This window comes from Lathyrus oleraceus, chromosome 4 (genome assembly GCF_024323335.1).
Source record: "Lathyrus oleraceus cultivar Zhongwan6 chromosome 4, CAAS_Psat_ZW6_1.0, whole genome shotgun sequence".
Taxonomy (NCBI): domain Eukaryota; kingdom Viridiplantae; phylum Streptophyta; class Magnoliopsida; order Fabales; family Fabaceae; genus Lathyrus; species Lathyrus oleraceus.
In genome coordinates, this window is record NC_066582.1 from 156,251,632 (window position 1) to 156,395,810 (window position 144,179).

At 38.1% G+C, this 144,179-nt stretch overlaps 3 protein-coding genes across 3 annotated transcripts in view; 1 reads left to right on the forward strand and 2 right to left on the reverse strand.

Moving 5' to 3' along the window:
• The first annotated feature begins 47,180 nt into the window (after nucleotides 1–47,180).
• LOC127136488 (uncharacterized) lies at nucleotides 47,181–104,067 on the forward strand. The gene is made up of 3 exons (XM_051063037.1): nucleotides 47,181–47,642; nucleotides 50,020–51,185; nucleotides 103,928–104,067. Exons 2-3 carry the CDS (start codon nucleotides 50,066–50,068, stop codon nucleotides 104,065–104,067), a joined length of 1,260 nt encoding a protein of 419 aa, XP_050918994.1. The 5' UTR covers nucleotides 47,181–47,642; nucleotides 50,020–50,065.
• A 37,261-nt stretch (nucleotides 104,068–141,328) lies between these two features.
• Nucleotides 141,329–142,186, reverse strand: LOC127136489 (uncharacterized). The gene has a single exon (XM_051063038.1). The coding sequence runs from the start codon at nucleotides 142,184–142,186 to the stop codon at nucleotides 141,329–141,331; it is 858 nt and encodes a 285-aa protein (XP_050918995.1).
• A 1,931-nt stretch (nucleotides 142,187–144,117) lies between these two features.
• LOC127136490 (uncharacterized) overlaps nucleotides 144,118–144,179 on the reverse strand; it is a 1,080-nt gene continuing 1,018 nt past the window's right edge. Inside the window, exon 2 of the mRNA XM_051063039.1 lies at nucleotides 144,118–144,179. This exon is cut by the window's right edge and continues 400 nt beyond it. Within this exon, the coding sequence (XP_050918996.1) occupies nucleotides 144,118–144,179 (62 nt within the window).

The following is a 144,179-nucleotide window of genomic DNA, read 5'->3' on the forward strand; positions in this document are numbered from 1 at the left end:
AATAAATTTCAAGAAAAATCATGTCTAAATAGAACACATCAAATGATCAGCACACCAAAAATCATGGCATTTGGACAAGTATAAGCATGTCAATTAAAATCATCAAGTCATGGGAAGCATAAACAAGCTCAAAGGAAGCACAAAATGATACATCAACTTAAGGCAATCCTAAAACAGAAATGACATAAGATAAATGACTCAAACCAAAGCCAAGATAAACTTAGATGTGTCTAGAATCAATGTACAAAATTTCAAGCTCATATGATAAGGCATAAGAATTTCACAAATCATGAAAGTTCAACACTCAACAAAAGTCCAATCATGACCAACCAGAAAATGAAATCTCAAACAAATTGGAAATGAATCCAAAAAATCTACAAAAAATCATGATTTTTCCTAACATCCAGAAGTAACATCATACAAAAATTCAGGTCATTTGCCATTTATTTGGAAAGGTAAATAAAATCAGCAAATTGGACAAGAAATGGTGTGACACATATTGTCACACCTCCATTAATCACATCATATCTCAACATCCAGAAATGAAAAAATAGCAAACCATATACCAAAATGACCAGGAATGAGTCTAGTTTATGCATGTAAATTTTCAACTTCATTGGATCAAGCATCATGATTTCATAAAAGAAATGGCAAGCAATGTGCAAGAAATGACATACATGAACAAACCCTAGGCTAAAAACAATTTCAACCGTGCACAAATCTTGGAAAAATATCCATAAAAAAGTACACACTACAAGGAACATTGCACAAAAAATCTCATGTGAATTGGACAATTATTTTAGGAGTTATGATTTTTTGAATGGAAAGAAAAAATTAAAAATCATGAATGAAGGCATATGAACATGTAAGGCATACAAGAGAAAATATACAAGGCAATTGGATTTTTGATGGAGCGGGTGTCGCGGCCTGAAAAATACAGTATGCGAAAAAAAACAACTGGCGAGAAAGAAATGACAGAAGAGTCGCCACCGTGCGTTATTTATCCCAAAGGAGGGAAAGGAAACGCTCGAAGTAAACCTGGAGAAAGGAAAGGAAAAGACAAGGTCTCGCAACCAAATCTTGGGTTCGGGAGTCGATTATGCGAAGGGAAGGTATTAGCACCCCTACGCATCCGTAGTACTCTACGGGATCCACTCTTGTTGTTCTTGTCTAAAGGGTGTGTGTTTATCTAATGTACTATTTACTAAAAGGGTCAAGAGAAAAATGACTCGCACAGATATCGCATCCATTGCATACGTATCTCATCTGAATATGAGAATCAGAGTCGTCGTAGCTCGGCTACCTATGGTTTAAAAAGGAGTGTGCTCGCTAAGACATCGCATCTTATGCCTACGTATCTCATCGCATCTGGTGAACTGAGCCATGACTGATAACTTCTGGGCACCCAATCTTTGACCAAAACACTTCAAAAGGACCCCTAGGTCATGTGAACATGTTGGACCAACCCTAGGGCCTTGCCTCAAAGGAAAATGCACTGACTTGCTTGATTGACTGATCTCCTGACCAGTTTGACCTAATTCTTCTGAATGGCTTGCACTTGGGCAAAAGGGACAATGCAATGTTATGCAGTGAACTATGTTAATGTTATGACCTAATATGAGAATGTATGTACAAAGGGTAGGTGCAAATTTGAGGTGCTACAGCGGGGAAGCGAACCGCGTGGGAATTTGAATTGAGGCGCCATGTGAAACGCAACGTTTCATTTAAATGAAACGCGAGCCAATCAGGAAACGACATTTGGCCCAATACATGAACGAGAAACAGAAAAACACATACAGGCAAGGCTTAGAAGGATCAAACATGACTGGAAATCAAAAACCCTAGTTGTTCATCACACATTCATCATGTTCATCATCATCAAGATCCAATGTGCACAGAAATTTACAAAACATATATCATTGAACTCGTCATTCAACACACATCACATATCCAGCATCAATTTGACCTAAATCTAACCATATCAAACGGATCGAGCAAAAACAAGTTTCACTCATCAGAATTCAAATCAACATAACTCTCTCAAAACTCAATGAAAATCCACGATCTAAAGTTCAGAATGATCAGTAATGAGAGATCTACAAGATGCACATAATTATTCCAAGAATTAGAGCATTCGAATTCTTACCTCAATGATGATGCAGAGCTGGAATCGTGTGAATCTGGCCCTGAGGAGCTGAAACAGATGCTCTATAGTGCTGAGGAAGATGAATGAATGATGGACAATAGCTCAACAATGCTTAATCTCGACGGAATCTTCAACTGCCATGAAAGTGCATGAACTTCAACAGCTGCGATTCTTCAAGAATTCTTCACAATCTTGCTTCAATAATCTTCAATTATGCCTGTAGAAGATGAATAAACCAAGAACAAAGCAAAAGCCACCAAGAAAATTGATGAAAAAGTTGAGAGAATTTGAGATGAAAATTTTTAGATCTGAGTTTGTGAAGTTGTTGTTATGAAATTCTGTTAGGATTATCATTATATACCCTCTGTTAATCAAGCCCTTAATCATCATTAGCCAAACGCAAGATGGATTAGTGAAATGAGCATGTTTATGCAAAAATGGCAAAAGAAACCTCATGCACACATGGCCAATGGAACAGTGCGAAATTCACTTGGAGCAAGCTTAAAAACCTGTTTTAATGCAAATGAGATTGATTGGAATTGAATAAAATGCATAATCTTCAAATTCACCTTTTCCCTCCAAAATTCAAATTAATTCAAGTAAAAAATGCAATATTTTTATGATGAGAATTTGTGAAATATGATGCATGATTATGATAGTAGGGATCTAGAGTGAAATGCTCCAAAAAGAACCACTTGAATTGGCCTTTTAGTTCAAAAGTTATGCTAGCTTGAAGTCCAAAAATCCTTGCCAATGATTTGATCATACCTTGCCAACCACAAATGAGAAATGGATGTTCTTGAACTTTTTGGAAAGGTGAGAGCAAGATCTTCAACTTTCATGTTGGACAAAATTTGATTTGAAGCTTGCTTGATGATGTAAAGTTGAGGAGAAGACCTTTCCATTTTTGGCAGTTTGAAATTACAGGTCACTTACTATTTTTGGAAACTTTCCATCTGACCTCAAATTCTTCAAGGTTGATGTCTGACATGTTAAATGAGGCTTGTATGGACATGAATGAGGTCTCTCTAACCATCTCCCACCTTCAAATCCATGATTGAATGCACAGTTGACTTGTGTTGACTTTTCTAGGGTTTCAGTTGACCTAGCTGTGATCAGATGAAATCCAAGCCTCTACCACTTGAGATCTTGATCCAAAATGATACCATGGTTCATATGAACTCTTGTGAATTATCATGGTGCCCAAATTCTTCAGAATGGCCACCATCTATAGCTCAATGCCTGCCTTTGACTGGTTTGACCTAATGTTGCTTCATCTGCAAGTAACAAGGTTAGATGACAATATTTTTGTACTTTTGGTTAGTAAACAAATGAAAAGCAATGATATACAAATACAAGACATGCTTGGTGATCAAGAATCACACTCAAAAGATGACCCACCCATAGGGAAGGAGGCAAAGTGCACAATGATCCTTGAGGCAATGATATGATATGATATGATGCCATGAGGGATCTTAGGGACAAAACTGGGGTCTTACATAAACCATAATCTCCCGAAATGGATTATTGATATTAATGATGACTTGAGCCATCCCGTGACCTTTGTGTGGTGTGACTTGCTTGATCCTTGAGTGTGTTTGTTGCATCCATGCATCCATGAATTCATCCACATTCATGTCATTGACAATAAGATTTTACAAGGAACTTAAAAGGTCTACTTGCAAATTTTCAAACATGGATAAGAAAACAAGGAATATGAAGAAGTACAGTTTCAGACAACCAGACTTGAAAGATTTAAGGCGTCTGACATCTTATGCATTAGAGCCCTTGAGTTCAAAGCTCGCCATGGGAAGCTTCTAACTATTCTCTCTACTAAGGTGGATAAGGGTCTGATGAGTGTGTTGGTGCAGTTTTATGATCCTCTGTATCGGTGCTTCACTTTTCCGGATTTCCAGCTTTTGCCTACACTTGAGGAGTATGCTTATCATGTGGGTATACCTATTCTTGACCGATTTCCGTTCAGTGGTTTGGAGAAGATTCCGTCTTCTCAAGAGATTGCTGACATGCTTCATGTGGAGGTATCCGACATTGTTGCCAATATGACTACCAAGGGTGGAATTCAAGGTCTCCCGTCTGATTTTCTGATTGCCAAAGCTACCGTGTTTGGGAAGGCCATGAGTAAGGAAGCTTTTGAAGCCATATTTGTACTCCTCATCTATGGGCTAGTGTTATTTCCCAACATCGACAACTTCGTGGATGTGAACGCTATTAGGATTTTCTCTTCTCTTAATCTCGTTCCAACTCTGTTGGGTGACACTTATTTCTCTTTGCATATGAGGAATGCAAAGGGTGGTGGTTCCATTGTATGATGTCTGCCTCTGTTGTACAAGTGGTTTATTTCGCACTTGCCTCAGACGCTTGCCTTCAAGGAGAACAATGGATGTCTACGGTGGTCCCCGAGACTTATGTCTCTCACTAATGATGATATCTTTTAGTATAATCGTGTTTATGATGTCGTTAAGATTATTGTTTCTTGTGGTGAGTTCTCCAATGTACCTCTTCTTGGTACATGTGGTGGAATTAACTACAACCCTACTTTGGCTCGTCGTCAGCTTGGGTTCCCCTTAAAGAATAAACCTAACAACATTTCTTTGGAAGGCTTATTTTTTCAAGAGGTTAAAGATCCCTAAAACCTGAAGGATAGGATGGTCCGCGCCTGGCGCAGGGTTCATAATAAAGGGAGGAATGAGCTTGGTCCGAAGAATTGTGTTGCTTTGGAACCTTACACCTCTTGGGTAAGGAAGAGAGCCCTCGAGTACCGCATGCCGTATGAGTATCCGAGACCTACCCCTATGGTTATGGATAGGCCTTCAACCCTCCCTAATCAAGGAGTGGAGGAGTTGAGAGACGAAAACTGTTCGCATGCTTGGGTTCGTGAGCATGAGGAGCTTCTTCAGCAGCTCAAGGATAAGGATTCAATGATCGAGTTTCTAGAGCATCAGGTTATTTATGAGCCCGATGATGTGGTTACTTCTCTCCTACCTCACTCATCTAGGTTTTGGAAGAAGAGATATGATCAACTCGCCAAGGAGAAGGCCGACATGGTAGCAGCTTACGAGAGAGAGGTGAAGAGGCTTCGTGCGACGTATCTTCCGATCTCGAAGGCTTTAGACGACTGCTTCTAGGGCTCCATAGGATGTTTATTCTCCTTTTCTCTTGTATTGTATTTGGTTATCGAGACTGTACTACTTCTTTGGTGTAAAAAGTTTCCAAATATTATATTGCTATGAATATTCCACATATGTCTTTAAAAAGTTCAATATTTTCAAAAATTTGCAAATAGATACTTATAAAGTTCCTCTGATAAAAAAACAAATCATATGCACGAGCATTGAATTCAAATTATTGATTGCTTGTTTGTGTGCTAATTCCAAAGGAAATGAGCATCTTGAGTCATCTCTATATGACTCCAAGAAAAGGAACTCCAAGGGTTATCTTTCCCCTCTTATCTTAGTATGCTTTAGGACTAACCCTTATTTCCTCTCCCCATTCTAACCAAGCCAAAAATCATTTTCAAAACTTTGACTTTATTTCAAATTAGAAACCTGGGCCTTAGGCCTTAGGTTTTGGTTCCGAGCCCTTGATATAGTGGTCTAACTCTTTGCTCTTCATTTATTTTGAAGACAAGCTGACGCATCCGTACCGCACTCGCGCAAACGTCAAAGCAATGGCCGAACAACTAGAGAACGAGAACAGAGAGCTCAAAGAAGAAGTCAGTCGGTTATCTGCTTTAGTGGAGTCTCTGCTCCAAGCTCAGAAGCAAGTTGTAAATGTGCAAGCGTCAGCATCCAGTCAAGCGCCTAAGGCGGCTCCTACCTCTATACCAGCCCGTGTTATGGGATCAGTTAACATCATGCCTTCCGGTTACCCTTAGGGGATGCACCATAATTTCATGCCTGAAGGACATCATTCGTAAGTGCCAGTTTAGCCGACATCTAGCCCGGTCCCTATGGTGCCACCCCCGGTGGTTAATTCTGTTCCTACTCCAGCTCCCATTCCTCAAGTCCTTGTTTACGAGACTATCTACCATTCCGAAGCCTTTGAGAACCCGGATGTGTATGACAGGTTAGATGAGATGAAATACCAGTTCTCTGATTTGAGGAAGGAAATAAAGGCCCTTCAAGGGAAAGACTTGTTTGGAAAGAGCGCCTTTGAGCTCTGTTTGGTCCCAAATGTAAAGATTCCAGTGAAATTCAAGGTCCCAGACTTTGAAAAATACAAAGGGAATAGTTGTCCGCTCAGCCATCTGGTCATGTATGCTAGAAAAATGTTTATGCATACCGACAATGATCAACTGCTCATCCATTATTTTCAAGACAGCCTATCTGGCGCTGCCTTGAAATGGTATATGGGTCTTGACTGTCGCTCTGTACGCACTTTCAACGACCTCGGTGAGGCCTTCGTAAAACAGTACAAATATAACGTGGACATGGCTCCAGACAGAGAAGAGCTGAGGGCAATGTCCCAAAAATACAAGGAAACCTTCAAGGAGTACGCCTAGAGGTGGAGCGAGTTGGCAGCTCAGATAGTGCCACCATTGGAGGAGAAGGAGATGACAAAGATCTTTTTGAAGACTTTGAGCTCTTTCTATTATGAGCGCATGATTGCTAGTGCCCCCTCGGACTTTACCGAAATGGTAAATATGGGGATGAGGCTAGAAGAGGGAGTCCGTGAAGGACGTCTGTCCCGTGATGACAATGCGGAAAAGAAGTATGGAGGATTTGCCAGGAAGAAGGAAGGGGAGACTCATGTTATTTCTTCCCATAATAAAAGAAGACCCTCTGTGAGGAGGAAAGAAGTCCGACCGGTCGTCAACTAACACCAGGTGGCTCATATAGCACCTGCTTTCAGAGAAGCTCAATAACCACAACAACAATCTCGACAACAACAACAGGCTTACCAGTCTCGCAATAATAACAACAACAGCACCAACAATTATGAGAGGAAGAGGGTGACTTTTGACCCAATTCCTATGACATATGCTGAATTGTATCCTTCCTTGATTGATAGGAAGTTGATAACTCCACGTGATCCTCCTGCTGTGCCAGCCAATCCCCAATGGTGGTACAAGCCTGAACTTCATTGTGTGTATCATTCTGGTGCGCCCGGACATGATGTGGAGAATTGCTTTCCGTTGAAGACCAAGGTGCAAGACCTTGTGAGGAGTGGGATACTATTCTTTGAGGATGTAGGCCTAAAATGTTTAGAAGAACCCATTGCCCGAGCATGGGAAGGCAGCTGTCAACATGGTTCAGGGTTTCCCTGGCAAGTATAAAGTCCTTTATGTGAATGACATAAGGCAGTCCCGGGTAGAGATGCATAAGTTGTTATGTGAGCATAGTCACTATGAGCGTGATCATGATAGGTGCCACGTGTGCACTGTTAATGAAAGAGGATGCCGCAAAGTAAGGAGGGACATCCAAGAGATGCTAGACCAAGGGATGATTGAGATACTTCAAAATCGTAATGAGGATGAAGTCGATGTTATTACTCCTGTGTTCAATATTCCTGATCCTATCGTTATTAAGTATGATGGCAGCAAAAAGAAGGTGGTGCCAACTCTTGTGATTAAGCCAGCGGGCCCTGTCCCGTATGTGTCAGACAAAGCGGTTCTGTACCGTTACAATGCTGTTATGCTGGAAGATGGGAACGAGGTGTTGTTTCCCTCAACCTCTGTTATAAGCATTTCCGATGTTAGTGGAGTGACCCGTAGTGGTCGTGTTTTCTCGGCTCAGCCGAAATCCCATGAAAACATCGTGAAGAGAGATGTTGTTAGTCCTGCTGGTCCCGTATGGACTTCTCTTTCAAATCATTCTATTCCTGCTGTGAAGGGTGTTGACCCTATTGTTGCCAAAGCTGATAAAGCTCCTATCCTAGTTGGCCAGTCTGGCATTTTGAGAGAGGATGGTGATGAGATGATGAGGCTCATCAAGAGGAGCGAGTACAACATTGTGGAGCAATTGCTTCAAACTCCATCAAAGATATCTGTTCTATCTTTGTTGATGAATTCAGATCCATACCGCGAAGCGTTGCAAAGGGTGTTGGACGTGGCATATGTGGATCACAATGTCACAATTGAACAGTTTGATAGCATTGTTGCAAATATAACTGTCTGCAACAACTTGAGCTTCTGCGATGATGATCTTCCCGAAGAGGGAAAAGACCACAATTTGGCCTTACATATCTTTATGAACTAGAAAGATGATGCCTTGTCCAATGTGTTGGTGGACACAGGGTCATCACTTAATGTATTGCCAAAGTCCACTCTTGCCAAACTTTCATATCAGGGGCCTCCCATGAGGCAGAGTGGAGTGGTACTAAAAGCTTTTGATGGATCGCGCAAGACCATGATCGGTGAATTAGACCTTCCGATCAAGATTGGACCTAGTGATTTCCAGATCACTTTCCAAGTTATGGACATACATCTGTCATACAGTTGTTTACTTGGTAGACCATAGATTCACGAGGCAGGTGCCGTGACATCCACCCTGCACCAAAAGTTGATGTTCGTCAAGAACAAGAAGTTGGTGGTGATAGGGGGAGACAAGGCTCTCTTGGTCATCCATTTATCTTCCTTTTCCTACATTGATGCTGAGGATGAGGTTAGAACTCCATTCCAAGCCTTATCTACTACTTAGCCTTCTAGGAAAAGACTTTCTTCATTTGTCTCCTACAATGACGCGAAGTTGGCCATCGAGCATGGTGCAACTAATGGTTTGGGGAAAATGATAAAGATGGAAGATAATAAATCCCGTGCTGGTATAGGGTATTCTTCTGGTGTTTCTAATGATCTTGGGCTGTTTCAGAGTGGAGGTTTCATCCACACCATTCAAGATTAAGAAGCTGCTGCTATCATTGAAGAAGATTAAGAGGAAGACCTCGGCAACTATGTCATACCTGGCGGAATCTGCAATAATTGGATCGCTGTTGATGTTCCAAAAATTATCCATAAGTCAACGTAATACGTTCATTCTTGTTTAAAAAACCTTCTCCCATGCCAAAAGGAGAAGTGAAGACATTGTTGGCATAATTGATTAATACAATGATATTCATTCAATAATCGCATGTTAAATGTTTGTTTTCCAAATTATTTTTCATTTTTGCTTTTTGCATGAAATTGGTGATCACCATCAAACCCTAAAAAAGAGAATAAAATCAATCTTTTCATCTGCATAACGATTTTCCTTGTTTGAATTCTGAAATCTCTTTTATACTGAAAATCATTATGCAGGTTAATCAAACCCATTGAACATAATCATCCAACACCATCTCCCAACTTTGAGTTCCCTGTATTTGAGGCGGAAGAAAATGATGTTGAAGAGATTCCTGATGAGATTACCCGTCTGCTTGAGTACGAGGAGAAGATCATTCAGCCACATCTTGAGAATCTGGAAAAGTCAACTTGGGGTCTGAAGACTGCATTCGTGAAGTAAAGATTGGGGCACTCCTTGAAGAGTTTGTTAGAAGGGGTTGATTGAGTTGTTACGAGAATATGTCGACGTCTTTGCCTGGTCGTATGAAGACATACCTGGTCTAGATACTAATATCGTGCAACATTTCTTGCCGTTGAAGCCTGAGTGTGTGCCTGTGAAGCAGAAGCTCAGAAGAACTCATCCTGATATGGCAGTAAAGATTAAAGAAGAAGCTCAGAAGCAAATTGATGCGGGGTTTCTGGTGACTTCTACATATCCTCAAAGGGTGGCCAATATTGTGCCTGTACCTAAGAAAGATGGAAAAGTCCAAATGTGCATGGATTACCGTGATTTAAATAAAGCTAGTCCAAAAGATGATTTTCCTCTACCACACATTGATATGTTGGTAGACAATATGGCTAAATTCAATGTCTTTTCATTTATGGACGGATTTTCCGGTTACAATCAGATTAAAATGGGACTTGATGATATGGAGAAGACAACATTCATCACACCTTGGGGAACATTTTGTTATCGAGTGATGCCCTTCAGTTTGAAGAACGCCGGAGCCACGTATCAACGTGATATGACTACCTTATTTCATGACATGATGCACAAGGAGATCGAGGTGTATGTCGATGATATGATTGCAAAGTCGAAAACGGAAGTTGAACATGTAGAACACTTATTGAAGCTTTTCCAGCGTTTGAGGAAGTACAAACTCCGCTTGAATCCGAACAAGTGTACATTTGGAGTCCGTTCAGGAAAGTTATTGAGCTTTATTATCAGCGAGAGAGGTATTGAAGTTGATCCTGCCAAGGTCAAAGCAATACAAGAGATGCCTGCGCCCAAAACTGAGAAGCAAGTCCGAGGTTTTTTTGGCCACTTGAATTACATTTCAAGATTTATATCCCACATGATTGCCACATGTGCGCCTATATTCAAGCTCCTCCGGAAAGATCAGCGTCATGATTGGACTGAGGATTGCCAAAAGGCCTTTGACAGTATCAAAGAGTATTTGTCCAAGCCTCCGATTCTGTCTCCACCTATTAAAGGGAGACCGTTGATTATGTACTTGATTGTGCTTGATGATTCCATGGGTTGTGTCCTTGGCCAGCAAGATGAATCAGGGAAAGAAAGAATATGCAATATACTACTTGAGTAAGAAGTTCACCGACTATGAGTCTCGGTACTCAATGCTTGAGAAGACATGTTGTGCTTTGGCTTGGGCTGCTAAGCGTTTACGCCAGTATATGTTGAATCATACAACTTGGTTGATATCCAAAATAGATCTGATCAAGTATATGTTTGAGAAGCCTGCTTTAACTGGGAGAATTACCCGTTGGCAGATGTTGTTGTCTAACTGAGTATGATATTGAGTATCGAGCTCAAAAAGCAATTAAAGGTAGTATCTTGGCTGACCATTTGGTGCATCAACCAATTGAAGATTATCAGTCTATGCAATACGACCTCCCTGATGAAGAGATTCTATATTTGAAAATGAAAGATTGTTATGAACCATTGCTTGAGGAAGGGCCAGAGCCTGGTTCCCGATGGGGCATGGTGTTCGATGGCGCTGTCAATCAGTATGGAAATGGTATTGGGGCAGTGATTATTACTTCTCAAGGCACACATTTTCCTTTTACATCAAGGATAAATTTCAAATGCACGAATAATATGGCGGAATATGAGGCTTGTATTTTGGGTTTGGAAGAATGTATTGATCTTAGGATCAAACATCTTGATGTTTATGGCGATTCAACCCTTGTTGTTAATCAGATTAAGGGTGAATTGGAGACGAATCAGCCTGGCCTCATCCCATATAGAGATTATGCGAGGAGGATTTCAACTTTCTTTACTAAAGTTGACTTCCATCATATTCCTCGAGATGAGAATCGGATGGCGGATGCTCTCGCTATGCTTGCTTCAATGATTGCTGTCAATTATTGGAATGAAGTCCCAAATATTACCGTGATGCGCTTAGATAGACCAGCTCATGTGTTTGCAGTTGAGGAAGTGAAAGATGATAAGCCCTGGTATTATGATATCAAGTGCTTTCTCTAAAGTCATACTTACCCGCCTGGGGCATCTGTTAAAGATAAGAAAACTTTGAGGAGATTATCTGGCAGTTTCTACCTTAATGGTGATGTGATTTACAAGAGGAATTTTGATATGATTCTGCTCAGATGCGTGGATAGACACGAAGTGGACCTGTTGATGACTGAAGTCCATGAGGGTTCATTTGGTACTCATTCCAATGGACATGCCATGGCGAAGAAGATGTTGAGAGCAGGCTACTATTGGATGACAATGGAGTCTGACTGCTGCAAGTTTGTGAAGAAATGCCACAAGTGTCAGATTTATGCGGATAAGATTCATATTCCCCTGACACTTCTGAATGTTATTTCCTCACCATGGCCTTTCTCCATGTGGGGAATTGACATGATCGGCATGGTTGAGCCTAAGGCGTCGAACGGTCACCATTTTATTCTCGTAGCCATTGATTACTTCACCAAGTGGGTTGAAGCAGCATCATATGCAAATGTGACCAGGCAGGTGGTTGTGAGGTTTATCAAGAACCAACTCATATACCGATATGGTGTGCTAGACAAGATCATTACTGATAATGGATCTAACTTGAACAATAAGATGATGAAAGAGTTGTGTAACGAGTTCAAGATTACACATCATAATTCTTCTCCCTATAGACCCAAGATGAATGGGGCTGTTGAAGCTGTTAACAAAAACATCAAGAAAATTATTCAGAAGATGGTTGTCACGTACAAAGATTGGCATAAGATGTTGCCATTTGCTTTGCATGGCTATCGTACGTCCGTCAGTAATTCAACACGGGAAACCCCTTTCTCTCTTGTATATGGCATGGAGGCCGTGCTCCCAGTAGAGGTCGAGATCCCGTCAATGAGAGTCTTGATGGGAGCCAAGTCGACTGAGGCTGAATGGATTCAGAGTCGTTATGACCAACTGAATTTGATTGAAGAGAAGAGATTAACTACCATGTGCCATGGTAAGTTATATCAACAAAGGATGAAGAAAGCCTTTGATAAGAAGGTCAAGCCTCGCGTGTTCCGAGAAGGTGACCTCGTACTCAAGAAAGTCTTGTCTTTCATGCCCGATTCCAGGGGCAAGTGGACTCCAAACTGTGAAGGTCCATACGTTGTTAAGAGAGCCTTTTCAGGCGGTGCTTTGTTGCTCACAACTATGGATGGGGAGGATTTCACTCGTCCTGTGAATTCAGATGCAGTCAAGAAATACTTCGCCTTAAAATAAAAACAGAATAACTTGCTAAGTTGAAAACCCGAAAGGGCGGCTTAGGAAAAAATGAGTGTCTCAGTGGATTGAAAACCCGAAAGGGCGATCCAGGAAAAAGTTAGAGACATGAAAAAAAAAATGAATTTGTATCCTGCTAGATTGAGTACCTCACCCTGGGGCAATCTAGGAAAAAATTAGGGATTTGGCAAGTAACTGCATCCTGACAAGACTTTGTTCTACAACTGTCATCTGTCATAGATTCTCGCTCAGTCATCATCAACTGAAGTTTCAAATACAGTGGATTCAAAGTTGGTGGAGAAACGGTCATTATGTTCAATGTAGCCCTTTTTCCATGAATATCACCAATTTCAAATTTGTAAAGATCCATGGAGTCTCGCCATTTGCGGACTACCATTCTCTTAGATAAATTTGAGCCTTTATCCAATTCTTTGCACTCTTATTTGTTTCTGTTTAACAAACGTTTGCATGTTTTAATTGGTGAATATCATTGTTTTAAACAAATAAAGTTTTCATGGATAAACTGTTTTAAACAAAGTGAACATTCACAATGACTGAAAGGATAAATGGAATGTCTTCAGTGCTTTCCCAAGGATAGTATGATCACCAAAGGGTAAGACATTTGTTCGTACTCTGGCATTTTTGCTCCTTATGTCCTCTTCATTAGCTTCCAAGTTGTCTCCCCAGCGAGCGTAGAAAGAGTAGTACATCATCAGCTTCCCAGAAAGTCGGGTATGAGAAGTTCTCCTTGATGGTAGTAGATTAATCGGTCTTATGGATTACTTTCCCCTAGAAGAATTTTTGGATGTTCATCCAATGCATTCCCGGGTAGTTTGTTTGTGTATACATACTTGTTTCTCCATACTTGTTTCTCCCGCGGAGTTTTAGCAATCCATGATTGGTATATGGTTGATTTGTGAATGATCCCTTATTTTCCAAGGTCTTAGCCTTGATCTTTTAGAGATGTGTATCCCTCTATATCAGGCACTGGCATTTGTGTTTTATCATTTGTATGGTTGTCATACCTTGTATGGATTGACCTAAAATCCCTTATAGATTGATAAAATTTGATATGCTTTAAGTTGAGAATATTCCTTATCTCATTATCCTGACTATCTACTCACAAGGAAGGTTATATTTCCCCAGCATGAGTAAGAATCCCCAATGGGTTAAGCATGTGATAATTGTTTCCTCAGTAGGAAGTTGCCTAGTGCAGTTGATGAAGGGCTTATTTCCCATTTCATTTGTCTTGAAAAGAGGTATCCCTGGCATGTCGCTCGTTGATGAAGGATTCATTACCAATTTCTCCAGCAAGGGTAGTTTCCTCAAGAGCATTTACAGCTTGTCCCCGGTAGGGTTGCCAGATCAGAGTTTGATGTGTGTATCTCCTCCGAGTCTGAAGATTTCTTCTAGCGTTGAGAGATGGCGGTGAAGATGTTTATTTCCTTCCCCAGTGGAGAAAAATGCTATTATTCCCTTTTGCAGAGTTTCCTCTCCGGTAGATAGAATGGAAGTGTTTTGATTGATGTACATCTGATTGGTGGTTGTTCCCCATAGAGTTTTACATAATTCCTTGATAAGTTTCCCCAGTAGAGCTTCTTCTCTGGCGGATCTTATTGTTATGTAACCACCTGTCCCCGAGAGAGTTATTGGAAATTCCCCGGCAAACTTTCTGCATCTTCCTTATGTCAGGATTGTTTGCTCCTAGAAGACTTCTCCCATGCAGAGTGTTATCTCCTGCAGTTGGAAGTTTTGAATTTGCTTATCCCCAACTATGGTTAAAGTCTTCCCTTTTTTACTTTCATTCCAGAGGTAATCCCCATCAGAGTTGAGTTCTCTGTTTGGTTATTTTCTTTCGCTGCTCCTGAATACATCTTCTTTGTATCCTCAGCAAGTGTAGCTTTTAGATGGGGTTTGATATCCCCGATGATTTATTTTCATCCTTCTCGGGTTATTCCCAAGTTGAGTTCTCTAGTATGCTTCGCCCTTCTTGTCGAGACGTTGTCCGAGTGTTTGCCCGTGATTCTTGGACTTGTTTGTGTTAGATATGTCTGTTTGTCAGCATTAATCATGCTCAAATCATGCATATACATGCATAATCATAGCCTTCAGATATTCATGATGCACTCTTTGCCATATATCTTTGTTTGTTATCTCCTGCTATTGGTGAAATGTTATTCCCCAAGCAGATGTTTGTGTCTGATCTCTCCACATAGAGTCAGCCCCACAGGCAGAAAGTGTCTATTTTTCCTTCTTTCATCCCCACTGAGTTATCTCCTCATGGATGATTACTATTTCAGTTTCCTCCCCAGTTGTGTATCGGGGTGGAATTACTCCCCTGAGTTATATACTCATCGGGTTGAGTCTTGTTTGATTGTGTCTTTCTAGTTTGTTCCTAGATTGATTCCTTTCTTGTTATCCCCTGCAGTTCCCTGTGGATCAGTTGCTCAATTGCTCAGTAACCAGTAATCGTTCATCCTTTCCCCAACGGATCTTGTAGCCTTATACCCAGTAACCAGTAGTTGTAAGTCCTATTTCTGTGGTTTTCTACCCAGTAACCGGTAGATGTAATCCCCTCTTTGTTGGTTATCTTTACCCAGTATTCGGTATTGATATTCCTTCGTTTTTGAAGTATACCACCTAGTAACCGATGGTATATGTCTTGGATAATTGCTTTTGCCAGGCAATTTATCCCTAGCGAGTCACCTTTCATTAACCCTCGTTTAGTGATGATTGTTTCTCCTTCTGATTGGTCATTATTTTATACCCAGTAACCGGTATCCCGATGTCCTTTCTTTTTGGTCGATTTAGCCTTTATTAACCCAGTAACCGGTTGCGGATAATCTTTCATGCGAGTATGTTATCTACATTCTTACCCATATAACGGTAGTAAATAATATATCTCATGCGCTCTTCAGTCGAAGTCTTTATCTTCCCCAGTCGAGTAAGATTCATATTTCCTTGTGAAATCAAATGTTCATCCTGTAAGTCGAGTTTGCTTTTTCAGCCCTCCTTTCGGATGATGAGTATCTTGGATATGTTCCCAATTCACGCCTGTTTGGTCATCTATTATATACCCAGTAACCGGTATCACTGGTGTTCCTTCCTTCGGCTCCCTATTATGACTTTTTGTCCCCTGTGGAGTCAGATTTTCCTGAGTTGAGATGTGCTTTTGGGTCCTCCTCAAATGTTTCGGATGATTGATATCTTTCACCCTTATACCGGACTTAGATATTCTTTCTCCCTGAGCGTGTTGTTCTCTCACCCAGTAATTGGTGTTTTGATAACATGTCTCCCTTTGAGTTTATTACCCAGTAACCGGTAATATCTCGTTGTTTCTTTCTCAACTGAGTCCTTTGTGGACATCCCCGTCTGAATCCGGATTTTTTATCTGATGTATCCTTTGTGGATAGTTTTGCTGTATTGGCATATTCCCCAATATATGCATCTTTACGTCAGCTCGAGTCTTTCCATCGATTTATTTTCGTGGAATCCCTTCGTATCTCCCAACAAGTTTTCAAGTCATGACCTGCTCATGCATTTTTACCTTATTTCTCCCAGAGTCTTTGTCTCCCTAGTGAGTATGTTACTCCTGTGGATTTTCGGTTTCTCCCGATTTCTTTTCCTTTGTGGAAATTATTCACCATGAAGATTTTATTTTGCATACATACATTTGCATCATGAGGTCTCTTAGGGACCAAAATTCGTCTCTTTGAAATTATTTAAGCCCATTCTATCTCGTCGAAACGAAGATTTTAACCTTCATATCTCCGGCTAGAATGACCTTAAATAGGGGCATCTATAAGACCCTAATTTTTACCGTAAGATCCCTCATGGCATCATTTTATTGCACAAGTGCATTGCCTCAAGGATCATAGCATGTTTGGCTCCTTAACCCTAGGGTTAGGACTTGTTTGAGCGGTTTGAGATCACCAAGCATGCTTGTATTGTATATTATAGCTTTTCTTATTTGATTACTAACCAAAAGCACAAAAATATCTCACTAACTCTTTTTGTTTTGAAGCTCAAGTGATCATTTGCTCCACAATGCTCCTAGGAGGCTCCTAAGCCCAATAAAATGGCTAGATGAAGATCAGAAAAAGCATGACAATGGTCCACAAAGTTCCAAATCATAATATATTTCTCCCAAGTATCTCAATTTTCCAATTTGATCAAGATAACCCAAAGGGATTGAAGATTGTTTCCCAAGGAAACCCTAATTTCACTATGCTTTGACTGTGCCATGCCCATGAAGCAATATCAACCTCTGATCAAATTTAATCAAGGGAAGTTCTTTCATTTATCTTTTTATTCATATATGATCCTATTTGAGGCCCCTCATTCATTTATTCATCAAGATTGGAAGTTTGGTCTTGAAAAGTTGACCAGTCAAGTCATTTGACTAAGCTGAGGATCAATGAGATATAACTTTTGATTTATTTGTCAAATGAAGATCACCCCAAGATAAACAATGTTTCTAAGAACCTTATGCACAACTTTCATGTTCATCAAAATTCCATTTGAAGCTTGGAACTTCATCATTCATTTCAAAACATTATAGGTCATTTTGACTGAACCCCTAATTTTGGGTCAATTTTCCAAGGGAATAACTTCCTTAATGTTTATTATTTTGGGGTAAGACAAAAGGCATTGGAAATATTGAGATGTCTAATTCAAATGTTATGGTTGAAAAAATTTCATAATCCTAAAATAAATACATGTGATAATGCAAAACATTATAGGTAATCTTGGACCTAATTCATTGAATTTGAAAAAGTACCCAACTTCAAATGCCCATAACTTTGTCATAGAAAATCCAATTGATGCAAACTTTGAGTCTAGATTTACCATATTGAAAAGATATACAACTTTGATGTTGGAGATGTTTTCATTTGAATCTTGTATCATGAGGACAGAGGGGTTTGATCAAGCTTACTTTTTGTGAACTTTTTCAAAATGATTTGGACATGTTTTGTACTTGAATTTTCCCGGCCAGTTTTGATCAATTTGCACATGCCAAATGATTTTTTCCCAACATGCCTTTTGTTCCTTATTTCAAGAGCTTTCCAACCATTACTCACAATAGTCCTTAGAGTCTACCATTTGGGAGTTTCGAATTTATTTTCATGTATGTGCATTTTGGATTTTTTATGTTATAACTTGGTATGCAAGAATTTCCCATCCATTGTGCATGACCAAATGCCTTTCATGTGAGCGCAACAAGCTTCTGCAGTCATTCATGGGCCTCTCACACACCCACAAAGGTCCATGCAATCTAATTCCAATTTCCATGCACATGAATAAAGTGTGATGATCTGATACATTCAGTTATAAATAAACACCTCATGAGCTTCATTTAGAAACCTTTTTGGAGATCCCATACGCTGCTGCACTGAAACAATAACCCTCACCAAAGGAATCACTCATAATTTTTCAGATTTTCGAGCTTGAAATTCAGTAGCATTAGCTGAGTTTCAAAGCTAGATTCCTTAGCCAATCATCTTCCATACATCCAGGGAGCAAAGAGGAGCAAAGATCTTGGAGAATTCGTGGCCAAAAGTTCATCAATTCAAAGGTATAATTTCAAACTTTTTGGATTTGAAACTCCTAATTCAATGTAGATTTCTTGCGTTTTGGTGGTTCTTTGAAGTCCTCATACTTAAGGCAAGCTTTTGATGCATTTAATTTGCCATTTCATGAACAATCATGTGGACACCATGATTTTCAAATTCATCTTTCTCTCAATATAGGAAGATTGAAGGAAATCCATTGGTACAATGATGATCTACATCACATGAGCTTCATTTCCATGTCCTTGTTTTCCATTTTTATTGAGATTTGATTTCTGCAACTTTTGGCCGGAGTTTGTGTGTCTGGCCGGAGAAGATGGTAGTTTCCACCACCAGCACCACGTGTGCTTGCTTATGGCCATTGGATCTCCCTTCCATGATCTAATCGTGCACGTCCGTTTTAATTACTTGCTTCGTTTTGTGGCGCGTTTGACTTGAACCTAGCGTGTGTCCTCAGATCCAGGCCATACATCCTTGCCATGTCAATTAATGAATTGCATCATGTGGCTTAGGCTTTTTCGCTTATTTAATTTTCTTTTTATTTTCTGTTAATTCATTTCATTTTCAAAAATTCATTAAAAATTCATTTGATGTCAGAAAAATGTGAGACCAACTCTAAAACTTTTCTTGAAAAAATTAGTTTCATATTATGACTTTTAATTATTTGTGTGACTTAATTTGATATTTTTTATGAATTACTTGGTTTTTAATGATTTTAATTCATTTTAAAATACTTTCTGACTTTTAAAAAATACAAAAATATTTTCATAGCATCTATGGATCATGATAAGTCAATAAAAAATAGTCTCAATAATTTCTTGTTTGTTTTGAGATTATTTGAGATTTTAATTCATATTATGTTATTTTTGGTTGTTTTTAATTGATTTTAATTACTTTCTGATTTCAAAAATTTGTGAGGAAATTAGTCAAACTTTGTTTGACTATGTTGAACCTATGAGAATTTAATTAGACTTTTTGAAGTTGCTTTGAATTGAATTTGAGGTTCCATTTGGTTTGTTTATTTTTTTATTTGTATTTTCTTTTAATTCAAAAAATACCAAAAAAAATATCATTGACTCCTTGACTTGTTATATTCATTTCTCTTCTGTTTGGTGTTGATTGAGGTTGAGTTGATTCAACTTTGGTCAAATTCATTGGATCTTGTGGTTTGAAAATCCTTAAGGATCATCACCTAGAAAGATGAATGAGTTTGATCAAGTGTGAGTTATACCTTGATAAATTGGGATTGGTTGTTGACTTCTTACCCCCCCTCCCTTTCATCTTCATCCCTTTCTTTCCCTCAATGGCCCATGAGTTAAAGTCTTGACTTTGGTCTTGACAAATAGAAGTTTAATCTTCTTTGATCCAAATCAAATTCAAATTGATCCATGATCAAGTGAGTTATTTTGTGTCAAAGATAGGTTACTTCTTGGTCAAGGAAATAACCAAAAGTCAATACAAGGCCCTTCCCCTTTTGTTTGGCATGGCAAGTTTATGGAGCTTGGCTTACTAGTCATGACCTCTAACTTGTGTTCTTTGCCTATATTCTTATTGACCGGCCTCAGATAGGTGTGACTACTACATTAGTCCACTTACGATTGCTTAATATAGCGCTACATTATCTTATGACAAGCTAACATAACTCTACTAACTACTAACTTTAATTTGAGCTTTTAAATTCTTTTCATTTACTTTTAATGCCATTTATTTCTTGCTAATTATTCATCTTGATTTTCATCTTTGCTCACTTGAGCATATATTTTATGTTTATTTCATTTTTCTTTTGCTCATTTGAGCCCATTATTGTATATAAATATATTTCTATTTTTGTCTTGTGTTGTGTTTGTTTTGATGTGAACCCAAAAATGTAAAAGGAGAAAGGACTTAGAATTAGAATTTACCCATGTTTAAAGGAGTTCAAGAGCAACTAGGCCTCATGCCTTTAGAATGCAAATGTGTTGAAGAGCAACTAGGCCTCATGCCTTTAGAATGCTAAAATTCAAAGTTGACCTCAAAGGACTTCTCCTCAAACTTATTATTTGTCCATTCCCTTTATTGTGTTGTGAGCTTTTTGATGTGTGCTTTTATGTGACAGGGATCCCATCTTAATATTGTGAAAAGAGGACCATTGTCATGAGTAGCCAAGTTAAGAGCCAAGCTAAATGGAGATCCTAGGAGCTTGAATTCAAATTATTGATTGCTTGTTTGTGTGCTAATTCCAAAGGAAATGAGCATCTTGAGTCATCTCTATATGACTCCAAGAAAAGAACCTCCAAGGGTTATCTTTCCTCTCTTATCTTTGTATGCTTTAGGATTAGCCCTTCTTTCTTCTCCCCATTCTAACCAAGCCAAAAATCATTTTAAAAACTTTGACTTTATTTCAAATTAGAAACCTAGGCCTTAGGCCTTTGACTTTTCAAAACCATTTTCATAGATACTCATTGTAAATAAACTTTAAATCCAACTTTGACCACATTTTGTAAATAAACCTAACTTGTAAATATAACCCATTTCAAGTTGTTTTGTGATTCCAATGGCCACTTTGTTAAAATCTTTTCAAAAACATTAGTCATAGGTTTGAGTTATCATAGTGGTTGATGTAAATCTCACCTCATCCTTAGTGATGGATTATAAGCCTTCCATGCTTATTATAGGGTTACTCCCTCACTAGCATGTTGAAGCCTTCCTCACATGGTGGATTGTTGGTTTAGGTTGAGTTTTCTCCCTTTGATAACAAAAGACCTTAAGGCTTTTGATTTAAATCAATTCACCAATCTTTGAGAGTTTTACCCCGAACTACGAGGTTTTGATCCTCCTTTGTGATGGTATGTAGGCAATGGGTTCATCCATTTAAACAACAAAATTTGTAAATATAATATATTCTTTTCTCATCCCTCCAATATTTTGCACAAATCTTTTCACAAATACCAACCTAGAACACATATTTGCAAAAAGAGGTTCCCTTAGAGTACTAAGGAGATTTTGGGTGCGTAAAACCTTCCCATTTCATAACCAACCCCCTTGTTAAGTCAATAAACCTAAAGGTAACGAACACCCCGCTACAGAAACGTGGCGACTCTGTTGGGAACTTACTCTTTGCCCCGTGGGTTTAGCCTACTTTTTGCTTGTATGTGTTGTATATTTATATTTATTTGTGGCATACTTTTATGCAAATTTGGGATGAATGTATTGTTTGTAATGTATGAATTGCTTGATATATTAATTGCTTGTATGCTTGGTAGCTTCTTATGAGATGAGTTCTATACCCGAACTCGAGTGCACTTATGATAGGAGAATGGCATAGTCTTGTTGACTTGTGTGGAGTTATTCCTTGACAAGTTAACTTGCAAGTCCATTCACTTGGTGGAGGTTCTATTGGGATCACTAATGTCACACGAATAGTCGTGGTTAGGCATTACTCTTTCCAATATAAACCCTAGAAACCAAGGACCTTAGATACCTAGCCCATCTTGGCCTATTTTAGGACGTAGTGCGAAGGTCGTTAAAGTGTAAGACTTGAGGCGATTGTTACGCGATACTACACTCATAAGAGACCCTCTTGAGAATATTTTTGGAGGATGAGTAGTCGTTTTATCCGATAATATCCGAAAGATGGGATGATGACTATGGGAACCTTTTAGAACATGATTGTCAGGTTTAACCATAGTACACTCCTGTTGGGTGGTTCTTAACCGAGACTCCATGCTCGTGACTCACAACAAACTCGTGATTCGCGGTCGATCCGTTCTCGTATATCCTCAAAATCAATGGAACTTGGGTGTTGATAAGGTGTAAACCATAATCCACCATAATGGATGATTGATATTGACGATGACTTGAGCCATCCCGTGACCTTTGTGTGGTGTGACTTGCTTGATCCTTGAGTGTGTTTGTTGTATCCATGCATTCATCCGCATTCATGTCATTGACAATAAGATTTTACAAGGAACTTAAAAGGTCTATTTGCAAATTTTCAAACATGGATAAGCAAAGAAGGAATACGAAGAAGTACAGTTTCAGAGAACCTGACTTGAAAGAGTTAAGGCGTCTGACATCTTATGTATTAGAGTCCTTAGAGTTCAAAGCTCTCCATGGGAAGCTTCTAGCTATTTTCTCTACTAAGGTGGATGAGGGCCTGATGAGTGTGTTGGTGCAGTTTTATGATCCTCTGTATCGATGCTTCACTTTTCCGGATTTCCAGCTTTTGCCTACACTAGAGGAGTATGCTTATCATGTGGGTATACCTATTCTTGACCGATTGTCGTTCAGTGGTTTGGAGAAGATTTCGTCTTCTCAAGAGATTTCTGACATACTTCATGTGGAGGTATGTGACATTGTTGCCAATATGACTACCAAGGGTGGAATTCAAGGTCTCCCGTCTGATTTTCTGATTGCCAAAGCTACCTTGTTTGGGAAGGCCATGAGTAAGGAAGCTTTTGAAGCCATATTTGTTCTCCTCATCTATGGGCTAGTGTTATTTCCCAACATCGACAACTTCGTGGATGTGAACGCTATTAGGATTTTCTCTTCTCTTAATCTCGTTCCGACTCTGTTGGGTGACACTTATTTCTCTTTGCATATGAGGAATGAAAAGGTGGTGGTTCCATTCTATGTTGTCTGCCTATGTTATACAAGTGGTTTACTTCGCACTTGCCTCAGACGTTTGCCTTCAAGGAGAACAAGGGATGTCTACGGTGGTCCATGAGACTTACGTCTCTCACTAATGATGATATATTTTGGTATAATCGTGTTTATGATGGCGTTAAGATTATTGATTCTTGTGGTGAGTTCTCCAATGTACCTCTTCTTGGTACATGTGGTGGAATTAACTACAACCCTACTTTGGCTCGTCGTCAGCTTGGTTCCCCTTAAAGGATAAACCTAATAACATTTTGTTGGAAAGCTTGTTTTTTCAAGAGGGTAAATATCCCCAAAACCTGAAGGATAGGATGGTCTGCGCCTGGCGCAAGGTTCATAAGAAAGGGGGTAATGAGCTTGGTCCGAAGAATTGTGTCGCTTTGGAACCTTACACCTCTTTGGTAAGGAAGAGAGCCCTCGAGTACCGCATGCCGTATGAGTATCCGAGACCTACCCCTATGGTTATGGTTGGGCCTTCAACCCTCCCTAATCAAGGAGTAGAGGAGTTGAGAGACGAAGACTGTTCGTGTGGTTGGGTTCGTGAGCGTGAGGAACTTCTTCAGCAACTCAAGGATAAGGATGCAATGATCGAGTTTCTAGAGCATCAGGTTATTGATGAGCCTGATGATGTGGTTACTTCTCTTCTACCTCATTCATCTAGGTTGGAAGAAGAGATATGATCAGCTCGCCAAGGAGAATGCCGACATGGAAGCAACTTATGAGAGAGAGGTGAAGAGGCTTCGTGCGACGTATCTTCCGATCTCGAAGGCTTTAGATGATTGCTTCTAGGGCTCCATAGGATGTTTTTTCTCCTTTTCTCTTGTATTGTATTTGGTTACCGAGACTGTACTACTTCTTTGGTGTAAAAAGTTTCCAAATATTATATTGCTATGAATATTCCACATATGTCTTTAAAAAGTTCAATATTTTCAAAACATTTGCAAATAGATCCTTATAAAGTTCCTCCGATAAAAAACAAATCATATGCACGAGCATTGCATGCATCATATGCACGAGCATTGAATTTAAATTATTGATTGCTTATTTGTGTGCTAATTCCAAAGGAAAGGAGCATCTTGAGTCATCTCTATATGACTCCAAGGAAAGGAACTCCAAGGGTTATCTTTCCCCTCTTATCTTTGTATGCTTTAGGACTAGCCCTTCTTTCTTCTCCCCATTCTAACCAAGCCAAAAATCATTTTCAAAACTTTGACTTTATTTCAAATTAGAAACCTAGGCCTTAGGCCTTTGACTTTTCAAAACCATTTTCATACATACTCATTGTAAATAAACTTTAAATCCAACTTTGACCTCATTTTGTAAATAAACCTAACTTGTAAATATAACCCATTTCAAGTTGTTTTGTGGTTCCAATGGCCACTTTGTTAAATCATTTTCAAAAACACTAGTCATAGGTTTGAGTTGTCATAGTGGTTGATTTAAATCTCACCTCATCCTTAGTGTTGGATTATAAGCCTTCCATGCTTATTATAGGGTCACTCCCTCACTAGCATGTTGAAGCCTTCCTCACATGGTGGATTGTTGGTTTAGGTTGAGTTTTCTCCCTTTGATAACAAAAGACCTTAAGGCTTTTGATTAAAATCAATTCACTAATCTTTGAGATTTTTACCCCGAACTACGAGGTTTTGATCCTCCTGTTTGATGGTACGTAGGCAATGGGTTCATCCAGTTAAACAACAAAATTTGTAAATATAATTTATTCTTTTCTCATCCCTCCAATATTTTGCACAAATCTTTTCACAAATACCAACCTACAACACATATTTGCAAAAAGAGGTTCCCTTAGAGTACTAAGGATGTTTTGGATGCGTAAAACCTTCCCATTTCATAACCAACCCCCTTACCTAGATCTCTGACATTTTTATTAGTTTTTGATTTGAAAAACTTCTTACTTGGATTTTGTTCGCTTTTTAGCCTTTCCTTTGGACAAATAAAAGTGTGGTGACGACTCGAATTGTATGTTGACTTTTGGTTTAGTCAATAAACCTAAAGGTAACAAAAACCCCGCTACACTCTCCAGCTAAGATTATAGGTATTAGGGTGGTCTCTCTAGGAATTATTCACAAAATTAGCAATTTATTGGTTGGGTTTTCCCATAACAATCAACTGTCATGTAATACCAACATAACCAACTATTCCGCAAATCTCAAAGATTGGGGCAAAAGAGGTTACAACACTCACACCCATTTTATCTAACTCTTTAAATAATGCGTCCAATTTATCATTAACATGTGTAGTACCTCAAATTTGCCCTCCTCATTCATGCATTCATTTTAGGTCATTTAACATTTCATATTGCATTTCATCATGTCAATCATAATTAGCTCCAAGAGTTTATCTTCCAAGAAGCTTGGATATCATCCAAGTCAATTGGTTTCATTTTCAGAGGTTTTCTTCAAAGGATCAAGCTTAATAGGCGCAGTACAGTTCAAAATTCAACTGTGAAATCGAAAGTCAACTATTGGTCAACTGAAGGTCAAATGGCCAAGGAATGACTTGAGTTACTTCCAACATGTTCAAATGGGGTCTATTCATCATTCAAAACGATAATCCTAAAGGAGTAAAAGCTTGTTCCTAAGCTGTCATGCTCGCTAGGCGAGCAGAATGGTTCGCCTAGTGAGTCCCAAGAAAGCCACCAGAGTCACCTGTGCTCAGAAGGAATTTCATGAACTGTCATGCTCGCTAGGCGAGCAGATTCTTCGCCAGGAGAAGCCCATGCGTTTTGAAATTAAAAAATATAACAGAAAATCTTGGACTTGGACCTCTCTCATTTGAGCCCACCAAGCCATGAAAGTCAGTATAAATTCTAAAAGGATTCAGAAGAACAAGACCTAGAAGAGAAAAGGGGAATTTGAGGCAGCCTCCATACACTCTGAAAAACTCACTGGCACAAAATCACCTCTATCAACTCCATCTCATATAAACCCTAAGATTGTTCTGCAAACCCAACCGTGCAATTCAATTTCAATCGATCTCACCAATCAGGTTTGCCCTATTTCCGCTACTTTATGCTTTCAATTTGAAATTTCTGAATGTATGAGGTATTATGGGTGAATTTGGAAGAGTGGGTATCGTTAGGTTTTGCATGTGGGTTTAGATGTGCATGAATATGGAGAACAATACCTTGAATGTTTTATCACTTCGTTTCTGAGATGGATACCATAGGGTTTGGGGTTTCGGAAATCGTACTGTTATCAAAGAAGAACCCAGAACCTGCAGGCATTCGCTAGCACCTCACTAAGCGAACATGTAGCGAAGCTTCGCTAGCATCTCGCTAAGCGAAGCAGTAACGATGAAGACAGTAACTGTTTTTTTTTCTATTTGCTCTCTAACCTGTTTTGTGTTTTGTTGTGACATGTTTTCTATTGCATCCGTGCGCTGTTTACCTGATACTGTTATTGCTATGATTCTCTTGTTTGGTGTAACTCTTGATTGCACCCCGACTTGTTATTCTAACTTGTTCGTTGAGTTTTTGTGAGGGCTCACATGACTCTTGAAGAGATAGCTTGCTTGGTATTCCACTTTATTTGTGGGATACCATTTGGGAGATTTATTCTGATTACCTTGTTGACCTGTTTTCTTTGATGGTGCTAGCTTGAGAGATCACCGAGTTTCTTGCTTCTTTAGTTGTTATTACTTCGGATTTTTATCCGTGTGGTAGATCTCTTGATCCCTTTATCTTTCCCGCACTTTACCGCTTTCTTAGCTGGAAGACCTCGATAGGAGGCAATGTTTTTGTGTGTTTACTTTTGTGCCCAAAGACCTCCAAGAAGAGGCACCAATGCTAAAGACCTCCATGAAGAGGCAATTGACGGATAAAAGGGATTAGCAGTCAATCCCCCGTTATTCAGTGTGTCGTTCTCTATGCTTGCACTACGTGTTGATGCTTCAGAACAAAAGCCCAAGATCTTTTGTCCGGTCAGTCAGTGGAGAGGGTTTCACCTTTCTGAATCCCCACTTTTTGTCATGAGCTCACCCTGTCCAGGGTTAAGAGCTATGAGGTCTTATCCTCATTACCCTTTTGATCTGCTCACCCTGACGTTCAGTGTCAGTGGTTAAGAGCCCGTTTGATTACCCTTCCATGGCTTGTTTGTCGAGGTTGATATGACCCCTCTTGACTAAAGCCTTACCCACGTATCTTTTAGCCCCCTTGTTGGCATGTTTACTTTATGCGTGTTTGTTTTGTATGGTGTGATCGTCTCCCCATAGGATTGTTAGGCTTCGTATAGTCTCCCGTTCGCATGTCAATTAAGGTAGCACGGTTCCTTCGTCTAGGACTTTCTTTTTTGCATGAGCATTCCTAAAACACAAACAAACTCATTGATTTTTCTTCTCCTAAGAACACGTTAACTCTTTCTACTACAGGCGAGTAAGTCTCCAAAGGTCGAGCATCCGGTAGATTGCGTAGTAACGTTGTTCATCTAAAAAACACAAAACAAACAAATAGGTCAGCCGAGCTACGAAGACTCTGATTCTCATATTCAGATGAGATACGTATGCAGTGGATGCGACATCCGTGCGAGTCATTTCCTTTTGACCCCTCTTTTAGTAAATAGTACATTAGATGAACCCACACCCTTTAGACAAGAACAACAAGAGTGGATCCCGTAGAGTACTACGGATGCGTAGGGGTGCTAATACCTTCCCTTCGCATAACCGACTCCCGAACCCAAGATTTGGTTGCGAGACTTTGTCTTTTCCTTTCCTTTCTCCAGGTTTACTTCGAGCGTTTCCTTTCCCTCCTTTGGGATAAATAACGCACAATGGCGACTCTTCTGTCATTGCTTTTTTTCGCCGGTTGTTCTTTTTTTGCATTCCTTTTTTAGGTTGCGACAGCTGGCGACTCTGCTGGGGACCCGGTTTCCCTAAGCGAGTCCCTCCTAGATTTTGTAGTTTTCTTGTTTGTTGGGTGTTTATTCTTTTATACAGTTATTTATTTACCTGCTTTACCTTATTGCATTCATGTACATATGTCTGCTGTATCTGTGGGTTCTGTGGTTTGTTTGTTGGGGTGGGATGTTCTATGAGATAATCCCACTACCCAGGCTTGAGCGTACACATAGGTTTTAGAGTGGATAGTCATGAGGCTTGCGTGGCATGTTGCTACGTTAAGTCGTTCATGAAGACCCACATTCCAGACGAGGTTTCTTTTGGATATATTCTGTCCTATGGGTGTTCCATAACGACAGATGTTCCTTTAGAAATCGTCGACTCTGGTGACCATTTCCCGAGAACTCAGTCGAGGCCTCTCCTCCGAGACGCGTTTATGTTAGCTCTGGTGGGCGCATTCTCGCTGCTCAATCCGAGGACCCCGAGACTGGAAACTTGCTTTAGGATATCCTGTTGAGGGGAGTCAGTGGAGGTCTTTTGTCTCGTAATAATGCCAAACCTTCGGTGGTAAACGTATTATTCGACTAAGGGCAAGAAATTGACAAACTTCTGTTCTTAGAACCCACCCGTGAGGGGGGCGGGAATGAATCATTTACAGGTACTGATGGTGACTTGTTATGTTGGTGACCGCGTCCTGTTGGTGACTTTTGTTTGGTTCTTGTTGGTGACCGTTGGTTCTGAAATATGGGTTCTAAGTTGATGACTGTGTTCTATGGTTCCTGGTTCCGAATTCACGTTGAAGTTCTGATCCTGTGCCTTGTGATACACAGCCAACCAGCCATTGTCTCATCATTTTGCATCATAGCATGTTCATTTTCAAAAATAATGCATAAAAAAAAATTTAACCCGCATATGCATATCATTTTTCAGGTTTATTCATGATAAAACATAGCATACGCATCATGCACATATCATTCTTGCATCATTATAGGTTTATTCAGGAGTCTGTTCACTAGTGCTGGATTGATGAATCACGGTGATGTCTTTGCAACAGACAATGAAGATGGTGACAGTGATTGTGATATGGATAATTGGGTGCGCCCGTGTGCCATAGGGGAGAAGATCAACAACTGGACTGCTGAAGAAATAGTCCAAGTTACTCTTCAGACAGAGTAATTTTCTTTTGTTTTGCATTTTGCATGAAAGCCCTACGATTTGCCCAAGGCGTAGTGGTTCATTGTAGGGCCACATCATGTTTTAAATTTTCAATGATTATCATCAATAAAGGACGTTTTGCAATCAAATTCGTGCTCACTGTCTTTCTGTTTTTTTTTCGTTTTCAAAACAATAAAAATGGCAATGTTTTTTTGTGACTTCCTTGAACTCTTTTCTAAAATAAAGCATGAAACACCATTCGTGCAGAATTGATCTTGCGGATTCCATTAAAAACAGTTTTGTTATGGCTCAGTATGACTTTGATAATCCCATTTACCAAGCCGAAGACGAGAGTGAAGAAGATTGTGAACTCCCCAAAGAATTGGCCAGACTATTGAAACAGGAGGAAAGGGTCATTCAACCTCATCAGGAAGAGTTGGAAGTCATTAACCTTGGTACTGAGGACGCAAAGAAAGAGATCAAGATAGGGGCTGCTTTAGAGGAAAAGGTCAAGAGAGGGTTGATTGAAATGCTGCAAGAATATGTGGATGTATTCGCATGGTCGTATCAAGATATGCCTGGTTTGGATACAGATATTATGGTGCACAGGCTACCTCTCAAAGAAGATTGTCCTTTGGTAAAGCAGAAACTTCGCAGAACTAGTCCTGATATGGCTGTCAAGATCAAAGAGGAGGTTCATAAACAGTTGGATGCAGGTTTTCTAGCAGTTACCAATTATCCCCCTTGGGTGGCCAACATCGTACTCGTGCCAAAGAAGGATGGTAAAATCAGGATGTGTGTCGATTATCGAGATTTAAACAGAGCCAGTCCGAAAGATGACTTCCCATTACCTCACATTGATGTATTGGTCGATAACACTGCTCAGTCCTTGGTTTTCTCTTTCATGGATGGATTTTCTGGTTATAATCAGATCAAGATGGCGCCAGAAGACATGGAGAAGACGACATTCATTACACCTTGGGGAACGTTCTGTTATAAGGTAATGCCATTTGGGTTGAAGAACGCCGGTGCTACCTACCAAAGAGCTATGACGACTCTCTTTCATGACATGATGCACAAAGAAATTGAAGTGTGCGTGGATGATATGATTGCGAAGTCTCAGACAAAAGAGGAGCATTTGGTAAACTTGCAAAAGTTGTTTGAAAGATTGAGAAAGTTCAAACTGAGGCTGAATCCAAACAAGTGTACATTTGGAGTGAGATCTGGAAAGCTGTTAGGTTTTGTTGTCAGTAAGAAAGGGATTGAGGTTGATCCAGCGAAAGTAAAAGCTATTCAAGAAATGACTGAACCAAGAACGGAGAAGCAGGTTCGTGGGTTTTTAGGGAGGCTGAACTACATTGCGCGGTTCATATCTCACCTAACAGCTACGTGTGAACCGATATTTAAATTGCTAAGGAAAGATCAAGCAATCAGGTGGAACAATGATTGTCAAAAAGCTTTTGATAAGATAAAAGAATATTTGCAGAAACCTCTAATTCTTATACCTCCAGTTCCTGGGAGGCCTCTGATAATGTACCTTTCAGTAACAGAGAATTCGATGGGGTGTGTATTGGGACAGCATGACGAGTCTGGTCAAAAAGAGCATGCATTATACTACCTTAGCAAAAAGTTTACCGATTGTGAAACAAGATATTCGCTGCTCGAGAAAACTTGTTGCGCTTTGGCATGGGTTGCTCGCCGACTAAGACAGTATATGTTGAACCATACTACCTTGTTGATTTCTAAGATGGACCAAGTAAAGTATATCTTTGAAAAGCCGGCTCTTAGAGGATGAGTGGCTCGTTGGCAGATGATTCTGACAGAGTATGATATCCAGTACACGTCGCAAAAGGCCATCAAGGGTAGTATTCTGTCTGGTTACCTTGCCGAGCAACCAATTGATGACTATCAGCCGATGATGTTTGAATTCCCCGATGAAGATATCATGTACTTAAAAATGAAAGATTGTGAAGAGCCTCTTGTCGAGGAAGGACTGGATCCCGATGACAAGTGGACACTGATGTTTGATGGGGCGGTAAATGTGAATGGAAATGGTGTTGGGGCAGTACTCATTAATCCTAAGGGTGCACACATACCTTTTTCCGCCAGATTGACTTTTGAAGTAACCAACAACGAAGCTGAGTACGAGGCCTGTATCATGGAGATTGAGGAAGCCATCGATCTAAGGATCAAAACTATAGACATTTATGGAGATTCTGCTCTAGTGATTAACCAAGTCAATGGAGACTGGAATACTCATCAGCCGCATTTGATTCCTTCTAGAGTTTACACCAGAAGGATCCTGACTTTCTTCAAGACAGTAAAGTTGTATCATGTACCCCGAGATGAAAATCAAATGGTTGATGCCTTAGCCACATTGTCTTCCATGATTAAAGTTCATTGGCAGAATCATGTGCCACACGTTGCTGTGAATCGACTCGAGAGGCCTGCGTATGTGTTTCCATCTGAGTCTGTTATTGATGAGAAACCTTGGTTTTATGATATTAAGAATTTCCTCAAAAGCCAAGAGTATCCTGAAGGAGCGTCAAAGAATGACAAGAAGACACTGAGAAGGCTAGTTGGAAGCTTTTACTTGAACAAGGATGATGTGTTGTACAAGAGGAACTTTGACATGGTTCTACTCAGATGCGTGGTTAGACACGAAGCAGACATGTTAATGCAGGAAGTACACGAGGGATCTTTCGGTACCCATGTTGGTGCTCATGCAATGGCCAAGAAGTTGTTAAGAGCCGGTTATTACTGGATAACCATGGAATCTGATTGTTTTAAATACGCTCGGAAGTGCCACAAATGTCAGATCTATGCAGATAAAGTGCATGTACCACCAAACCCTCTGAATATTATGAATTCTCCTTGGCCATTCACGATGTGGGGCATCGATATGATTGGAAAGATTGAACCTACTGCTTCTAATGGACATCGCCTCATCCTAGTCGCGATTGATTACTTTACCAAGTGGGTGGAAGCAGCTTCCTATGCCAATGTTACCAGACAAGTGGTTGCTCGATTCATTAAGAAAGAAATTATCTGTCGTTATGGGGTTCCTGAGAGAATCATCACTGATAATGGTTTGAATCTCAATAACAAGATGATGAAAGAGCTTTGCAAAGACTTTAAGATCGAACACCACAATTCTTCTCCTTACAGACCAAAGATGAATGGTGTTGTAGAGGCGGCAAACAAGAACATTAAGAAGATTGTGCAAAAGATGGTTGTGACGTACAAGGATTCGCATGAGATGTTGCCTTTCGCTTTGCATGGGTATCATACCTCAGTGCGTACGTCAATCGGGGCAACTCCGTTTTCACTTGTGTATGGCATGGAGGCAGTCTTGCCAGTAGAAGTTGAAATCCCTTCTTTGAGGGTAATGATGGATATAAAACTTGACGAGGCTGAGTGGGTTCAAGCCAGGTTTGATGAGTTAAATTTAATTGAGGAAAAGCGATTAGCATTTGTGTGCCATGGACAACTATATCAGAGAAGGATGAAGAAGGCCTTTGATCAGAAAGTGCGTCCTCGAAGCTATCAGATAAGTGACTTAGTTTTAAAGAGGATCCTTCCTCCCGGTACAGATAATAGGGGCAAGTGGACTCCGAATTATGAAGGTCTATATGTTGTTAAAAAGGTCTTTTCTGGTGGAGCCTTGATGCTTACAACTATGGATGGTGAAGATTTCCCGTCTCCTGTGAATTCAGATGTAGTCAAAAAATACTTCGCATAAACTGACCCGCTGGACAAAGAAAGAAAGTCCAGGCAAAAAAGGGCATCCCGACGAACCAAGAGAAAAAGAAAAGAAAAAGGTTCGGGAAAAAGTTAGGGATAAAGAATAAAAATAATATGTACACCCGGTAAGTCGAAAACCTGCAAAGGCGGCTTAGGCAAAAATGGGTATCCCGGTGGATTGAAAACCTGAAAAGGCGGTCCAGGCAAAAGAGGGATTAAAGCGAAGACTACAGTCTGAGTTACCTGTACTTCATCGCGTTTCAGTGTCTACCATCTTGAAGGATATGATCGGTCCAATCACTCTTCTCGGAAAGCAAAGAATTTTGGGGAAAGTGAAGATCTGAGTTATAACAGAATTGGAAAATAGTGGAATGCCGTGTTCACATTGCCAATAGGATAGTTTATTTTCTCTTTTGGCGCAATTACCTCTTCCTAGGAATTGCTTCCTGATGTATTTGCCTTTATAAGCCATTTTCAAGCAATAAAAGTCGTTATTCAGTCAAATTGCTCTCTTGTTTTTTTAATTCTACTGTTTTGTTTGCAAAAAACGTCCAAATTTTTTGATAAACATTGCATCTAAAAAACATGAAGGCTAGACAATGACGTGACGAAAGATAAAACATCTGAAAATCATTTTGAATGTTGAGTACACTTGAGTATATTTGGTCCATACGATCCCCTGAGGCATGTATGTCCTGCTGTTTTGTAGGTTACTATCTTTGGTTGATGGCTAAAGCAGATGAGCCAAAGTTTGTTCGAAGGAAGACTCTGTTGTTTCAACACTGTCCAGTCGTGTAAGAAGTTGGGTCGTCTAAGTCGAGTTCAGAATTTGTTTCCCTGGCATGGTGGAGAGGTTGGTGTTTTCCCAACAAGTGACTCCCCAATTGAGTTGGTTTCTCTACCGTTCTGAGAATAGTATCCTCAGCAAAATTGTTGTATGTCCCCACAGAGTTGGAAGGTCGAATCAGAAATGGTGTGCTCAGTAAAGTGATCATTTGCTTTCCCAGCATGATTTTTCCTCCCTTTGCATCTTGCATGTAGTAATCATCATTTGCATTCGCATTCTCAAATCGCGTAGCGTTTCCATTCAGTATGGAGCATTACACCATAGAAAACTCAAACATATGCATACATGCATTAAGCCAGATTGGATCATATCTCCGGAAGAGACGGATCATGTTTCAACATCAGTGTAGCACATTTGCAGCAGTTGCTCTTGGCAACATTCAAAATCGATAATCCCAGTGAGATTTATTTTCTCACCAGTCCGTGAAAGGAAAGCTTGATTCCCTTCCGATTTAGTCCCCGGCAAGTGTCTGCCTTATTTTGACATATGTAAATATCATCCTTGCGATACCGGTAAGTGTCGTGTTGATCCCCGTAAATGTCTATGCTTTTCTTTGATGTCGGCAAACATCATCTTTCGATGTCGGTAAACGTCGAATCCCAATCGTTGGCCATCAGTAAATGGCATGTCTCTCATGGTGTTTATAAAAATCGTTATGTCAACACCCATGTGTGTCCTTTCCTTTCTTTGGTGTCGGTAAACATCATTGTTCGGTGTCGATAAACATCATCGTTCGATGTCGGTAAACATCAGCCGCTTGTTAACCATCGGTAAATGGTTTTGCCGTTTAAGATTCCCCAGCAGATTCGCTATCCGTAAATATCGAGTATTTCATTTTCGCCATCGGTAAATGGTTTCGTTTCATAAATGTATTCTTTCCTTGGTGTCTGTAAACATCTTTGTTCGATGTCGTTAGACATCGAGTTCCTTCCCAGTCATCGGTAAATGTCTGGTCTTGTTTCATCTATAAACATCATTGTTCGATGTCGATAAACATCGAGTTCCTTCCCAGTCATCGGTAAATGCCTGGTCTTGTTTCATCTATAAACATCATTGTTTGATGTCAGTAAACATCGAGTTCCTTCCCAGTCATCGGTAAATGTTTGGTCTTGTTTCACTTTTAAACATCATTGTTCGATGTCGGTAAACATCGAGTTCCTTCCCAGTCATCGGTAAATGTCTGGTCTTGTTTCACTTATGAACATCATTTTCCTCCCCAGCGAAGCCACCATCGGTAAATGGCCCCGCTTTTCTTCGATATCTGTAAATATAAAATTTGTTTCGAAGCCCCCATCGATAAATGGCCTCGCTTTCCCTGATATCGGTAAATATCAAATTTGTTTTGAAGCCGCCATCGGTAAATGGCCTCGCTTTCTTTGATATCGGTAAATATCAAATTTGTTTTGAAGCCGCCATTGGTAAATGGCCTCGCTTTCTTTGATATCGGTAAATATCAAGTTTGTTTTGAAGCCGCCATCGGTAAATGGCCTCGCTTTCTTCGATATCGGTAAATATTAAATTTGTTTTGAAGCCGCCATCGATAAATGGCCTCGCTTTCTTTGATATCGGTAAACATCAAGTTTGTTTTGAAGCCGCCATCGGTAAATGGCCTCGCTTTCTTTGATATCGGTAAATATCAAATTTGTTTTGAAGCCGCCATCGGTAAATGGCCTCGCTTTCTTTGATATCGGTAAATATCAAGTTTGTTTTGAAGCCGCCATCGGTAAATGGCCTCGCTTTCTTTGATATCGGTAAATATCAAATTTGTTTTGAAGTCGCCATCGGTAAATGGCCTCGCTTTCTTTGATATCGGTAAATATCAATTTTATTTTGAAGCCGCCATCGGTAAATGGCCCCGCTTTCTTTGATATCGGTAAATATCAAATCTGTTTTGAAGCCGCCATCGGTAAATGGCCCCGCTTTTTTTGATATCGGTAAATATCAAATCTGTTTTGAAGCCGCCATCGGTAAATGGCCTCGCTTTCTTTGATATCGGTAAATATCAAGTTTGTTTTGACGCCGCCATCGGTAAATGGCCTCGCTTTCTTTGATATCGATAAATATCAAATTTGTTTTGAAGCCGCCATCGGTAAATGGCCTCGCTTTCCTCGCTTCGTCACCTACAGAGTGCAAATTCTCCGGTTCTTTTGGTATTCAATCCCTGATTACCTTGAAAGTCGGATAGCCGCTGCTTTCATCCGTTCAGGTTCACAGTTGATTGAATAGGGGCAGTTGTAGCACCTCAAATTTGCCCTCCTCATTCATGCATTCATTTTAGGTCATTTACCATTTCATATTGCATTTCATCATGTCAATCAGAATTAGCTCAAAGAGTTTATCTTCCAAGAAGCTTGGATATCATCCAAGTCAATTGGTTTCATTTTCAGAGGTTTTCTTCAAAAGATCAAGCTTAACAGGCTCAGTACAGTTCAAAATTCAAATGTGAAATCGAAAGTCAACTATTGGTCAGCTGAAGGTCAAATGGCCAGGGAATGACTTGAGTTACTTCCAACATGTTCAAATAGGGTCTATTCATCATTCAAAATGTTAATCTTAAAGGAGTAAAAGCCTGTTCCTGAGCTGTCATGCTCGCTAGGCGAGCAGAATGGTTCGCCTAGCGAGTCCCAAGAAAGCCACAAGAGTCACCTGCTCTTAGAAGGAATTTCATGAATTGTCATGCTCGCTAGGCGAGCAGATTCTTCGCTAGGCGAAGCCCACGCGTTTTTAAAATAAAAACATATAACAGAAAATCTTGGACTTGGAACACTCTCATTTGAGCCCACCAAGCCACGAAAGTCAGTATAAATTCTAAAAGGATTCAGAAGAACAAGACCTAGAAGAAAAAAGGGGAATTTGAGGCAGCCTCCATACACTCTGAAAAACTCACTGGCACAAAATCACCTCTATCAACTCCATCTCATATAAACCCTAAGATTGTTCTACAAACCCAACCGTGCAATTCAATTTCAATCGATCTCACCAATCAGGTATGCCCTGTTTCCGCTACTTTATGCTTTCAATTTGAAATTTTTGAATGTATGAGGTATTATGGGTGAATTTGGAAGAGTGGGTATCGTTAGGTTTTGCATGTGGGTTTAGATGTGCATGAATGTGGAGAACAATACCTTGAATGTTTTATCACTTCGTTTCTGAGATGGATACCATAGGGTTTGGGGTTTCGGAAATCGTACTGTTATCAAAGAAGAAGCCAGAACCCGCAGGCATTCGCTAGCACCTCGCTAAGGGAACATGTAGCGAAGCTTCGCTAGCATCTCGCTAAGCGAAGCAGTAGCGATGAAGACAATAGCTGTTTTTTTTTCTATTTTCTCTCTAACCTGTTTTGTGTTTTGTTGTGACATGTTTTCTATTGCATCCGTGTGTTGTTTACCTGATACTGTTATTGCTATGATTCTCTTGTTTGGTGTAACTCTTAATTGCACCCCGACTTGTTATTCTAACTTGTTCGTTGAGTTTTTGTGAGGGCTCACATGACTCTTGAAGAGATAGCTTGCTTGGTATTCCACTTTATTTGTGGGATACCATTTGAGAGATTTATTCTGATTACCTTGCTGACCTGTTTTCTTTGAGGGTGCTAGCTTGAGAGATCACCGGGTTTCTTGCTTCTTTAGTTGTTATTACTTCGGATTTTTATCCGTGTGGTAGATCTCTTGATCCCTTTATCTTTCCCGCACTTTACCGCTTTCTTAGCTGGAAGACCTTGATAGGAGGCAATGTTTTTGTGTGTTTACTTTTGTGCCCAAAGACCTCCAAGAAGATGCACCAATGCTAAAGACCTCCATGAAGAGGCAATTGACGGATAAAAGGGATTACCAGTCAATCCCCCGTTATTCAGTGTGTCGTTCTCTATGCTCGCACTACGTGTTGATGCTTCAGAACAAAAGCCCAAGATCTTTTGTCCGGTCAGTCAGTGGAGAGGGTTTCACCTTTCTGAATCCCCACTTTTTGTCATGAGCTCACCCTGTCCAGGGTTAAGAGCTATGAGGTCTTATCCTCATTACTCTTTTGATCTGCTCACCCTGACGTTCAGTGTCAGTGGTTAAGAGCCCGTTTGATTACCCTTCCATGGCTTGTTTGTCGAGGTTGATATGACCCCTCTTGACTAAAGCCTTACCCACGTATCTTTTAGCCCCCTTGTTGGCATGTTTACTTTATGCATGTTTGTTTTGTATGGTGTGATCGTCTCCCCATAGGATTGTTAGGCTTCGTATAGTCTCTCGTTCGCATGTCAATTAAGGTAGCACGGTTCCTTCGTCTAGGACTTTCTTTTTTGCATGAGCATTCCTAAAACACAAACAAACTCATTGATTTTTCTTCTCCTAAGAACACGTTAACTCTTTCTACTACAGGCGAGTAAGTCTCCAAAGGTCGAGCATCCGGTAGATTGCGTAGTAACGTTGTTCATCTAAAAAACACAAAACAAACAAATAGGTCAGCCGAGCTACGAAGACTCTGATTCTCATATTCAGATGAGATACGTATGCAGTGGATGCGACATCCGTGCGAGTCATTTCCTTTTGACCCCTCTTTTAGTAAATAGTACATTAGATGAACCCACACCCTTTAGACAAGAACAACAAGAGTGGATCCCGTAGAGTACTACGGAGGCGTAGGGGTGCTAATACCTTCCCTTCGCATAACCGACTCCCGAACCCAAGATTTGGTTGCGAGACTTTGTCTTTTCCTTTCCTTTCTCCAGGTTTACTTCGAGCGTTTCCTTTCCCTCCTTTGGGATAAATAACGCACGGTGGCGACTCTTCTGTCATTGCTTTTTTTTGCCGGTTGTTCTTTTTTTGCATTCCTTTTTTAGGTTGCGACAACATGGTATAGAGAACTTAGCTCATATAGGCATCCCTTCTGAGTTGTTTTCTCAATAGAGTTATGGTCTTTTCCTCTTGATAATGGTTTTTCTCCATATCCTCAATGAAGACGTAGGCCTCGTCGATATTTTTGTGCATAAGTGCTTTGCCTATAGTTGCGTCTACATTCATTCTCGTATAACCATATTTTTATTCCATGGTGAGGGCATAACCTAATCATTTCCTTAAATCAGTCAAATGCCTCGTATAGCGATTACCGATCCTTTTGAGTAAAGTTATTTATTTAATTTCACACTCAGGTTGTTTTTCTTGGAGGCAAATAACTCGATATGAACGTAACTTTTAAATTATTCCATGTAATAATGGAATTTTATGGTAAGTATTATAGTCATTCCCTGTATCTATCCTAAGCGAAATGGGAAAAAGTCTTAACTGGATCGCTTAGCTGCCCACTTCATTCATTTTTAGTGTGACACAAAATTCAACAAAAAAATAGTTTTGGAGGTGAGGTTATCTATTGGTAAGGGTCGTGTAGTTATTATAAGTTTGATTAGATTCCTTGGATCTATGTGCTTGTATGTATAAAATGGACAATCCCTCAAAATATCCGCTCTGAAGTTTTGATTACGACAACGTCAATAATTATGAGGAAGTCGGTGACAATAACTTTCAAATTTTTGATGATGGTGACCCGACTAGATAAATACCTCAGGCCTAATTAAGAAAAGAGTCTCAATATTAAATTTCTTATATGATAGAGGTACCTAGAAAAGAAACTTAGAAGCCTTTGTGTAATTAAAGAGAGGAAGTAAGAAAGAGCTCACTAAATCATGTATGTCTGAGTGACCAGACTTCTATAAAATTAGGGAAGTAACTCCTAAGATACTAAGGAAACTCACACACACACAGACACACACACACACACACACACTTGAAACCTCTTTTTTATCTATAAAAGATCTTTAAAATGTTTTCAAACTTGAGCTAGTTGATTAGGATACTATCAGCTTCCTTTTTGAAGCAATTTTTAACAAACTAATTGAGATCTTAAGCATATAGATTGAAATAATCTTTTGAACTAACCAATTGATTCGGGTAATAAGCCAATCAATTGGATGCTTTTTTTCAACAACAAAATTGATTGGGGACTTAAGCCAATCGAATGGAAAAGGTTTCTTTTGAAGCAACCAATCAATTGGAGAGAGCCTAGTCGATTAACCAAACAATTACGACAGTGCCTTAATGACTTGTAACAGCTCTATATCAGATATTTCCATGTTTAGAAAGTAATAGATTAAAAATGACTAAACCAATCGATTGGGCCTTACGCCAATCATTTGGCTCATAAAATTTTCCCATGGATTTTTATTTTATTTTATTTTTCCAACTCATATATAAAGGAGGCTTGCCTCCTCTTTAGTTCACGCTCTTTTCCAGAGTTTTACATTTTCTTTAGAATTTATCTCTCTAGTTTTTATCTTTCTCTCCCTAGAAATATTTCTTTGTCACTTAAGTTGCCTTAGTGTTTTTGAGTGAAATTTTACTTGTGAGGAAGAGTTTGAAAGTGGTTGTTCTAGTCGTTTAATTCTTGAGAGTGTGATACTTTTAAGAAATTCAGTTTGGTTTATGATATAAACCAGACATAAAATCTCTATCTTGGATTCTTGAGCTTCATCAGAAAAGGCTTTGTTTGTTTATTGAGATAGGCCTAAAAATCTATAAAATGGTTCGTTAGTATAGCATGGGGTAAAAGCTATCATTGTTTCGGTATAAGCTTGTAAAAATATCAAGATCAATATCATGGGCATAATTTGTAAAATCTCAAAAGTTTATAGCAAAATCTTAAGACCTCTTGGATATAAGACTAGGTCAACGTTCGGCCAAACCTGAATAACCCTCAGGTGCAATCTCTCTAACCCTTACACTTTTTATTTTATATATTTACTATTTTTATTTCTTCTGCCATTTACTCTTAAAGAAACTACTAACACATTTTCAAGTTTAATCGAGAAAAATACAAAAATAATCACGAATTTTAAATACCACAATTCACCCCTTCCCTATTCCTATGTTTGAGTTTACTTGTTCAAAATGTGACATCAAAGCCTAACTTCTATTAAGGACTAATCATCTCAGGAGTAAAAATTACTTCAAGCTATTCACTAAACAAACCTTCATTCTTTAATAGAGAAGGGTATACTTTGTGGAAAGAGAAAATGAAGTTTTTAATAGAAGGGATGGATCGTGGTATTTGGAAGGCTGTGAATGAAGGTTCATTTGTTCCTACACACAAAGTTAATGGTGTTGTATAAAAAACCTAAAAAGGATTGGACCAAATATGATATAAAGAAAAAGTGCAGTGCAATTTGAAGGTGAAAGTTGTCATCACTATCGCTCTCGGTCTTGATGTGTTTTTGCAAATTTCTCACTGTGAAATTCTAAAAGAAATGTAGTACATCTTCCAAATTACCTATGAAGAAACTACTGAGGTAAAGAGGGTAAGGTTGGGCATGTTAACTCATGAGTATGAACTCTTCATAATGAAATCTGAAGAGAGCATAAATCAAATGTAAACACAATTAACCCATATCTTGAGTCATATGAGAACTCTTGGAAAAACATTTTCAAATGAGGAACTAGTTGTAAAAAATTCTTTGATGCCTAAAATGTAACTAGAAACACAAAGTCATTGCGATTTATGAATCTAAGGATTTAGCGACTATGGGCACATATACACTCTTTTTAGAAAATTGCAGGAACACGAGATGTAACTAAAGATAATTGTCAATGACTAAGAAGATGATAAGAAAAAGAAGAAAAGTATCACACTAAAATCCACAAGAATTAAAGATATGAAGCCAGAAGATAAAGATTATAAAAGTAAAAGTAATGAATTCATGGAATTCATGTTTCATAAATTCACATAATTCCTAAAGCATGAAAAAGAAACCTCAAGGCTTCAAAATAAAAGTGAAGAAAGTTCCCTGTCCATTCCTACATGTCATCAATTTGGAGAGAAATGGCACATAAGACCAAAATACCCTTAAAACCCGAGAAGAAACCAAAATCAAAGAAATTTCAAGAAATGCCAAAAGGGAGCATACATATCCCGTGATAATGATGATATGGAATCCTCATAATGGAAGAAGCAAACATTTGTCTCATTAGAAATTATCAAGACGATAAAGTGACCTCTCAATTTTGTTATCAAGACTTATTTCACATTTGTAATAAGCTAACAAAAGAAACATGTAAATTAGAACAAGTAATCTTTGCCTCCGAGACACTAGGATGGTACGACATGCATAGGAGTAAAGGAAACACACATTGCATAATGACATTGTATATTATACATTTATGTTGACTGAATATGCTTATATGCATTATCCTTGTTGTTTATACGCTGTTTTAATTATGGAATGTATTCTCACCCCCTTTCTTGTCTCTATTTTCCCACTTTTGTACTTTATACAGATAATTGCCAGGTTGAGACTGGGGGGTGATAGCTATGTATTTTGCAGAGGATGGTATAGTTGGCCATTTCAGTAGTTTTATTTTTGCGTTATGTTTGTGATACCTTTTTTTGGCTTTGTAGTATTTATTCTGGTCTCGCTCTAATATTGTAACATTGGGATGGGATACTTTTTTACTATGTCCTTTAAGTTCGTTTTGAAGTAATTACTTATGTTGTGTTTTTGAGTTAAATTTTCAATTAGAAAATGAAAGTTGAAGTTTTGTCAATGTTACACCCTTGTTTTATCTTCATATTTTCCATAATGTTTTATAATTTGTAATTAGGGTTTATGGTGTTACAATTACTCCCTATGTAAATAGTGCTTGTTGACTAATGGCTAAAGTTAGTGGAAATATACCCGAACGCATTGCACGCTCGAATATACAACAGATTCGCCATCAAACTTTATTTATTCCTGAAGGAAAGGGAAAACATCGATAAAATTTGGGGGGAAGAGATATGTTGGGTAAGGAAGTCGGTTATGCAAGGGGAATGTATTATCACCCCTTACATCCATGGTACTCCATGGGAACCGTTTTGATTGTTCTTGCTAAAATAAGTGTGATATCTAAAGATTACTCACGAAAGAATAAGGGGAAAAGAAAAGAAATAGATAAAGTGTTCGGTGAGGATCGGGGCACTCATGCCTACGTATCCTCTTTGTGCAATGAGGAATTTAGAGCTTCGTAGTTCAAAGAACTAATGGTGGGAGATGAAAAGAATTGTGAAAATGGTATGGTCTAAACCAAAGGATAATATGATTTGAACTCCAACAAGGGGTGAAAATATGAACCCAAGAGTAAAACTGGTGTGAACCAACAAGTGAGGGGCCTACGATATGGTATCACTGTATTGGAATAACCGAAAAGAAAGGAACTAAGTGTTTGGTTTTACAGCACAAACAACTCTTGGTTCATAAAGAGATGTAAGATGGATCTCAAATGGATATTGTATTTGGCTCAAAGATGATATATCACATGAAGTGAATGAAGGTAGAATATGAATGCATCATGTAGATGAATGGAATGAATGACCAAAGTCACATAAGTGAAAGGTTTGGTAACAGGTAAATAAGAAGGGTATGATTTGAAACCAAAATTCAGGATATACATTGGAATCCATAGGAGAAATGGAATTTGTACCATAGAGGAAAGGTGGCATGAACCACAAGTGAGGGGCATAAGGCATGATATCACTGTATGATTGGGCCAAAAAAGAAGAATTAAATGTCTAGGTACAAGCCAAACAACTCTACATACGAATGCAGATTTGCCATTACATGGTCCTAAAAGGGTGTATATGGAATTCCAAAGAAAATTGTATTTCGATTTCAAATAAATAATATGTCACTGGGGTGAACGGTTCAATGATCGAAGGTAGATAATGGATAGTGAAATATATGAATGGTGCCCTAAGGCGGGAGGAATAAATAAGTATGCTCGCGGAGGATTCAAAGCCCTCGTGCCTACGTATTCTCATCATACAATAAGAAAATCAGAGCAATCGTAATTCAGACTACTACGGCTGAAACAAAAGGGGACGAGATTTACTTGCCAGGGTACACTACCCTTCTAGGCTGAAAAGGAGTGCCAAGGTTCACAACCTTCTAGGAAAGGTATCACTACCAGAGTTTTAAATTGATGATGTCAAGGAACTGAATTGTACTGTCAAGTTTTATCACCTTACAAGGCTGGAAATTGAATTGGACTTCCAAGGTTTATCACCTTACAGGGAAAAGATAAAAAAATTCTAGAGTCCATGACTCTTAGGGAAAATGACTGAATTGAATAATTAAGGTCTAACACCTCTCAATCCGAATAGAAACATATGCCAGAGTCCATGACTCTCGGAGAAAAGAACTGAATCGAATAGCCAAGGTTTATCACCTTACAAGGCAAGGAACGTACCAAGGTTTATCACCTTACAAGGCGAAGAATTGAATGAAAGAGGGTATACAACCACAAGTTGCTAATAGAAAAGGTGCTCCATTATTGAAGTGTTGAATGATTGATATGTTTGCTTGAAGAAGAAGACATGCCAATTGCATGATTCAAATTGCACTAAAGTCTATGAACAAGGGCGAGTGCTTTGAATATCTATGGCCTACTGTAACACCTCAAAATTTGCCCTCCTCTCTTGGGACTAGCATTTAACATATTACATATCATTTTAGGTCATTAGGCATTGCATATTGCATATCATGTGGTTACATTGTGCAAGTCATTCTCCCAAGTCTTGTCCAGCAGATGAGAAAGTCAAAGTGCAAGCCTAGGGTTTATTGACTGATCATTGGCCATCTGAGGATTGGGCTGTGAATTAGGGTTTTGTGATTCTCAAAGGATATTGGTCTTCATCTTGATTGAAATGATACATCATCATCATCATCATGGTTTGGTATCATCAGGACATTGAAGCATAGTCCTTGAGATTAGGGTTTTGACCACTGGTCAACCCTAATCAGTTGCATTGGGCCAATCAGGGCATAATCAGGAGATGAGGTTTATGATGGCTATGGGGTTCATTCCATGGTTTTATTGAGATTATTGAGGCTAGGGTTCTATCCTTGAGCCATTTCATCAAGAGTTTGAGGCTCAACTTGATCAGTGCGTAGCCAAATTCATCTATCAATCAGAAAAGTCAACTGTGGTCAACTGTACATGATCTGATGGATTTGGAGGTGGAAATGAGTTGGATACATTTCATTCATGTTGGAACAAGTGTTGAATGACATCTCAAAGCTTAAAACTGAAGAAAATCAAGTCAGGACAAAAACTGCCAAAAATAGCAAGTGACTTGTAATTGAAGTTTCCAAAAATGGAAAGTTTTGGACTTCAAAGCCACGTGTCCAAGGAAGCTTCAAATGAAAATTTGTCCAACATGAAAGTTGTAGATCTTGCTCTCACCTTTCCAAAAAGTCCAAGAACATGAATTTCTCATTTGTGGTTGGCAAGTTATGGATTGATCTAAGCACAAAAAAGTTGAATTTCGAAGGGGCATAACTCTTGATTCACAAGGCCAATTCATGTGGTTCTTTTTTTGAGCAAACTCCATTTGACATGTACTATCATAATCCATCATCACATTTCATGAAAACTCATCACATAAAAAGTCCATTTTTCAAGTGATTTAATTTTAAAAAGTGGAGGGAGAAAGTGATTTTGAGAAATATTCATGGTTTACACATAATTTCACTTGCATTGGCTTACAAACATCATTTGAAACTTGCTTCAAAACATATTTTTTGAGTAAATTTGAAGGAAAATTCATGCACTATTCACCATGCATTTTCATGCATAGGGTGAAAACTCAATTTGCCAAAACACTCCCTAATTCATTCATTTCATTAACATTTGGCTTAAGTGTGATTAGAGAGTGATTAGTAGAGCATATATATACTCTAATCATAACAGAATTGGGGAGGTTAATCATTTTTTCACCATTTTTGGATCTTGAAACTTTTTCCCTCCAAATTTTCTCTCAATCAAAACTTGAAAATTCTCCACATAGCATAGCATTTTTCTTCCATATTCTGGTTTATTGAGTGTAGTGGATGCAGAATCAAGCATTGGATCATCAAATTCGAGCAAAATTTGTGTACATTTCAAGCAAACTCATGAAGATGGAAGTGGAAAATTAATCAAGATCTAGTTCGTTTCAAGCTTCAATTCACACATAAAGCTTCAAGTTATCATCTCAGGAGCTGATTTGGATCGTTTAAAGCCTTGGATCGTGCACATTTAGGGACTGCTCTTCAAGAGGTTCAGTTTTCGAATCTCTCAATTCTTAATTCCATTAACATGTTTAGATAGAGTTTTTCATGCTGATTAATCTGATATAAAATTCGTGTGAAATGGATAAAAAATGAATGAGTTATGCTTGCTTAAAGTTTGACATGTCAAAATGTTTTTGCTCGGATCTCTTAATCCATGGATTGTTAGGTTTAGATATTGATTGATCTGTAATCTACATTGAAAGAGCTTTCTGTTGATGTATGCATCTCAAAATTCTGGAAAATTTTCTGAACACAGCTCCGCCGTCTTCGCGAAGAAGATGGTGGAAACCACCGCTGGCCATACGCGTATCACTATGCGCCATACGCATATCACTGTGCGTCATACGCGTATCACTATGCGCCATACGCGTATCACTGAGCCACCACTGGCCATACGCGTATCACTGTGCGCCATACGCGTATCACCTGCAGCATGTTTTCAAACTTAAAATCCATTTTATTTTTCCCTACAATTTCCCTATGCATTGTTTTCCAAACTTCAAAAATTCATAAGTTCTTCATTTTTTGTCCAAATTTGATGAGACTTTTTGCATTATTCTCCTTGTGATGTGTAGTTTTTTATGGTGATTTTTAATATTTTTTTTTCACGTGCAGAAAAATAAATTGCCTAGGGTTTTCTCATGTATGTCCATTTTTGATACATTTTGGTAATTGATCCATGAAATGCTCATATCATAAAATAAATTTGTGCCAATTTTTTGTGATGATTCCTGACTGGTTGATGGTCATTTATATGTAAATTTTGTGGATTTTTGATACCTGGCCTTTGAGTTATGATTTTTGGAACAGAGGTGTGACAATTTGTGTCACACCTCTTGATGTCAACTTGTGGAATTTAATTGATTGGCCTATACATGTTAGAATTGAATGAAATTTGGCATGGTGAATTGTTGATATGTTAGGATGTTGTATGAATTTTTGTAGGATTTTTCACTGTATTTTCAATTTAATCTTGATTTTTCATTTCTGGTTGTTGAAATTGCAAGCTCATGTGATACATGTTGGTAGATTGATTGGGAAATCCTCATATTGTATTATATGGCCATGAAATTTGATATGCATGAACTAGACACATGTTAGGACCTCCCTGTTTTGGTCTCATCCATTTCTTTTTTGTTTTCAATGAGATATGAATTTTTGAAGTGGATGTATGTATTGATGGTGTGAATTGGAGCATGAAATTGTGTCTGTTTTTGTTGATTTTCATTGACATGGTTCCATTTGCCCAATTAAGCTCAAATTTGACATGGTAGACCTTGATTGACCCCTGTTTAGGTGTATTTAATTTGAGATTTTTTTGATGTGTTTTGGCATGGATTTGAATGCAATACTTCTGTTTGTATGCTTGGTGGTTCATTTGACCTCATATGGATTGTTTTGTGCATGAATTGAACATGATGGATGATATAAACATGAGACCAATGATGTTTGCTTGTGTTTGATGATAATTTGATGTTGGATGGTGGATACCTTGCTGTTTTAACTTTTTTCTTGCTTTTGGACCCTAGGCTTGGCCTAGTGGTCTAGTTACTAATATTTGCTTGGTTTTTCAGGATCAAAAGCATAATGTACATGGAGAATGATACAAGTTGATTTTAATTGATGTTGTGGATGTTTGTACACTAACATAACATTGTTTTGTAGGTGTTGGAGCTTGGGCTTAAGCCTTGGGCTTGTTTTGTGTTGTATTGTTTAAACTGTTTGATTGTTTGCTGTACAATTTGTCTGATTGAATACTAACTGAGTTTGATTGTTTCCAGGTACTTTAGTTGCTTAGTTCCTTGTGAACTTTTGCTTTGCTTTGCTTAAGCAACTTGCATTTGAGGTATAACCTTCTTACTTCATGTAGTCTGGAGACCCGGCTGTTACCGGGCCGGGCAAATTGTCTGAAGTCCTCCTTAAGAGGCAATGATTGTGTATGTTTATTTTTAAGCCCAAGCAGGAAAAGTCCTTCAAAGAAGGCAATTGGTGGAAGTTAGGGACAAGCAGCCTGTCCCCCACTATTCAGTGAGTCTTCTCCTTGCTCCCATTACATGGTTGTAGCATTGAGATCAGAAGCCCCAGATCTGTTGTGTCAGAGTCATCGAGTATAGAAGGGTTCCCCTATTCTGGACCCATGCTCATTTGTCAGCTCTCCCTGGTTAGGGATAAGAGCTGTGAGGTCTGATCCTCACTTCACCCTTTCATCTGCTTCACCTTAGCCTCGTAATGGCAAGGTTAAGAGCAAACACAGCCTGTACAGACGATTGCTTAGGCAGTCAAACCTGATTGATTGAGCCCCCTTGTTTGGCTATAGTGCGTGTTATGTGGATATCTGATTGACATGTTTGTTTGAGATACCTGTTCTCATTTGATGATATATGACTGTATGCTTGTGTGCTAGCTTCTTTCCTGGTTAGGTTAGTTTGCTTATGCAAGTAGGATAGAAAACCGAACTTAGGGTTAACTTTGCATGACAACATTAGGCTCGAGTCTCAGCTCCCTAGTGTCGTGTTTTTCCCTCTGTTTCTGGTTAGGAGAGAGTTTCTCCCCTGTTTAGGGGAACTACATCGCCCTGATCCTCGTGCCAGACGAGGTATGTAGGCAGGTGGTCGTGCGAGACCACTCCGGGCAACCTTTTTCTTTTTTGCGTGCATTTACTTGTTATCTGACTGTATGTTTGGGTTCGGATGCCGACGTAAGCCCAGTGATTGGCTGTCGGGCTCCACGTTTGCCGTTTTGAGTGTGTTTTGGTTCGGATGCCGACGTAATTCCATCCAGTGGTTGTCGGGCTCCATGTTTGCCACCCTTGCTTGTTTGTATGTTGTGTTGTTTGGCGTGCGTAAGCCGAACTACAGTGGCTCTGATTCTTGTTCCAGACAAGATATGTAGGCATAAGGTGCGATACCTTATCGAGCTCGTTCCTCTTAACCCCACCTGCGTTCCCTGTGTGTGTGTGTGATGTTTAGCAACCTTTTCTTTATTCTAGGACGTGGATCCCGTCGAGTACGACGGACGTGAGGGGTGCTAATACCTTCCCCTTGCGTAACCGACTCCCGAACCTTTTCTCTCTGGTCGCGAGACCATGTCTTTCCAGGTTTCTCTGAGCGTTTCCTTTCCCTATCTGGGGATAAATAACGTTTAGTGGCGGCTCTGTGTGTTTTTATTTTTAGGCTCGCCGGTTGATTTTTCGCAGGATGCGACAGCTGGCGACTCTGCTGGGGACGTGGATGTAGACCTATGCTGGTCCATCGTCCCTAAGGGAGTCCTTCCTAGCGTTTTAGGGTTGGTTTGGGTTGCTTATTGTGTGTTATTTATTGCATTTATTATTCTAACCCTTGTTTATATATTTGCATTAAATACTTGCATGCATCATTACTGTCATGTTGCCATCTTCCTCTGCAGGTGGTTCTGTTGTTTGGGGTGGGTGTTCTGAGTGGGGCTAAAACCCAGGCCCGAGTATACACCTAGGACTAGTGTGGTCTCACGTTGCCTCTTTCATGTTAGATCAACATGTGCCTGGCGGCGTGATGTGCCACAAGCCGGACGAGGCTCAGTTGATAGTGCTCATCTTTGTGGAGTATCCACTTTGTTTGAGTCACTCCATCTGAGTTGTTGACTCTGGTGACCGATCATTTCCCGGATCTTTGGTTTAGACGATTTTAAGAGATCTACAATGGCACACCCGAAAGGGCAAACCCATTGAGTATCTCCGCCCGATTGTCGAGACTATTATCCGCCTTAGGATGGCTTGATTAGAACTTACCTGTGAGGGGAGGGGGTTCTGTCAGATGTTTGTTCAGATAGCCTTCAGATGGTGACTTTTGATCAGAGATTCAGAGACATAATTATAAGTCGGATTTATGGTCATTTATTGCCGTGACGCCGGAGTGCTGTCCGTGACTTATCAGTGGGGATCCGTTTATTTCAGGATTCCCCGGGCCGAGTTATTTATCAGTGGGGATCCGTTTATTTCGGATTCCCTGGGCCGATTCAGATAGAGATGGTTCAGTGATGATGATGATGTATCTGTCTTCCATTTATTTCGGAACCCGTGAGTCAGAATTGTGATTGTGTATTCCTCAGATGGTTGTGATCAGTTCAGAAGCCAGATTCAGTGCAGAGGATCAGATGACTTGGAGGATGGCAACGCATTGCATTCATTCATCAGCATCATTACATTTTGCATTAATTGCATCTAACACATGTTTACCCATATGCAGGGACACTTTTGATCGAGATTCTGGTTGAGAGACTTGCTGCTCCGATATGAGGACCGGTCTGAAGCCCGATGTTGTATACAGTTTCTTTGATCCTGAGATTGGTGTGCTGAAGGATATGGTAGCATTGATTACTCCTGACCATGTGGGGATGTTTAGAGAGTCCTACGGTGGTATTCTGAAGACGGTTTTCAGGCTCACTGACTGTGACAGGAGCGCCATCCACACTCTTCTTCAGTTCTATGACCCGGGGCTGAGGTGCTTTGTATTTCCAGACTATCTGTTGGGGCCTTTGATGGAGGATTATGTTAGCATCTTGGGTATTCAGATCCGGGATCAGATTCCTTTCCATGTTACGAGGGTAGATCCAGATGTCCTTGGGATTTCACGTGCTCTTTATTTGAGTCCGGAAATGGTCAAGGAGGGTTTGAAGGAGAAGGGAAAGCTACCTGGGTTTCATTTGAGTTTCTTGGAGGCTAATGCCAAGGAACATGCTGCAATGGGTAACTGGAAGACGGTTTGTGCTCTGATTGCTGTGAGCATTTATGGGATCGTTCTGTTTCCTAACCAGAAGAATTTCGTGGACCATAATGCTATCAGGTTGTTTATGCAGAGAAACCCTATTCCTACTCTGATTGGAGATGTGTACTACTCGGTTCATAACAGGAACGAGAAGCGGCGAGGTGGTCTGATCAGGTGCTGCTCTCAGTTGCTCTTTAGATGGTTCATGGGATATTTGCCTTCCCGAGGTGCCTTTGTTCAGATTGATCCCAGTGTCAAGTGGTCCTTCCGGTTGATGGGTCTGCGGGCTGAAAACATTGCTTGGACTCACAATGGTTTAGCTGGTCGGGACTTCGTATGCAGTTGTGGGAGTTTACCTAATGTGCCTTTAGTGGGAGTTCAGGGTTGCATTAATTACAACCCGATGCTTCTCCGGAGACAGATGGGATTCGCTATGGAGGTTCCTCCTCTCGGGCGAGAGATTCAGGAATCCTTTTACTTTCCGATTGATGGCAACCAGGCCAAGCTGAGGCAAGTGTTAGATGAGTGGCGAGATATCCAAAGGAAGGGTAAGGTTCCGTTTGGTAAAGTCAACTGTCAGTATTTTCCACTATTTAAGGATTGGTTGCGGAAGAGGATTGAGTCTACATTTCTACCGTTTCCTGGAGGTGACTCTGTGTGTCATATGATTGAGGGTCCTAGTTCTTCTGTTAGCATGGAGGAATTCCTTGAGATGAAGAGGGCCAGAGATCAGTTACTTGCAGAAAAAGCTGAATTGGAGAGAAGTGTTGCTCGTTTTCAGGCGTCCAACCAAGAGATCAAGATGAAGATGGAAGATCAAGACAAGCGACATGCCCTAGCAGCCAAACGCTTTGAGATGGATACAGCCTACTATGGGAAGATCAACCAGGCTTTAGCATCGTCTAACCGGGAGCACGACATCACTAAAGATAAGCTGTTCAGAGCATCAAAGGTGATTGAAGATGAGAAGAGAAGGCAAATCATAGTGAAGGATCAGAGAGATGACAGAGTCAGGGGTCTCATTGCTGAGTGGGAGGCAAAGCTGCAAGTCAAGGAGTCCGAGAAGCTAAAGATCATTGCAGAGAGAGATCACTATATGGCTGAGAGAGACCACTACTTCAGGCAGATGAAGATTCATCAGAAGGAAGTTGGGAGACTACAGCAGGAGAATACCGAGCTCAGGTTCGCCGCAGAGTTCGCAAGGATGGAAGATGAGATAGGGCCATCTGTGGGACCCTCATCTGGATAGATCTTGCGTTTGTGTTGGATTACCGTCAGGCTTGTTGACGGAATCCACTTGTCTGTATTTCTTTCTTATTCTGGAGGATTGTATTTGATATCTGGTTGATGTATGACTATGGCACTGTTTGTGCACTTTTTGGTTATGTAATGATGGTTTCTATTCAGTGATTGGTTGACAAGCTTTATTTGCTTTACCGTATGCACTTACACAAGCACACACATGGTTGGGGGGAATCATGCTAAATCACATATCTCCGATCTGCACGATGAAATCAAACACTGCTAATCAGAATGTTAATGCCGGCTTATTATTTGTCTCGATGATGCCAGGGTCGAGAGACAAAGTGTCCTTCATATGGATAGACACTGCATACATGCATTAATCATGATAACTTGTGTTTTATTTTGCAGGTGACTATTACTAACGTGCTTGTTTGTAAACAGGAACCATTGCTCGCGCTCGAAGAGTAGTACCCCTGCACTCAACTCGCCCTCACCGATATTACACAAGAAGAAACACTCCCAGACTCATGGAGCTTCCCAGTGCTGATATGCTGGAATTGAAGGAGAAAATGACCGAACTGATCAATATAATGCAAGGTTTTGCCATTGGTCAGAAGGCTCTCGCAGATAAAGTTGAGAAACTCGAGCGGGTTTCTGCTCAGAACAGTGGGGTCAACCTGGATGGAGTCTCCAACCAGGGGCAGGGATCTCGTGATGGTGGAAAGAGGACAACAGTTGGTCTGGTGAATAATGCTGGTGCTGCTGGTCAACCTGGGCCTAGTCAGAATATGAAAGACAACTTTGTGCCTCCGTTTTATGGGTTTGACGAAGATCAGGAGGAAGATAGAGAGGCTGACCAGTTCTCTATGCGAAATGAGCCTTTTGTGCCTTACGACATTCCTCCTCAGAATAAGGAAATCCAGCTGCTGGCTGAGAAAATCAAAGTGCTGGAGAGCTATGCCACGCCTGGGGTGGTAAACATGTCCAACATGGGATTGGTGGAGGGAATTGTGATTCCTCAGAAGTTCAAGGCGCCTGCGTTCGATAAATACAACGGTAGTTCCTGCCCGGAAACTCATCTCCAGGCATTTGTCCGCAAAATCTCAGCATACACCGCGGATCAAAAACTGTGGATGTACTTTTTCCAGGACAGCCTGTCTGGAGGCTCCTTGGAATGGTACACCAAGTTGAGATCGTCCGATATCAAAAGCTGGCAAGATTTGGGAGATGCTTTCTTTAAGCAATACCAATTTAATGCTGATATGGCTCCGAGTCGTACCCAGCTGCAGGGTATGTCTCAAAAGCATAACGAAGGATTCAAGGAGTATGCTCAGCGATGGAGAGAACTGGCTGCGAGGGTGCAACCTCCTCTGGTGGACAGGGAGATGTCGGATTTGTTTATGGGGACCCTGCAGGGGCCGTTTGCAGAAAGAATGGTGGGATGTCCTGTCACCCATTTCTCTGACATCGTGGTGGCAGGGGAAAGGATAGAGAGTTGGTTAAAACTGGGCAAGATCCAGAGTGGTGCGTCTTCTTCTTCTTCTGGTTCGAAGAAACCTTTTGGAAATAATGGTGGGCAGAGGAAGAAGGAAGGAGACACCAGTGCAGTCTATACACAACGTGGACCCAGTAGGGAACGTTACTTCCAGCACACCGCTGCGGTAACAATTCCTGCTGAGTCTCATTCAGCACAACCGCAACAGCAACAGCAACAGAGACAACAACCCTTTCAACAGAGACAACAAAGGGCTGGTTATCAAGTCCGGGGCAGAGTGCAGGACAGACAATTCGATAGGCCTCCGGTGACCTATGCCTTTTTGTTCAAAAAGTTGATGGATTTGGGCCTTGTGCAAACCAGAACTCTGGCACCTCTGAGACCTGATCAGAGGCCAGCCAGTTATGATGAGAATGCGAAGTGTGAATTCCACTCGGGTGCGCCCGGGCACAATATTGAGAACTGTAAAGCTTTTAAGCATTCAGTTCAAGACTTAGTGGATTCCAAGGCCATTAATTTCGCGCCATCTCCCAATGTCAATGCCAATCCCATGCCTGCGCATGGTCAGCGGGGAGTAAATGCAATTTCTGGGGAAGACAGAGTGGGGCTGTTGGATGTTGATCAGCTGAAGACGCCCTTGACTGAGGTCAAGGGGCAATTGCTGCTGAATGGGGTCTATCCGGGCTGCGGGTCTGATTGTGCTGAGTGCACTATTTCTGCAAATGGTTGTGAGCTTCTGAGGAAGCATGTCCAGGGTTTGATGGACGGTGGTGAGATTGTGATCGAGAAGGCTGGAGGAAAGAAGGGAGAGGTCTCCACCATAACCATTTTCTACGACCCGGTTGATTTGTCAAACCTGGTGGAGGAGGCTCCAGTTACCATCACGGTACCTGGGTCGATTCCCTATGACAAAGATGATGCCGTACCCTGGCATTATGGTGGGGAGGTATATTGTAATGGTGAGAGGTTGGAGGAACAATCTGCTAGTGAAACCACCGTGCTAAAGGTGGATAATGCCGGTCCCAGTGGTTTCACTCGCAGCGGTAGATTGTTTGCTCCCGACGCATTGAGAAGGGGGGAGGAAGAAAAAGATAAAAAAGAAAAGGCCGAGGCTTTAGCCAGGGCAAAGGGAAAGGTTGTGGTGGATAATGGTAGTACTCCTGTGATGACACCGGCGCCTGCGGGGTCGGATAGTAAATTTGATGATGAAGCTGAAGAGTTTCTGAGAATAATTAAGAAGTCGGAGTATAAGTTGGTTGATCACTTGCAGCAGACTCCTTCTAAGATCTCCATTCTTTCATTGTTGCTGAGCTCAGAGGGGCATAGGGAAGCTTTGTTGAAAATTCTGAAGAAAGCTTATGTTCCTCAAGAGATCACAATTAATCAACTGGAGACGGTCGTATCCAATGTGCATGCCAGCCATGGGCTGGGTTTCACGGATATGGACCTGACCGTGGATGGGAGAAATCATAACCGAGCCTTACACATTGCAATGGAATGTAAAGGAGCCGTGCTTTCGCATGTGCTGGTTGATACCGGCTCCTCTTTGAATGTGTTGTCCAAGAAGGCCCTGGCGAAGCTGAATTGTGACGGACTGATTTTGACCCCGACTGATCTGATTGTGCGGGCGTTTGATGGGTCAAAACGGGCCGTATTTGGGGAAGTGGAATTGCCGGTGAAGATTGGCCCGGAAGTGTTTAAGTCGACCTTCTATGTTATGGACATCCAACCAGCTTACAGTTGCTTGTTGGGTCGCCCATGGATCCATGTTGCGGGAGCAGTTACATCGACTTTACACCAGAAGCTGAAGTATGTCTGGGGAGGCCAAGTTGTTACTGTCTGCGGAGAGGAGGACATCTTTGTCAGCCACCTGTCTTCGTTCAAGTATGTTGAGATGGACGGAGAGATCTGGGAGACGCCGAGCCAGGCATTTGAAACCGTCAAGGTGGAGAATGCTCTGTTCGCTAAGCAGGAAGAAGAGAAACCATCCATCGCTTCATATAGGCAGGCTGCTGAGGTAGTCAAAAGCGGAGAGGCTCCAGGCTGGGGCAGAATAATGGAGGTCCCTGAGAAAAAAGACCGTTTTGGGGTTGGATATCAACCGGGCCGAGGCTTGGGACGAGGAAGAGGACGTCGGGCGTCAGTTACTTTCACGAGTGCCGGAATGCTGGATCCGGACCACATCTGCATGATGGGTGAAGATACTGACAGCGACTGTGACATGGACCGGTGGATAACGCCGTGCGTACCAGGGATGGAAATCCAGAACTGGAAGGCCGAAGAAATCATCCGGGTCACTCTCCTCGAAGAGTAATATTTTTCTTGTTTCTTTCTTATTTGCATGCAAACCTTACGTGTTGCCCGACACGTAATGGTTCATTGTAAGGGCCACCTCATGTCATAGTTTGCAAAATTCTGCATCATTAATAAAAGGATGTTTTTCAATTAAAAGCGGTGTTCCCTGTTTTTCACTTATTTTTGCAGTTTAAAAAAATAAAAACAAATAAAAATGGCAATGTTTTCATTTTTCCTTTTTTTAAATTTCTCACACCGGTTCTAAAGCAATGCATGAATCAACATTCATGCAGATGCGATTCCTCTCCGGATCTCATTGATAACAATCCTGTTACACCCTTGTACGACTTCGACAATCCGATCTATCTTGCTGAAGAAGAAGACGAAGAAGATTGTGAACTGCCAGGGGAATTAGCCAGGTTGTTAAAACAAGAGGAGAAGGTGATTCAGCCGCATGAAGAGCAGATTGAGGTCGTGAACCTGGGTACCGACGAGGTTAAGAAAGAAGTGAAAATCGGGGCTGCTTTGGAGGAAAGTGTCAAGAGCAGATTGGTAGTGTTGTTGAAAGAGTATGTCGACATCTTTGCCTGGTCTTATCAAGATATGCCAGGGTTGGATACCGATATTGTTGTGCACAAGCTACCATTGAGAACAGATTGTCCTCCAGTGAAGCAGAAGTTGCGCAGAACTCGACCTGACATGGCAATGAAGATTAAGGAAGAAGTGCAGAAGCAGTGGGATGCTGGTTTCCTTGCTGTCACTAATTATCCGCCATGGGTCGCGAACATCGTGCCAGTCCCGAAGAAAGATGGGAAAGTGAGAATGTGTGTGGACTACCGGGATCTGAATAGAGCTAGTCCGAAAGATGATTTTCCACTACCTCACATTGACGTGTTGGTAGATAATACAGCTCAATTCTCGGTATTTTCCTTCATGGATGGCTTTTCTGGCTATAATCAAATCAAAATGTCGCCAGATGATATGGAGAAAACAACGTTCATTACACCGTGGGGCACCTTTTGTTACAAGGTGATGCCATTTGGTCTCAAGAATGCCGGTGCTACTTATCAGAGAGCCATGGTGACTTTGTTTCATGATATGATTCATCATGAAATTGAATGCTATGTTGATGACATGATAGCGAAGTCCCAGACAGAAGAGAGGCATTTGGTTGATCTGGCCAAGTTGTTCGACCGGCTGAGACAATTCAGACTGAGGTTGAATCCGAACAAGTGCACATTCGGAGTGCGGTCCGGTAAATTGCTGGGGTTTATTGTAAGTGAGAAAGGAATCGAGGTTGATCCTGCAAAAGTAAAAGCAATAAAAGAAATGCCTGAACCGAGGACAGAGAAGGAGGTTCGTGGTTTCTTAGGTAGATTGAACTACATTTCGCGGTTCATATCTCACTTAACAGCCACGTGTGAACCGATTTTCAAGTTGTTAAGAAAAGACCAGACGGTCAGGTGGAATGATGATTGCCAAGCGGCATTTGAAAAGATAAAAGAATATTTGCAGGAGCCTCCGATTCTGATGCCTCCTGTGGAGGGAAGACCATTAATTCTGTACCTGACAGTCCTCGAGGGGTCTATGGGGTGTGTATTGGGGCAGCATGACGAGTCTGGTCGAAAAGAGCATGCCATATACTACCTTAGCAAAAAGTTTACCGACTGTGAAACAAGATATTCACTGGTCGAGAAAACTTGCTGTGCTTTGGTCTGGGCTGCTCGCCGACTGAGGCAGTACATGTTGGTTCATACCACTTTATTGATTTCCAAGATGGATCCGATCAAGTACATTTTTGAGAAGCCAGCATTGACCGGACGGGTTGCGAGGTGGCAAATGATTTTGACAGAATATGATATTCAGTATACCTCTCAGAAGGCGATTAAGGGGAGCGTATTGTCTGATTACCTCGCTCAGCAACCCATTGATGATTATCAACCGATGAAGTTTGAATTCCCTGATGAGGACATCATGTTTCTCAAATCGAAAGATTGCGAGGAACCAATCCCGGAGGAGGGGCCTGACCCTGAATCCGAATGGATTCTGATGTTTGATGGGGCCGTTAACGTGAATGGAAGCAGTGTTGGTGCTGTTTTGGTTACGCCTAAAGGATCTCATATTCCTTTTGCTGCCCGGCTGACATTTGAATGTACCAACAACGTGGCTGAATATGAAGCTTGTATATTGGGGATTGAGGAGGCAATTGATATGAGAATCAAGAACCTTGTCATATATGGAGATTCAGCTCTGGTGATAAATCAGGTTAACGGAAAATGGTATACGCATCAATCTCATTTGGTTCCGTATCGAGATTATACGAGGAGGTTGTTGACGTTTTTCACCAAGGTGAAGATGCATCATGTGCCTAGAGAGGAGAATCCTTTGGCAGATGCTTTGGCTACTCTGGCTGCCTTGATTAAGGTGCAGAGGTGGAATCAATTCCCCAGTGTGGAAGTGGGTCGTCTGGATAGACCGGCTTATGTGTTTGTTGTTGATACAGCGCCTGATGATGAGAAGCCGTGGTATTATGATATCAAACGCTATCTTGAGACGCAAGAGTATCCTGAGGGAGCATCAAAGAAGGACCGAAAGACTCTGCGGAGGTTAGCCATGGTGTTCTACCTGAATAAGGATGGGGTTTTGTATAAGCGGAATTTTGATTGGGTCTTGCTCAGATGTGTTGATGACAGAGAAGCAAGCCAATTGATGAAAGAGGTTCACGAGGGATCGTTCGGTACCCATGCCAGTGGGAATGCAATGGTAAAGAAGCTGCTGAGAGCAGGTTATTACTGGATGACTATGGAGGCCCAATGTTTTAATTTCGTGCGGAAGTGTCATAAATGCCAGATTTATGCTGATAAGGTGCACGTGCCTCCAAATCCGTTGAGCTTGATGTCGTCTCCGTGGCCGTTTGCTATGTGGGGCATTGATATGATCGGGAAGATTGAGCCTACAGCTTCGAATGGGCATAGGTTCATATTAGTGGCTATTGATTACTTCACCAAGTGGGTAGAAGCAGCTTCTTATACGAATGTGACGAAGCAGGTTGTAGCCAGATTTCTTAAGAGAGACATCATTTGCCGATACGGGGTTCCCGAGAGAATCATTACTGATAATGGTTCTAATTTGAATAATAAGATGATGGCAGAGCTGTGCCGGGAATTCAAGATTGAGCATCACAATTCTTCTCCCTATCGTCCGAAGATGAATGGGGCGGTTGAGGCAGCCAACAAGAATATTAAGAAGATTGTGCAGAAAATGGTGGTAACCTACAAAGATTGGCATGAGATGTTGCCGTTTGCGTTGCATGGGTATCGAACGTCGGTGCGTACATCTACTGGGGCAACTCCTTTCTCGTTGGTATATGGGATGGAGGCTGTGTTACCTATTGAGGTTCAGATTCCCTCTTTGAGAGTCCTAATGGATGTCAAATTGCAAGAGGCTGAATGGGTAAGGACCCGATATGAAGAGTTGAGCCTGATAGAGGAAAAGAGGCTAGCAGCCATCTGTCATGGGCAGTTGTATCAGCAACGGATGAAGCGTGCTTTTGACAAGAAGGTACGACCTCGGGTATATCACGTAGGTGATATAGTGCTGAAAAGGATCCTTCCTCCTCAAAACGATCGAAGGGGCAAGTGGACGCCGAATTATGAGGGTCCATTCGTGGTCAAGAAGGTTTTCTCTGGTGGAGCCTTGTTGTTAACGACCATGGATGGCGAGGATTTTCCATCCCCTGTGAATGCGGACGCAGTTAAAAAATACTTCGTATAATTAACCCGCTGGACGAAAAGAACAAAATAGTCCAGGCAAAAATGGGCATCCCGGCGAACCAAAGACAGAAAGAAAGGTTCGGGCAAAAATTAGGGATAAAAATGAAAATATACACCCGGCAAGTCGAAAACCTGAAGAGGCGACTTGGGCAAAAATGGGTATCCCGGTGGACTGAAAACCCGAAAGGGCGGTCCAGGCAAAAGAGGGATTGAAACGAACAACTGTGTCTAGCATGATCGTTTGCGCTTTGGTTAAAGCATCATGGATAATACCCGGTAGGGATCAGTTGGAATCGTCTTGTTCAGAAGGCAGAAAGCATGGAGAGTCTGAGGACATATGGGGTGTAACCGAGTTGGAACTCGATGAGATCACGGGTTTCACATTGCCATTAGGATAGATTTTTCCTTTTGAGCGCAATTACCTCTTTTCAGGAATTGCTTCCCTTTGTATTGCTCATTTGAGCCACACTTTTCCAATCAATAAAATGCATATTCAGTCAAATAATTTTGTTTTTGTTTTTCATTACCGCTTTGATTGCAAAAACATCCGATTATTTTGATAAAGAATCTTTGCATTTTAAGACATACAGGTTCCTTCCAATGCATGTTTATAAGATTGAATGCTGGAAATCTTATTTGGAAGGTTGAGTGACCCAAGTGTTGAAATCTTGACACGCCTGGGGCACGGTTTTATCTGACGATCTGTTTGCAGGTACTGTTAGATATTCTTCACTCACTTGCAGGTTGTGATGTGGAAGCTTTGTAATAGATCCCCAGAGAGTTCGCTCAGGGATAAACGAATGAAGAATGACGAAGACGTTGCGGCGTACGACGATCCTTGATGGTAATCAAGAAGACTCTTCAAAGTCGGAAGACTTGAAAGTTTGTAATTCCCCGCAGAGTTCGATCAGGGACGAGTGCACAAAGGAGGGCGACGAAGAGGCGACGAGAGACGTCCGACGACCCTTGAAATTAACCAAGAAGACTCTTCAAAGTCGGAAAATTGAAATTTCTGTATAATCCCAGGAGTACGTCTCTCGTCGAGCGCGGAGCGACTTGGAATGTAAGATGATGGAGCAGAAAAGGTCCAGTTGAGTCTGGGAATTCTCAAAAGTGGAAAGCGGATGCGAGTAGTAGAGGTGGATACCGTGGTTCGACGAGTCGACGGGTGTTCTGTGCCAACTTTTCTCATTTCCCAGCTAGTCCCCAAGCAGAGTTTAGGGAGCCAACTCCCCAGCAGATTCCAGATCTGTGCTTCTCCAGCCGAGTCGGGATGGTTATCCCGGACAGGTTTACAACGATGTTTCCTCAGCAGCCAGGTCTGAAGGTTGCTATTCCCCGAGTGGAGCGGGTTTCAATGAAATATATCTCCAGCAGTGTTCATCCTACCAGTGGGTTGAACATGTTCCCGTAGCGGACGGATTTTTGCATCTCCAGCTGAGCTGATTCTACCTATGGATTGCATGGATTGTCCCCAGCGGAGTAGTATGCATTCCCTAGCAGGGTCAGGTGGTTATCTCCAGCAGGTGATGTATTGATGTTTCCCCAGTTGAGCCTGGAGGTTGCTATTCCCCTGACAGAGTATCTGTGAGTATTTCCCCAGTGAAGTCAACGGGTATCTGTGAGGGTTTTCCCGAAGCGGAGTCAGGATTGATATCCTCAGCAAGTCAAAGACTGTGGTATCCCCACAGAGTGTTGGTGGTGCTTATCCCCAGCGGTTTCTCGAGTGGATTGGGTGCAAAGGAGGTTCTTCCCCAGCAGGGGTGGCCTTATTCCCAGCAGCAGTGCTATTCCCTAGCAGGGCGGAATCGGAGCGGTGACGAGTTCCTCAGCAGAGCGTCTCGTGTTCCCCAGAAGAGTCCCTTGAGGGGGATGTTTTTATCCTTATGCATTCATCATGAAGAAATAACATGGCATATTGCATAGAAAAATAAATAATAGCGTAGCATTTCCATAATTATGGAGCATTACGCAGAAAAAATTAATCATGCATCATTGCAAGCATAAGCTAGTCTCAAGCCGTGGTTACCGTTTGAGAAGTGGTTTTGGCCAGACAGTGAAGGTGTTACTCCGAGGAGTTTAGCCTCATGATTTGATCAAAGGTATTTCCCCAGTAGTGCGATACTGGAGGAGGTTTTTGTCATGCGAGACAAAAGTTGGATGTTACTCTGAGGAGTCTAGCATCATGACGTCAGATCAGCAATGTTCCCCAATAGTGCGATATTGGAGGAAATGTTTCCGTCGGACAGAGATGGGAATAAAGTCAGTGGACGTTACGCGATCAGCGCGATTCCGGGGTTCAAATGGAGAAAAGGAAGTGCTGAGGCATTTTCTGGGGTTCAAATGGAGATGGAGTTGAAGATTTTATCCGGGATGAGGTCCTCAGGATTATCTTCTGTTCATGTGTTACCTTAGACTCTGGCTGAGGCCAATGGAGGTCGTTATAGGTGTCTTCCGAGGAAGAGTTACACATGCTACCTTCTTTATGAAGGTTTACCCTCTGACATGTCGCCCTCAGAGTGGTGTGGTGTAATTTCCGATGTTGCCAGCGGAATTATCACGAGAGATTGGAGAAAAGGGTATGCTGAGGCATTTTCCTGGGGTTCAAACGGAGAAAAGAGATGCTGAGGCATTTTCTGGGGTTCAAATAGAGAAAAGGAGATGTTGCGACATTTTCTGGAGAACGGGGTTCATATTGGCGATCGCGAGTTATCATCAGGCGACTGGGGTTCAAATTGGAGATCGGGGTTCATTATGTTGGCAAAGAGGAGTGCTGAGGCATTTTCTGGGGTTCAAATGCAGAGATCCGAGGATCGTTTGCACACAGAAAATTTCGGGGTTCAAGAAAAGAAAAAAAAGAAAAAGCGTAAAAAGAAGAAATAATAATCCCGCGTGGATGAGTGGTGATCAGGCCATGGTTATCCCTGCGTTACCATTTATTTTGGTATCCAGGTCGACGTTTCGAGACTGTTTCTTCGCCGATGCTGACAGGCGCTGTTAATTATTCATCCCATCAGAGTGCAAATTGTTCGTCTGTTCTTGGTATTCAATCACTCTTCATCCTGATCATCCGAAAGCCGAGGCTATTTCGTGTCGACAGGTTCACAGTGGATTGAATAGGGGCAGCTGTAACACCTCAAAATTTGCCCTCCTCTCTTGGGACTAGCATTTAACATATTACATATCATTTTAGGTCATTAGGCATTGCATATTGCATATCATGTGGTTACATTGTGCAAGTCATTCTCCCAAGTCTTGTCCAGCAGATGAGAAAGTCAAAGTGCAAGCCTAGGGTTTATTGACTGATCATTGGCCATCTGAGGATTGGGCTGTGAATTAGGGTTTTGTGATTCTCAAAGGATATTGGTCTTCATCTTGATTGAAATGATACATCATCATCATCATCATGGTTTGGTATCATCAGGACATTGAAGCATAGTCCTTGAGATTAGGGTTTTGACCACTGGTCAACCCTAATCAGTTGCATTGGGCCAATCAGGGCATAATCAGGAGATGAGGTTTATGATGGCTATGGGGTTCATTCCATGGTTTTATTGAGATTATTGAGGCTAGGGTTCTATCCTTGAGCCATTTCATCAAGAGTTTGAGGCTCAACTTGATCAGTGCGTAGCCAAATTCATCTATCAATCAGAAAAGTCAATTGTGGTCAACTGTACATGATCTGATGGATTTGGAGGTGGAAATGAGTTGGATACATTTCATTCATGTTGGAACAAGTGTTGAATGACATCTCAAAGCTTAAAACTGAAGAAAATCAAGTCAGGACAAAAACTGCCAAAAATAGCAAGTGACTTGTAATTGAAGTTTCCAAAAATGGAAAGTTTTGGACTTCAAAGCCACGTGTCCAAGGAAGCTTCAAATGAAAATTTGTCCAACATGAAAGTTGTAGATCTTGCTCTCACCTTTCCAAAAAGTCCAAGAACATGAATTTCTCATTTGTGGTTGGCAAGTTATGGATTGATCTAAGCACAAAAAAGTTGAATTTCGAAGGGGCATAACTCTTGATTCACAAGGCCAATTCATGTGGTTCTTTTTTTGAGCAAACTCCATTTGACATGTACTATCATAATCCATCATCACATTTCATGAAAACTCATCACATAAAAAGTCCATTTTTCAAGTGATTTAATTTTAAAAAGTGGAGGGAGAAAGTGATTTTGAGAAATATTCATGGTTTACACATAATTTCACTTGCATTGGCTTACAAACATCATTTGAAACTTGCTTCAAAACATATTTTTTGAGTAAATTTGAAGGAAAATTCATGCACTATTCACCATGCATTTTCATGCATAGGGTGAAAACTCAATTTGCCAAAACACTCCCTAATTCATTCATTTCATTAACATTTGGCTTAAGTGTGATTAGAGAGTGATTAGTAGAGCATATATATACTCTAATCATAACAGAATTGGGGAGGTTAATCATTTTTTCACCATTTTTGGATCTTGAAACTTTTTCCCTCCAAATTTTCTCTCAATCAAAACTTGAAAATTCTCCACATAGCATAGCATTTTTCTTCCATATTCTGGTTTATTGAGTGTAGTGGATGCAGAATCAAGCATTGGATCATCAAATTCGAGCAAAATTTGTGTACATTTCAAGCAAACTCATGAAGATGGAAGTGGAAAATTAATCAAGATCTAGTTCGTTTCAAGCTTCAATTCACACATAAAGCTTCAAGTTATCATCTCAGGAGCTGATTTGGATCGTTTAAAGCCTTGGATCGTGCACATTTAGGGACTGCTCTTCAAGAGGTTCAGTTTTCGAATCTCTCAATTCTTAATTCCATTAACATGTTTAGATAGAGTTTTTCATGCTGATTAATCTGATATAAAATTCGTGTGAAATGGATAAAAAATGAATGAGTTATGCTTGCTTAAAGTTTGACATGTCAAAATGTTTTTGCTCGGATCTCTTAATCCATGGATTGTTAGGTTTAGATATTGATTGATCTGTAATCTACATTGAAAGAGCTTTCTGTTGATGTATGCATCTCAAAATTCTGGAAAATTTTCTGAACACAGCTCCGCCGTCTTCGCGAAGAAGATGGTGGAAACCACCGCTGGCCATACGCGTATCACTATGCGCCATACGCGTATCACTGTGCGTCATACGCGTATCACTATGCGCCATACGCGTATCACTGAGCCACCACTGGCCATACGCGTATCACTGTGCGCCATACGCGTATCACCTGCAGCATGTTTTCAAACTTAAAATCCATTTTATTTTTCCCTACAATTTCCCTATGCATTGTTTTCCAAACTTCAAAAATTCATAAGTTCTTCATTTTTTGTCCAAATTTGATGAGACTTTTTGCATTATTCTCCTTGTGATGTGTAGTTTTTTATGGTGATTTTTAATATTTTTTTTTCACGTGCAGAAAAATAAATTGCCTAGGGTTTTCTCATGTATGTCCATTTTTGATACATTTTGGTAATTGATCCATGAAATGCTCATATCATAAAATAAATTTGTGCCAATTTTTTGTGATGATTCCTGACTGGTTGATGGTCATTTATATGTAAATTTTGTGGATTTTTGATACCTGGCCTTTGAGTTATGATTTTTGGAACAGAGGTGTGACAATTTGTGTCACACCTCTTGATGTCAACTTGTGGAATTTAATTGATTGGCCTATACATGTTAGAATTGAATGAAATTTGGCATGGTGAATTGTTGATATGTTAGGATGTTGTATGAATTTTTGTAGGATATTTCACTGTATTTTCAATTTAATCTTGATTTTTCATTTCTGGTTGTTGAAATTGCAAGCTCATGTGATACATGTTGGTAGATTGATTGGGAAATCCTCATATTGTATTATATGGCCATGAAATTTGATATGCATGAACTAGACACATGTTAGGACCTCCCTGTTTTGGTCTCATCCATTTCCTTTTTGTTTTCAATGAGATATGAATTTTTGAAGTGGATGTATGTATTGATGGTGTGAATTGGAGCATGAAATTGTGTCTGTTTTTGTTGATTTTCATTGACATGGTTCCATTTGCCCAATTAAGCTCAAATTTGACATGGTAGACCTTGATTGACCCCTGTTTAGGTGTATTTAATTTGAGATTTTTTTGATGTGTTTTGGCATGGATTTGAATGCAATACTTCTGTTTGTATGCTTGGTGGTTCATTTGACCTCATATGGATTGTTTTGTGCATGAATTGAACATGATGGATGATATAAACATGAGACCAATGATGTTTGCTTGTGTTTGATGATAATTTGATGTTGGATGGTGGATACCTTGCTGTTTTAACTTTTTTCTTGCTTTTGGACCCTAGGCTTGGCCTAGTGGTCTAGTTACTAATATTTGCTTGGTTTTTCAGGATCAAAAGCATAATGTACATGGAGAATGATACAAGTTGATTTTAATTGATGTTGTGGATGTTTGTACACTAACATAACATTGTTTTGTAGGTGTTGGAGCTTGGGCTTAAGCCTTGGGCTTGTTTTGTGTTGTATTGTTTAAACTGTTTGATTGTTTGCTGTACAATTTGTCTGATTGAATACTAACTGAGTTTGATTGTTTCCAGGTACTTTAGTTGCTTAGTTCCTTGTGAACTTTTGCTTTGCTTTGCTTAAGCAACTTGCATTTGAGGTATAACCTTCTTACTTCATGTAGTCTGGAGACCCGGCTGTTACCGGGCCGGGCAAATTGTCTGAAGTCCTCCTTAAGAGGCAATGATTGTGTATGTTTATTTTTAAGCCCAAGCAGGAAAAGTCCTTCAAAGAAGGCAATTGGTGGAAGTTAGGGACAAGCAGCCTGTCCCCCACTATTCAGTGAGTCTTCTCCTTGCTCCCATTACATGGTTGTAGCATTGAGATCAGAAGCCCCAGATCTGTTGTGTCAGAGTCATCGAGTATAGAAGGGTTCCCCTATTCTGGACCCATGCTCATTTGTCAGCTCTCCCTGGTTAGGGATAAGAGCTGTGAGGTCTGATCCTCACTTCACCCTTTCATCTGCTTCACCTTAGCCTCGTAATGGCAAGGTTAAGAGCAAACACAGCCTGTACAGACGATTGCTTAGGCAGTCAAACCTGATTGATTGAGCCCCCTTGTTTGGCTATAGTGCGTGTTATGTGGATATCTGATTGACATGTTTGTTTGAGATACCTGTTCTCATTTGATGATATATGACTGTATGCTTGTGTGCTAGCTTCTTTCCTGGTTAGGTTAGTTTGCTTATGCAAGTAGGATAGAAAACCGAACTTAGGGTTAACTTTGCATGACAACATTAGGCTCGAGTCTCAGCTCCCTAGTGTCGTGTTTTTCCCTCTGTTTCTGGTTAGGAGAGAGTTTCTCCCCTGTTTAGGGGAACTACATCGCCCTGATCCTCGTGCCAGACGAGGTATGTAGGCAGGTGGTCGTGCGAGACCACTCCGGGCAACCTTTTTCTTTTTTGCGTGCATTTACTTGTTATCTGACTGTATGTTTGGGTTCGGATGCCGACGTAAGCCCAGTGATTGGCTGTCGGGCTCCACGTTTGCCGTTTTGAGTGTGTTTTGGTTCGGATGCCGACGTAATTCCATCCAGTGGTTGTCGGGCTCCATGTTTGCCACCCTTGCTTGTTTGTATGTTGTGTTGTTTGGCGTGCGTAAGCCGAACTACAGTGGCTCTGATTCTTGTTCCAGACAAGATATGTAGGCATAAGGTGCGATACCTTATCGAGCTCGTTCCTCTTAACCCCACCTGCGTTCCCTGTGTGTGTGTGTGATGTTTAGCAACCTTTTCTTTATTCTAGGACGTGGATCCCGTCGAGTACGACGGACGTGAGGGGTGCTAATACCTTCCCCTTGCGTAACCGACTCCCGAACCTTTTCTCTCTGGTCGCGAGACCATGTCTTTCCAGGTTTTCTGAGCGTTTCTTTTCCCTATCTTGGGATAAATAACGTTTAGTGGCGGCTCTGTGTGTTTTTATTTTTAGGCTCGCCGGTTGATTTTTCGCAGGATGCGACACCTACGCCCCATACGCAAAGTCACTCTAGACAAGGGTAGGAGAAAGTTCATCTCATCATCCCTCATCACTTAAGGCTTATGGCTTACAATTTGAATCACACTTGTCAAGTGTTGATACCTTTGTTGTGCTTAAGGAGTAATACACTTTGCTAACTATGCTTGATTGATGTTGACTTTGAAGTATTGATCTTGCATTTGAACCTTGAGGTCTTGAGCTCCCGAGATTTAGCGTATCCATAATAGCTTGAGTGCAATGAACTTGTCATATCAAGTGATCAAGGGTCTTTTGATCACTTGAATAGGCTTGGGGCTTACTGTAACACCCTTCTAAAATACCCCAAATATTTAATAAAAACAACAAATATATATCAGAGTAAATATGCACCAAGGGTGTCACACAATTCTTCACACCATAATAACTGTCATGCTCTTTATTTAATCAAAACAACATTTTTGCAAAATTCGCAGCGGATAGAATCAACCAACCATTCAAAACATATAACGTTTTACAGGTAAAAAGGTTCAACAATCAACAATAAACAATTAAAACATCCCGTCCCGATGTTACATCTATCAGAGCACGACCCACTACGTAGACTACACTAGACTCCAGGCACTAGCTTCTACTCACTCACTGCTCGTTACCTGAAAAATAGTTGTAAGGGTGAGTTCCTCAATCGATATAATAAGCATTATAAATCATCATGTTATGTTAAGTAAATTTACATGTTAATCACCCTAATCATATCCTGCATTCAGTAACGGCACATCAACTCAAATATCATACTCAATAACAACGTAAAATGCAACTCAATAACAACCTAAAATGCAACTCAAATGAGACTCGACTCGTCATGCATGTGGTACCATTCGGAGTAAAACTCCCAACTTAAAATCATTGCCAGTTTAGTGGGCATCAAGGCATAAGCCTTCAACTTTCAACTTAAAATTTTGTCAATCCAGGCCAACGTGGTGTGAGCAAAGCTCCGATTTTTGCCAATCCAGGCCAACGTGGTGTGAGCAAAGCTCCGACTTAATGCATATGAATGTACATGGCATACACGACTTTAAATTCCGACAACATAATAATAACAGCAACACAACAAGGTTTTCAACATAATCAACTTATAATCAACTTTGGCTCATCAAGCCTACAACTCAGTATTTTCAACAAAAATCAACTTATAATCAACTTTGGCTCACCAGCCTACAACTCAGTACTTTCAACAACTTTAACACAACTTATCAACATATTTATATTCACACTTCATAACATAACCCAACAGAATTACTCATCAAGACTAACGATAATAGGCTAATCACTAATTATGTTCACAACATTAAAATACCAATTTTTCTGATTTCCAACAGTGTTAACCGGTTAACGCCCTGGGTTAACCGGTTAACGCAGGCAAAACAGCACATTTTCACAAATATAACAGTGTTAACCGGTTAACGCCCTGGGTTAACCGGTTAACGCAGGCAAAACAGCAGTTCCTGCGCTAACACAAGGCAGAATGCAGAGTTCTCCGCATTTTCCGCCGTTGGAGGACTTCCGGACCTCCGATTCAACTTCCGTAAAAAGCTATACGTTCGGAAATTTACAATTAACCCAAACACATATTCAATTACAGCCTAAACACAGTTTCATCCAACGTAATTTTCCAGCATTCATAATCCCAATTAGGGTCAATTCAATGGCTATTACTACCCATGACATGTTAATCTATAATACCCATCAAACGACGATAAACCCCCCTTACCTGAGATAATCCGGCAATCTCTAAGCTTCGAGCTTTTCCGTTCTTCAACCTTTGCTCTCTAGCTCTTCCTCCTTGCCTTTTCTCCACCTTTCACCTTTCAGCCGCTTCTCTGTTTCACGTGAAAACTCTTTACCAATACTGAAACCCTTTTTCCTTATTCCAACTTATATATTTTCCAATAATTATTATTCCAAATAATAATAATAATAAAATTTCCAATTATTTAATTAAATTAATAAATATATTATTAACTCAATTTAAATAATTATTTTATTATTATCGGGGTGTTACAACTCTCCCCCACTAAAAGAGTTTTCGTCCTCGAAAACATACCTCAAGCGAATAACTCTGGATAAGACTCTTTCATCTGACTCTCCAGTTCCCAAGTCACATTGCCACCTGCTGGTCCTCCCCAAGCTACCTTCACCAAGGCAATCTCTTTACCCCGCAACTGCTTCAACTCTCGATCCTCAATCCTCATAGGTGATGTTTCAATAGTCAGGTTATCTCTCACCTGTACATCATCTATTTGGACTACATGCGACGGATCATGAATGTACCTCCTCAGCTGAGACACATGAAAAACCTCATGCAAATTCGCAAGTGACGGCGGTAAAGCGATACGATAGGCTACCTCTCCGATCCTCTCCAAAATCTGATAAGGACCAATAAATCGAGGTGTCAACTTCTTTGACTTCAAAGCTCGACCAACCCCAGTTATCGGAGTAACACGAAGAAACACATGATCTCCCTCTTGGAACTCAAGTGACTTCCTCCTCTTGTCATGATAACTCCTCTGACGACTCTGAGCAATTCTCATCATCTCCTGAATCATCTTAATCTTTTCCGTAGTTTGTTGAACAATCTCCGGTCCAACCACCGCACTCTCACCGGACTCATACCAACACAAAGGTGTCCGACATCTCCTACCATACAAAGCTTCAAACGGCACCATACCAATGCTCGAATGAAAACTATTGTTGTAGGTAAACTCAACCAAAGGTAAATAACAGTCCCAAGCACCTCCCTTTTCCAAAACGCAAGCTCTTAAAAGATCCTCTAACGACTGAATCGTCCTCTCAGTCTGACCATCAGTCTGCGGGTGATATGCAGAGCTCAATCTCAGCTTAGTTCCCAAAGCCTTCTGCAAACCTTCCCAGAATTTCGATGTAAATCTAGGATCCTTGTCCGAAACAATACTCGACGGAATACCATGCAAACTTACAATCTTCTCAATATACAACTCAGCTAATCTCTCTAACGGATAATCCATTCTAATCGGAATGAAATGAGCCGATTTCGTCAATCTATCAACAATCACCCAAATAGCTTCAAAATTCTTAATTGTCCTCGGTAAACCAGAAACAAAATCCATACTGATACTATCCCACTTCCACTCTGGAATAGCCAACGGTTGCATTAGCCCAGACGGCTTTTGATGCTCAACCTTTGACTTCTGGCAAGTCAAACAAGAATAAACAAAACTCGCAATTTCTCTTTTCATTCCCGGCCACCAAAATAACTTCTTCAAATCATGATACATCTTAGTAGCTCCAGGATGAATACTCAGGCCACTACGATGTCCTTCTTCAAGAATACTCTTCTTAAGTTCGGCAACATCCGGAATACACACCCGATTACCAAATTTCAAAACATCATTCTCATCAACTTTGAATTCGCCACCTTGACCTTGATTCACTAGAGTCAACTTATCAACCAAAAGCATATCAGATTTCTGACCCTCTCTGATCTCATCCAGAATACCACTTGTCAACTTCAACATTCCCAATTTAACACTATTGTGAGTACTCTCACACACCAAACTCAAGTCTCTAAACTGCTCAATTAAATCCAATTCCTTAACCATTAACATAGACATATGTAATGATTTCCGACTCAATGCATCAGCCACTACGTTTGCTTTACCCGGATGGTAATTCAAACCAAAGTCATAATCCTTCAGAAACTCTAACCATCTTCTCTGTCTCATATTCAGCTCTTTCTGATCAAACAAATACCTTAAACTTTTATGGTCACTGAAAACCTCAAATCTTGACCCATACAAGTAATGCCTCCATAACTTCAGAACAAACACCACAGCCGCCAACTCTAAATCGTGCGTCGGATAGTTCCTCTCATGAACTCTCAGATGTCTTGAAGCATAAGCTATAACCTGCTTATTCTGCATCAACATGCCACCCAAACCCAACAATGAAGCATCACAGTAAACTTCAAATGATTCCGACGAACTCGGTAATATCAGAATAGGAGCAGTAGTTAACCTTCTCTTTAACTCTTGGAAACCTTCTTCACATTTTGAGTCCCAAACAAACGCTTGCCCCTTCCTAGTCAACATCGTCAATGGTAACGCCAACTTAGAAAATCCCTCAATGAACTTCCTATAATAACCAGCCAAACCAAGGAAACTTCGAATCTCAGCAACAGACTTCGGAGCTTCCCACTTAGATACCGCTTCTATCTTAGAAGGATCAACAGCAACACCACCTCTTGAAATCACATGACCAAGAAAACTAACCTCCTCTAACCAAAATTCACACTTGGATAGTTTAGCAAATAACTTCTTTTCTCGTAGAATTTCTAAAACCACCCTCAATTGCTCAGCATGCTCTTCTTCAGATTTCGAATACACCAAAATATCATCAATAAACACCACAACAGACTTGTCTAGGTACGGATGGAAAATCCTATTCATATACTCCATAAATACTCCAGGCGCATTAGTCACACCAAAAGGCATTACAGAATACTCATAATGTCCATACCTTGTTCTGAAAGCAGTCTTCTGAATATCCTCGGTTCTCACACGTATCTGATGATACCCAGATCTCAAATCTATTTTGCTGAACACACTTGCACCAACCAACTGATCCATCAAATCATCAATCCTCGGCAAAGGATACCGATTCTTGATCGTCACTTTATTCAGTTGCCTGTAGTCCACACACAACCTCATAGTACCTTCTTTCTTCTTAACCAATAGCACTGGTGCACCCTACGGTGACACACTCGGACGAATAAATTTCTTATCCAATAGATCTTCCAACTGACTCTTCAATTCAGTTAACTCAACAGCAGACATACGGTACGGAGCCATCGATATCGGTCTAGTACCAGGTACCAAATCAATCGAGAACTCCACTTCACGCTCTGGCGGTAATTCATTCACCTCTTCCGGAAACACATCAGGAAAATCACACACCACGGTTAGATCGCCAATCACCAGTTTATCTTTAGCCTCCAAAGTCGCTAACAGCATAAACAACTCTGCCCCATCAGCTACTTCCTCATTCACTTGCCTTGCTGATAGAAACAAACTCTTTCCCTCCTCAATCTCAGGAAAGACCACCGTCTTATCAAAACAATTGATAGAAACTCGGTTAAACACCAACCAGTTCATACCCAGAATAACATCAATCTGCACTAGTGGAAGACACACTAGGTCCATCCCAAAGTCTCTACCAAAAATACTCAAAGGACAATTTAAACAAACCGAAGTAGTAGTCACTGAACCCTTCGCAGGAGTATCAATTACCATACTACCAAACATCTCAGATATCTCTAACTTAAGTTTCACGGCACAATCCAAGGATATAAAGGAATGAGTCGCACCTGTGTCAATAATAGCTACAAGAGGAAAGCCATTAATATAACACGTACCTCGGATAAGTCTGTCCTCACTGGAGGTTTGAGTTCCGGTCAATGCGAACACCCTTCCAGTCTGAGATTTCTTTGGCTTCTGACACTGACTTCCAATATGCCCTTCTTCGCCATAATTAAAACAAATCACTTCCTTGTGCTTGCAATCAGCTATTGCATGGCCAATCTTACCACAGCGAAAACACCTCTTTACTTCAGCAGTGCACACATTACTCTTATGACCAGCCTGACCACATTTGAAGCAAACTATGCCAGCAGGAGCACCTCCCCCACTAGCTCTCTGAGCCGGAGCAGCTCTTTGCTTCCCTTTTCCAGCTGGAGCATCATACGGCTTGCCACGGTTTTGATGTTGCTTGCCTCTGCGATAACTGACAATCTTGTAATGAGCATTATTGTCCTCTTCAAATATCCTGCAGCTATCAACCAATTCAGTAAAAATACGTATCTTCTGATACCCAACAGCCTTCTTAATTTCAGAGCGCAGTCCGTTTTCAAACTTGATGCACTTTGAAAATTCAGCCCCAGCACCAGTGTAATGAGGATAAAATTTGGACAACTCCACAAATTTTGCAGCATAATCAGTGACAGACATGTTTCCTTGCTTCAGCTCAAGGAACTCAATTTCCTTCTTACCACGGACATCCTCCGGATAATACTTTCTCATGAATTCCCTACGGAATACATCCCAAGTAATGACTTCACCTGCCACGGTCAACCTCTCGTGAGTCTCTAGCCACCAGTCATCAGCTTCGACTGCTAGCATGTGAGTACCATACCGAACCTTCTGAGCTGGAGTGCAATCCATAACACGGAAGATTCTCTCAATCTCTTTCAACCATCCCAAGGCTGCATCTGGATCATGCTTCCCTTTAAACACCGGCGGATTCTCTCTTTGAAAAGTCGCCAAGCTACGTGATCCAGCATCACCACCAGCATTTGGCAAGTTCTGCACAGCTTGTGCCATCGCTTGCATTGCGGCAGCCATTGCAGCGTCATTCCTTCCAGCCATTTCAACTTATCAATACAACACAACTTAAAAGTTAGATTAGTAACAATACACAATTGTTAGACAGTAACGACACGACAACTGGCCGGACAGACCGACCTGCTCTGATACCACTAATGTAACACCCTTCTAAAATACCCCAAATATTTAATAAAAACAACAAATATATATCAGAGTAAATATGCACCAAGGGTGTCACACAATTCTTCACACCATAATAACTGTCATGCTCTTTATTTAATCAAAACAACATTTTTGCAAAATTCGCAGCGGATAGAATCAACCAACCATTCAAAACATATAACGTTTTACAGGTAAAAAGGTTCAACAATCAACAATAAACAATTAAAGCATCCCGTCCCGATGTTACATCTATCAGAGCACGACCCACTACGTAGACTACCCTAGACTCCAGACACTAGCTTCTACTCACTCACTGCTCGTTACCTGAAAAATAGTTGTAAGGGTGAGTTCCTCAATCGATATAATAAGCATTATAAATCATCATGTTATGTTAAGTAAATTTACATGTTAATCACCCTAATCATATCCTGCATTCAGTAACGGCACATCAACTCAAATATCATACTCAATAACAACGTAAAATGCAACTCAATAACAACCTAAAATGCAACTCAAATGAGACTCGACTCGTCATGCATGTGGTACCATTCGGAGTAAAACTCCCAACTTAAAATCATTGCCAGTTTAGTGGGCATCAAGGCATAAGCCTTCAACTTTCAACTTAAAATTTTGCCAATCCAGGCCAACGTGGTGTGAGCAAAGCTCCGATTTTTGCCAATCCAGGCCAACGTGGTGTGAGCAAAGCTCCGACTTTATGCATATGAATGTACATGGCATACACGACTTTAAATTCCGACAACATAATAATAACAGCAACACAACAAGGTTTTCAACATAATCAACTTATAATCAACTTTGGCTCATCAAGCCTACAACTCAGTATTTTCAACAAAAATCAACTTATAATCAACTTTGGCTCACCAACCTACAACTCAGTACTTTCAACAACTTTAACACAACTTATCAACATATTTATATTCACACTTCATAACATAACCCAACAGAATTACTCATCAAGACTAACGATAATAGGCTAATCACTAATTATGTTCACAACATTAAAATACCAATTTTTCTGATTTCCAACAGTGTTAACCGGTTAACGCCCTGGGTTAACCGGTTAACGCAGGCAAAACAGCACATTTTCACAAATATAACAGTGTTAACCGGTTAACGCCCTGGGTTAACCGGTTAACGCAGGCAAAACAGCAGTTCCTGCGCTAACACAAGGCAGAATGCAGAGTTCTCCGCATTTTCCGCCGTTGGAGGACTTCCGGACCTCCGATTCAACTTCCGTAAAAAGCTATACGTTCGGAAATTTACAATTAACCCAAACACATATTCAATTACAGTCTAAACACAGTTTCATGCAACGTAATTTTCCAGCATTCATAATCCCAATTAGGGTCAATTCAACGGCTATTACTACCCATGACATGTTAATCTATAATACCCATCAAACGACGATAAACCCCCCTTACCTGAGATAATCCGGCAATCTCTAAGCTTCGAGCTTTTCCGTTCTTCAACCTTTGCTCTCTAGCTCTTCCTCCTTGCCTTTTCTCCACCTTTCACCTTTCAGCCGCTTCTCTGTTTCACGTGAAAACTCTTTACCAATACTGAAACCCTTTTTCCTTATTCCAACTTATATATTTTCCAATAATTATTATTCCAAATAATAATAATAATAATAAAATTTCCAATTATTTAATTAAATTAATAAATATATTATTAACTCAATTTAAATAATTATTTTATTATTATCGGGGTGTTACACTTACAGCATAATTACAAAGGATTTGGTTGACCAAAGTGTCCTTTGGCCAACACTAATCAGTGGGATTGAAATGAATAGTTTAATTAAGTACAGTAATAAATCCTATTGAATTAATCAGCTAAATAAAAGCAGATAATTCTGATTGAATACCCTAAGCTAAGGGAACATGCAAAAATCAGGATTTTGAGCCTTAAGGGCAAAATGGTTATTTCACAATATTATTGATATTGAATTAAATCATGAAAATCCTAATGAAGATCAATTAAATCTAATTAGTTCTAATTTCCTAAAAATCTAATTAAAACTAATTATTAACATTTCTAAAAATTCTATTACTAATAGCATAAAACAAGCTCAAGGAAAGAGGTGTAGAACCTGAACATAGAGTGCAAAATTAAGTAATAGGGGCTTTGGGCCCAACAGAATAAGCCCAAATACTAAGGAATGTTGTTGGATCCAACAAGGCTAGTACCTAGTGAAACAAGGGTGTGGAAACCAAAATATTGGGCTTAATGGCTAAGCCCAACAAAATTTGCAAAGAGAAATGTAAAAATTTCAGCAACTCACTTTGTCTTATCTACACATTATCTTCCAATTTTCATGTCAAAAAAGGAACCACCATCAAAGCTTCGGAACCACCGTCTCGGAGGCGGTGGAGTTGGCCGAAATCAAGAAAAAGCATTATCTTCCTACTCCTTTCTACCTCTTTTATCCTAATATATCATCTACTCTAACTATAAGTTAATCAATTCTGGAAATTGAGCCATTAAAGTCAAGAACTCTAAACAAGAAATCTGAAATTAAATGGGGATGGAGGAGAATCAAACCACCAAACCTTGGGGTTTTGATTCTCCACTACATAAGCTACATTGTGGTATCAAAAATTCAGCAAACAGGCAAGGATAAAAATTCACTGACCTGCAAGAACGGAGCTTTGTTCTTGGAATTTGGTGTTGGAGATGAAGAAGATGAAGTGAAAACCAGAGGTATGCTACTTTTAATCTTTAATCTTCTACTTCTAATATGAACTCCTCCTCTTCAAGAATCGACTCTGAAAAATTCTGAATTGAATTGTTATTGTTGATGTTGATTATGTGAATGTAGGAATGATGTTGAATGCAAGAGGTTTAGCTCAATTGATAAAAACTTCAATGTGAAGCTGGCTCCAATGGTGATTTTAGCTTTGGTGTAGGAGAGGAATTGGAGAAGATGAAGTGAGAGAGTGAAGGCTGAATTTGCAATGAGTGATTTTGAGAGAATGGTCAAATTCTGAGATTTTTTGGTGTTATGAGAGTGATGTGTTTATATAGGTTATAATATTGGATCAAATGGTGGTTCGGAGTTAGTTTTGTGAGGCTTGGAATTGGTTAAATGAGGCTTGGAGTTAGTTGAAGTGGTTTGGAGTTAGCTTGGGATTATTATGAGTAAATGTTGAGAAGTTTAGTGAATTAGGAGCTTGGTGCAATGCATTAATGATATGGCCGGTTTCTTCATAATTATGTAAAGGTTGCAATGTCTATTGATGCAAACATTGGGATTGGTTTGGAGTGCAAAGGAAACTGCATTATTGCTGAAAAATGGAGCATTTTGGCTCATTGTCCCATGTGCAATCGATTACCCAAGACATGGTAATCGATTACCATCATGCAGAATGTTTTTTTTGCTACTGGAAGTAGGGTGATCGATTACCCAAAACATGGCAATCAATTACCATTATGAAAAAATGGTTTTTTGGCTACTGGAAGCAGGGGTAATCGATTACCCGAAACATGGTAATCAATTACCATCACGTAAAAATGGTTGTTTCCTTAGTTTTGATGCATGGGTTCATGTGTGAGGTATAATGGCTTGACTTTTTTTCTTGTGTGTGATTTTGCAAGATTGGCATGATCAAGGCTTGGTGTTGGTTAATGGCACGGAGCATGGCATTCACGACTCTGACACTTGGGAGTTCTGGAGAAACTCAAGAGATGGAACGCGGATATATTTGGTGTACTTGTTGATTTTGGCCTATTGACCATTTGGTACTGAAACAACTGTTTGAACTATGTTTTGTACTTGAGTAAATTTGAACAAGTCTTGAATCTGGTTTCTTTAACTTGAATGAACATTTGTGCCATGAATTGAATAAATCATAGATCGAGATAGCCCCTAGTAACCCCAATATCCAATGTCATGATGAAATCAATACAACTACCAATGTATACCACAAAATGGATTCCCACGTGACTTGATCCATAGGGGACGGACCAACCACCATTGTTGTGCCGGTACCACTTTAGTAAAGCCTTTGAATTAGTGATGTTTGTTTAAAAATACAATTGTAAATGAATGTGTTATGATGGATGGACATGCAGATGCAATGGGAAATAAGCCAGACAAAAAACTACAAAAGGTAGGAAAAATTTTGGGGTACGACAATGGCACATCACCTTTCTATAGTGATGATGCTTATTTGTATCACCTTTTATCCCCATTTCTTATTAGTTCTTTAAATATTGAAGGATCTGCTTATTGGAGTTTTTGGTGTTATTTTGATATGGATAATAAAGGGTGTGTCATATCTTACTATGATCTCACCCTCTTTTGTGGACAGACCAGGATGGGAGAGGATCCTCGATTTCATGTAGAAGGTCCCATTGTGATTCCCAATATGGAGTGTCTGAGGAATCTAGTTGACCTTGTGTATTTTGACCCATAATTAGTTTATTCGGATCTACCCGAGGTGAATTCCTTCAATCCTTATCCACACTTAGGGAACCCTAACGAGTGAGTCGTAAATATCCTTTCTCTATAGGAATGTAAACATGGTCGTTATCCCAGTTGAAGTTCTCCTATCGACTAGGTTCAAACATAAATTTTTGAGATCTTTCAATTGGTTCCTTCTCAAGTTTATTCCCCTCCTTTGGATTACATTGGGGATTTTTTGTAAGGATGGAAAAAAAGTAATATTGCCCCTACTTAAGCCTGCCAAAAAGAAAGGTGGAACAAGAGAGGAATGATCTCTTAATCAATATAAAAAATTTGAATCAATTAAAACATATAGAGTTTAAGGGTTTTGTTTTTTGGAATATGGTTGTCGCATTTTGAAAGTTGTTAATTAATTAAAATATGGGTTAAATATATTAACTAATTTAATTTGGCCCATGGATCCTTTCCTTTTTAAGCAAAAAATTTTCCTATATAAAGGAGGTTTCTCCTCATGTAATTTTACATCGAAATTATGATTATAAAACCTTTAGACCTAAAAATACCTAATGAGATATTTGTTTTAATTGATGTTATGATTTGATTTGGTGTATCCAATAGTGTGATTCTCTTGTGGAAATATTTTATAAAGGTTGAAAGATAATCATGTATAAAAGCTTGGTTGTATGTTCTTGAGCTTGACCTGTATAAAAGCTCTTATTGTATATTCTTAAGCTTATCCTATATAAAAGCTTAGTTTGAATATTCTTGATCAAAGCCCGTGTAAAAGCTCTGTTTGTTGGTTCTTGGGCCTAGCCATTAAAATATCCATTTGTTGTTTTTGAGTTTTCAAGGAAGAATACTTTAAAAGTCCAAGTGTGTTTAGTGGAACTCTCAATAGTAAACTCTTGGTGGCATTGAAGGCCAAGTGGTTAGACCAAACTTATATAAAGTAAACTCTCTATATGTCTTCTCTCTTTTATTTTCATTGTATTATTTTTGTTGCTCATCTCTCTTCATTTTCATCTTGTTTCTTTAATTTTGATGCCTTACCCCTGTGTGTTTATCAAGGTTAAAACAATTGTTTTAAATAAATGAAGTTTTTATAAATCCAGTTCAATCTTCAGTAAGCATAATTCAACCCTCTATTGTATTTCGATTCACTTGGCTAACAAAATATTCTAGTGTCTGCCTTATCAACATTGTACCTGACCATGAAGTACGTGATGGAGAATGAAAGGATATGTGTAATAAAGGGAGATCAAGAGATAGGCCATAAGTGTTTTCAAGACAGATTGAGAATAAAAAGGTGGTGATGGCCTGATGTTTTATGCCAAGGCAAAACGTCCATGGAGTGAACTTTGTTGACCTAGACCATGGAGAAGAGTATATAGGGAAAGATAAATTCCTACGAAATATTAGAAAGTAGTTTGGATATGACCATTTGACTTCCATAAAACAAAGTTAGGCACCTCCCTAACCTAAGGAAAAGAAAGCGAGATAGTCAACTGGCTCTAGAAGAACGTCAATTTGTTTGCCTAGGTCCCCTTAAACATGTCAATGATCAACTCTAATATTGCATTACTTTTACCTCAATGCCTCAATCAAACATGTAATCTTGAGTTAGCGTAAGGTGGGCGAGGAAAATATAATGGAAAATGACGAAGAGGTTAGAAAGTTGAATGGAGACAAATTCATTACAGAGATCAAATACCTCACCTAGGAAAAAAACTTAATGTTAGTTAGAAAGGCATCAAGAAAATAGAGAATGTCTGTGAACTTCACAAACCTTAACCTAGGGTATCTGAAAGATCCCCATATGTTACCCAAGATTGACAACATGATTGATGGATCATCGTGATATGAGATCTTGAGCTTCATGGAAGCATACTATGGATATAACAAGAATAAGATGGATCCCTTGGATGCCTCAGTAAATTCCTTCATGTCCAATAATTGTAATTACTTTTATGAGTTCTTGTCTTTCAGCCTCAAGAATGCAAGTGCCACCTATCAGAGGTTGATGTATGTTATATTTTCAAATAATATAGGGCGGAATCTCGAATTTTATATAGATGACATGGTCATGAAGACCTCAGAGGACGGAAACCACTACAGCAACCTGAAGGACATCCTAAGTTTAATTAGGAAATACAACATGCATTTGAACCCCCACCAAGTGTTCATTTAGCAGTCAAATAGGATAATATTTAGAATTCATGCTTACTTAGAGAGGATTAAAACCACAAGGTACCTGGATGTTCACATAGCATATCAAAAAATTCATAAATTGGTTTAATGAAAGGGTTTGTAAAGATATTATTGCATCCGAGACAAATAAATGGATGTCATATATGCCTAAGTTTAATGTAATAACTTAGCGTGCATATGACATTACTAAATTTTCATTATTTAAAAATTAAAGGATGATTGTAGTACCATGCAAATATAGTGGGATTATGGTTGAAGCTGATTCCATGTACTTCTCTAGTTCCAAAGATAACAATCATGTACTAGTATTTATAGCATACTTTGGGGTCATTGAGGAGATTTGGGAGATTGATTATGTTACTTTTAAAGTGTCTTTATTTAAGTGCAAGTGGATTGACATTAACACTGGTGCATAAACCAATTAATTCGGATTCACACATGATGATCTTTGAAAGGTAACTTATATGATGGAGCCATTCATTTGGGCATCCTAAGAAAAAATATGTTTTTTCTGTCATTGATCCTTCTAACACTAGATGGTCAATTGTTCTACAAGGAAAACATGTTCCTGATAGTGATGAAAATCATGACTTAAATCTTGAGACCCCTTCTTTCACAACACATGTACGTCTCTCATTTGAAGAAAATGATTCAAATGATGTGCATGTTATTTGTTATGATCATCAAGAGTGGATATGGAAAAATAGTAAGTAAATATTTTATATGACTTGGTAATATATATTTATTCAATTTACGTTTGTATTCTTATTAATAATATTTATGTTGCGTAGTTTTAGAAGTAAAAGTCAGAAAATTAAAAAACCCCTAAAGTGTTATTATTTGTGACATTCAAATAGGATTATAAATTATTTATGCTAATTAGTTGTAGTTATTGATGCATGTTGTTGATATTGAAGTTTAAATGTTGTTGTGGTCGTTGAGATTGAAGTTTGAAAGTTGTTGTTGTTGTTGAGATCAATGGTTTAAAGATTTAATGTTATTTGTTGATTATCCTAATTAGTTTCAAATGTGGTTCAAATTGTAGGTGCTTAACGACTGTATACAAAAGTTATAGAAGAAAACTCTTGAATGGCCGTTCAAGAATTTGAAATTTGGTTTTTGGTTTTGTTGGTTAATCATTTGTTTGAGTTTTGTTGTAAAAAATAAGGTGTGTACAATTTTGCCTTTGAAATTGGTGTAAACAATGAATATTTTTGGTACAATATTTCTGTTTTAGACATGGGGAAAATATACAATGTTTTTGTTTCAGAAACAGGCAAAATAGGTTATGTATTACAGCTTAAAACGAAAAATATAGAAAAATAATAAATAAAAATGGTTTCCTCTCGGTTATTTAATAAACTGAGGTAGTAAGCCTGAATCAATTACCTAGGTTTTTCATATAATATAAGGAAAAAGTGGGGTGCGTCATCCAGTTCTAAAAATAATAAAAATGCAGTTAATGGGAATCGAACCCATGACCAATAAGTCTTTCCTCTCATTGGAATTTCCGCTGAGGGAAAAATGGCGTACATTTCATGTCGTTCTTCGTTACCTCGTATATGAAATTAAGGTTAACCCCTATTTCTAACCGAGGTAAAAAGTTGTTTTTATGGTATGTCGTTCTAATGGGAGCCCTTCCTCGAGAGATGGGTTTCCACCATATTTGACATATTTTTCACCCCTTGTTGACTCGCCATCTTAAGGTCAATGGAGAAATGGTGTTAGAAGTTAACATGTCCATGTATAAAGCCCTTTGGCATCAAAGTCTTCATTCCAAATGGAGGGTGCAACATTACTCCCCAAAGGAACTAGTGAAGTGGTACCCTGATTCGGAACTCGTTCTAGGTCTATGGAAGTCTCTTCCTATAAATTGATAGTATCCTTATATTTTGTGTCCTTGTGTTTTCATCTCAGGTTGGAGACCATGTTTCACTAACCGCCCCGACTTTATGATGGTGATGGGTATGGATTAGACTATAATCGCCTCCTCCATTTGTTTCCTCTTCTTCTTGCCCCCAATTATCAAACCTAAGGGAGTGCTTTTCGCATTCGTATACCACTTCTTAATATGTTTAGCTCTCTTATTTGTATACAAAGCTTTATTCTAGGTAACAAACATGGGAGTCATTCTATCTAAAAATATATGAAAACAAAGTTAAATAAAATAATCACGCCGGCCAAAATCGTCAACTATGCAAAAATAGTATGCAAGTAGCCTGACACTTTTTTCGTCACTCTTATCACCCAGGTCATACTCCACCAATTCCCTTGCACTATTAATATATAGCACTTCCTAGAGCTCAACGACCTCTCTTTTTCGTCTCTCTCAGGATGTCACCTTGGAAACTATTTACTACAACAGGATTACTCGTTTAGTGCAAGGAAAATCAGTGTTTGTCGATCTCTCAAAAAAATGACCGTGGAGTGCTCCCATATTCCTCGTACCCTCACGAATTGATCCTTCTAGTTCTTATAATTCAAAGATTAAAAGGTGAGTAGATTCCTTTTAGAGTAAGCACCTATGGACATCTATCTATTATTCCCCCACACCCTTAGTGCCATTAAAGGAGAAAAAATACCCATTGTAGGAGTGATATCCAAACTCCTACAAATGATCTTGAATCCCGTATTAAAGGCCTAATTGCTTAGTTGTATTTTAGAGGGTTGACTTTAATGGTACTAAGGACCTTAGACTTAAAAATGGTAAATGAAATATCTCCATCGAGGTATAAGGTTGGGTTGTACATGTAAAAGAACTCACCCATTGATTCCGGAGGCACCAACATAGTGACCCTTTGATCCTTTTCACATGGCTCTAATATAACACTGCCTTCATCACCATTAAAAAAATGTAGAGTCCTTTATAAAACAAGGACACTATAGCCTTAGTGGTGTAAGGCATCGAAACATCGGTAAGGCCTCGACTCTAAAGACTCGTACTAGTAGCCACCATGAACATTTATATTTTTCTAGGAAATAAAAGGTAAAAATAAGGTCATTATCGCTATCACTACAATTGTGAATCAAGAAGTACTTGATTTTTGATAATAGCTCCCAAACATTCCTAACTCTATAAGATTATAATCAACCATCCCTCCATACCGGATTGAATTCACCACAAAGTGTCTCCACTGCTCACAAATACCCTTTTATGTGTTAAGTTTTACTAGAGCGTCGTTCTTTTCTAAAACCTTAAGAATCATCATTTGTAATCATGAAAAATAAAATAACAAAGGGGTAAATGTTCAATACCTGAAGCGTGTTTGATTAGATGATGGACATAAACTCGAAGAAGTAATCACTAAGAAAATGTATAGAAAATGCCAAAGGAGACAATGTAAAAGGAAAATTTGAGATCCCTAAATTTTAGGGTTTCATTTTCCCTCAGACTGAGTAAGGTCATCATCACCAAGACAATAGATTTGTGCCCACTTCTATATGGATAAAGCATCAGTGGTCCATGTTGCTGGCATGCAAACAGATCAACGACATATATCACTTGGACTTCCCAATGTAGTTTCATCATTTTGCAAAATTAAATGCACCATGTGCCCCTAAAGAACCCAATAGTCACGCCTATCTCAATCATGGTGTGGACATATTGGAACGTCATGTCCCATAAATAAGAACGAAATTCTCATGGCAACCAATGCTCTTAAATTATTCACCCTTCCCTCCTCATACCTAAAAGACTCTCTTTTCCAAGCCTCGCACTTGAGGGACTTTCTCTTCCAAGCCTCACACCAGAGTTACTTTCTAAGTGTTACACCTTATGAACTTGCCCTTATAATCCCCCTTCCTAACAGAGTTTCCCTTCCAAGCCTCTAACCCAACGGGCTCGCACTTCCATGCCTCGCGTCTAGGAAACTATGGACAATTATCGTATAGCTTAATCACATCTCCCTTCCAGACCTCATCCTTAAGAGGCTAGGAATTGGAATAAATTCTCGTGGGCCTCAATGAAGTTGTCCCATCACACATTTGGCTTGGTAATAACATGATCTCACATGATATATGTAACACCCCAATTAAAATAAGCTAATTATTTAATTTAAATTAATATTTTATTTATTGATTTAATTGAATAATTGGAAGTTTGGATTAATATTATTATTTGTGGAATAATAATTATTGGGATTATTATTATTGGAGTATTATTTTATAATTGGAATAAAAGTGGAAATCAGTAAAAAGGTCCCATTTGGTAAAAAGGTTTATTGTTCTCACGTGAAAAAGGAAAAAGAGGCAGAACGTGGAAAAGGGCAAAAAGCCAGAGAACGAAGGTTGAAGGAAGGAGAAGCTTGGAGCTCGGAAGCCGCCGGATTAACTCAGGTAAGGGGGGTTTATCGTTGATTAACGGGTATTATATGATAATATGTCATGGGTAGTGATAAACCTTTAATTTACCTTTGAATTGGATGAGTATGGTGAATTTGTGAAAATTATTGATGAATGGAATTGGATGATAAATCGAAGCAAACCCGTAGAAATTAGAGGGAATAGTGTTAGGATTTTGTGAGATTGAACAGAATATGAAGTGTATAAGACGATAGGAGTGATTTTGTGTAAGAATTGAATCGTGGAAGGTTAGATCGAATAGAACTCGTAGCAGAAAAGCCATTGCAGATCTGAGAATGCTGGTTTCTGGTCATACGCGTATGGCACTAGGCAATACGCGTATGAGATTGGCTGGTACGCGTATGGCGCTAGGCAATACGCGTATGGATGAGGAAGATGATGTTTTTAACGTAAAATTGTCTCTGTTGGTACGCGTATGAGGAGTTGGTACGCGTAGCATACGCGTATGAAAGTGGGCAATACGCGTATGGCTTGGTCAGGATTTGGGCAATACGCGTATGGGCATAGGCAATACGCGTATGGGCAGGATTGTGATTTCCTGTGCTGCTGTTGTGCAGTTTTTGACTGTTTAGGCTGAGTAGTGAGACTTAGCTGAGGTATGATGTTGTAGGGATCATTTCCCGTTGTTTTGAGTGGTATAGGTATTAGTAGAGTGTGCTAATACTGTGTTTGATTATGTGGCATGATATGATATGCTTTTGTGATTAATTATGTTGATAATGTGTGATGGTATATATGATGATGTGAATGTATACGTTTGTGAATAGACTGTATTATGGCTTAGAGTGTGAGCATGTGTCTATTCTTGATTATTATTGATGTTGCATTGCTAGGTGATTAGCATGCATGTTGTGGCCCATTTGGGGTGGTAGCTAATTCCCATGGTGAGGAATTAGTGAGTAAATCATTTTGATTGTTGTTGTTGATGTTTGCATGCTAGGTGAGTAGCGTGCATTTCATGGCCCATTTGGGGTGGTAGCTAATTCCCATGGTGAGGAATTAGTGAGTGAGTCACTATGTCTCAAATGAGTGGGACTAGTGAGCTTGGTAGCCGTGCCTGGATTTGGACGGTGAGGTTGAACTATATGTTCACAAATAGTCGGTACCGCATGCATAGAGTCTCATTGCATAATGAATGTATGGCATATGATATGAATGGATGTATTCCAGTATCATATGTGTGTAGGTGCGTTGTGTTGTTAATGTTGAATATGGTTGAGATTATATATATGCTATATGTTATTGTTGAATATGATGTTTGAACGGATACTGCCGTTGCTGAATGTGTAGTCTGGTTAGGGTGAATTAATGTGTTAATTACTTAGCATTACATGTTGTTCTATAATGCTTGTTATATTGATTGAGGAACTCACCCTTACACCTATTTTTCAGGTAACGAGAAATGAGTTGAATAGAAGCAATTGCTTGGAGTCTAGAGTAGTTCTTATGGGTCATGCTCTGATAGATGTAACATCGGGAGGGGATGTTTTAATTTATTTGATTTCTGTTGTTGAATGATTGACATGTATTGTGTCATATGTTTTACATTGATGTTGAATTATTCCGCTGCGATTTATGCAAAGAATCTTATTTGATCAAAGAAATGAGCATGACAGGATATTTTGATAATTGTTGTGAAATGATTGTGTGACACCCTTCGGGGCATAATTACTCTGATGAATATATATTGTTATTTTAATTATAATAATTTGGGGTATTTAGAAGGGTGTTACATTAGTGGTATCAGAGCATAGTCGGTCGTGTTGAGTCGTAGTTATTCTGTTCCCCTGTACGGGATAGGTGTTGTGTAACCCTATCAGTACTTATTTGTTTTAGTTGTTGGGTTTTCAGAATAGAGATGGCTGGAAGAGGTAGAGACGATGCTGCGATTGCTGAGGCTCTGGGTATGCTAGCTGGAGTACTTGGAGGAAATCCAAATGTTGTGGGAATGGGAGCTGCTCGTCAGTTGAGTGAGTTCCAGAAGAACAATCCTCCAATGTTTAAGGGAGCATACGATCCAGATGGTGCTCAGAAGTGGTTGAAGGAGATCGAGAGGATCTTCAGAGTAACTGAGTGTGCTGATAACCAGAAGGTCAGGTTCGGTACTCATATGCTATCAGAAGAAGCTGATGATTGGTGGGTTGCTACCCGCACTGAGTTGGAAACTGCTGGAGATGCTGAGATTTCTTGGGCTGTGTTCAGAGAGAGATTTCTGAGGAAGTATTTTCCCGAGGATGTCAGAGGAAAGAAGGAGATAGAGTTCTTGGAATTGAAACAGGGTAACAGGTCGGTTACTGAGTATGCTGCGAAGTTCACAGAGCTGTCGAAGTATTATACTCCCTATGCTGAGGCTGCTGGGGAATTTTCAAAGTGTGTGAAGTTTGAGAACGGGTTGCGTCCCGAGATCAAGCAGGCTATCGGATATCAAAGGATTAGAGTGTTTTCCGATTTGGTTGACTGTTGCAGGATTTTTGAGCAGGATTCCAAGGCCAGAGCAGAGAGCTATCAGCAAAGGGTTGATAGGAAAGGTAAGAATCAGATTGACCGTGGGAAACCGTATGCAGCTGGCAAGGGTTTCCAGAGACAGAGTGGGATGAAGAGGCCTAGTGGGGGAGATTCTAGTGCTCTTGTTAAGTGTTACAGATGTGGTCAGGCTGGACATCGTATCCATGAGTGTACCAGTAATGAGAAGAAGTGTTTCAAATGTGGAAAAGGTGGTCATTTGGCTGCAGATTGCCGGTTGAAGACTGTGACTTGCTTCAATTGTGGAGAGGTGGGTCATATCAGTCCGCAGTGTCCTAAACCAAAGAAAGAGAATCAGTCAGGAGGCAAGGTTTTTGCTTTATCAGGTTCTGAGACTTTTGCAGATGATCGTTTGATCCGAGGTACGTGTTATATTAATGGCTTTTCTCTTATAGCTATTATTGACACAGGTGCGACTCATTCTTTTATATCTTTGGATTGTGCTGTGAAACTTAAGTTAGAGATATCTGAGATGCTTGGTAGTATGGTGATTGATACTCCTGCGAAGGGTTCAGTGACTACTACTTCTGTTTGTTTGAATTGTCCTTTGAGTATTTTTGGTAGAGCCTTTGGGATAGATCTTGTGTGTCTTCCATTAGTGCAGATTGACGTTATTCTGGGTATGAACTGGTTGGTGTTCAACCGAGTTTCTATCAATTGTTTTGATAAGACTGTGATATTTCCTGCGATTGAGGAAGAAAAGAGTTTGTTTCTATCGGCGAGGCAGGTGGATGAGGAAGTGGCAGACGGGGCAGAGTTGTTTATGCTGTTAGCAACTTCGGAGGCTAAAGATAAACTGGTGATTGGCGATCTAGCTGTGGTGTGTGATTTTCCTGATGTGTTTCCGGAAGAAGTGAATGAATTGCCACCAGAACGTGAAGTTGAGTTCTCGATTGATTTGGTACCTGGTACTAGACCGATATCGATGGCTCCGTATCGTATGTCTGCTGTTGAGCTAGCTGAATTGAAGAGTCAGTTGGAAGATTTGTTGGATAAGAAATTTATTCGTCCGAGTGTGTCACCGTGGGGTGCACCAGTGTTGTTGGTTAAGAAGAAAGAAGGTACTATGAGGTTGTGTGTGGACTACAGGCAACTGAATAAAGTGACGATCAAGAATCGGTATCCTTTGCCGAGGATCGATGATTTGATGGATCAATTGGTTGGTGCTAGTGTGTTCAGCAAAATAGATTTGAGATCTGGGTATCATCAGATACGTGTGAAAACTGAAGATATTCAGAAGACTGCTTTCAGAACAAGGTATGGACATTATGAGTATTCTGTAATGCCTTTTGGTGTGACTAATGCGCCTGGAGTATTCATGGAGTATATGAATAGGATTTTCCATCCGTACCTAGACAAGTTTGTTGTGGTGTTTATCGATGACATTTTGGTGTATTCGAAATCTGAAGAAGAACATGTTGAGCATTTGAGAGTGGTTTTGGGAGTTCTACGAGAAAAGAAGCTATTTGCTAAACTGTCTAAGTGTGAATTTTGGTTAGAAGAAGTTAGTTTTCTTGGGCATGTGATTTCAAGAGGTGGTGTTGCTGTTGATCCTTCTAAGATAGAAGCGGTGTCTAAGTGGGAAGCTCCGAAGTCAGTTTCTGAGATAAGGAGTTTTCTTGGACTTGCAGGTTACTATAGGAAGTTTATTGAGGGATTTTCCAAGTTGGCGTTACCGTTGACGATGTTGACTAGAAAGGGGCAAGCGTTTGTTTGGGATTCAAAATGTGAAGAAGGTTTCCAAGAGTTAAAGAGAAGGTTGACTACTGCTCCTATTCTGATATTACCGAGTTCGTCGGAACTATTTGAGGTTTACTGTGATGCTTCATTGTTGGGTTTAGGTGGTGTGTTGATGCAGAATAAGCAGGTTATAGCTTATGCTTCGAGACAGCTGAGGGTTCATGAGAGGAACTATCCGACACATGATTTAGAGTTGGCAGCTGTGGTATTTGTTCTGAAGTTGTGGAGGCATTATTTGTATGGATCAAGATTTGAAGTTTTCAGTGACCATAAAAGTTTGAAGTATTTGTTTGATCAGAAAGAGCTGAATATGAGACAGAGGAGATGGTTAGAATTTCTGAAGGATTATGATTTTGGTTTGAATTATCATCCGGGTAAAGCAAATGTAGTGGCTGATGCGTTGAGTCGGAAATCCTTACATATGTCTATGTTAATGGTTAAAGAGTTGGATTTAATTGAGCAGTTTAGAGACTTGAGTTTGGTGTGTGAGAGTACTCACAATAGTGTTAAACTGGGAATGTTGAGATTAACAAGTGGTATTCTGGATGAGATCAGAGAAGGTCAGAAATCTGATATGCTTTTGGTTGATAAGTTGACTTTGGTGAACTCATGTCAGGGTGGTGAATTCCGAGTTGATGAGAATGATGTTTTGAGATTTGGTGACCGGGTGTGTATTCCGGATGTTGCCGAGCTTAAGAAGAGTATTCTTGAAGAAGGACATCGTAGTGGCTTGAGTATTCATCCTGGAGCTACAAAGATGTATCATGATTTGAAGAAGTTGTTTTGGTGGCCGGGAATGAAAAGAGAAATTGCGAGTTTTGTTTATTCCTGTTTGACTTGTCAGAAGTCAAAGATTGAGCATCAGAAGCCGTCTGGGCTAATGCAACCGTTGGCTATTCCAGAGTGGAAGTGGGATAGTATCAGTATGGATTTTGTTTCTGGTTTGCCGAGGACAAGTAAGAATTTTGAGGCTATCTGGGTGATTGTTGATAGATTGACGAAGTCGGCTCATTTCATTCCGATCAGAATGGATTATCCGTTAGAGAGATTAGCTGAGTTGTATATTGAGAAGATTGTAAGTTTGCATGGTATTCCGTCGAGTATTGTTTCGGACAGAGATCCTAGATTTACATCGAAGTTTTGGGAAGGTTTGCAGAGGGCTTTGGGAACTAAGCTGAGATTGAGTTCTGCATATCATCCGCAGACTGATGGTCAGACTGAGAGGACGATTCAGTCATTAGAGGATCTTTTGAGAGCTTGTGTTTTGGAAAAAGGAGGTGCTTGGGATTGTTATTTGCCTTTGATTGAGTTTACCTACAACAATAGTTTCCATTCGAGCATTGGTATGGCACCGTTTGAAGCTTTGTATGGTAGGAGATGTCGGACACCTTTATGTTGGTATGAGTCCGGGGAGAGTGCTGTGGTTGGACCGGAGATTGTTCAACAAACTACAGAAAAGATTAAGATGATTCAGGATAAGATGAGAATTGCTCAGAGCCGTCAGAAAAGTTATCATGATAAGAGGAGGAAGTCACTTGAGTTCCAAGAGGGAGATCATGTGTTTCTTCGTGTTACTCCGATAACTGGTGTTGGTCGAGCTTTGAAGTCGAAGAAGTTGACACCTCGATTTATTGGTCCTTATCAGATTTTGGAGAGGATAGGAGAGGTAGCCTATCGTATCGCTTTACCGCCGTCGCTTGCGAATTTGCATGATGTTTTCCATGTGTCTCAGTTGAGGAGATACATTCATGATCCGTCGCATGTAGTCCAAATAGATGATGTACAGGTGAGAGATAACCTGACTGTTGAGACATCACCTATGAGGATCGAGGATCGAGAGTTGAAGCAATTGCGGGGTAAAGAGATCGCCTTGGTGAAGGTAGCTTGGGGAGGACCAGCAGGTGGCAATGTGACTTGGGAACTTGAGAGTCAGATGAAGGAGTCTTATCCGGAGCTGTTCGCTTGAGGTATGTTTTCGAGGACGAAAACTCTTTTAGTAGGGGAGAGTTGTAACACCCCAATTAAAATAAGCTAATTATTTAATTTAAATTAATATTTTATTTATTGATTTAATTGAATAATTGGAAGTTTGGATTAATATTATTATTTGTGGAATAATAATTATTGGGATTATTATTATTGGAGTATTATTTTATAATTGGAATAAAAGTGGAAATCAGTAAAAGGTCCCATTTGGTAAAAAGGTTTATTGTTCTCACGTGAAAAAGGAAAAAGAGGCAGAACGTGGAAAAGGGCAAAAAGCCAGAGAACGAAGGTTGAAGGAAGGAGAAGCTTGGAGCTCGGAAGCCGCCGGATTAACTCAGGTAAGGGGGGTTTATCGTTGATTAACAGGTATTATATGATAATATGTCATGGGTAGTGATAAACCTTTAATTTACCTTTGAATTGGATGAGTATGGTGAATTTGTGAAAATGATTGATGAATGGAATTGGATGATAAATCGAAGCAAACCCGTAGAAATTAGAGGGAATAGTGTTAGGATTTTGTGAGATTGAACAGAATATGAAGTGTATAAGACGATAGGAGTGATTTTGTGTAAGAATTGAATCGTGGAAGGTTAGATCGAATAGAACTCGTAGCAGAAAAGCCATTGCAGATCTGAGAATGCTGGTTTCTGGTCATACGCGTATGGCACTAGGCAATACGCGTATGAGATTGGCTGGTACGCGTATGGCGCTAGGCAATACGCGTATGGATGAGGAAGATGATGTTTTTAACGTAAAATTGTCTCTGTTGGTACGCGTATGAGGAGTTGGTACGCGTAGCATACGCGTATGAAAGTGGGCAATACGCGTATGGCTTGGTCAGGATTTGGGCAATACGCGTATGGGCATAGGCAATACGCGTATGGGCAGGATTGTGATTTCCTGTGCTGCTGTTGTGCAGTTTTTGACTGTTTAGGCTGAGTAGTGAGACTTAGCTGAGGTATGATGTTGTAGGGATCATTTCCCGTTGTTTTGAGTGGTATAGGTATTAGTAGAGTGTGCTAATACTGTGTTTGATTATGTGGCATGATATGATATGCTTTTGTGATTAATTATGTTGATAATGTGTGATGGTATATATGATGATGTGAATGTATACGTTTGTGAATAGACTGTATTATGGCTTAGAGTGTGAGCATGTGTCTATTCTTGATTATTATTGATGTTGCATTGCTAGGTGATTAGCATGCATGTTGTGGCCCATTTGGGGTGGTAGCTAATTCCCATGGTGAGGAATTAGTGAGTAAATCATTTTAATTGTTGTTGTTGATGTTTGCATGCTAGGTGAGTAGCGTGCATTTCATGGCCCATTTGGGGTGGTAGCTAATTCCCATGGTGAGGAATTAGTGAGTGAGTCACTATGTCTCAAATGAGTGGGACTAGTGAGCTTGGTAGCCGTGCCTGGATTTGGACGGTGAGGTTGAACTATATGTTCACAAATAGTCGGTACCGCATGCATAGAGTCTCATTGCATAATGAATGTATGGCATATGATATGAATGGATGTATTCCAGTATCATATGTGTGTAGGTGCGTTGTGTTGTTAATGTTGAATATGGTTGAGATTATATATATGCTATATGTTATTGTTGAATATGATGTTTGAACGGATACTGCCATTGCTGAATGTGTAGTCTGGTTAGGGTGAATTAATGTGTTAATTACTTAGCATTACATGTTGTTCTATAATGCTTGTTATATTGATTGAGGAACTCACCCTTACACCTATTTTTCAGGTAACGAGAAATGAGTTGAATAGAAGCAATTGCTTGGAGTCTAGAGTAGTTCTTATGGGTCATGCTCTGATAGATGTAACATCGGGAGGGGATGTTTTAATTTATTTGATTTCTGTTGTTGAATGATTGACATGTATTATGTCATATGTTTTACATTGATGTTGAATTATTCCGCTGCGATTTATGCAAAGAATCTTATTTGATCAAAGAAATGAGCATGACAGGATATTTTGATAATTGTTGTGAAATGATTGTGTGACACCCTTCGGGGCATAATTACTCTGATGAATATATATTGTTATTTTAATTATAATAATTTGGGGTACTTAGAAGGGTGTTACAATATAGCCCAACACGCCTAATTCATGGATCACCCGGCCTAGGCCAACACATGTCAAGTTCAAAATCATTAAATACCGTTTTGAGCCTTGTATTATGAATATAACTAAAATTACCACTAATCATTTAGGATAATTGTGCCCCCTATTAAGGGGGAGGAATGGTACCTCATATCCCCATAATTTGGCCAATCATATAGGTGTGGGAAATGGTTTTATTGGCAATGACTAGGTCAAAGGGTTAAGTTTATAGATATCCCAGCCACACGGTTGGGAAGATTCATTCACTCTTAACATATGAGAACTCAAAAAGGCCCTCTTGTACATATCATCACAGACAATGTATCTTCTATTGTACCATAAGTAAATGAAGCTTAAGAAAATTGATAAGAAATGAGATGAAGTTTCATTAACAATCAATTCCATAACTCATTATTAAGGATCCACCTTGATTATTTGTTAACCTCCCTCAAATTCTATCACTATTTATGAACTTAGTTATAGATTTCTAACATCCAAGAATCACAAATGACAGTATTGGTTTTTTAAAATGGCTTATGTAAATGGAATTTTATGCAAAATCATGCTTTCTAATAAATCTGAGTTTTCTTTATGTTGATTTCTTTTCCAATTATGCAAAATTTTGTTTAGGTGACCTTAACTTGGAGAGTGAATATTGTAGTATAGAATGGTGGAACTCTCTAACTTGTAATTTGTCCAGCCATCTTCTACTCTCTCAAAAAACTTTCTTGTACCAAACCTACATCTTCCCTTCATGAAATCGCTTAGCCAACCTCATTCTTACCTAGAAAATTAAAGTTTCCTTGATTTCTCCAATTGTGGACTCATTGATATTTTAAAATTCATTTCTTTTAACAATTCCTTCACGTTAATACATGTAAAGATCTATCACCATTTTCCAAGTATTGGTGGCTAGGAGAACGATCGGGAGTACAAGGAGTATGAACCTCGTGACAACATTTTCATTCTGAGGAAGGGACATCTAACTACATATAGCCAAATAGATAGCACTTAGATCACATACCAGCGCATGATGTGTTTTTCGAGAACTATGCCCCTCATCGAAAACAAGCTCGTTGAATGGTATATGCTTCTATTATGGTTGATTCAAAAATGGACTGTGTACGGTCTAATACCTTTTTGAGTGTTTCATTCGTCAGTTTGGGTATGTGTGTGATATTACTAGTCATCCTTTCATTTCTTATCCCCATATGGCCACTTCAACCGAGATTGATCACAGGTATGCTAAGTATATAGACCATATTGCTCCTATTAAGGACCTGGTCTCCCTGATTCGTATAGTTGGGGGGAGTTTCACATTGTTCCTATTCTATAATCTGTACCCATACTGAGGGGGGTTTCGCATGGTTCAGATTCTATAATGAACTCTAACCCATTTGTAGTTTACTACAACAAGAGGACTCTAAATTATTTTCCATGAATAATGTTGATGTTATAATGTGTGATATGAAGGACCAACTTGACTAATTGAATCACTGTCTGAACCACCGCTACAGAAGAGGGGTGATCGATATTGAGCATCATTTACTGATAGTCGATAATGATGGATGTGTTCAGATCTCCAACGTGCAACTTTAGCATGATTGTGATGTGACAACTATGTTCTAGATAGTTGATTAATATAGTACCAAATGACCGATATATCAAGTTAGATGTTACATTGATAAGATCTCTTCGTGATATTTGTTCAAGCTTAATTCGTTCTAGGACTTTGATGAAATTGTGACCTGCATAGTGAGTCCAGTGAAAAAGCAACTAATATATTTGATCTTGATTTGATTGATATTTTTAATTATTTAAGATTTATTGTGGGTGTTTCGCATATAAGATGTTGCATTTTATCTTATTTAATAGAATTTTTATATTCATTCTATTTGTTTATAAATTCAACAATTTCGTATTTAAGAATCTAAGCATTTCAAAGATCCGTTTAGAATTCTAGAATCCATAAAGTTTGTATTTATCAACCTGAGATATTTATGAGAAGTTTCAAGAGTGAAAAGATAATTTCACATAGTTATTATCCTAAATTCAAACTTGTTATCAACTTTTTTTGTATACTTTTTTTTTGTGAGGTACAATTTCTTTGACACCTAATTACTTAAAAATAAAATTTATCTTGGAATATCAATAAATTGACTTGTGTACTATCACCAAACAAAATAAATAATGGTACAAAAAAGTCGCAATTCATATTACTCTTATAGCAACCTCAATTAGGGTTTTGTTTATATGCCTTTAAGTTAACGGTAAGAACCTATTGAGTTTCGATCATATGGATACAAAGAAATTTATATCATCGAGCCTACAAAACAATCCACCTTATGAAACACAGTTATGAATGATGTGATAGACGCTGTACTATTATTATGAATATGGTACCTTTGCTACCATCCGTTAGATTAAGGGACCACTTTCCAGTGCATTTGAGTATTCAATAAATTTTGTTGTTAGCCCAAATTGTTCTTGCTCCATACTCATTGTGTTTGGGATTTTGTAATGGTTTCTTTATTGTTTGAGATACCAACTGATCCAAAGTGATCATTATTTTGGAAAACTTGGTTAGAAAATTAAATGGATCAATCCTAGAACCATTTTTCTTATAATATTTTAAATATTAATATTTTTAAAGTGTCTTATATTTTTACGCAGAAATATCCCGGATAATTCAACATATACTCAACTTTGTACAATATCGATGAAAATTTAAATATAAAAAAAATAAAATATGAAATTTTGTGTGAAGATGATAGACTTTTCAAATATATTTATCTGAAATAATCAGACTAATGTTGTTTCATAAAACACAGACTTTTATCAAATATTGCACTCTTTAGTTTACAGCAACAGTTTTTAAACAATGCACTGTGTTGCATTCTGCAACACTTCACGAAATATTACGTATTTTTGAATTCAAAATACAAACAATCTACTACAAAATTTTACAAATATTGCATATTTCTAAATTAAAAAATTAACTTTCACTTACATAATTTCTTTATATTTTAGAACACATTATTAATTATTAATAATTTACAATAATTTTTAATTAGATTATAATGCATGTTTTTAATGGGGTCGTATTACTTTTGTGGTCCACTAGCTTGGTGTTTTATAAAGATTTTATCCAATAATTTCCTTCCCAAATCTAAACTCATATATAAAGTTAAATTTCAAGGACCAAATTTCATATTCTAAATATCAAATCTTGTTACTTTTATATTATTTTCAAACTAAAATCATATCTAGCTTTTGGGAGACTACGATCCACAGGATGATGAGAAATTGAAGCAACATAAATAAGAATGTGAATGGATTCTCTTTAAAAGAGAGGTAAATATATGGTAGAAGGTATCTTTGAATTTCTTGCTGAGACACCCAAGGCATAAGTGTTTTTCTTCGGGTGTGTATCATTTCTAGCATGGAGGTTGAAGATTTGTTCACTATTATGAATAATATATTTTATAATAATATTTTAACTTTATCAAATAAAAAATTAAAATATAATTCTTGAAAACGTCATTTTTTTTTTCAAATAAAAATATCTAATTTTTTGATTTTGGTAAATAATCGAAGAGTAAACTAATTCAAGACCCATGCAGTTTATGTTTTAATTTTTTTTTAAATGATGTCATTCTTCATATTTTATTTTTAATCCAATATTAAGTCACTTTTCATCTCGGTTAGATTTTTAAATCGAAGTTAGTTTGTAGCTTTCAGTTATATTTATCTAAAAGAATACACACAGAACTCTAACGAAGAATCCAAAACAACGAGAGTCTTAAACACATATTATTCTCCAACTCATAAAAAAGCAAGAAAATACGAAGATGATATGTGTTTAGTACTCCAGTTCGATCCTTAATAGAATGAAAAATCGAAATCATTTCTTTCATTTCTTCTTCATATATATAATACATCAAACATCACTTACGAAGATAATATGTTCTTGTTGTTGTTGTTATTGTTGTTGTTGTTCAGACCCTAAACTCCGGAGGTTTATTCTTGTTATTGTTGTTGTTTAAACTGGGATTGAATGTTATATTTGTTGTTTTGTTGAGATAAGTACGTTATATGTTTATTGTTGATGTTGAAGTTGATGTAGTTTTGTTGAGAGATTGTTATTTTTGAGTTGTTGTTTAATATTGTTGTTGATTTGATTGAGATTAAAATTTAATATTGTCGTGAGTTATTGATGTTGTTATTGTCGTTCTTGTTTAGTTATTCTTATTGAGTTTGAGAATGAGATTGAGATGTTTAGTTGTTATACTAAGCAAAGTTTTGAAAGTTAGATGTTGTTGTTTAGTTATTCTTATTATTGAGTTTGATATTGAGATTGAGATTATATTTTTGTGATTCTTTGTGTAGCATTCTTCTTGTTCCATCGAACATGTCAATAGGACATTAGAGTGACGGAAAATACAGTTGAGTTTATATATCTAATGTTGATTGTTTGTTTTACTAACCCTTTTTTGAACATATAACCTATTAAAATAATTTTGAAAATAATAGTATGAAAAATTATGTTGTATTTCAAAAATATATTACACTAATTAATGTCTTTCGAGCATTTTGTAACTCATCATTCATCTCACGTTCTTTATTGATTAAAATCTCTCTCATTGCTTTAGTTTTCGTTCAACTTTCTTTTATACTTGTTCATTTTGAAAAACATCAAATTTTATGTCTTGAAGAATTAATTAGTGGAGGAGGAAGTGTTGAATGAAGAACTTAATACATTGAATGAGATTGGAACCATTAAAGAACGAGAGATAAGTAATGAGTTACAAGATGCTCGAAAATCATTGATTAGTGTAAGTTGTTCTTCAAATATAACATAATTGTTCATATAACTATTTTGTAAACGAATTTGAAAATGTATATGTTCTGTTAGGGTTTGGTGAAATAAGAAATCCATATTAGATATAATAAACTCAATTAAGTTCTAGCCGTCGGTTAAATGATAAACCGAGGGAAAAGATATTTTTACCATTTAAAAATACCAAAATATCATCACTGGGGATAGAACGCGTGACATTTACATATTTACTGTTGGTGGATCTAAAATCGAGAGGTAAAGTGGTTCACTTTAAATGACATTCTTCGTTACCTTGCATTTGAAATCGAGGTAACAACTCAAATCCAACTAAGGTTAAACATATTTTTTGTAGTAGTGATACGTAGGTCTTAAATAATGGTTATGGGTCGAATTCCTTTTTAGTAATTGTTCATTATCCAAGTCATCATATTCCTTGGTCCTAGGATTTTGCTAATTGTCCTATGTTAACTCTCTATTGCTTTGAACAAAACTAGATTTGGAGTTTCGGAGCCAAAGTTATGGCCAAAACGATTTCGACCTAAAAACATGAATAACGGCTCCCACGCTGAGCGTGCCCCCTAGGTTGAACACGGTTGGGACGGGAAGAATGCATAATTTTCTTTCTTTTTCATTGTTGGAGGCCTTTGGGATGCCGATTTCGATTCCTTAAAAACCCGAATGGTCATAAAATTACCACCTATGCAATGCCCTAATTATATCAAGTTAATTCACAATTTTAACACAACTACAACATTAAATAATTAATTTAAGGTTATGCCTAAAACCTTCGAATTTCAACAATGGTGGAAAAGCATCAAGAATCAAAACAGAAAAATCAATCCTGAATAGTGCACGAAATTCATCAATAATTAAATAAAATTCTCATCACACATCACATATAATCAGAATTCATCCATATCATACACACTATTGGAGGTTAAGGACTCCTCTACCCTATCCCTCATGGATAAGCCCTTATTGAAGGTTATTCTCCCCCTTACCTTATAATTCCATCAAAAGAAAGCAATCTCTATGATCTCCTCTCCTAAAGCTCTAGTTGTCCTCTTGTTCTTCTCCTTGCACTAGATCTTTTTCTCTTCTTGCCTCTTTTCACTTTTTGTACGTACTGATAAAAATAATTCCTCTTAACTCTCATTTTAAAATAAAAATGTAATTTCCTCATTAGGATATTCCTACCTTACCCTCACATTTTTCCTTGATTCTCATCTTGTCCTCAATATCTCTACGAACTCTTATTTTCTCTTTATCTTATTATTTTATTTAAAGAATATTACTGGAGCATTATTCTAATTAGTAAAATAATTCTAAATAAAATCTAACAATTTCTAATTACTCTCTACACTCTCCCATCACTGTCACACACCCTCATCACACTTATTTATCTATTCACACATAATAATTAAATAAAATACATATAAATCACAAAGAATTCACAAATAACTTATCTAAAATAGTTTAATAAAAACTGGGGTGTTATAACTCTCCCTACTTAAATAATTTCACACTCAACAATTGCTTAAGCGCATTGGAAGACTCATTTGCATGATGACCAATAACATCACACCTGTAGCATTGGACCAAAGTAGGATATCCTCCCCCACTTGGCTTCAATCCCGATTCTACAGACAAACAGTTAGAAAAACAAACAAACACCGACAGTATTTCACATACATGTCGCATACTAGGGGGCAAATATCATGCAAAACTTGGTCGGACTGACCGACCTGCTATTATACCACTAATGTAACACCATATTTCTCCAACACATAATTATAATTCAATCACAAAATTTTCACAACATTCACATATAGGATGTTACACATCTTAAAACACACGCCTGTTGATCATGTAACACTTAATTTAATTAAACATGCAACACCTGTCATCACATGCTCACCTTCACTTAGAGTATCATCGCAATGAAAATACCCAATTAAAACACACAAATTTAAATCTCATAATAAATTTCATATCATAATTAAAAAACATCGACTTGTAAGTCTTCTCCAAATGTTTATCACACCAAAACAAAAATACGAGAGTATTCTCAAAAATGTCAAACTAAAACAAAGTAAACGCTCTCTAGTGTTACATATCAGAGCCTAACCAAAGATAAATTAACGAAATTAAAAGAAATAGCTCCATGAACGAGGCTTCACTCACATCAGTGACTCTATTCTTGAGTATCTACATGATGCCCGTGTAAATGTGATATTCAAACAGAAGGGATGAGAAATCGCATTCAATAATAACAGGCATATACTGCAAGGTAGGATATCAACACATAGCATAATCTACACAATCTCAAATCACAATATATCAATTACAATCTCACACCCAACACACTAATCAATCACCACTTAACAAATATACATATAACTCGTTATACAATGCAACTCGACTATGCAACTCTATGCATATGCATATTGTACCATATCGTCAAAAAGTTCCTTAGCGAACTAGGTTCACCCTACTCGAACCACGAATCTACCCTGCTCGGATTCGGGACAAGTCACCAATCTTCCTTGCTCGGATTGCAACTTGCCTCTTTCATCAACAACAACGACATCATAAATGCATGCAAAACACGTTAATGCAACAAAAATATAATGTTTAAAGTCCCCTTCCGACAATAAACTAAGCATGCATTGATCCAAAACTAATAGTCCTCCCTACTCGAACTATTATTCACCAATTACATCAACAACATCGACATTATCCTCAACATTATAACATAACAACATCGTAATCATCATTAACATCATATGCAACAACATCATAATTATTCATCGGCATCATACACAACAACATCATAATCATCATCGACATCATAACAACATCATTAACTATCATGCTCACACAATAAAACATACTTATCGCAACTTATAACATCATAAATATTTAATATTTACATTGTTAACCAATTATAATTAATATTCTCAAACATCATAACATTATTACATGATAACTCAAATACTGATATTAATCAATAGTTTTATTTGTTAGTTGTCTAACACTTTGAACAATACTCGATTTAGACTTTCTGAGTCAATGTTATGGCCAAAATGATTTCGAACGAGAAACATGAACAACGACTCCTATGTTACGCGTGCTCCCATTGGGCTGAGTGCGGTCGTAACAGACAGAATGTAGATTTTTTTTGCATTTTTCATCAATAGAGGCCTTCCAGACTTTTGATTTTGGTTCTATAAAAACCTGAACACTTAGAAAGTTACAACTTATGCAATGCTCTAATTATCTCAAGTTAATTCACAATTTTAACACAATTAAAACATCAAATTATAAATTTAAGGTCATGCTTAAAACCTTCGAAATTGCAACAATGATGGAAAACACATTAAGTATCAAAACCGAAAAATCAGTCATGAATAGTGCATAAAATTCATCAACAATTACAGAAAATTCTCATCACACATGCATATATAATCATAATTCATCCATATGATATACACTATTGAAGGTTGAGGACTCATCTACCCTACCCATCATGCATAAGCCCTTATTGAAAGTTATTCTCCCCCATTACCTTGTGATTACAGCAAAAGCAAACAATCTCTATGGTCTCCTCTCTGAAAGCTCTAGTTCTCCTCTTTTTCTTCTTTATGCCCTAACTCTTTCCCTCTTCTTACCTCTTTGCCTCTTTTCACTTTTTGTACGTACTGATAAAACTCTTTTCTCTTTACTCTCTTTTTAAAACAAAAACATAATTCCCTCCTTAGGATATTCCTACCTTACCCTCATATTTTTTCCTTAATTCTCATCTTATCCTCAATATCTCTAGAAACTTCTATTTTTCCTTTATCTCATTATTTTATTTAAATAATAAAACTGAAGCATTATTTTAATTAGTAAAATAATTCTAAATAAAATCTAACAACTTCTAATTACTCTCTACACTCTCCCCTCACGGCTACACACTCTCATCACACTTATTTATCTATTCATACATATTAATTACATAAAAGACATATAAATCACAAGAAACTCACAAATAACTGATCTAAAATAATTTAATAAAAATTGAGGTGTTACATTGGATATCGAACTCATATCCTAAACATTTTACTATATTATTAATTAGGACTCTAAAAGCATCAATGTTTTAAGAATATCTAAGCTATCTTCTTAACTAAATGGGTTGAAGATGAAAGATCTATGGACTCATAATAAAAATATCATTATACACTTAAGTTTTCTGCTTACATCATTTATACTATGACTCAAAAATTGCAACCAATTTTTGTTACTTCTGTTGAAAGACTATTGGTAGTGGAGAGAAAATTTGAAGGGTGAATATACAACCTAAAGAAGCAGATTCATGAGTTGTTCTTTATGGATCAAGATTATGATTCTAATGATTATTAAAATTCAATATGTGAAAGTCACCTCTTACTAGTGTTCACTTTTTTAATTTGGCTAGATTGTCATAACCCTCTTCCAGCTAAGTATCCTACAACATTGAGATACATTATTTCTGATAAGTTTAATATCGCTAAAATTGGTGACATGTGGAATCAAATTTATAATGTGGACATGATGATGCAACGACGCAACCATATTTGTTGAATTATACATCCGAAATTACGCTATATTATTTGAAATTGAGGTACAAATAATTCAATGAATGAATAATCAACTAGTTAATTTCTCAACTAACAAAAATTAGAATAGAATATTAAAAGACAATATTGATGATAATTGTTACACGCAGCACAAGAATTTGGTGCATGCATGGGGCCTATATGGATGGATACTAAAGAGGAAGAGTCTAAATAAAAGTTGTGCCCACTCATGAACATGTGTAGTAAGTAAGAAGAAGTTGGGTTGCATAGATAGACTTTGATTCTTTAATTTGCATCAAGCTTCTTTTATTTGATTTAATATCTCTTGTCTCTGTAGCATCTGCTTGTTCTTGTGACTACTATAATCATCATAGTCAGAAAAAGAAAGGCAATGCACTAAGACACTGCCTCGTAAATTATAACACCACCCACCTTCCCTATCCTACTGACAATTCCATAAATAATATTCGTGCGGTACCAATTTTCAGACAATGTTTTGTGAACATGTAGTATAAATTTTCTAGGTCTTTTCGAGGTGAATCACTAGACACTACTAGTCCCAACAATTATTAGTTTTATTTTATATATTTCATATTAAGTTGAGTTGTATTTAAATGTTCAATTTAACTTTTATCAGAATCTACTAGACACATTTGATTATTGTGTTTACAAGTTTGATTCCATAAGGACTTAGTACTTTTTTCTTAGTGTTATATTACATCAAACACTAGATATAGTTTAATGTTTAAATAATGGAATTTTTGAAAAAAGTGAAAGATCTAATTTTTTTTTTCTTACTTTAACATAACTAACTCACAAGTTCGGAAAAGTCGAAGAAATAACATATACTTGATCATTGCAAGAAAGAGATATATTTTGAGGTCTAAATTGAAAATTAAATTGAGGTATTTCACGTTAAAAAATTTTTACACGAAATGAAAAAGAAAATTTTAATTTTAATTTTAATTTTGCTCATACATATCTTAGATATGATAGTGAACGCAAAGTTACGTAATTTTTGTAACAAAAGAATTGTTTAATGGTTGATTTTAATTGTAAAAATAAGTTTAGTCGCATTATAATAGAAAAAGATTCGTTGATTGAAAAAAAATTGTGTGTGGACTAGTAAACGTCCGTTTAAGAAACTACTTGGTCGCACACTAGAGAAAATTGAATTTGATTGATTTTGATTGTATTTATGTGAAAGACAAGTGTTCGATTGCAAGACTACCAATATGTGAAGAGGGTCCACAACATGCTGAGTTAGAGAATGTGGCTGCACAGGAGGGAATAAAAGTTGTTAGTGATCCGGAAATTGTGGAAGCAAGACGTGGCCGGAGGGAATAAAAGTTGTTAGTGATCCGGAAATTGTGGAAGCAAGACGTGGCCAGAGGATCAAATATCCTAACACTAGGTTGACAGGGTATAAAACTAACTAGTGGAATTGAGTAAGGTGTGATTGATTTTAGTGAGTCTCTTTTCTGTACCCACTGGTTGGGAATTCTGTTATGAGAAGCTTCCATTACTTCTTTTTGTTATTACAGTCACCATTATATCACTAGCTCTCTTAGTACTGTACTAGGAGTGATTTTAATCTTGATATATCAATAACACAGTGATTATTTTGTCCCTATTTTATTAAGTCATTACAACTGGTGCTCTCATTGAACCCATGGCCGACGGAACACGCTTCAAAACCATTGAAAACCAGATTGCTCAACTAACGGAGACGGTCACCGTTCAGTTTCAACATCAGCTGCGTCAACTTACCGACACGGTAACGTCACACAGCACCTTCATCTCAGACACGGCCGCCTCGTTGGTACGCATGGAATCTCTTCTCACATCGTTGGACCAAAAGTCCATCACCCATGGGCCTTCTCAAGTTCGGGAGCAACCGTTTCATGTTCGGAACGTTCGACTTGAGTTTCCTTGATTTGATGGCACTGATGCGCTAGCATGGATTTTTAAGGCTGATCAATTTTTTGATTATTACAACACACCAGATCCTGAGAGACTCACCATAGCAGCGGTTCACCTTGACCAGACGGTGGTGCCATGGTTTCAGATGGTGCAACGTAATTTTCCGTTCCGATCTTGGCAGGAGTTCACGAAGGCCATAGAATTGGAGTTTGGACCTTCAGTGTTTGAGAGGCCCAGATCTGCTTTATTCAAGCTTACTCAATCCGGATCTGTGGGTGAATACTACTTGACCTTTACTGCGTTGGCGAATTGGGTCACGGGTTTGAATTCTGAGGCGGTGCTGGACTGTTTCATCAGTGGACTTCAACCAGAGCTACAATGAGAGGTAATATCACAATCACCAACTTCTTTAATGCAAGTTGTATCCATTGCCAGATTATTTGAGACCAAATTTCAACCCATCAAGCCCACACCACAAACTTCAATTACCAAAATACCTGGCCCATTTACTCCAGGCCCAAACCGCAACATCAGTTCACAAGGCTCCACCTCTAACACTCCTATTCGCAACACACCCCCCATTCTCCCTAACCCATATCGTACATCAACCAACAACCGTGTCGTCAAAAATATCAGTCCGGCCGAGATGCAGCTCCGCCGTGAAAAAGGCTTGTGCTACTACTGTGATGAGAAATTCTCATTCCGTCACCGCTGTCCTAACAAACATTTATACTTGTTACAACTCGACGATCCCAACCCAGATGAACCCGACCCATTAACTGATCCTGATTCCAATCTCTCCACCAACCCATCAAACATCGAACCCGAATTACACCTCTCCTTGAATGCTCTCAATGGATCCGCCAAGGTTGGCACACTTAGATTCACCGGCACGGTGGGTGGAGTTCCCTTACAAATTTTGGTCGACGGCGGTAGCTTCGATAATTTTTTCCAACCTCGATTGGCTCGTTTCTTGCAGTTACCAATTGAACCAGCACCTGGCTTTAATGTTTTAGTTGGCAATGGTCAATCTATTATGGCGGAGGGGCAAATTCCGCAACTCACCATAGAAGTTCAAGGTCAAGTCATGGTGATTCCTGTTTTCCTTCTTCCCTTTTCTGGTGCTGACCTTATTCTGGGTTCTTCTTGGCTTGCTACGTTGGGTCCTCACGTAGCAGATTACTCCACGCTTAGCTTGAAGTTTTTTCTAAATGGTAAATTCATTACCTTGTTAGGAGTAACTAATCCTCTTCCGGTTCCAGCACAATTACATCATATTAGGAGGCTTCACCACACCAATTCTATTTCTGAGATTTTTACTATGCATATGTTTTATTTGGAGACTTCATCTGAACCTGTGTTAGAACTCCCTCCTGACTTGCCCCCTGATTTGGTTCAATTGCTGCATCATTATCATATGATATTCCAGAACCCCACTGCATTACCTCCTCCACGATCTCAAGATCACTCTATCTCTCTGGTGGATGAATCAACTGTGGTCAAGGTGCGGCCTTATCGTTACCCGCATAGTCAGAAAGAACAAATTGAGAAGATGGTTGAGGAAATGTTGAACCAAGGCATTATGCAACCTAGCACAAGTCCCTTCTCCTCTCCTATTATCCTTGTCAAGAAGAAGGATGGCACATGGAGATTTTGTACCGATTATCGTGCTTTGAACTTGGTAACTGTCAAAGACAGTTTTTCCTTACCCACAGTTGATGAACTTTTGGATGAACTATATGGTGCCAAGTATTTTTCCAAACTAGACCTTCGCTCCGGGTATCATCAGATTTTAATGAACCCAGCTGATCGCCATAAAACCGCATTCCGCACTCATCAGGGTCATTACGAGTGGCTTGTTATGCCCTTCGGTTTGTCTAATGCTCCCGCATCCTTCCAATGTTTGATGAACGAGGTCTTTCAATTTGCTCTTAGAAAATTTGTCTTAGTTTTCTTCGACGACATTTTGATTTATAGCCCTACTTGGATGAGCCATCTTGATCATCTAGAAAGAGTACTCCACACACTCCAACAACATGTGTTGTTTGTTAAGCTCTCCAAATGCTCCTTTGGCATGCTAGAGGTTGATTACTTGGGCCACACCGTGTCGGGTAATGGAGTGTCAATGGACAAAGGCAAGGTTCAAGCGGTTTTGGACTGGCCTCCACCCAAGAATTTGAAGCAACTAAGGGGTTTTCTGGGCCTTACTTGATATTATCGGCGATTTATAAAATCATACTCTACTATTTCTCTACCTCTCGCTAACCTCTTGAAGAGAGATGCCTTTCATTGGGATGAAGCTGTAGGTTCTGCTTTTGATCAATTGAAGCAAGCTGTTGTTACCGCTCCAGTTTTAGCCTTACCAGACTTTACTCAACCTTTTGTATTGGAAACTGACGCATCAAGTACGGGTGTGGGAGATGTGTTAAGTCAACAGGGCCATCCCATAACTTATTTTCTAAGAAATTGGGTCCTACTGCACAAAGACAGTCCGCTTATGTGAGGGAGTTTCGAGCAATCACCGAAGCTTTGGCCAAATTTCGTCACTATCTTTTGGGTCATAAATTTATCATTCGGACCGATCAAAAGAGTCTCAATGCACTCTTAGAATAGACTTTACAGACACCGGAACAACAGGCATGGCTTCATAAATTTATTGTTTTTGACTTCACCATTGAGTACAAACCCGGGAAGAATAATATAGCGGCTGACGCTTTATCTCGGATCTGTTTGATAGCTTGGTCTGAACCTCGCACCCAATTTTTAACTGATCTTCGTTGTGCCTTACAACTAGATCCTCATCTGAGTGTTGTGATACAACAATTCCTAGATCACTCTAATTTGGACCCAAACTACTGTGTCAGAGAAGGGTTATTATATTGGCAGAATCGTTTGGTTATTCCTGCCTCCAGTTCATTAATTCAACACATATTAGAGGAATTTCATTCTTCCCTGGTTGGCGGTCACTCTGGCATTACACGTACCATAGCTCGCATTGCATCTCAATTTGTTTGGCCTAAGATGCGTCAAGCTATCAAGACATTCGTCCAAAACTGTGTGGTGTGCAAACAAGCTAAAACTCCCACATCTCTTCCCGCAGGACTACTGAGCCCTCTTCCAATTCCATCACAAGTATGGGACGATATTGCTATGGATTTCATCACCGGTTTGCCACCATCTCAAGGGTTCACTGTGATCATGGTTGTTGTGGACAGACTTACAAAATATGCGCATTTTTTTCCTCTCAAATCTGATTATGATAGCAAGAAAGTGGCAGAAGTTTTTATGAACAACGTGGTTAAACTTCATGGCATGCCCCTTTCCATTGTGTCGGATCGTGACAATGTTTTTACAAGCAACTTTTGGAAGCACCTATTCAAAATACATGGCACTACTCTTGTGATGAGTTCGGCGTATCACCCTCAGTCCGATGGGCAGTCTGAAGCACTTAACAAATGCCTTGAGATGTATTTGCGTTGCTTGACCTTCAATACGCCGAATCAGTGGTCCAAAGCCCTCTCTTGGGCAGAATTATGGTACAATACATCATACCATGTCAGTGCTGCTATGACGCCTTTTAAGGCTCTTTATGGGCGCGACCCTCCAACGTTAATTTGTGCTAGAGGCAGTTCTGAAGATCCGCCAGATTTACAAGCTCAATTGACTCAGAGGGAAGAATTACTTGTGCAACTTCAAGCCAATCTGCACAAGGCACATCAAACCATGAAGTTGCAGGAGGACAAGAAGCGAAGAAGATTGGGGACTTAGTTCTTGTGAAATTACAACCATACCGGCAAACTTCTGTGGCTCTTCGCAAGCACCAGAAATTGGGACTGCGTTACTTTGGTCCATTTGTCATCACATCACGAATTGGCGCAGTCGCATACCGTTTAGAACTTCCGGCAACAGCAAAAATCCATCTGGTATTCCATGTTTCCCAACTTAAGGCATTTCAGGGTCCAAACACTCCTCCCTACATGCCATTACCTTTAACAACTTCTGAACTGGGACCTATTATGCAACCTGCTGCTGTGTTCGATACACGAATCATTCTCAAAGGATCCACATCTGTTCCATAAGTCCTCGTCGGTTGGATGGGCTTGGATAACGCTGATGCAACTTTGGAGGACAAAGCTGACATGGAGTTCAATTACCCCAATTTCAACCTTGAGGACAAGGTCGTCTTCGATGGGGGAGGTATTGCAAGACTACAAATATGTGAAGAGGGTCCACAACATGCCGAGTCAGAGAATGTGGCTGCACAGGAGGGAATAAAAGTTGTTAGTGATCCGGAAATTGTGGAAGCAAGACGTGGCCAGAGGATCAAATATCCTAACACTAGGTTGACAGGGTATAAAACTAACTAGTGGAATTGAGTAAGGTGTGATTGATTTTAGTGAGTCTCTTTTCTCTCTTTCTGTAACCACTGGTTGGGAATTCTGTTATGAGAAGCTTCCATTACTTATTTTTGTTATTACAGTCACCATTATATCACTAGCTCTCTTAGTACTGTACTAGGAGTGATTTTCATCTTGATATATCAATAACACAGTGATTATTTTGTCCCTATTTTATTAAGTCATTACATTGAACTTGAACGAGACATACGTCTCACGTTCATTTACTCGAGGATAAAATGGTGTGCACCTAACTATTCTCTTTTTAATCTGGTTTGATTTATAAAAAAAGTTTAAATATTATTATTAGTATGCGAAAAATGAATTCTCGAACTATAACTAGGAGTACGCCTCGAGTTCGATTATTCAGAAAATAAAAAGATGTACACTTGATTATTCCTTTTTCATTTGATTCTAACTTCAAATTTTAAAACGTCATTATTATTATATTTTTTATGGAAGATGAACTCTTGAACTAAAATCAGAAGTACGCCTCGTGCTCGCTTATTCGGGGATGTGTATTTATGAAAGTTGAAAGTGTTTTAAAACAAAGTGAAAATAGGTTTAAAAGTGAAAAAAAACTTTTTTATTTTTATATTTCGCGACGGTTCTGAACAGGGTGACGATCGTCACCCTGGTGATGGTTGAAACTGTCATGAGAAAGTATTAATGATGGTTGTTATTGCGCTGATGGTCTAGACCGTCATGCGTTCAAGTTTGGCAGACGGTTGTCACGCATGCGCTGACATCCGTCAATGCGTCCAAGATGCATTTTCTGCGTGTTTCACGAAACAAGGCCTAACTCTCACTCTCTCTAACACTTTATTCATTCATACAACAATATACAATGATATTTTACACGAATATGAATTATAAACTACTCTTAAACTAATAATAAACATTAAAAACTACTTTACATGAATATTATAAAATATACAATATTTACAACATGAGTATGAACTTGCACCATTCAAACATGCATATCACATTAAATTTTAAATGATAGTGAAAGAGATACTTACAAACTCCAAATTTGCAAGTGTATGAAGAGGAGTTGTTGTTGATGAAGGTGAAAGTTGTGTTGGATATGGAGAGGTTGTTGTTGTTATTATGAGGGAGATGATGAATAGTATGGTCGTGTTGTGTTTGTGTTTGTGTGATTTTGTTTTTGTGTTCTTTTTTCTAGTTATTGTGGATGAGTTTGAGCTCTCTAAACTTTACTTTTGCAAGTTTCCAACCTCTCTTTAAGACTTACACTAGTAAGAATATATAGTAGAGATGTAGGGTTTCATTTTTTTTAGGGTTTTCTTGTGTTTCAATGTGAGAAAGTGAAAACAAGTTATGTAGCAAATAATAGTTCTATAAATTGCCTAATTGACAAAGAAAGCTTCATGCAAATGGTGATAAGCCAAAAAATGACAAAGGAAATGGTAAGTGGAAGTTTGTTAGAAGTGGAAAATATGGAAAAGTGGGGGAATACTGACTTTTTTTGACTTTTTTGAATAAAAATAAGTAATACTAGAAATTAGAAATTAGTAAATAAAATATTTTTGTATTTTTTTAATTTCATAAAATGGGGAATATAGATTAAATGTCCAAAAAATGATTTTAAAAAATGCATTAAAAATGAAATAAATCATAAAGTTCATTTTTAAAAATCTTAAGAGTCCAAAGTGAATAAAATTCTCAAATTATCTCGTCACTTATTTTTCTAAGATAAACACGTAAAAAAACTAAGCCCTAGAAGAAAAACTAGACTCTGACAAAATTAGAGTGTCATAGCTGCCCCCCAACTTAAATTTTTTTAACTTAGAGGTCATGAATGACGAGAGTATTCATATAATCTTTGTGAAAGATAATTAAGTATGAAGGATCCAAATTTTGTCATTCGGTGAGCGAAAAAGAAAAGGAAAGATATGAATCTTGAAATATCGCCTTCAATGAGGGATGATCGTCTCCAACATGAGGGTTGGTGCCTAAATTGACAAAGTTAAAATGAGAGACTCCCTGGGGATTAGCGGAGAAAGATTTGTGGAGATGGTCCATTTGGGAAGGATTTTATGAGGAACTCACTAGGGAGAACACTTCATGAGGACACTTTATGAAGAGTCCTACTCGGAGAAAACTCACTTGGGGAGTTGTGACTGGACCTGCTAGGGAAGAGTTTAAATAAAGAATTGCCCTTAGTTGAAAATGTTTTTTGTTCGGCCGCAGTGTTGAAGGTTTCTCCTGATTGAGTGGGAAAGACTAACTAGGGATATAGATTGAGAGTTTGTATTTTAACAGAAAAACTGGTATTTAGATTTTGCTGGGAAGAAAATGGTTAGATGATTGACGTCAATGATGATTGAACTTTTGAGAATTTTTAAAAGATTAGTATGCCAATGGCAGTTGGGCTTTGAGGTGTCAGAGGAGCATTGGACTCTTAAGATGCCAGATGAGCACTAAACATTAAAAAAAAAGGAGTTTCGGACGAGAACCGAACTCTGAAATGTCAGACGACCATTGGGAATTAAAAAATAAATAAATGAGTTCCAGATGAGCACCGCACTATGAAATGCCAAACGAACACTGGGCATCGAAAACTAAATAATTGTGTTTCGGACGAGCACCAGACTCTGAAATGCCACACGAGCACTGAATATTGAAAATTAAATAAATGAGTTTCGAACAAGAACCAAACTCTGAAGTGCAAAACAAGAACCGGTATTTGAAAATTAGATAAATGAATTTTGGACAAGCATCAGACTCCAAAATGTTGGACGGGCACTAGACATTGAAAAGTAAATAAATGAGTTTCGGACGAGCATCAGACTACGAAATACCAGACGAGGACTGGATATTGAAAATTAAATAAATGAGTTCCAGGCGAGCATCAGAGTCTTAAATTCCATACGAGCATCGGATATTGAAAATTAAATAAATGAGATTTGGACAAGCACTAGACTATGAAATGCCACACGAGCACTGGTCATTGAAAATTAAATAAATGAGTTTCATATGGGCAACAAACTCTAAAATTCCATACGAGGATTGGATATTGAAAATTAAATAAATGAGTTTCAGACAAGCACCAAACTCCTAAATACCAAACGAGCATTGAACATTGAAAAAAAAGAGTTTCAGACTAGCATTGAACTCTGAAATGCCAGATGAGCATTGAAAATTAAAATTAAATAATGGAGTTCCAGACGATATGGCCAGACTCGGAAATTCATACGAGCACTAGACATCGAAATTTAAATAAATGAATTTCAGACGAGCACCAGACTATGAAATTCGAAACGAGCACTAAGCATCAAAAACTAAATATTTGAGTGTCGGACAATCACCTCACTCTAAAATTCCATACGAGCACTGGACGTTGAAAATTAAATAAATTAGTTTCGAGTGATAATCGGAGTTTGAAGTGCAAGAAGATAATTGACCATTGAAAGTTAAATAAATGAGTTCTAAACGAGCACAAGACTTCGAAATTCCAGATGAGCACTGGACATTGAAAATTAAATAAATGAGTTTCGGACGAGCATCAGACTCCAAAATTCTAGAAGATCACTAGACATTAAAAATTAAATCAATGAGTTCCAGACGAGCACCAGACTCTGAAATCCCAAATGAGCAATGGACACTAAAAATTTAATAAATTAGTTCATAACAAGAACCAGACTTTGAAATTCCAGACGAGCATTGGTGGTCATTGAAAATTAAATAAATGAGTCCAGAACATGCAACAGACTTTGAAATTTCAGACGAGCGTTGGACATTGAAAAGTAAATAAATAAGTTTTGGACGAGCACTGAACTCCAAAATTCCATACGAGCACTAAACTCCGAAATTCCATACGAGCACTGAACCTTGAAAATTAAATAAATGAGTTTAGACGAGCATTGTACTATGAAATGCCAGACGAGTACTAAATATTGAAAATTAAATAACACAATTCTAGACGAGCACCAAACTCTAAAATGTTAGATGGGAATTGTACATTGAAAGTTAAGTAAATGAGTTACAAACGAACATCAGACTCTGAAATGCCACACCAATATTGTGCATCAAAAACTAAATAATTTAGTTACAGAAGAGCACCAGACTATGAATTGTCAGACGAGTTGGACATTGAAAATTAAATAAATGAGTTCCGGATGACAACATGACTTTGAAGTGCCAAATGGGCCCTTGTCATTAAAAATTAAATAAATGAGTTTTGTACGAGCACGAGACTCTGAAATACCAAGCATCCATTATACATTAAAAGTTAAATAAATTAATTTCGGATGAGCATCAGACTCCAAAATTCTTGATGAGCATTGGACATTGAAAATTAAATAAATGAGTTCCAGACGAGCACTAGACTCTAAAATGTCAGGAAAACACTAGATATTGAAAATTAATTAAATGCGTTTCTAACAAGCACGTGACTATGAAATGTCAGATGAACATTGGTCGTTGAAATTTAAATAAATAAGTTCTTGACGAGCATCAGACTCTGAAATTCCAGACAAGCACTAGACATTTATAATTAAATAAATGAGTTTCGAACGAGCACCAGACTTCGAAATACAATATGAGCACTGGACATTGAAAATTAATTAAATGAGTTTCAGACAAGCACTTGACTCTGAAATGTCATACGAGCACTAGACCTTGAAAATTAAACAAATGAGTTGTCAATAAGCACCAAACTCTGAATTTCTACACGAGCATTGGACATTGAAAGTTAAATAAATGAGTTACTGATGAGCATCGGACTCCGAAATTCTAGACGAGCACTGAACATTGAAAATTAAATAAATTAGTTTTGAACGAGCACATGACTCTGAAATGCTAGATGAGTACATGACATTACAAATTAAATAAATGAGTTTTAGACGAGCACCATACTCTAAAATGCCAGACGAGTATAAGACATTGAAAATTAAATAAATAAGTTTCGGACAAGCAACAGGCTATGAAATGCTAGACGAGCATTTCACTTTGAAATTTAAATGATTGAGTTTCAAATGAGCACTGAACTCTGAGATGCCAGACTATCACTAGACTTCGAAATTTAAATGATTGAGTTCTTGACGAGTATTGGACTCTGAGATGTTAGTCGAGCACTGGACTTTCAAATTTAAATGATATTGGTTTTGAAGTTCCAAACGAGGTTGGGCTTTGAGGTGCCAAGCGAGGTTGGCCTTTGAGGTGTCAAATGTTGTTAGGCATTGAGGTGTCGAACGAGGTTGGAATTTGAGGTGTCAATGTCATTGGGAATTGAAGTACCGATCGAGGTTGGTCTTTGATATATTTAAATGGTATAGTGCTAATGACTAACGATCTATGGGAATGAAGGTGATCGCTACACATGACTCGTTCTATGAATGATAATTGAATGGGATTTGTTTTTATGAAGAATGGTGATTATTTATATCATATGGGTTTGAGAAACGCATGAAATATAATGACTTATCGATGCATGTAATGTATTGAATTTGGGGAGTTCCAATGGAGATTGAACTTTTGGTAGGTGTTCCAAGCAAGTTTGGACTTTAGCATATGTGCCAAGCAAGGTTGGGCTTTGGTAAGTACCAATGAAAATTGGAATTTTGGTAGGTGGGCCAAGCAAGGTTGGGATTTAGTAAGGGCCAATTAAAATTGGACTTTGGTTATTTGATGTTTTGCTTGTATTATAAGGATTTTGGTCTTTATGACTGACATGATGTCAATTTCACGCATGTTGTCCGATTATGAGATTCATGGTTTTCAAGATGAAGCAATGCAAACATGGTTAATACAAAGTTGGTGCTAACATGATTAATGCATTATGTAAATTTGAATTCTCCACGTTTATTTATTTGATGACTTGGATGCTTTGATAAGTGCACAAATAACATGTAATAGATAAATACATTTTATTTTTCAACAATTTCACACTCAGAGGGAAAGTACCTGTTAGAAAATTATGCTAACTCCAATTCCAAACACTCACTTTGAAATCATATAACCAAGTGGTTTCTGAGACATTATGTGACTTATCTTAGTACATTGATATGTGGAAAGAACTTTCCCCATCGTTTATCCAACTTATTTTCCCCAGTCTATTGGCCACTTGTGAATAATCAAGTTCCACAACTGATTGGACGTTGTTGGAATTCCCTTGATGTTGAATGTTGACTTGTAAATAAATTTGTCTATTCACGATGATAGTTTTAATGCATTATTCATGCAAGTTTAAAAAAAGATGTTATTGAGATAATATTGTGACATGTGACGGATGAATCGACAGTCAAAATGAAATGTTGGTTTATTCAAAGTGAAAAAGGTGATGATGCAAAAACATAATATGCTTTGAAGATGAATAGAAAGTATTTTGGAGTCAGTTTATTCTACAACAATTTTTCTGTAGTATGCTCTTAATTAAACTCTGGTTCAATTAGGTCTTTTGAGGGTTGCAACATGGTTTGGGTCATAGTTTTTTAACAAAAGGATTAACACTCAAAATTCAACTTTAAAATCCCCCTATTTCTTCTGCTAGTTATTTTCATGCCTATATTCAATTAACTTAACACATGCATTCAACTTTTAAGAGATCGGTGATGGTTATGAAGGTGATAGATGAAAGGAAGATATAGTGGTTAACGTAGCTTCTCTCTTTTTTATTAATGGAGGTCATCTATTTTTCATTTGATCAAGGATTTTTTATGATTTTTTTCTTATATTTTTTATTCTGCCACATATCATTTTCTTTTTTCTTTTATGTTTGTGGAACAATTTGTTCTTATGTTTGATGTTTTGAAAGAGTCATGATGATGTTGAGTGAGAGATAAATCACTCTAATCTTTAAACTTTCATGACTTTTATTCCCACTACATTATGAGTGTCGTAAAGAAGGTATGGTTGGACGTTTTGTTTGGAGCATATGGAATTATTCTCTTGATTTTGAATGCATAGAAAACTTAATAAAAAAATTATGCTACCCCTAGTTAAGATTAAAGGTTTTTAATAGAGAAAGAAAACCAACTTCCAGGCTTAAAGGGGGTGACTAGGGATTAAATCTCATTAATTCCTTAGTGTTTGATAAGTGAAATAATGCCTTACATCATCAACCAAGTTTTATTGAAAGAGCATAATATGGAAATATTTAGGTGTTTTGTTGATGTCACCCTCCATCTAATATTTTAAAATAAAACGCTTTGAAGATTAAAAGGTAAGATGAATAACATGGATATTAGTTATATATTTTTGTGTGAAAATGGAAAGATTGAATAAAAAAAGTAAGCGTGAAGGGATTAACTCAAAAAATGCATGATAAGTTCATTAATCTTACCATTCGATGAACATAAATATTTAAAAGAAAGATAGTATTCAAAAGTTAAATAAATTACAAAAGAGACTGAACTAGCAAAATTTCCACCCATTCTAATGATAAACCTCTCCTTCTTGATTCATGTTTTTCATTGCTCCCTCAAAGGTTGAGGTTGACACGCTCATCCAAGTCTTGCTATTCAGTCTCCTCGTTGGATGTGACCTCTTTGGGAGGGCCTTGTCCCTCGCTAGGATTCTTGTAGCATTTCCCTTTACATACTCCGCTGCCACCTTATTCCCCTCCTTAAGTTGCTACGGAGTAAAAGTTTGGTTGTTTTGGATCAATCCAACAGTTCCCGGGTTGTCAGTGATGTTAAGCTCCAAGACATCGACACTTTCCTTGCAAAAAAGAATTTCCAAGTAGTTTTGTGGGTTTCTTGTTTTTATTATGTGTGATCAAAATGTATATATTCTGGTCATCCTCCTTGAAGGTCAACGACATTGCATCGATCAATCTTTGCAATTTAGCCTTAAAACCCATGTAGTTTTCAATCGAGTTTCACATGTAATAGATAAATACATTTTATTTTGCAACAATTTCACACTCAGAGGGAAAGTATCTGTTAGAAAATTATGCTAACTCCAATTCCAAACACTAACTTTGAAATCATATAACCAAGTGGTTTTTGAGACATTATGTGACTTATCTTAGCACATTGATATGTGGAAAGAACGTTCCCCATCGTTTATCCAACTTATTTTCCCCAGTCTATTGGCCACAACTGATTGGACGTTGTTGGAATTCCCTTGATGTTGAATGTTGACTTGTAAATAAATTTGTCTATTCACGATGATAGTTTTAATGCATTATTCATGCAAGTTTTAAAAAAGATGTTATTGAGATAATATTGTGACATGTGACGGATGAATCAACAGTCAAAATGAAATGTTGGTTTATTCAAAGTGAAAAAGGTGATGATGCAAAAACATAATATGCTTTGAAGATGAATAGAAAGTATTTTGGAGTCAGTTTATTCTACCACAGTTTTTCCGTAGTATGCTCTTAATTAAACTATGGTTCAATTAGGTGTTTTGAGGGTTGCAACGTGGTTTGGGTCATAGTTTTTAAACAAAAGGATTAACACTCAAAATTCAACTTTAAAATCCCACTATTTCTTTTGCTAGTTATCTTCATGCCTATATTCAATTAACTTAACACATGCATTCAACTTTTAAGAGATCGGTGATGGTTATGAAGGTAATAGATGAAAGGAAGATATAATGGTTAAAGTAGCTTCTCTCTTTTTATTAATGGAGGTCACCTATTTTTCATTTGATCAAGGATTTTTTATGATCTTTTTCTTATATTTTTTATTCTTCCACATATCATTTTCTTTTTTCTTTTTTGTTTGTGGAACAATTTGTTCTTATGTTTGATGTTTTGAAAGAGTCATGATGATGTTGAGTGAGAGATAAATCACTCTAATCTTTAAACTTTCATGACTTTTGTTCCCACTACATTATGAGTGTGGTAAAGAAGGTATGGTTGGACGTTTTGTTTGGAGCATATGGAATTACTCTCTTGATTTTGAATGCATAGAAAACTTAATAAAAAAAATTATGCTACCCCTAGTTAAGATCGAAGGTTTTTAATAAAGAAAGAAAACCAACTTCCAGGCTCAAAGGGGGTGACTAGGGATTAAATCTCATTAACTCCTTAGTGTTTGATAAGTGAAATAATGTCTTACATCATCAACCAAGTTTTATTGAAAGAGCATAATTTGGAAATATTTAGGTGTTTTGTTGATGTCATCCTCCATCTAATATTTTAAAATAAAATGCTTTGATGAGTAAAAGGTAAGATGAAGAACAGTGATATTAGTTATATATTTTTGTGTGAAAATGGAAAGAGTGAATATAAAAAGTAAGCGTGAAGGGATTAACTCAAAAAATGCATGATAGATTCATTAATCTTACCATTAGATGAACATAAATATTTAAAAGAAAGAGAGTATTCAACAGTTAAAGAAATTACAAAAGAGAATGAACTAGCAAAAATTCCACCCATTCTAATGATAAACCTCTCCTTCTTGATTCATGTTTTTCATTTCTCCCTCAAAGGTTGAGGTCGACACGCTCATCCAAGTCTTACTATTCATACTCCTCGTTGGATGTGACCTCTTTGGAAGGGCCTTGCCCCTCGCTAGGATTCTTGTAGCATTTCCCTTTACAGACTCCACTACCACCTTATTCCCCTCCTTAAGTTGCTACAGAGTAAAAATTTAGTTGTTTTAGATCAATCCAACAGTTCCCGGGTTGTCAGTGATGTTAAGCCCCAAGACATATGACACTTTCCTTGCAACAAAGAATTTCCAAGGCGTTCTGTGGTTTCCTAGTTTTTATTATTATGTGTGATCAAAATGTATATATTTGGGTCATCCTCCTTGAAGGTCAACGACATTGCATTAATCAACCTTTGCAATTTAGCCTTAAAATCCATGTAGTTTTCAATCGAGTTTCACACCATCTCAACATGATACTCACATTTATTATTTAAGCCATACCATTTAGGAATGGTGGCTTCAGAGACTTAAGTGGTTTGGTAAACACCAGTTACTCCTGGTTTAAGTGTTCTAGCAGTCGACCATATGTTACAAGGATTGAGTCAAATCAGGGATGCTTTCCCACTTGGTTATTCCTTGCCTTATACTAATTTTGGTTTTATGCCTGATTCCATTGATTCTAGTAGGGGATAAATAATGGTTTCTAGTAAGGAGGCCCTAGAGGCAAAGCTTGTGAATATGGAAATGTTGCACCATATACATCTAGAAAATATATTATACATAGTGTAACTGGTACTGATACAACATAAGAGCCTATCAACATCGTTAAATATACATGTCCAAAATTAATAGTATATAAATATATGGAACATGATATACAAGAATGCCTAAACAGACACTAGGATCTATGTACAACATCCACATGATCCACAGTGGAAGATCATAATAAAAAATTCGAGTCGCCAAACATCATTAAGTAAGCTTGCCATTACCTTTAACTTGTAGAGAACTACCTGAAAAAAATAATAATAGTGGGGTGAGATAATAATCTCAACGAGATCCCCTATCCTATGGATCCACTCGGTTATAAAGGGATCTCTTATAGATTCCTTACTTAAGCCTTTTCATCCTATGGATCCTAGTGGGGTGAGATAATAATCTCAACGAGCTCCCATATCCTATGGATCACTCACACAAATGTAACAAGAACTTAAATGTTCAAGGGATTTTACACTTCATAGGGAAATGCATAGCATGAGTTCACATAACTCAATGAATCACTATTCGAGAATGCGACAACCAATTATCTTCCTTTTGTCAATCCCAAGTCTAAGACTATGGGAAAGGGTTATACATCTCTATTACCTCGAAGCTCTTAGCGACGCTCTAGCGAGGCCAAATAGAATGACATTTTCCTCAAGATTCATTGTCTTGCTTTGCGAGACATGTCTTCGCCTAGTGAGTATAGAAGAAGAGCTTATGCACTATGAACTGATATGCTCGCCTATCGAGCATCTCTCTCGCTTATCAAGAAAGACAAAATTCATCTAGTGAAGAAATGCAAGATAAAGTGAAAAAAAGCCACACAAATCATCATGTATCATCATATTGAACCCAATAACACCAATTAACATGGTTTAACACAAATAGGCATTCAAAATAATAAGATGATCATGCATCAACATTAATTTCATACACATAACAAAACCTCACAAAACCTAATTCTCATTTTATGAATCCCCCATAAAGCTAGGTCTAACTAGAAACCCACCTCTAGAAGATGAAGATGATGAAAAATTATGATAATTTCTTGATGAATCAAACCTTTGATCTTCACTTTCCATGTTTTCCTCTTTTTCCTTTCTTCTCTTCTCTTTTCCTCTTCTTTCCTTTTGCTCCTCTTACTAGAAAAATGATGGAATGAGTGGTATAAGAGATGGTAAGAGAAAATATCTAGGTTGGACTTTTACCCTCTAATGAATATTTACCATTAACCAAAGATACCAAAATGTCCCATCTTTTACTAATTAGTAAAGCTTAATTGAATTGAGTAATAATTAGTCTCATATGAGTTCGTTAATTACTATATTTATCCAAACTAACAAAGAATAGAGCATTTGGACCTCAAACTATATCAACTGACAAGGAATAAAATATTTAATAAGATACAAGATATTACATTAAAGGCGGCAATTGTTGCAAATTCAGGGGACAAAAGAATTTTGAAGGTAGAGGGTAAGAGCTTCTGATGCAGTTTGCTTGCGGTGAAGGATGTCCGTGAGGAAGACCGTGCCTTGGGTAATATGTAATCACTTAATGGGTCTTCCATGAACCTGGGGTAAAGTCGGGCGAAGTAAGGAGTAACCATTTTCGCTGCAATAATTGGTGAGAGTTTGTCTACTCTCTTAGCTAAAGCTTCCAAGACCCGCCCCATCTGTCTTTTCAACTAGTTGGCATCCTTTATTAACCTTTCTTAGCCTCGTTCAAGTTTATCCATAATTATCAAAGAGTTGTTCCAAGTTCCAAGTGAGTGTCATAGGATCAACTTTGTTTAGTTGATTTTATGATGATGCAAATGAATTGAGTTTGGGTGAAAACATGGATGCATGAAAATGCTATGAATGCATGATAATTTTCATTATTTTTTTTCGTTTCGCTTTTAGGTATTCATTTAGACTTATAACTTATTAAAAACTTCTATAAATCGTGAGGGTATTGCAATGTCAAAAATCAAGATAGTCAAAAGGCATTTTCATTCATAAGGGTGAAAAGTTCAAACTGCCGCAAATTCGGGTAACTTGGCTCTCAACTGCAAATTTTTCCTCTTTTCTAAACACATTTTCACTTTTAAACATATTATCGTCAACAATTTTAGCCTTAAAAATTCCCTGAAAACAAATTTTGTATGCTAAGGAAAATATTTCATAATTAAACATGCAATGCAATGTCATGTATGAGCTCAAAAAGGTATGGATTTGGGATGGTATGGGTAATTGTGTGATAGAACAACCTATATAGGAAGGATCCTTATGACAAGATAGTTCTGATTAATTTCTACCAAAACCACTCACAAAGGTTAACTCTAGAGCTATTTGTAAAGGATACCTAAAGTCACAAATCTTAGTCGGAAGTTTGCCATAGTAACGGGCTAGCCATTTGATAGGTCGCAAGTGTACAGATGTGCGAACTAGTAAAAAGATTTATTGAACCACAAAGACCAAAGGTTTGATTTCCAGATTCTGATCTATCGGTGTATATCTAGAGTGATCAAAAATTGAAGTTTTGCAAAACAACTTAAATAGAAAAACATTTTTGAAAAAATAGCTTAAATGAAAATCATTTAAAATAATATGAGAAAAATAGGACTTAGGGTTAATGATCCATATTCCAAAACATTCACATGATCCTTTCACTTCTATTGGGAGAATTTTGACACAGTTATAAAAATAGATAAATAAGGATAATACCTACTTTCGTCAGCGTGTTGTCCTATCTGAGGCGAATAATTCGCCTACTTTGTCACGATCGAATTATTCGTCTGTGACTATTTTATTTGTGCAACTATAAAAGATGGAACTTTTCTCAATCGCGTATGAGCACTTTTGTTATACCAGAGTTAACTGTTTAAAACCCCACTCTCGGGTACCGATACATATCCTTTCAGATTATGATCGGTGTCTAACAACTCTTTACATTCGTACAAGTGTTGGAATGAAAAACTCAGGTTTTAAAATAACTCATGAATAAAACTCTCGTAATCGATTAGTGATGGATCATATGAAAATTCATGAGGTAAGTCTCATGACCCTTAGTCCCTATAGGACTACTCACTTATGGTGAAGAACAATACAATCGGAGCAATTATCGCAATCGAAAACATGATTAACGATAAAATCATAAATTGACAATTGTAAATAAGAATAAAAATAACCTGACTAACAATAAATTCACTTGAATTGAGATAGATCCAGTTCTCCAATGGAGACTTAAGTATAGAGCAATATAGAGAAAACATAGAAAATAAAATACGTAAAAAAGTCTAGAATAAAAAGCAGGATCCCTTAAACTCATCCAAACCATGAGTTTTAATAGGGAAATTCTAAATGCGAACTAAATCAAATATGTTCAATTCTCATCAAAAAGAAAATATTCCAAATCAGCAAATGCAAATATCCCAAAACAACAATGGGAGAGTCAGAAAAGGAAAGAAAACCTGAAAAATACCACTGGCCTTCTACAGCCCGCAACAGGCGTCTGGAAAATGTATCACAAAATGGATAGGGTTTGCATGCTACTACGGGCCATAACAGCTTCTACGGGTGGCCGTAGCATCCCTCTGGAAAATGCATGGAGAAAAATATGTCTTTTTGCCCTTTTCTGTGTTTTACTCATTTTGGTTCCTCTTTTGTCCAAGATACTTACTTAAGCTTGAAAAATATCAAAAATATAATATTGAGCATAAAACATGGTAAAATGAAAGTAAATCAAATGAAAACGGGAAATAACAAAGTAAAATAGCTACTAAGCAATGTGAAAACCACTTATCACTATTATACAACAACACTCCAAAAAATATCTATTCTAGGAAGAGTCTTCATGTAAATCATACGAGGTGTTCACCTCAGGATCCCACATTATGCAACCTCCGTATTTAAAAATGGTTCTAAAATGTTCCTAAAGTCACGGACCTTAAACAAAATTTTACCATAATAACGGGCCATCCATTTTATGATAAGATGCGCGAAAAATATCTACTCTAGGTAGTGTCTTCATGTTAACCATACAATATGTTCATCTTGGGGGCTAACACTATGCAATCTCCGAACTTAAAGTTAGGTTTTTTCTATAAGCTCGAGAGTAAAGCTTTGCTCAAGTAATAATCCTAAACCCACGACGGGATGAATATATACAAAAATATATACAAAGCATAACAATAAGGTATGATAATAAGAAAACATGAAAACACAAGAAGAAACATAAAAAAGATAACATTTAAAACCTAAAGCTAACTAAAGTAGGTTGGACCCTACATTGTCCCCGGTGGAATTGTCAGCTGTCATGATGCGAAAAATACTCGAACAAATGAACGTTCAAATGACAATGATGTCACCACCGAAGTTTATTTTTTAAAGGTAAACGTCGATAAAATCCTTGAGGAACAAAAATATGGTCATCACATCCAACTTTAGGTTCATGGGTCGATTATATGCAGAAAAAGTATTACCACCTCGCAACATCTATTGTAACCAATGGAAACCGTTTGATTAGTTTTGAAATAAATGTTAGATTAAAGTGTTAAGTTTCTTCTAATTTTTAAAAATATTTACAAGAAAGGGACTAAAAAAAGGTTGTTATTAGGGTGCTTGACGAGACATTGGATCTCGCTCCTACGTATCCTCATGTGCGACGGGAAACTCAAAGCTATGTAGTTCTTGTAGACAAAATTTATTGGTTGGTTGATTTTAATTGTAAAATTGAGTTTAGTTGCGTTATGGTAGAAAAGACTCATTGATTTAAATAAAAAAGATTCGTGTTTGGGCCGATAAATATTGGTTTAAAAAATTGCTTGGTCGCGCACGGGCAAAAAATGAATTTGATTGGTTTAGGTTGTTTTTATGTGGAAGACAAATATTCGAACTTGAACGAAGAGTCATCTCATGTTTATTTACTTGAGGATATAAGGGTTTGAACCCAATTATTCCCTTTTCAATCCGATTTTATTTATAAAAAAAGGTTTAAAGACCGTTATTAGTATGTGGAAGACGAATGCTCGAGCTAGAATGAGGTGTACACCTCACGTTCTATTATTCAAAGAATTAAAGGGTGTACACTGTCGAGGTCCCACCGGGTATGCCAATTTGTTTTTCTGCTCAACAATCTCTAGCCTTCCTATATGAGGGTTACTTGCGGGACTGACCAAGGAGTCCCGGATTTAGTGTTTTGTGTGTATGGCTATTTGGTAAACAATGTTTCTGACTGGTTGAAAGGGTGTAAATGAGACTCTTGACGAGTTAATGAAATAACAAAGGTAAAATGACAAGTAGAAACAATAAAGTACTGAAAGAAGGACGATAAACAGTTAAGTGAAAACAAGACAAAATATAAACTTTGCGAAGATTAAATGACTTGTAATTATAAAGTGGAGGAAAAATACATTGTTTGTGAGGAGAGTGACTTTTTTCTCGTAAACGCTTTGGTACTTCAAGCTTTACCCCTACTGCAAATGTTCAAATTGCCACCCTTGAATTCTCACCTAACATTGGCTTAAATACTAATTAGAAAGTAATCGTCGGGGGTTACAAAACCTTCTTGAGGTGCCACGTGTCGGTCCACTTCCCCCATCTCAGCGTATAACTACCAACGACTTCTTTACGTGCCCACGTTCTCACACTCTCGTCAAAAACCTTTCGACTTCGACCGAAGCTTGCTCATGTCGATCGACAGCCTCTCATAACCTTCTGTCGAGGTGCTTCCGATGGATCCCCTGGTAGAAATTGGATTTTTTCCTTAGTCGAAATTTACCAGCTAACAGATTCACCATGACAATTATTCGAACAAAATACTCATCAACCAATTCATCCTCCTTCATAAATATATATTTTCTTTATTTTCACATTTTCGATCTAATAAACTATAAATTTTGAGAACCAATATAGAAGTTAAATTTGGTTTAGTAGCCATTATCATCTTTCACTAGCTCTTTCACCATTCCACTATGAAATATCCAAAAGAAAGAGAGAGAAAAAAAAGTAACCAAGACGCGTATAATGGAGAATGTGCCCATTCACAAAAAGCAACTAGGGAGCCTATAATATTTGCACAACGTGATAGGGGATTTGTTTGGTTTAGGTGATTCTTCACTTCACTACATACTATACATGTAGGGCATAAACAATTGCAAGTCACTAATCTTCATAAAAACACATGTGATTAGTGCATTATAAATTATTTTATTAATAGTTGACATAAGATATTGCTTAATACCAACATTCCATTAATCGTGTACATGTCTAAGTCCTAATGGCATGGTACAAATGAAAGGAGTTTAGTTTGGTTAACGTGGAAAAATGTGGGTCAAAGAATTCAAAGTTAACTAATATTGACTAGATGAGGACAAAATAATTGTGTTAAGCAAAGGTGTTTTCACGGAGGAAAATGCCTTACGTTTCATGATAGTATTTCTTTGAAGATCGATGGTGTGACTCATATTAGCACCTTTCTAACATGGTTATGTTTTTATTTTTTTATTTAATAGCGTAATGATTTATATTGAAGTTTCATCTTGATTATTTTTCCCTAGAGTTTATAATTATTATTTCTTGTTATATAGTTTCAACGTTCTTTTTAAAGGCTGCTCAATCCAGAATGTTCAGACTTTTGTGGAGAATACGATATCATGATGATGTGACCAAATTGTTCTGTTAATTGTTAATAGTAATAATAATCAAAGTTTAAATAATTAATTAAAGAAGTGGAAGTCACGAAAAGTTTGGCTCCACACCGAAATCAAATTAGTTTGTATTAAGATTAAACAATTTAAGAAAATGTTGTTATAGATATATATTTTTTGTTTTTGAAATGGAATTTTGTTCATAAACGATTATGGATACTCTATAACAACTCTTTCTCTAAATAAGTGTTGTTATATGTATCTTTTCACAACAGATTTTAAATAAGATCTGTTATACGTGCTCCAACGATTTTTTTTTGGTAACATCCTATAACATAATCACTAATCAACTGTTTATATAATTTATTTTGATTGTATTTTTTTGGTATAATTTATTTTGATTGTATTTTTTTGGCTATAACTTATTGGTATTTTTTAAAACAAATTATTGGTTGAATTTTAATCATTTGAATGTTGATAAGTTATTTTCATTTAGAAGCAAGCAACGGCAGACATATGCTAGCTAAGGAGGGACTGTTTTTCTAGATGCAACCTTGGGCATTAAGAACATCATGCATATCGCCTAATTTCACGTCAATTGTGAACACGGGGTGTTATTATGTGTATGGGGTCAACGGGTCAACCAACGAGGGTGTTTGGTCCATTATTGTTTCTAGGATAACAGCTTCCATATTTCCGGGTAATAATTGTCAAACCTATAAATCTAATATAGAACATAGCGTTTTTGTTTCTTGTGTTACATGTTATATAATATGCACAGAGTCTTTTTATTAACATTTAGTTTAACCACGACTAATCTATGTCATAAAGTTTGTAGGATGGATAGACAGACAATGTGAATTCTTTTCATCCAGCCGAATTTTCTTTTTACGTAATGGTTTGAAATCAAAATTATGACCACTTATTTAAATGACTTAAATTTCTATTAATGAGATGATTGATTTGATTAAGAAATAAAAATGAATTGAACACTTTTAAAGTAGATTTTGAGAAAATATGTGAATCATTTGGTTGATCCTTTTTGGATTATATGTTGATGAGGTCTTACGCATGAGGGTCCCTTGGCTTTTTTCCCATTTCATATGGTGGTGGAAGGTTTGGGCGCTACGATATGTAGTGCGACTTTGATGGAACTTAATTTGGATTCAAGGTGGGGAAGAGGGTCTAATGGTGTTGTATCTTCGATATTCCAATGACACCCTTGTTATTGGTGAAACTTCGATTGAAAAACTTTAGACTATTAAGGTTATTTTCTTGAACTTTTAGTTGTCTTCGAGATTAAAAGTTAGTTCTCCAAAAGATTTCTTTATGGTATTAATGTGGAGTGGTTTTTTTTGGAGTGACTGGGATTTTATGAATTGTAGAGTTAGGTTTCTGCTTTTCAAGTATTTAGGTCTTCGGGTGGGGTCAATCTTTGGAGGAAGGCTACCTAAGTCTTTGGTTAGTCTTATCTCAAAAAGGATGGATCAATGTAAAAATAGATTTTACTTTAGGTGGTAGTGTTATTCTTTTTAATTTAGTGTTAAGTAATATCCACATCTTTTTTCTTTCGTTTATGAGGATGCTTGTTTCAATGTTGAGAAGGATCGTCTCTCTACAAATACACTTCCTCTAGGGTGGCCATTGGGGAGGGGGATAAGATCGCTTAGGTTCGGTGGAATGACGTTTGTAAGTCAATGAATGTGGGATGCCTTGGGGTATGCGACTTGAGATGGGTTAATCTCGCTTTCATAGGATAACAAAAATGAAGGGTCCTAACTAGAGGTCCATATCTTTGAATGGATATTCTCTTAGCTAGGTATGGTCTTCATTTGTGCTTAGAAATGTTAGATCCTAACAAAAAGAGTCTTGGGTTGCCTCATATAGATCACTCTATGAGGCTTTTGTTGCCTCACTCTCAAGTCATGGCCTAATATCGTATCAGGTGATCCTGCTCTTAGCAAGAGGGTGGAGAAGTCTGGATCTCTCCAAGTTTATTGTCTTTTATTGGAAGCTTCTCCAAAATATGGTCCCTTCTAGAGTTAGTTTGTTTAGGTGTTGTGTTGTTGCTCATCCTAATGATATTTTCTATATCTAGTATAAGGACCATGTGAAGGGTATGCATCATTTATTCATTGTGTGTGGGGTTGTTGTTTCTATATGGTATAGATTTTTAGGTGGTTGCGTAGACAAGTGACTTTGCCTCATTCTATTATCAGAATTTTTAGGGTCTTGAGTTTTTTTATGTGAGTAAGATATTTTTTTGTGGGTTGTTTGTGATTTGGAAAATTGTGGTCTCGTTTATTTGGAAACCTTGTAGCGATGTTATGTTTTATAAAGAAAAACTATAATGTTGATCATGGGGTGAACATGATTGTGTACTCTTTGTAGAACTAAGTACATGGTATAATAATATGTTGAAAAAATATTCTCTCTCTTAGACTAGGAGGAAGATCCATTATAGTGCCTGGGTGATACTGGTGCGAAGGTGGGTTGGATCGGCCTTTTCAGTTTTGGTAGGTATTGGCTTGTATCCTGTAGCTCAATCTTTTGAGGTCTCTTCTTGGTGTGCAGTTCTGGTAAGTGGTGGTTTCAGGTGGTCGTTTTTGTTGAACAAGTAACTTCAAACACAATAGGAATTGACTATTAATCCTATAAAAAGAAAAACAAACTAAGGCACATGATTTGGAAAGCTTTCAAAGACTTCACTTCCTTTGATATTGATCTTAGCATTTGAATTTATTTGCACCAAACATTGGAAACTTCTAGCTTCGGCTTTTGGTTTACTTCAATTTTTTTCTTCCTTGATGATGCTCATGATTTGATTACATTATTGGAATTTCATCATCAAAAACTATTAATCTTGTTAAGCAAATAGAGCCTTATTTGTCATACCCCAAATTTTGTCTGGGCATTTTAAACTTTCATGCACCCAACTTTATTTTATTTTGCTTAGAATAAAATTTTGGTGTTACAGACAGATCAGTTGAATTGATTTTTAAATGTGAATAAAGTTAGCGGATGAAAAGTTTTAAGATCGAGCTTGCAGCTGTCAGTTTTATTGATCTACGGTTCATGTGGTTTAACCCGACATGCTCGTTTAATTTTTTTCGATCCTATTTGTGGTCGAATTTTGATCAGCCTGAGCCTTTTCAACGGGGCACTTTTTTATGCAAAAATTTGATCTTTATTTGTCTGTTTTACATAAGTATATTTCACGTAGATTTTTTCAATGGATTCATTTTATTTTTGCCGCGCAGTTTTGCACCCGATTTTTATTCATTTTAATTCCTTTTTTTGTTTTTTTGGTCAAAATGTCAAAAAAAATAGAGACAAATAAATGATCATTTTATTTTTATTTGCTTAATTAAAAAATATTTGAATTTTATTTCATTTTATTTTTTTAAACATAATTTTGACCCTAAAAATATATAGGGACTATTTTGGTATTACATTAATTCTGAAAAACCATAATATGTTACTATATGTTGTTGCGCTCTTGACCAATGGATTAAGATAATCAATGACTCTTAATTACTCATACAATTCACTTGGATCTTCTTATTCTTAAATAAAAAATTAATTTAAAAAAAGAAAAGATAATGTCAGCAAAAAAAATGTGATGCTCATCCCCCACTCATGTAGCACACACAAACTCTTCTGATTGGTTGAATCTCCCTCAATGTTGAATATCCATAAATAAAAAATGGAAACGCGTCAACTTGCAAGGGGGGCCTTCACATTATTTTTTTCTCTAGACTCACAAAATTCTCTTCTGACCCTTCCCAACGTCTCTCTCTTTTTCCAATTCAAAAAGCACAATTAGATTTAAAAAAATAGAAAGCTGACTCTTTCCCCTCTCAAAGTGCCAACCACGTAAAACTCACCAATAAAACACGTGGACCACTCACTGGAACCACTCTCTCTCACAAAAGAAATGAAAAAAGGGTGAGAAAGGGTGACCCTCATAAAAGAAAAGAATACAATATTATCTAGTTTCTCTTTCCACTTTCAGGATCTAGTAAAAAAGACCTTTCATCCACCATGTAAAAAAGGATGACTTGCTCCCTCTCTCATGGATCTTACACCTGCCAAATCCATCTCTCTCTCTCTCTCTCTCTCTCTCTCTCTCTCTCTCTCTCTCTCTCGTGAATAATAAAAGGAGGAAAATATGTTTTTCCGGGGGAAGGAACAAATCGGTATGACTTGTATTTCCTTCTTCATATTTATGCTTCCACCACTGTCTCATAACAAACAAACAACAACTTCACCTCTCCTTCTCCGCCCTCTACACTGTTCTGGCCACTATAACAAACTACCTCCAACTACAATAAATTTCTCCACCATCTCCATGTTCTCCTCTTCGTTACACCTTCATCCACCTTCTTCTTCCCCAAACTGTCACCTTCAACAACCATCCTTACTCAAACCGTCACCTTCAACCCGTTACTAATTACTATAAATAATACATTTCATGACGACGATATCACCTCACGTATTGAAAAAACGAGGTATAATTCAGGACACACACACACACACACAATATATATATATATATTATGTCGGTTATTAGGAAAACTGAGGGGTAAAAATATTCAGTGCATATGCTTCGAATTCCATCAGCCTCGGTTTATGTTTTATCTCATTAAAAGTGGCGCATTTTTGAATCTTTTATTTTTAATTTAAAAGTATGCTACTTTTCACCTCAGTTTTCTTTTTAACCGAGGTGAATATGCTTGAATATTTTATTTTTAATTTAAAAGTATGCTACTTTTCACCTTGATTTTCTTTCCAACCGAGGTGAGTTCGGTTTGCCTGATATATAGAGCTTTAGCTTGTAGCATTCAGTTTCATTTGTCTAAACAACACAAACAGAACCCTAACAAAGAGCCCTAAATAACGAGAGTCATTACACAGATCATCTTCAATACGAAGATGTTATCTATTTAGTGTTCTCATTTCTTCTTTAGAGATCCAAATCACTTTCTTTTACTTCTTCTTCATAGAGATGATACATCAAGCATCACTACTAATATTGTTGTCATATTGTTGTTGTTGTTATTGTTGTTGTTATTGTTATTATTGTTGTTGTTGTTATGGTGGTGGTGGTGTTATTGTTGTTGTTTATGATGTTGTTATTGTTGTTGTTGTTATTGATGTTGTTTTTGTCGATGTTGTTGTTCTTATTTTTAAGATCCTAAACCCTAGAGGTTGTTTATTGACGTTGTTGTTATTGATATTGTTGTTGTTGTTATTGATGTTGTTTTTGTCGATGTTGTTGTTCTTATTTTTAAGATCCTAAACCCTAGAGGTTGTTTACTGACGTTGTTGTTATTGATATTGTTGTTGTTCCTGACATTGTGTTTGATGTTGTTGTTTTCTTGTTGTTTTTGTTATTGATATTGCTATTGACATTATATTTTTTTGTGATTCTTTGTGAAGCTCTCATCTTGTTTTGACTAGTTGAGTTTATTATATCTAATATCGATTATTTGTTTCACTAACCACTATGTGAACATATAACCTAGTAAATTGATTTTGGAAATATAATCAGATGCAAAATTTTGTTCCATCTTAAACTTATCTTACACTGATTAATGATTTTCTAGCATTCTACAACTAACCATTCATCTTGTCATGGCTGGAAAATTACAGAATCGCCATCATCCTTTAGTCATTTCTAAGGAACAGAGAAATAATGATAAAACCTAATAGTTAGGGTGAGAGACTAGGTTCGGGAGTTGGTTAAGAAATGGGAAGGTGTTAGGCACCCCTTACCTCCATTGTACTCAATGAGATCCTCCTACAATTCTAGGGTTAGCGTGTTTTCCTAATGTATTTGTTTAGTTACTAGTTGATTATTCAATTATTTATTTATTTTACAGAAGGTATTTTCACTTAAATGGACGAGAGACCCAAACAAATATTTTTATAATTGTACTCGATAGAGTTTATAACTCTATGTCTACGTACCTTCGTATTAGGCGAATGCTCAAAGTATCGTAGTTCGTCTTAAGAAAGTAAGTTGTTTGCTTGTTTTTATCCCTTGAAATATTCTCACGTATTAGGGATGGAGAGATACTCATTTTTTTTAGAAAATGCGTCAATACACTAGGGTAGAGGTCTTACAATTTGAACTGAGTTTGAATTGATTTTATCCCTTTATCCCTTGCAAAAAAAATATTGTTTTAACTTATTTAAGAAGATAAATTAGAAGTCATAGTTAATTATTAGACATAACCCCTTCATCCCGATTTTAATCCCGATTTAACCTTTGAAAATCCCTTAGTTTTATCCGAAATCGTATCCCATGTATTTATCTCATTTTTATTTTCAAAATATCATTTAATTAAATTTTAAAAATATATATATTCAATATGATATAAATAATATAATACAAAATAAGTCCAATTAAATAAATTAAATTAGATGTCATAAGATATATCCCTTATCCCCATTTTACCTCATTTTTACACCCCTTAAAACCCTAAGTATTATCCCCGATTTCATCCTGCAATTCCTAATTTAATTAACCCTAATAATGATGTAACCCTAATTAATGAAAATATTACTATTTTAATTAGTTAATAAAATAAAATAAATAAATAACAGAAAACTAAGTTTTATTTTAATTGAATTAATCCTAAATATAAAATGGATAAACCTTAATTAATAACTAATTATGTAGTTAATTAATTAAAAAATGAGGTGGTGTATTTTACACTGGGTTAGCAAGTGAGCCATTAGAAGGGGGTGTTAACAGGAAAGACAAGAAGCCCACTAGCTTCCGGAATCCCACGATGGAGGGCAATCCATGGAGAGAGTCAACGATTGACTCTCGTCCTAGAGCGTTGGATCGATCCGACGAAATACACACATGTTTTCTCAGGAACATTTGATCATCGTACTTTGTCAACATAATTGAAACGGAGGAATCAAATGGGAATTTAAAGGGGGAATACAGTGAGTTTGCGCGTACCGGGACTAGTCAGAATCATCCAATCGTGTGGCCATCAGGGAGCCACGTGTTGGTGATATGGACGTTGAAGGAAGGGGTATAAGACCCCGGTCCCCTTCAGAAATGGATCATTTGTAATCCCTCTTTCTATCTCTTATCTCTCTCTCTCTCTCTCTCACACACACACACACACACACTACCTCGCTCAGCTTTTCCCTCTCTCTTCCCCAAGCCACCTTCTTCCTTCATCCGCCACCCACCGGACCACCATGTTCATCATGAACGTGATGAACATCGACTTAGAAACACCATCCACACCCAGAAACCGTCGTGAAACCCAGACTTCCAGTTGAAGCTCAATCGGAGTCTTCAACTGATGTTCATCTGGGTGATGAACATCAACCCTAAACCAAGAACCCCAACCCTACCCTATGAACCCTAACCCTAAAACCCTTTGCCCATATGAATCCTAACCCTAACATGATAAACCCTAACCCTGACGAAGATGAATCTTCATCTTCTTCCTTCATCCTAAACCTCAACCTAACCAATACTGAACCTTAACCTACCTAGAATTGATCCAAACCTTCACCAAACCACAAATCCCAAACCCCTGAATCTCAATCAAGCATCAAACCATAAATTTAACAAAAGTAGATCATAAATCATGATCAATTTATCCGCACCCTAATCCCTTTTAATCCTTAAATTCTACCCTCAATCCACATATAAACACAACCATAACAACAACATGAGTGCAAACAAATGACACAAGAGGTTCTACCAACCTACGGAATAGAGGAGTACTCTGGTTCAAAAGGTGAGTCTCAATCTACTCCTTCTGCTCTGAATCTTTCACTTTTTCCTCTTCTAATTCCTTCTTTTTTCTTTTTCTATGCGAGGTACTTCTGATAATTTATGGAGGATAAGATCAGAGGAATTAGGCTTTTAGTGTGAAACCCTAATCTCAGCTTAATTCGAGCTTTGGTGAAGGATTGAAATTTGAAGCAGTTGAAGTATTTTCCTAAGGTTTTTCTTCTTTGTCCCCAGTTCTATTTAATATTTAGGTTTATATAGATCAATTTTAGGTCAAGTTATTCAATTATATTGATTCATTTAGGAAAATTAGAATTTGATTTGATTGTAGTTTTATTAGATTTTGATTTTTTTCAAAAATAGAGTTAGGGTTCCAAATTGTAACTAATATTTGTAATGTATTTGGTCTGAGTTTGAATGTAATCTCTGATTCAAAATTTATTTGGATTCAATAATAGCAATATTTGATTGCATTTTATTTTGATGCTTTTGATTTGTTTTTGTTCCTCGCTACACGCAGATTTAGGGTTTTCAAATTGTCCAAACTGATATGATGATGACGATGAGCCTTCATCTTCTCCGGGCGGAGATGGTTAAATATAGAGAGGAAACCCTAATTTTGACCATGAAGTTAGTAGACCCTGGGAATGAGCGAGGATTTTGACAATCCGTGAGACTTTGCTTGCCTCCAAGCCAACTCAGGATGGAACCCCTGATGACAAAAACCCTGATGAAACCTCATGGTAAACCCTCTATAAGATTATGGTGAAACCCCATTGATCAGATTCTGATTGAACCCCTTGATAAAATTCTATCAGAACCCATTGATCGACTTATGGTAGAATTCCCTTGATAGAATTCTTTGGAAAATGCCTTGGTGTAATCCTTTGATATAATCCCTTGTACTAGTGACGAAAATCTTGATATAATCCCAGTGAATTTGAGCTTTGGTGAAGGATTCAAATTTGCAGCAGCTGAAGTATTTTCCTTAGGGTTTTCTTCTTCGTCCCCAATTCTATTTAATATTTAGGTTTATATAGATTAATTTTAGGTTAAGTTATTCAATTATATTGATTCATTTAGAAAAATTAGAATTTGATTTGATTCTAGTTTTATTAGATTTTGATTTTGTTCAAAAATAGATTTAGGGTTCCAAGTTGTAACTGATATTTGTAATGTATTTGGTCTGAGTTTGATTGTAATCTCTGATTCGAAATGTATATGGATTCAATAAATGAATGATTTGATTGAATTTTTATTTTGATGCTTTTGATCTGTTTTAGTTCCTCACTCCACGCAGATTTAGGGTTTCCAAATTGGGGGCTGCGGGGGATGACCATGGGTCACCCTTGACCCGGTCAGATGATGAGGATGGGTCTTACTTGACCCAGTTGGAACTTGGGTCGTTCCCTTGACCCAATTGTGTTGAGTCCCAGGTTAAGCTAACTCCAATTCTAAATTTAAACAAAAGCCCAATAGTAAAACAAAGTTCCAAAAATAAAAATAAAATCTAATTAAAGAACAAGTTAATTATTTATTTAAATCGGTAATTTAACTCATATCCACTAATAAAAATAATCTAATTAACCTATTAATCTAACTTAATTAGAAGTCATTTAAAAACTAATTAATTTAAAATCCTAAATTAATTAATATTTTATTAATCTAATTATAAATTAATAAAATCCAATTAATTTTATCACTAATATTAATCCATATTTAATTAATCTAATTTATCCTATTACTAGTTACAAACAAGTCATCATCAACTAATCTAATTCACTTGATAATATTAACGTACTAGTTACTTGGAAATGGGATTAATGGTTTTTAAAAGTCAAAATGGTCCTCCTTTGAATTTTCAGGTCATTGGAGTTGACCAGATGACTTGCAGGGGAAGCTGAATATGTTAGTGATTTGCATGAATAAAGTGGTCAAAATTTGGGATACGACACATCTCATGTTGTTTTATTGTTAAAATCTCTCCAATACTTCTAGTTTTCGTTCAACTTTATTCCATATTTGTCAATTTTTCATAGCATCAAATTTTATGCTTTCAAGAATGAATTAGTAGAAAATGAAGTGTTGGAGGATACTTCAAAACCATAAAACAACGTGAGAAGAATGACGAGTTGCAGGATACTTCAAAATCATAATCAATGTAAGTTATTCTTCAAATATTACACAATTGTTCATATAATTGTTTTCCTAACCAATTTTGAGAAGTTATATGTTTAGTATAGGGTTTAATGAAATAAGCAACCCACATTAGATTTAATAAACTCAAAATTGTTTTACCCATCAGTTTTATGAGATAATCGAGGTGAAAATATCGTATATCCGTTGGTGAAATTGCAAAACTGTGGGGACATGTGTTTTCTCCATTTCAGAATTCCAAAAAGGTCTCCCTATGGATTGAACCCATGACCTTATCACATACCCGTCAATTTTTTAACCGAGAGGTAATATGTGAACTTTTCATGACGTCCTTCATTATGTTGACTCGGTAGCCCAAGTTACATCTCTTTCGTGGGCGATGTTAAAAGCGTTATTTGTAGCACTAACTCAAATCGTTCATAAGTCTCACTCACCCTTGCACCACCAAAATTTCTTTTTACGACCACACCAAGAACACCCTCACACACAACCGAACTCAACCATAACAACAACCTTCGTGCATTTATTTTCCAGCGAGTTTCTACCCTCCTTCGCTTTGTACTAGGTAGTCGCATAAAACCTCGTTATTTCTGTTCACAATTGCAAACAACCACCAACCCATTTCCCATCCAAAATTTCAAAACAGAAATTCCACAGTAACACAACAACCACGACTCAGCAAGAAAACCGACGACACCTCTCCGACATCGTAGCAACAATGCATAGCGGTAACATCGACGATATCCCATTGCGGTAACGATACATCTTTATTTCATGTTTTGAATCTTGTGTTTATTGTTTTGTGTCCACTATGTTAAATATGTATTTAGTTCTGATTCTATTTTGTTGCGATGTTGTTGTTTCTTGTTGATTGTGTTATGGATACTATATTGATTATAATGGTGTTGTAAAATCATTATAAATATTTTATGGTTGCTACTGTTTTTTATTTCACTTTTGCACTGTGTAAATCAGATTTAATATGCGGATTGGACATTACTCGTATGCCTTTATGCCACCGAATTTTTGTTTTGATATATTGACATTTTATTTCATTGCGTTTATGTGCGACATTCCCATTCGTTATTGTTATGTTGCTTATGTCGTACCATTGTGTCTCGCACGATTCATTTGTGTCATGTTATGTCGTTGCGCACGTCAAGCATCATTCCATTACGATTTCTCTTCTTTGCGTTATATTGTGTTTGCATTTTGATTTATTTGCGATGATGTGCTTTGTGTTAGCAATTCCTTTTCAATTAGCACGCGCTAACTTCTTGCAACGTTTGCATTCATTCATTACATTGCACTATCTCATTTCATTGCGTCTCGCATGATTCATTGTGTTACATTATGCTTCGTGTATGTTAAGTTTCATTTTGTTATGGTTTCAATTCATTTGTGATGATGCACTTCACGTTAGGAATCTATTTTTAATACGCATGTGTTAACTTTTATGGCTTAACGAACAAACTTGCATCCTTGCAAGAAAATTCGCGTCCTTGCAAAAGAACTCTTATCGCGACTTAGTATGTCTATAAGATTCGTGACTGCAAGTGAACAGTCGTATCACATAGTTTTAAAGATTATCGAACCCAAAGGACCAAAATCGAACTTATCGTTATCTAATGTTACTATGTAAATCTAAGGATGATGAATTTTCTTGGGTTTAAGGGACAACGAGAAATAAATATTAACGAAAACTGAACTTTAATAGAAATATTTAATAGCGGGAAATCTCTATGTAACTCATCAAACTTCGGGGATTCGATAAATAGTTGGCGTAATCTTAAATGTCAAAATACTCTTCAGCAGAAACTATTGATTTAAAAGACTTTATCTCACACTCTCGTGTTATTGACTTTGACTAAACTCTTAAACCAGAATGCTTTGCTCTCGCTGTCTCATTTGAAATGAAATTAACTTTTGGAAATCAATAAATTCTAATTAATCCTAAAGTGCTCTCGATGTGTTTAGAATTAATGCCTAGTTTCTGCTATCCGGTTAAAATCTCAAACTCTCGTTTTATTGACTATAACCTTGTTTGCTTTTTACTCTCGTGCCAAAACAGTTTTAATTTTAGAATAAGAAACTATAACTAGAAAAATAGTTTAAAAAGATCAACACCAATTATTAATGAATCCCGTCATTATGACTGTCTTTACATACCGATATCAAATGGTTTAGCCAAACATGGGTTTAAACATAAACATGTTATTACAATGATTAAACATAAGACAAAACATGATTTTAAAAAGAACTGAAATTAATTTGTTCTAAGATGAAATCATAAACAATTAGAATAACCAACTAATATGGAACCTGGAAAATAGATTGAAAACTAGAATTAACGTTGATACTTGAATTCCGAAAATGCATGCACGCTTGACAATCAGGTAGATAATTACAATCATAATAAGTTTCTAAAACTAGAATTGCAATAGTCCCCCGATGTGGAAGATCTATCACTTTTACAAGTAAATCTATCTGCTTAAAATTCTAAGAATAAAACTTTGGCTCCAAAATTCCTCCCCAAAATTCCCCCCTGTTACTGAAGACGAAAACTCCAATTTATACTCAAATTCTTCCCTTAAAAATCTGACAGTTGGCGTGAATTTATGATAGTTGGGTTGAACGAGAAAGACGGGGCGTGGAGAGAATCCAGGAGAGAATGGCGAAGTGGCTTCGTGGCAGGTGCCACATGAGAGTGGCAAGTGCCACTCCTTTTCTTCGTGGAAAGCGCCACACTTAAGGTGGTGGGCGCCACACTTAAGGTGATGGGTGTCACCATTTTTGTGCATGGCAGGCACCACACTGAAGATGGTGGGTGCCACCCTTTGTATTTTCTTCGTTTTATTTCTGTTTCCTTTCCTTTTTGCTATTTTTTCTGCTTTGCTTGCACATACACTTCTTATTTGATAAATACATGAAATAAACACAAAATACGAAATAATGATATGGAAAATAGGTAAAACGGCACTAGATAGCAATGCAAGTCAAGTCAAATATACGATATATTTTCGCATTATCAAACTCCCCCATACTTAAACCTTTGTTTGTCCTCAAGCAAATGCTACACATATGAATAAAAGAACTTTGGAAAATTTTATAGCATATAGTATCAAGACTCGTGAAAAACACAATTGCATTCGGATACTCATTTTAGGCTAGAAACTCTACTTCGGTTAAAATTTGCATCAATGAGTACTAACTTCCACACTAAGGATATCGTTGGAATACAAACTCGCAATCGTGCAGTCATAAGTCTCCCTCCTATACAAACCAATCTGAATCATGTCATCATGCTTAAACCTAACTTACTCATCCTTATTTTTATCCTTTTTGCATTCTAGTGCAATCACATTAAGCCTATTATCCTTTCACACTCATAGCAAGATAATCCGTTAGTGACTACGATCTCATTTTTTTTCTTTTTTCTCGCACTTTGGCTCAAATAACAACTAAAGAGGGTTGCACCGTTGGGTTAAATGACCGGGTGAGGGTCACCTAACTTAGAAGGAACAATACTTTTCGTTAATTTGGTCATTATTTTTCTCTTTTAAGCCTGAGATCATACACTTATTTGCATCGAATTCATGCATAGTGTGTGTTTAGGATGGTGTTGACTGCTAGATAAACTGCTTAAGGAATATTAAAGGATAGAATTTAAGGTTATGGCATGACAAGTACTCAAATCGATCTTATACTTGGGAAATTTAAGGTGTTAAAACGATACCAATCTTGTAAAGTTTTTCCAAGTCTCTACAATCCAACCTAAGTTTTATCTATAGCTTAAAATTTTCAAAACATGCACTGTATTTCTAAGTCAAGATTTTCACAAAAGTTTGGTATGGCTCAAGAAAATGGGAGAATCAATAAATAACGGAAACCACGCATAAAGACTGGACAGTGCATGATATTTGACTCAACTAACACTAAAAAATTTAACAAAGGAAATGAAAATAGTTAAATCTACCTAGAAAGCAATAAATAAAAGCGGTAAAGCTTCCTCCCCCACACTTAAATCGAGCATTGTCCCCAATGCAACGACATAAGGTAAGAAAGGAAGGTGGAACTTGGAATGTCTGTTACTGGTGGCCTTGGCCACATGTTCGTCCACGCCCACCATTTCTAGGATGGTGAGGTGGCGTACCCACATATGAGGCATGGTCTTGGAGGTCCTCCACACGTACTATCAAATCTGCCATCTCATTAATCAAACCTGACATGTTATGTTCATTCCTGAAAGCATGATCATGCTGATCATGCTGTATCTGTCGAAGGATTTGCATCATCTCAGTTTGTTGAGCTTCCATGTTTTGAATCCATTGGTCGCGTCGAGCGTCTAATTCGCTACGTCACATCATTTCAACGTAAATGTCATCAAGAATGGCAGGTATATCCTCATTTCATCTTCTGGGCCTACGCCTGGACAATGTACCTGCAACATTTTCAGAAGAAACATGTGTGATGTGTGGGTGTGTGTCAGTTTCAGGAGCAACCTGCTCCACCTGATCATAATCCTCAGCAATGTCCCTGCCAGCAGCTACATTCTTAGAAATGTGCGCGGGGACTGGCAATCATGGTTACTAGGCCTCCTATTAGGATTGGTCCATGGGTTGCTTATGCCATATGATTAAAGTTGGTTATCATAAATGTAGCAGCATTAACGGGACGGGCTTGTGAAGCACAATACATTATGAAGAGCTCATCTTTGGACATGGAGGTTATGTTTTCTTCTTTTCTGAATAGGGTGTGAGCTATGATCTTATGAAAATAACAGATCGCAGGATTACAAATGTTCTCAGAATGCATGACATTTGGCTCAGGATGGTTATTTCCGATAATGCTTCCCCAAAAATAGTTTAGTTCAAGGTTCGTGAGTAGTTCTTCTTGGGTGACGGTAAAGACATCAGAGCCATTTGGGAATCCTAGGAGTTCAGCCATTTCTCTATGGTTATAGCGATAATCAACACCAAGCATCCTAAAAGTGATAAGGCCTCTATTGAATCCAAAACCATGGTTAGGAAAGTAAACAAGGGAGCTCAGGAATTTTAGGGTTAGCCTACGGTAAGAACTAAATCTTCTTTTGACAGCAAAATTATCCCAACCAATATGGTTAAGCAGAAACATAACACTATCTCGGATACCTAGCTTAGTCATGGTAAGTCCATCAGGATAGATAGTTAGTGCCATCTCTCTCTGAGCTAAAGCTTCAAAGCGTCTCCTCTGAGCTCTACCTCTGAAAACAATGTCCATATAGTCTACTTGTTGCATCGTGAAAGTTAGTAGCTAGCTAAAGTTAAGTTATCTTGGGAGTAAGTAGACAATAGTGCTAAGTAAGTAATGGTTAATTATAAAGAAAAGTACCGAGTAACTTTATGAAAGAGATAAAAAAAGAAAAAAAAGAAATAGTAAGGAATAATAATAGAAAAACTAGGATTAATAATTCAAAGTAAAGACTAAGATGCAGGTTGTCTCCCACCAAGTGCTTTGTTTAGTGTCGTAAGCTCGACAAAATTTTAACAAAAGATTAATTTTGGGAATGAGTGGGCATCTTTACAAGCTTTAGACTAGTGGAATAGTCTATGTTGTCAATGCTATGATAATGTTTCAAGCGCTACCCGTTTATGATAAATGGTTCACTAGATTTGCGATTTATTTCTATTGCTCCATTTGGAAAAACTTTGGTAATTTCAAAGGGACCGGACCACCTAGAACGAAGTTTGCTTGGAAAAAGTTTAAGTCGAGAATTAAACAGAAGTACTAAGTCACCCTCATTAAACTCTTTCCTCAATATACGTTTGTCATGCCACTTTTTAGTTCTTTCTTTATCGATCCGGGAATTCTTGTATGTGTCTAATCTAAGTTCTTCCAGTTCATGGATATCTAAAATTCTCTTCTCGTCTGCAGTAGTATAATTTAGATTAAGGTTCCTGACGGCCCAATAAGCTTTATGCCTTAGTTCTAACGGCAAATGACACGATTTTCCATAAACTAGCTTAAATGGTGTGGTTCCTGTCAGGGTCTTATAAGCTGTCCTATATGCCCACAGAGCTTCGTGTAACTTTGAAGATAAATCTTTCCTAGAGGTGGCAACTGTTTCTTCTAAGATTTGCTTAATTTCTCTATTTGAGACCTCTACTTGCCCACTTGTTTGTGGGTGATAGGGTGTTGCTACACGGTGTCGGGCTCCATATTTCAGTAACAGTTTTTCAAAGATCTTTGAAATGAAATTGAAGCCACCATCACTGATGACAAGTCTCGGCACACCGAATCTAGGAAAAATTATATGCTTGAAGAGCCTAATTACTACTCGTGCATCATTTGTTGGAGAGGCTATAGCCTCGATCCATTTCGATACGTAATCAACAATAACGAGTATGTACTTGTTACAAGAAGGAGATGGGAATGATCCCATGAAATCAATTCCCCACTCGTCAAAGACTTCTACTTCCAAAATTCTTTTAAATGGCATTTCGTCGCGTCTAGAGATGTTTCCAGTGCGTTGGCACCGATCGCAATTTATGACTGCGATGTGTATGTCTTTCCACAGAGTGGGCCAAAAGAGGCCAACTTGTAAGGTCTTGGCGCAAGTCTTTGAAGTGCTTGCATGTCCTCCATAGGGAGCATAATGACAATGATAAACTATATTTTCTACTTCATCTTCGGGGACACATCGACGTAAAATACCATTGGCGTCTCTTTTGAAAAGAAGAGGCTCGTCCCAATAATACTGTTTAAGATCAAGGAAGAATTTCTTCTTTTGTTGGTAAGTTAAATCTAGTGGAAGCACTCAAACTGCTAAGTAGTTGACAAAGTCAGCATACCATGGTAGTGTGGTTTTAGTATAAATTTTTTCCATAACTTCATTTGTTTCGGTATCATTATAAGTTAATGTTCATTCAACTATATTACTTTCCAATTGGGCTATGATTCGTTCATAAGGAAAATCATCATTGATAGGCACTCGTTCAGGGTCAATGCCTTCCATTCTCGACAAGTGATCAGCTACGACATTTTCAGTGCCTTTCTTATCTTTGATTTCTAAATCAAACTCTTGTAGGAGTAAAATCTACCTTCGAAGTCTTGGTTTGGCGTCCTTTTTACTTAAGAGGTACCTAATTGCAGCATGATCGATATAGATAATTATTTTTGCTCCTACTAGGTAAGAACAAAATTTATCCAAAGCAAACATGACAACTAAAAGTTCCTTTTCCATGGTGGCGTAGTTCATTTGCGCAGGATCTAAGGTTCTTCTTGCGTAATAGATTGCATGAAGCTTTTTATCCTTTCTTTGTCGTAAGACTATGCCTACGGCATAATCACTAGTGTCACACATGATTTCAAATGGTAATCTCCAATCAGGTGGTTGCATGATAGGTGCGGTGATGAGAGTTGTTTTTAATTGTTCAAACGCTTTTAAGAATTTGTCGTCAAAGATGAATTCAACGTCTTTCATTAATAGGCCAATTAGTGGTTTGGTGATTTGGAGAAATCTTTAATGAATCGTCGGTAAAAACCAGCGTGTCCTAAGAAACTTTGTATTTCTCTTACGATTTTCAGAGGTTGAAGGTTTTCTATAACTTCTATTTTATCTTTGTCAACTTCAATCCCCTTATCAGACACTACGTGTCCAAGTACGATTCCTTGTCGGACCATGAAATGACATTTCTCCCAACTTAACACGAGATTCACTTTTACGCATCTTTCAAGTACCATTTCTAGGTTCGATAAACATCCCTCAAAAATCTGCCCACAAGCAGAGAAATCATCCATAAATACTTCCATGAAGTCGTCTATAAAATTAGCAAAAATTAACATCATGCATCTTTGGAATGTTGCAGGAGCGTTACATAGTCCAAACAACATTCGTCGATAGGCAAATGTACCATAAGGACAAGTGAAGGATGTTTTTTCTTGGTTGTCAGGATGAATAGGGATTTGAAAGAATCCTGAATAACCATCTAAATAGCAGAAGTGAGAATGCTTAGCCAATCGTTCAAGTATTTGATCAATAAAAGGTAAAGGAAAGTGATCCTTTCGAGTGGCTTTGTTCAATTTCCTATAATCAATGCACATTCTGCTTCCAATCACAACTCTTTGTGTTATAGATTCACCTTTTTCGTTCTTAACAACTGTAACACCTCCCTTCTTTGGTACGACATGTACTAGGCCAACCCGTTGACTATCGGATATTGGGTATATAATTTCTGCTTCTAATAGCTTTTACACTTCTCTCTTGACTACATCACTCAGAACGAGATTTATCCTTCTTTGATGTTCTCTAGAGGTCTTACTGTCTTCCTCTAGCATAATGCGATGCATGCATAAAAAAGGACTTATTCCTGTAAGATTTGAGATATTATAGCTTAAAGTAGTTGGATATTTTCTTAAAACACGTAGGAGTTACTCGATTTCTATCTGTCCTAAGTTTGCGTTAACTATTACAGGTCGCTCGAGTTCAGTGT

Coding starts and splice junctions, on each gene's coding strand:
- LOC127136488 (XM_051063037.1), top strand. CDS start 50,066: ATGAGGACCGGTCTGAAGCCCGATGTTGTATACAGTTTCTTTGATCCT. Junction 51,186..103,927: donor ATTTCTACCGTTTCCTGGAG/GTGACTCTGTGT, acceptor TTTATGTGAAAG/ACAAGTGTTCGATTGCAAGA.
- LOC127136489 (XM_051063038.1), bottom strand. CDS start 142,186: ATGCCATTTAAAAGAATTTTGGAAGTAGAAGTCTTTGACGAGTGGGGA.